The sequence below is a fragment of the Engraulis encrasicolus genome, chromosome 17, assembly GCF_034702125.1.
Source record: "Engraulis encrasicolus isolate BLACKSEA-1 chromosome 17, IST_EnEncr_1.0, whole genome shotgun sequence".
Classification (NCBI taxonomy): domain Eukaryota; kingdom Metazoa; phylum Chordata; class Actinopteri; order Clupeiformes; family Engraulidae; genus Engraulis; species Engraulis encrasicolus.
In genome coordinates this window covers 21,100,516-21,234,033 of record NC_085873.1, presented here as the reverse complement: position 1 = coordinate 21,234,033, position 133,518 = coordinate 21,100,516, and the positions used below count along the sequence as shown (strand labels likewise).

Here is a 133,518-nt window from a genome sequence, read left to right as displayed (position 1 = left end):
TGGGAGGGAGCTGGTATAAAGTATGAAACTCTAATGTGTGTTTTATGGTTTATTACAGCAAACAGACAGAGTAGAAATACAGTTAGGCTACATACATACAGAAATTATGGGAAGGCTACACTGGTCAGATAATTCCGCACATATAGCCTACGACTGCCTCAAGTTCAATCAAGCCATTAAAATGTATGTTTAACACACAAAACCAATAACGACAATGGCAAGAATCACCAAGATAACTTTTGCAAGATTCCCTTGATTTAAAATCTCTGGATTTAAAATCCAACCGTGGTGGTTAGAGAGTTGGTCTTTCAAGGGGTTGTAGGTTTGAATCCCCCTTGACCACTCTCTACAACTCCAGGGACTGTAACCAATACCCTGGAAAATAATAACTTTAAGTCGCTTTGAATAAATTAAAGCGCCAGCTACGTGCGATGTAATAATGTAATGTAAAGTAGTTTAAATACAACTCAAACTCACAAAACATGTAGGCCTACTGTTATGAACTACAGAAATGAAAGTGATTCTTCATGTCATCAGAGGGAATTCACATATGAAATTCATCCTGTTCACTTTTTATATTTTTTCAATACAGTGCAATATATTGAAAAATATATAAAAAGTGAACAGGATGAATTTTCTTTCTGTTGTTGCCTTGCTGGAGCTTGCGTTGTGTTTCCACCTCCTGCCCACGCTTGCTCTACAGTTAGTCAATGAAGTGTCGTCTTATCTTTATTAGTCTTGTCTTTAAAATTGTGTCTGTGAAATGTTTCATGGGCTTTTATTTTTTTTAAAAATGTGATTGGGTGTCATACTGAGACATGTCTTCCACTCGGACAAATAACCAATGACTCTTCGAATAGGCTGTTCACGTCGTTTCTAGCAGGGGCACGGCTGAGCATAGAGTAGGCTACACATTATTTTTAAAGGTGCACTGTGTAGGATGTGGCCAGAGTAGGCCTATTGCAACTACCCTGCTCATTGAAACTGTGTTGCTTATTGCCAAATATGATATTTAAATGAACATTTACTAAGTTATAAACTAATATTTACTAGTATGATCAAAGTAAAGCAATTTTTGCTCCTAAAATTTACTATTTTTTGAAATTCAAAATGCCGGACCATGGAGAAGATCCCCGTTTTCATGTATGAAAAGTGCAATTTTCTCAGTTATAATAACTAGGCCTACTTGGAATTTGATGGTGGTGGTAAGTATTCATGAAAAAGGCAACATTTGTGAGTGGGCGTCATGAATTCTGAAAATAAAAAACTAAAAACCTTACACAGTGCACCTTTAAAGGTAGCCCAATATTTAGTTTATTTCTAGAATCCATGCAGTCCTTTCACTAATGTTGCCTGTTTCACAGGCCTAGGCTACTTAAACCTGGTTCCAGACCTCTGTGTGTGTGCTCTGGAGCCCCCTGGGCTGTAGGCCAATAGGTATTCTTTATGACTGGGAAAATTGCTTTTCAAACATGGGAAGGGGGATCTTCTCTGTGTTTAATTTCCAAAAATAGACATTTTAGCTGCAAAATTTAATGTAAGCCTACGCTCCATAGGCCTATTCAAAATCCTGGCTATTGTTCACGCACCGTTGTGACAGTCTTGTCACATGCCTGCCATATCCGCATTAGGCATATATTATTGATTTCTGTCTGAGCTTATTATTACGAATCATTGGAGGCATTTGGTCCCGTTGAACAATTTTAACAATTGCCTGCTGACCATCAGAATCCATTGTAACGCGTAGGCCTAGGCCAATGAATGCGTGTCGTCACAGTCCCTTTAGAAAATCTGTGGTGTCGTGCATCTGAGGAGTGCGTTTGACCTGCTTCCTGATTTTGATAACGGAAACAACTCTTTAACAAAACTGAATGAATAGCCTAGGCTACTTCAGGACATGTCTGAAGAGTGTAAGTCTCTTTGGTTTTAAAAAGTGTCTGTCAATTGCAATGCAATGTAATGAGAATGATATACTGTACGTATGTTGAATGATTACTATTTGTCTTCCCACTGCCACTTTCATTCTAGGTTACTCTAGCAGGAGAAGGTCAAGCAGTGCGGATGGGGCTAGGCCAATGAGTAAGTTTTGTTTTAGAACATTGAAGCCAACAGCTAGTTTACCAATGTGATTTGTGATAGGCTATCTATTTCACCATGTGGCATAGGAAGACCACCGCCAGAGCCCTGCAAAACAAGCTTTGCTGGACACTTACGTATAACACTATATGCTCATATAAACACCTTATCCCGAATTTGATCATTATCGAGAGATAAGCCTCATATTCGGGAGACTGAACTGCATATAAACACACTCATTGTGAAGACCACAGGGCTCTAGTAATGAAGGCCCTGTGTGTGGACACCAGGACTTCATACACTCCTCTTGAGGTCTGTTTCTGACCATTTGAGCAGACACATGCACATCAGTTGCCTGCAAAGATCTGGCAGTGGCGTTTCTGTGTCCACTGGCACAAGGAAGGAGATAGTTATCCTGCTACTGGTTTGTAAACCATCCTATGGTTTCCTCCATGTCTCCTGGTGTACTGGGATGTCTCCTGGTATCTACTCCATGCTGGGGACACTGTACTGGTGGACACAGCAAAACCTTTTGCCACCGCACACATTGATGATCTTGGATGAGTACTATTAGCTAAGCAACCTGAGTGTGTGATAGACACTGTCTCACTGTACCTACAGGGGTGTGAAACTGTCAAAATGTACATGGACCAAAAATCAGCCAGAAAAGGATGAAAAAATATAAGTGGTTTATGGACACCATGCACATGCAGAATAACTTTTTTTCCTCTAATTTCTACCCACTATTTGTTAAATTTGCACAACAGTAGGCGAAATGGATTCACAATGAATGTTGCTTCCTAACTAGACAGTCTGATATCACAGAAGTAAGATTGATGTGGAGTAGCTTTGTTTTTGAAGCAGTGTAGTTCAACCCTTTCAGAGACCTTAACATACTCTAAATATCATGCCAAGAGTCAATGCTGTGTTGCAAGGTGTCAGCTTTTGGGGTGATATTTAGAGTATGTTAAGACATTTCCAAACTATGCCCCCATACAAGCTATGCCCCCAGTTAGCTGGATAGGATCTCAGAAAGGGCTGAATTTAAAAAAAGATGCGTCTTCAGATACTAAGTCAAGGGTAGTGTAAGAAGTACAGCTACATGTTGAAATTGTCCATAATTTCCCTTTAAGCATACAAATGTGTAACCTGGTTCTCACACAGGTGGTTGTTGAAGTTGGATGAAAATGCACAAGAGTCAGCCTGAGAACCAGGCTAGCAAATGTGATATGTAGTTACTGCATTATGAAAAGTAAAAAAAATACCATAAGCTACAAAAAATTAAAAGTTGCCCTATGTGTCTGTTCATCTGCAGTGAAAGAAGAGAAGTAGCAGGCCTCTGGCACTTAGCAAACACTGGGATATCTTGTGGAGAAACACAGCTGAGAAGAGAAGAGCAAGAGAAGCTGTAGGTTGGACAAATAATTATATTGTATTTTATTTTACCCAATGCAATTTTTGTGTTGTTTGTTGTGCTTTTTTTAAAGAAATATTTTACTTGTTGTAAGAAGATAACACTGTGTAAACAATATATTTTCAACCTGTTAGCACTACACTATATGAAGGTTGATGGAAAACATTACCAGTAAATCAGTGAATTGTATAGTGTATGGTTAAGTAAGTATCGATATAGAAAAACTACAATAGTTGAGCTACATATTGTACACATGGTTTACACGACCAAAAGTGCAGAAATACATGCACATGTAAATATTATGTGAAACTTTGCATATTCTTTTTTGACATTTTATATACGGTATGTTCTACTTTCCAGAATAAACCGAATTTACAATAGATCTCTGTAAATATTGTCCAACCATAAGCTACTGTACAGTATTGCATGCCAATTCTTTATTTTCCCTATTGAGCCGATCTGAATCATTTTGGTGTTGTTTTATTACGTTGACTAGCTGGTGATACATGTGTGTAGGCCTATTAGTGTTATTAACAATGTGTTGTGTCTTGCAATGACCTTATAATTACCTGCATTACCGTGCATCTCTAAATAGAACTGCTGTTACTGAATTTGAGGAGTTGGAATAAATTAAGTGTACTGTACAGTTGGAGTCTGTCATGCCTGCAGGCTTTTTTTTAATACTTTATTGTGTTCATTCAAAGTTCATTCAAGTTCATTCAAGTTCAGAACAATCATTCATTTATAAACACATTTTCAGTTTTTCTTTTTTTTCCCCCACTTGTGATTATTTCAAAACAGACATAAGAAAACGGTACATAGAAAAAATAAATAAATAAATGAATTAGTTAATAAAAAAAATAATTAAAATAAATAAAAACCACACACACACTGTTTCATGTACTCCACCCCACCCACCCTTTTAACCCTTCTTTTTGCTCCCATCTGCAGGTCTACATCCATCCATCCTCACAAACCCCACATTCACTCCCCCACTCACATCAGCACACATTCATCCATCCAACCATATATCCACACCCACCAACTTTCATCCACCTAAATACCCACACTTTGCGACATTCATCCATCCACGCATACACCCACATTCACCCCCACACAAAAGAATTCACATGCACCCCCCCCCCCCCCCCCCACACACACACACACACCCACCCACTCACGTCCTAACCCCCATACACAAAACAATGAACCTAAAAAAAAATAAAAATAAATAAATAATTAAAAAAAAAAAACGAAAGAAAAAAATACGAAGGGTATACATATTTATTAACTGAGTGTAGTTTTGATTTCTCATGGGGGTGCCATAGTTTAGATTGGCTCCTCATCTTAACTTTTGTAAAGGGACCATTTTTTGTCATACACATTCTCTTTATTATTGATTCTATAAGTTATTTTTTCCATACTTCTCATTTCCTCTATACTTTCCAACCACATATCAGTAGTAGGTGGTTCTACTTTTTTCCAATTCCTTGTAATTTGTTTTAAGGCTGTTATTCTAAAGACCCAAAAGAGGTGGAGGTGTTCCTTTTCCAGCCCTCTGGGTCTTATGCCCAAAATAGCATTGTGATTTTGTATTGACACATCTTTACTTAACTTTTCTCGCATAAGATGTTGGACTGCCTGCCAATATTTATTAAGTTTATTACAAGAGTAGAAAATATGTGTATAATCAGCGTTGTTTACACCGCATTCCCTCCAGCAGCTGGTGTTGGTTTGCGCATATTTGGCCATTATTGATGGTGTTAGGAAGTATCTAATAGTCATCTTCCAGGCATATTCCTGCCAGTAGGGGGATCTAGTGTAAACATTAATATGTTCCAGGCACTGATTCCACTCCTCTTCACTAATGGTTTTATTCAAATCCAGCTCCCACTTCTCCTTTATGTGATCTAATTTTTCAGCCCCACATTCCTGTAGAATATTATATATTTGTCCAGTTAAATGTTTAGTATTCTCACTCTGACATTTTTTCGCCATGTATTGTATAAGTATATGTAGATCAGTAAGACTTTTGAGATGTGCTTTTTCATTCAGATAATTCCTTAGTTGCAAGTATCGATAAAATTGATTGTTTTGGAGCTGATATGCTCTTGCTATATTTTCAAAAGGTTCTAAACCAATGTCACTGAACATTTGGCTGTGCATGACCAGGCCTTTATTTCCCCAGCTTTTAAAAGTGTTATCAAGTGTGTTTGGTGTAAAGTCTGGATCACTCTGTATTTCTCTTAGACATGTCAGATGTCCTTCTTTTATTTTTATACTCTTACATATTTTTCTCCAAGTTTTGACCGTATTATTTAGTACGAAATTATTTATTTTCATCTGCTTTGTGGTGAAGAGTTTATTTAGGTTACCAACCAGTATTGTCTCCATATTTTTCCATTTTGGGCCCAAGCCTTTGTTCAACATAATCAAAATTAATTTCACTTGTGCTGCATAATAGTAGTTAATTAAATTTGGTAACGCTAACCCCCCTTCCCTTCTCCTCTGTTGCAAAATTTTAAGTTTAACTCTTGGTTTTTTCCCATCCCATAAGAATTTTCTAAGTAAACTCTCCCAGTATTTGAAACTTATGTGAGGTATATAAAGTGGGATATTTTGAAACAGAAATAAAAATCTTGGTAAAATATTCATTTTTATGGCACTGATCTTCTCCATTAACGTAAAAGGCAAACTTCTCCACCTATTTAGGTCTTGTTTAACAGATTTTTCCAATGTTCCAAAGTTGCTTTGGTAAAGCTGTTCAAGGTTATTTGGTACTATCACCCCCAGGTATTTTATGCTATTTTGGTCCCATTTGAAATTATATGCAGTTTTGAATTGGTTATCTAATTGGCAGCCAATTTGCATCACTTCTGTTTTATTTAAATTCAACTTATACCCTGACACATTACTGTAAGATGTTATTTCACACATTAGGGTCGGCAAGGATTTGTAAACACTTGTTAAGTATAAAATGATATCATCGGCAAACAATGCTATTTTATGTTCCTCCTTTCCAACATAAACCCCTCTTGTCATGCATGCATGCTTATGATTACTACTTTATACTTACCTACGATACCACTCAATGTTACACTGTTATGGGAGGAGGGTGTCTTGTTCAGGGTCTTGGCGTCGAAATGTACAGTTTTTCTGATTTTGATATGGATAGGTATGTGTTTGAGTAAAACAAACATTGTTATTTAATTCTATAAACTCCCGACAACATTTTCACCGAATTTCGAAAGCAAATATTTTCATTTAGATCATTTATTTGCAGAAAATCTGAAATGGTCAAAATAACAAATAAGATGCAATGTTTCCAAATCTCAAAAAAGCCAAAGAAAACCAGATGATATTAACTTAAAAAAAACATCATAGTAATGTATTAACTTAGGAAGAGTTCAGAAATCAATATTTGGCGGAATAAGCCAGATTTATAGACACAGCATTCATGCGTTTCCATTAGTCCTTCACATTGTTCTTGAATGACTTTATTCCAGGCCTGGTGCAAGAATTCAAGTTGCTAAGCTTGGGTTGATGGCTTGTGACCACCCAGCTTCCTCTTGATCACATTCCAGAGGTTTTCAAGGGGGTTCAGGCCTGGAGTTTGGACTGACCATGTCAAGGTATTGATCTGGTGGTCCTCCATCCACACTTTGATTGGCAAGCTGAGTGGCTGGAGCATTGTCCTTCTCCAAAAAAAACAGTCCTCGGCGTTCAGGGGCGTTTTCAGAACAGAAGGAAACAAGTTTTGGCTCAAGATAACTTTGCATGTGGCTTCAGAGACGCACCGTTTGCAAACATGAATCTGAGCGATTTTAGCCTTGCTGAAGCACCCTCAGATCATATCCTATCCTTGGCCAAATTTCACATCTAATCCAACACCTGGTCATCTAATGGCTAGCCAGAGACATGGAGAGGTCTATGAACCACAGTATCTTGCACCTGCTGTGAAATTTGTCAGAGAATAGGTGATAATCTGATGGTGCTTCAGCAAGGCTGATATCGGTCAGATTCATCGTTGCAAACGACGCGTCTCTGAAGTCACATACAAAGTTACCTTGGGCCAAAACATGTTTCCTTCTTTTTTGACAACGCCAGAGAGGGATGTGGAGACTCGAGCAGGACGAACCAAAAGCAGCCCATGGAAGAAAATTGATACCTGATGACCTGATCGTGGACCACCGTCTTTCCGGATGACGTTGCCGTGCGTAACAAAGACGGCAACATCTTGGGTGGAAAAGAGGGAATGGAGTGGCGCGACTGAGATGAAGTATCTTGAAGTGGCGCCCAACTGTTCGGTATGCGTCCGTAGTGCCACGGCGTCCAGAGTCATGTGTAGGGCGTGAGTCTGGAAGCACTGCGGCAAGTGCGTTAACAGGAGATCGCATCTGAGAATGGAAGCAAGGGCATTGGGTCCAGGTCAGCATCAGGCACAAATATTGTGAATCTCCAAAACGACAAATGAGAAGTGGACAGCAGGGTTTGGAAGTTGGGGTGCGCACATCCACAAGTAGTAGTCCAGGTGCCAGACAAAAAGTGCTAAGTAGTGCAGAGACGTGCGGTCAGGGTAGGCAGGGTAGGCAGTGCCTACCCTGGGATAAATGTCTTAAAAATAAAAACTAACACGTGTTTTAAAAAATATTCTTCAGAGTTCACATACACAACAATAACATTGATTCAGCATAAATTATGAGCTGTTTAAAGTACAGTACGCAGGACAACGATCAAAAACCTAAGTAATCGCACGAAGCAAAGCGCTCAGGCTTGGGCAGGTTGCCGTGGCAACGCGCAGTCCCGGCTGGTAGCAGAGACAGGCTGCTGGTAGTGAAAGCAGAGCTTTCGAATGCCAGCCAGGCAGCCCGGTAAGGCTCGCTTTTCCTCTGCCTAGCCTGCCTTCAATGCTGTCAATGTAAAAGTTTGCGCATGCGTATTAAGTTGTCACATAGCTTGTCAATGGGACTAAAAGCAGAGCCTTTGGTCTCTGGCGGGAGTATGTGAGCCAATCACAGCGCCCAAAATGAAAAATTGTTACAATTCAGGTAGTAGCCAATTTCTGCCCTACAGGCAGCTATGATAGCAACAACTAGCAAGGCAAGGCTTGTTCAAATCTCTAGCCGTATCGGAAAGAAAACATGGCAGTCTTTGGCTTTTTGTCTTTATTATTTTAAAAAATGCCGAGAAGTAGCAGAAAGACGGTTCAAGTGACAGACAGCTGAGCCGTTTGCAATCGCTGCATTGTGGAAATATTCAACATCAGATGGGTAGCAGCTTCAAGTAGTTTGAATACACTGGGACAAAATGTCTTCATCATGTCAACCACCCCGGGCTTTTAATGGAACTAGCTTGCATGAAAAACACAGCCTACTTGTGATTCTGCTTTAAGGTAAGATTCATCTAATTATTATGCTGTGGGTAGCCTTTTAACATGAACATGCTCAAGTTTGTCGTGGTGCCTTTTGTTGTCACATGTTTGTCAGGGTGTTGACATTGAAGATTGGTTGTGCGGTGGTACAAAGTATGGGTCCTGGAGCTAATTTGGCAAAACAAATAGGCCTAAGTGTAGCTGGCCTTTTCAAGAAATTGAAATTATGTTTTCACTTATTGTTTCAGATTTAGGTCTACTGACAATGTCCAAATGTCTAAATAGTGTAGCCTATTTACTTATTTAGTTATTAGAGCTGTGGTGGTTAAGCACTGATGGCATCTTATGGCCTACTTTATATTTACAGTATTTAGAGAAACATACTAATTTGTTGCACATTAAAGACCATATCAGCATGTTTATGTGAATAGGCCTATTTGCCTATTCAAGCCATACCTTGTGGCATAAGGCCCCTCTCTCTCTCTCACACACACACACACACACACACACACACACACACACACACACACACACACACACACACACACACACGTTACATTTCAGATCTGCATGAAAGGGAACTATTTGTTCAAAGTTTTTAGTCTTTTGTAAAAGTTTTTAGCTGATAGTGACTCCAGATTTGATAAAATGCAGGAAATTGCATCTAAGAAATACATTTTTTTCTGGGGGAGGACCGAACCCACCGTTAAAATATATATATAATATATTTATATATAATCTATATTTACTGCCTACCCTACCATACCCTTCACTGCACGTCACTGAAGTAGTGTGATGAAGCGGTCCACACACTGGGTATTAACTCCAAAAATACTTTATTTCCTTTTTAACATACGGCAACATTTCGATCCAACAGAGGGATCTTCCTCAGGCCTGTCATATGAAATAATTGATAAATTATATCGTTATCACAGGATAACGGTTTGTTTTCTCAAGATCTCTAATTAATTATGTCGTTTTCTCGGCATAACAAAGTGAATTAAAAAAGATTATATGAGGGCCGCTCTCGGCTTCCGTACTCATAGTGTATGCATAGCCTGTTGGCAATGCATTATTGTGGGAAAAAAGAAGTTGGGAAAGTGCTTTAAATTGGTGGCAGATTCAGTCTTCAGTCAGTTATTCTTTCTGGAAATATTTCTTTGGAGCTGTGTTCACCTGAGAACAATCAATATGTCAGATCCACTCACAGGTAAGTGGTTGACCAGCTGTACTGAGAAGAGAACTGTAACTGAGGACTCTACTGGACATGGTTGCAAATGGTAATGTAGCACAGCCTTATTAAGAATTGTGTTGTGTGTGTGTGTGTGTGTGTGTGTGTGTGTGTGTGTGTGTGTGTGTGTGTGTGTGTGTGCGTGTGTGTGTGTGTGAAGCTGTTCCTGACCTGGAAAGAGCCCAGAGCTCTGTTGGATAGCCAATGTTGAGTGCACAAACTGGTACTTAACTGTGAGCTCTCCTGGGAATGGACTGATCATAAATGAACTTTTATGTACTTTGCAAACTTCATGTTCTCCTGGTTTTCCTGGTTTTGTCTCTGTGCCCTGCTTCTTGCACAAAGGATAACGCAAAAATAACGTGGCCCAATTTTGGTTAAAATGATAATATTCCAATGTGAATTACAGTGCCCTCCATAATTATTGGCACCCCTGTTTGAGATGTGTTTTTAAGCTTCCAATTATTTTATTTTTTTTCTAAATAATAGAAAATTTATTCAGTGGGGAAAAAATCCCACATAAAGAAATAATTATTTGACATCAAATAATGTGTGTCACAATTATTAGCACCCCTGGTGTTAATATTTTGAACAACCCCCTTTTGCCAACAAAACAGCACCTAATCTTCTCCTATAATGTTTCACAAGATGGGAAAAGACAGAAAGAGGGATCTTCAGCCATTCCTCTTTGCAGAATCTCTCTAAATCATCCAGAGACCTGGGGGCGTATTACAGAAAACCTCCTATCTTCAGTCGTCCTATCTTAACTTTTGACTTGAGATAAGATTTTTTCCAGTTTGGTATTACAGAAACAAATCCTAACTTCATTTAGGATTCTTATCTTATCTTTGGAAATCCTATCTTATCTTGAGTTAGGAATCCTAAAGTAGCGATCTAAACATCTACGATCTACTTTTTATGTCTGTTACCTGACAACAAATGCACCGCTACCTAGCAACAGTAGTGCGACGCAAGCTAGAATACACAGATTTGACTGCTGCTGCATCTCGCGGTCTGCGTGATACTAAACCAGAGAGGAAGAGGACGTAAATATTTCGCTAAACTGTTTGAGCTCATTACTTTTAAATAACACACTTATTAGTGATGACGTTCCACCGAACGGATTTATAATACAGCAACATCTGTGAGGACGAAATTAGGTCACTCTCGCTGCCTGTAACCTCAAGTTGACCAAATGCATTGGTTTCAGTCCCAATAAAGTGCTTCCCATTTCCATATTTTCATCCCAATGCTTTGTTTTTCCAAGCGAATGCACGCAAAACAGTTAAGACGTAATTTCATGAAATGTCTTTGTATGACCAGCGCATGTATAGGCTATAAATAAATGACAATTAGCCGACTTGGCTTGACCCATGGTCGGCTGTGTCAATTAGGCCTAAGGAAGTTGATATCGGACTTCACATCGAAGTCGGGTATATTTATCATCAACTATTCACTTCACACATCGTTTGGGTCAGTCAATATAGCCTAATTTAATTAACATTTCATCCGTTCACAATTGCGTTGTTTTCCCGGATAGACTTCACTGTTAGCTCTGGCTGAAACAGCAAGCTGAGCGTGGGTAAATGGTGATGAACACCAGCTAAATTTTGGCTAACAAATCAATGGATAACTGGAATTAGGACAGCTGGGTGGCTGTCCTAAAGTTAGGACCAATTATTTAGGATTTTTCGAAGTTAGGATGCTTCTGTAATACCCCTTTCTTAACATAAGATAGGATGCGCAAAACAACTTAGGAAACGCTGTTCTGTAATACGCTTTTCCTAAATTCGGTCCTAAAGTGCCGTTGCCGCGGTAACTAGACAGATAAGATAAGATTCTCAAGATAGGAAGTTTCTGTAATACGCCCCATGGGTCCTCTCCTCTGTACTCTCCTCTTCAGCTCACCCCACAGGTTCTCAATGGGGTTGAGGTCTGGGGACTGAGATGGCCATGGGAGGAGCTTGATTTTGTGTCTGTTGAACCATTTCTGTGTAGATTTGGCCATATGTTTAGGGTCATTGTCTTGCTGAAAGACCCAGTGACGACCCATCTTCAACTTTCGGGCAGAGGGCAACAGATTTTGATTTAAAATGTCCTGGTATTTCAAAGCATTCATGATGCCATGCACCCTAACAAGGTTACCAGGGCCTTTGGAAGCGAAACAGCCCCACAGCATCACTGACCCACCCCCATACTTCACAGTGGGTATGAGGTGCTTTTCAGCATGCGCATCTTTCGTGGCATGCCAGACCCACTTAGAGTGTTTGTTGCCAAAAAGCTCAATCTTGGTCTCATCTGACCAAAGCACACGGTCCCAGTTGAAGCCCCAATACCGCTTGGCGAACTCCAGACGTTTGCGTTTCTGATTGTGAGTGAGGAAAGGTTTTCTCCGTGCATGCCTCCCAAACAGCTTGTTGGCGTGTAGACAGCGCCTGATGGTTGATTTGGAGACTTTGTGACCCCAGGATGCTACCATTTGTTGTAATTCTGTAACAGTGAGCTTTGGGGATCTTTTGATTTCTCTTTCCATCCTCCTCACTGTGCGTGGTGGCAAAATAAACTTGGGTCCTCGTCCAGGCTTGTTTACCACTGTTCCAGTTGTTTTGAACTTCTTAATTATTCCTCTCACAGTGGATATGGGCAGCTGCAGTTGAGTGGCAATCTTCTTGTAGCCTCTGCCTGACCTGTGAAGGTCGACGCACATCTGCCTCACTTGTATGCTGCGTTCCTTTGTCTTTCACATGTTTAGAAGTGGATAAGAGAAATGGCCTCGGTGTCACGTGATATTTATACCCCAGGGAAACAGGAAGCGATGAATTACTAATTAAATGTTTCTACATACTCTGGTTAACTTTGTAAACTACTTTAGAAATGACAGAAATGCTTCAATTATATTTATTTCCTGGGAATTGTTAAGGGTGCCAATAATTGTGGAACAGGTGATTTAATGAAAAATAATTATTTTTTAGTCAGGGATTTTTTTATTTTCTTACAATTAATTTGAGTTGAAGGCTACATTTTCCTACAATTTTCAGTGTGACAGTATTCTTCTGCAATAAACACTGAATTTATTTTAAGGCTTTTAACACATCTCAACCAGGGGTGCCAATAATTATGGAGGGCACTGTATATATACAGTGCACAGGTCAGGCAGAGGCTACAAGAAGATTGCCACTCAACTGCAGCTGCCCATATCCACTGTGAGAGGAATAATTAAGAAGTTCAAAACAACTGGAACAGTGGTAAACAAGCCTGGACGAGAACCCAAGTTTATTTTGCCACCACGCACAGTGAGGAGGATGGTAAGAGAAATCAAAAGATCTCCAAAGCTCACTGTTACAGAATTACAACAAATGGTAGCATCCTGGGGTCACAAAGTCTCCAAATCAACCATCAGGCGCTGTCTACATGCCAACAAGCTGTTTGGGAGGCATGCACGGAGAAAACCTTTCCTCACTCACAATCATAAACGCAAGCGTCTGGAGTTCGCCAAGCGGTATTGGGGCTTCAACTGGGACCATGTGCTTTGGTCAGATGAGACCAAGATTGAGCTTTTTGGCAACAAACACTCTAAGTGGGTCTGGCGTACCACGAAAGATGTGCATGCTGAAAAGCACCTCATACCCATTGTGAAGTATGGGGGTGGGTCAGTGATGCTGTGGGGCTGTTTCGCTTCCAAAGGCCCTGGGAACCTTGTTAGGGTGCATGGCATCATGAATGCTTTGAAATACCAGGACATTTTAAATCAAAATCTGTTGCCCTCTGCCCGAAAGCTGAAGCTGGGTCGTCACTGGGTCTTTCAGCAAGACAATGACCCTAAACATATGGCCAAATCTACACAGAAATGGTTCACCAGACACAAAATCAAGCTCCTCCCATGGCCATCTCAGTCCCCTGACCTCAACCCCATTGAGAACCTGTGGGGTGAGCTGAAGAGGAGAGTACAGAGGAGAGGACCCAGGTCTCTGGATGATTTAGAGAGATTCTGCAAAGAGGAATGGCTGAAGATCCCTCTTTCTGTCTTTTCCCATGTTGTGAAACATTGTAGGAGAAGATTAGGAGCTGTTTTGTTGGCAAAAGGGGGTTGTACAAAATATTAACACCAGGGGTGCTAATAATTGTGACACACATTATTTGATGTCAAATAATTATTTCTTTATGTGGGATTTTTTCCCCACTGAATAAATGCACTTGTATTGAAGGTTGGATTTTTCTCTTTTTTCCCATTAAGGTCCCATATTATTTAGATAAAAAATAAAATAATTGGAAGCTAAAAAACACATCTCAACCAGGGGTGCCAATAATTATGGAGGGCACTGTATATGTTGCCACACTCGTGATTTGTTGCTCAATGCTTATTGTTGTGACATTTAGGCTCCAATGGCGTTTTCTAATCTCTTTTTAATTGTTTTTAATTATTTATTGCTTCAATCAACAAGGAATGCTCAATTCCTTTGTATGTGTTGTAATGACAAATTCTATTCTATTAGGCCTACATCCTCTTATGTTCCATCAGAGACCACATAACTGACACTGTCTCAGCCATAGAAGTGTTTTATTACAAATAATATCAATAAAAGAACAACATAAATACAGATCTTACATTTCAACATATTGGAATATTTGTTGATTCAATGGCAGCATGGACGTAAACTATTTATAAACAGTGTTGTTACACTCCGTAACAATAGTACAGTTTTCTTTTGGAGTAACATTGCACATGCACAGAGGAGTGTTGCAGAAAGCACATTCAGTGTGTTAAAGGGGTATTCCACTATTTTGGGGCTTAATACAGTTAAAATCATTGGCCAGGGTTTATAAAGGTGGTAAAGTGTCTTATTTTTCATGTAAGCCGTTGTCTTGCTTTAAGACAAGTTAAAAGAGGGAGCATGTCGCTAAGCTAGTGAAAGTCAATGGATCCGTGTAGCATGCTACATGCTACAGTGATGCATTGACTTTCACTAGCTTAGCTACATACTCCCTCTTTTAACTTGTCTAAAAGCAAGACAACGCTTAACATGAACAAGAAGACACTTTACCACCTTTATAAACCCCGGCCAACGATTTTCACTATATTAAGCCCCAAAATAGTGGCATACCCCTTTAAATCTGAGCAAGGGGCAAGTCTACAAATAGCAGAGTACCATGCTGCCCTACAAAGGCCAAGTGCAGTAACTATATTATCTAAAACTGGAGTTTAGACTGAAAATGGTCTTCATTACACCTCTTTTATTTTGTGACAAAGCCTTATGGTCCAGATTTGTCCCATTTTAGAGATGTTGCTACGCCAAATTTGCAGTGACTACAATATTCAACCTAATACCAAGGCTCTGAAGCCATTTTTCTCAGTTTCAATGTTGGTGTAGTTACTGCACTTTGCGTTTGTAGGGTAGCATGGCTTAGCTTTGGAGAATGAAGCTATGGGCGCAAGTCAGTGTTTGTCCTGTCATATTTCCCCTTCGCCTCTGATCTCTTGGCTCAATGTCGCCCTGTCTCCATGGAAAAAATGTCAAACAGCAGAGAGCGAATGTTCAAGCAATATCCCGATTGCAGATGACAGAATGACTTTTGAACGGCGTTTTCGCAAGATACTGAATAAAAACATTGATCATTGATGACATTGAGCGTTGCGCCATGACACCAGGAAAGGACAGGAGGTCAAACAATGACTGGCACACTTTGAGGCTCTAATTAGGTGGTGTCCTGCTCTCACCCACACCAAACATGCCTGGCTTGACCACTGAACTGCCTACTTGAACGACAAGTAAGACATATAATTGTGTATATACTGTACATGTTTGTGCGTATTAGCGTGTGCATATGTGTGTGTGTGTGTTTGTATGTCACGTGTCATCCTGAGACTGTAAGTACACTGGTTTGGCTTGCTTCCTCAGCTTCTGTTGACCCCGCAGCTTCCTGCCTTTCTGGGTAGCCAGTCCCATTGGAGGAAGATACATCTATGGACAAAGCAAACAGACAGACAGAGAGAGAGGGGAGATGGTTTTACAGGAACATTTTGGTAAACAAAAAAACATTTCATTACAATTTCATGATAATTTGTTTCAACAACTGGACTTACTGGTCTGGGATAGGGATTCCTGTAGTGAAGCCCTAAAATGAATGAAAATGAAAGTCGGTTTCAGGAATAGTTTATTATGATTACATTTTTTTTTATTCATTGTAATGTAAAGAAAGCTCCTGCACACTGTTCACATTTGCATGGGAGCGGGAGCTTTCTTTACTTTGACGTTGGTGACCCAGGGGTTGATCCACTCCTTCCTCCTCCAAGAATTCTGCACTTATTATTTTTCTATTCATTATATTCATTGATTTGTATTATTTGTTTTATTGAAATAAAATAGCAAATCAAATACATGGAAAACAAAAGCATGTGTGGTGCGCAGCTACACATTTATTTTGGATCGATTTGACAAAACTTACCAATTTCTATTCTTGCGTTGCATTCATCTATGCACTTTTTGATAGACTCCTGTTCTGTTAGCTGAAAAAAATGAATACATATGGTTACTGATAGGAGTCGTCGACCATGTTATCTTACAAGACAATCAATTAATTATGTTGTGGGGTCTGACTTTATATCTTCTAATCTAACACCTAATGCAATACCTTCTGGTTTTGCCGAAACAGTGTTTGTGCCTCCTGCACAATGTAGCGTTTCTCCGCCTCCGTGTCATGCTGCAGGGTAGCTTGCCAGCTACGTGCAATCCTGAAAATCTTCCGGTACAGTGACAGGACCTCTGCACGGGTAACTGAACCCATTGGTGTGGACTAGACTGCAGACCTGTTCAGAAGACACAGTGCTGTAAATGATCCACTCACTCACTCCGCAACATATTTCTAATTGTATGGTTCAGAAAGTTAATTAAAAAAGAAAGCTGTATTTTCTTTCTATCAGGTGACTTTGATCAGTAGGTCTTGAAACAAATGTGGTGACAGGTTTTTTATACTTGTAAGTAATCTGCATCATGAAGGTGACTGAATTAAACATGTAAACATAATGTCTACAAAAATATGGCAAAATATCCAATCACAGTACAAAGTTATATATCCAAGACACCTGAATATGTTTCTCTTTTGTAGACACTGCTTTGACTGATTATTTTGGGGACCCTGCTGCATAGCCAGCACCTCAATGATATAATATCATCAACTGCCCAGTTCCTTCAACAGTAGCCTACAGTAACAACTTTAACCACGTGGGTGCGCTGTAAAGTACAGGCTCAGTACCCCATAACAGGCACGACTCTGCACACTTCTACACAGCTGTGGCTTTCATCCCTGGCTGCAGTGTATCCATACGTGCACGTCTGGGTACAAAACCAGTTTACGTCATCATGTACAAGCCACACTAGCAAAGAACTTTGAAATCTAAGAACATTAAGTCTGTGGTTGAATAGGGCTGTGCCACAATACCTGCATGCTGGTTCAGTACTGAGCCACCTCCGACGTGAGGTAACTGTTTGGCTTACATACAATTCTTCAAAAAAGCAAGCCCATCTAGTTATAGTGGTAGATTAAAGCGGAGTAAATCAGAAGTGTGGCATTCACTATTTTCTCGTAGCAAATCTCTGTGAACAGCATCTGCTGCGACATTTGACATTGGCTATTCCGTAACATTCCATTAGTGAAACTGTAACTGCGTTACTGTTGGACCTGAGATGCTCATTTTCAAACAGACCAATCTCGTAACACAAACCACTTGTAATGTTATCTTGGCATTTACAATAAATCACGTTATTTCAATAACTAGACGTAATGATAAAGAGTTGACCTACCGCTTTGCATCCATTCGTGCACTGTCAACACTAGTCGCACAATGTATGACGTCAGGAAAATGCGGCTCCATTATAATTTTCAAAGCCACGCTTATTTTACGCAAAAAAGCGATACGACTTATGTCTACGCGTTCGAGTGTTCCAAACTCAATATTTTCAGATAGGTACAAAGTGGTTGAACAGAGGATTTGTTGAAGTATGTTGTTGAAATGTGTCTTTACATATTTTCGTAGAGGTTTTCCTGAGCTTGCGTGTGGCACACAGCATCATGCGTTGAAAAGTTGCAGCTTGAAACCTCTTGAATATGGAAGGCAGAGCCTATCTAGGCTGTGGCTGTGTCTCAAATTCCGCACTTGTGCACTTCGGGCACTGTTTTTCAGTGCCTAGGGCCACAGATATCCTATACTATATAGGAAGACAAGATACGTCATCGCGTATTTCAAGCACGTCCGCACAGGTTGGCCATATTAGAGCAGCCTAAACTCTCCACAGACCCTCCGTTACACCTGAACTAAACTGAAGAGTTGAAACGTTGGGATACTTAAAAATTATTCTGTTGCTTCGCTGAAATATTGACACGTGTTTATAAATGGTAGGGCTCCTTAAAACTTAAGTGTAGACTGGGGTAAAACGCCCAGGAGAGTAATAGACCTATGCTTCCCACTTAACCTATTTGTCCAAACATTTAGATAGACCTACAGCAAATACACATTTTAACCATTGCTGTGCATTACGTTGACGGCATGGATATATTCATTGCACCAAATTAAAGACGACAGAGATGACGTACTGGAAGAGAGATGTACAGCGCAACAGGTTCATTCTATCTGGATGGCTTTAGCGTCACGACTCATTTTGAACACAAGGTGGAGCTGTCGAAACCAAAGCATATACTACAAGTGAACGTTTATTTGTTATTTTACTGAAAATATAAAAGATTACGTTGTGCATTTGTTTATTATGTCTATTTGATTACATGAAAAAGCCTACTGAACTATATTATACATGATTTTAGACCTATGCACATAATAATATAATGTAATATAATATAATAATATTGTGAATATTCATCACTATGCAGTATCAACATATACTTTCGTTTGGAATTTTTTATACTGTATAAAAAAACAGCCCTTTCGAAAATCGATATAAATTTGAGGGAATTATGGCCATCTGAAGAGTATACAACACCCAAAACTCACTGCAACTGGTTGAGCCAGAAGGCTGCTTTAACATGGCCGCCATGCGCGGACGTTCGGCTTGCATGACGGGAACGCGGACGACGCATCTAGTCTTCCTATAGGATATCTGTGCCTAGGGCGCTCACGCTGAAAATTTCAGTTGAGCCAGTGCACTGAAAGTGCCAGGATGATCCCCTAACAATGGCGGAAAAATGCAGTGCTTGAATGATGGACACTGCACGCACTAAACGGCGGCCATGTTGACAATGACATGGAGGAAATGTGGCATTCAGTTCAGTAGAAGAGTTTGGTCAACAGTCTCCTAATTCTGTAAGTAATGTTGATGGGACACCAACCTTTTCATGCCAACCAAAGTATTGTATGTGTGATTGTTGTCCTTTGGGGAGAAGGAAATGTAAATGCAAGCAAGAGAGGCTGTGCATTGTAAACAGTAGCCAACTGATATTTTGGTGAGCTAATGCCATGCTCAGCCATCACTTCCAGCGAGGGCACAGTGCATACTAGTGCTCAAACTTTTTAATGACACTATGCACTAAAGTAGTGATGGCAGTCTGGCACAAGCGCGCCGGAACGTGTTTCAAACCATCAACTGTGAAAACCACTAAACCACTGTTCCGAAGTTTGCTTCAGTACGGAAAAATCACGTGATATATGACGTATGAAACAGTAAACTGGTTCAGTTTTCCGAAAGAAGCTGCAGTGTTTCGCGCTGCCACACGAACCAGCAGGCACGCGCAAATGTGTTTGGACTGTTGCGGAGCCGTCTGCCAGGTTGCAGTGGAGAGAATAGATATTTTATTGACTGCCATTAGGCCCATAAGTCCCACTTGATAGACAAGTAGACAACATCATCATACGTTATGAACACAACAAGGAGAAGACATTAATGTTCAGCAACATTTTATTCTGATCGCCCAAAAAATAGCCTAATAATAAATAAATAAATAAATAAATAAATAAATGTGGCATCGTAGCCTTTGTAATGTCGTCTACCTCAACTGCCTCATCAGTAGCCCAAAATGTCAAATGTCTGGAAGTTAGTGTGCAAAAGTATGAGAGCAGTCCAATATTGGGGGTAATGTCGCAGATGATGAGGGCACAACATCTCATCTCATCGATTTGAGCCCGTTTAATTGCAAACATGACTTTTCACCAGGAGAGGGCCCTGTTACTGAAGCTTCAAGTACTAACCCATTTTTTGAAGCAATGTGCCTAATGGTTCAGAGCTTCAACAAAGCTTCATTGGCCCATCACTACACTAAAGACCTCAGTGCACTGTGTGCACTGTGCACTGACTGTCAGTGCACTGACACAAGTGTGTAATTTGAGACATAGGCTGTGTTCTGTGGTGAGGATCGCTGTTTCTCCGCAGGAAATGATGCGGGGAAAATTCCCATAATGTCCACTCAATGACTAAGAGGATAGGAGGAACACAAAGAAACAGTTAATTCTGAAATATGTTCTGTACGCTTTTTCTGAGGTCGACTTGACTGTTCCAAAGAATAGACACCCTCTATCACAGTTAAACGTTCCGTTTTGCCGAGCCTATGCTAATAACGTAAGGTTTTGTGTGTAGCTAACATGTTAGCTAGCTACTTGTATCTATGTTGCTAGCTAAATACGACAGGGCTGATTTGTCGTTGTCTAGCAGTGGAACTCACTACGGCTGAAGTGATGATCGCGAATTACGTGGAAATACACATTGAGATTTAACAGGTAAGGCAGTGGCACGAAATGGACGTAATCCCAGTGAACACTGATGTTGGCCAAGCTGTCGTCCCAACTTTTCATATCACTTTCGCGTCTTCAACTTTTAACAACTGCATAGGTGTAGTCACCAAAGCTAGCTCTAGCTTGCTACAGATGTATCCTAGCTATCTAGCTCGCTAAGTGGGCATTCGAGTCTATCATTAGCGGTTTGTCTTATTGTATTCAGCTGAGTGTCAGGCTCAATGCTGAGGGAGTCTTTTCCCCTTCTAGTTGGTTTGATATTGTAAAATGGGCGTTTGATCTGTCCAATTGTATTTGAAGTGTTGCGATCTCATTGTCAAAAAGTTGTATTGTGGTTTAATGACATTCTAGGCACGTCGCAAGCTAGTTCGAGTCTATTGAACAGTAGCAGAAGTGGGCTAGGCTAGGTTAACCTTAGTTAGCAGCAAAACCGCTGGTTTTGTGGTTGGCTGGCTGACGGGGAATTAAAAATATGCTGGTGTTCGCGAAAGTAGCATCAAGTGGCCATGCAGTTAGCTGCGAGTTTGGCAAGGAACTTAATTAGTGCAGTTAGTCGAACTTGCCAGCATCCCTTATTTTTGCTTACTGCCACCACATCCCTAACAAGTTTAGTGTTTGACCAAGATGGCTAGGGGCCGACACGGCAAAAACACCCAACACCGGTGCAACGCCTCTGTAGTCATGGATAATTTAGCTAGATACAGTAACGTTACCTAACCCTATTCCGACGCTGTGCTCACCGCCTGGTGAGGTGAGATCAAATGTTGCTTTGGGGAAGGTACAATTTTGAAAGAGCTCACAGTCCATACTCTGGGGCCACGTTTCCCCGTTAACAAACGTGCTGCAAAACCTGAGCACCGGTGTCCCGACCCGACAACTTGCACGTCCTAGTCCTACGTGTGACGTATCTTGCCCGGACATGTCCCCTGTAGACATCCTCGCAGTGGATACGATTTTGTATATCTAGGCAGGGCTCTTAATTCACACCAGCCAACCGGCCAAATGCTGTGGAAATTTCAGTTTGGCCGATAGAAAAGCCTAACTTTCTAGCCACTTTGACCCATCAGTGAGTGAGTGTGTGTTTGGCTAGTGATGAAAAAGTTAATGTAGGGCCCTGTATATAGGTATCTATGTTCCTCTATTAGGGAGTGGATCATGGGCTCGTCACCAGTCTCTGCTTTCCCTGTGTCTGACTTTTTGGTATTGGTATTTATTTCTTGGGAAGTCGTACAATACAGTTCCTCTTTTGCACTGGTCTGCTGATGATCTTCCCCATTGAATCATAGCCAGCAGGCCATGAGAGATGAGAGACCTGGCTGTGTCTTATCACATGAATCACTCCCCTGCCCACCCTGACACTGATTGCTCCACACTTTACCAGTGGATTTTAAGGATCTGACTCTGTTGCTAAAGAATCTTTCCAGTCATACATACTGCTTCCTGATGGCTCATATTGAGGGAGGTTGGATAGAACAAGCCAACTTTTACTAATTGGGCAGTTGCTGTTAAATACATTCATGAACTTACATTTTGAACCCTCTGTCGTGTTCTGTGTGTTTTTGTATAGCTGAATTGTTCCATCAATGGGCAAAGTGTTGTCTGAATGACATCTGTGTTTGGTTTCAGAGATCTAGCAAGTGGCCACGCAGCTCATATTTCCAGCCCACAAGCAAAATGCGTCTCATCCAAAGAAGCACCTAATGCGCACCCATTTTGATGCTTATGTGTGTATGTGTGGTTTTTCCATTTCTTTTTTTAATTTCTTTTTCTCTTTTGCCTTTATGAGAGGATGCGTCAGATTTTCTCATCGTAAACATATTTGTTTATTTGTGTGTGACAGGCAGCCCAGCGAATGTCAAGGTTACCCAGATGGCTCTCTCTCAGATGACACTACTGCCCATCATTAGGTTGCCGTGGTGAGTATTCTTCACCTTATGATGATGATCATCGGATTATCCTCTGTGGCAAACATCGGCAGATTTTCGCCGTTTCAATTGCCACACCGCTCACACCCTGATCGTGTTGTGTCCTGTTAAACGTCTGCTGTTTTAGATTTCTTTTCCTTTTTTCATGCTTTTCAGAGCAGAGAAGATATGGAAAAAAATATAACTGTTGTGAGGTTATCATATTACAGCATGCTGAAAATGAGAATTTTGGAATCTTGTTGGCTTCCTGATAAGGATAAGAAACTCAGGCTTGATTCACGCAGCCTGTAATAAAGGAGATGGAGAAAGGAAGGATTAAACACAAACATCAACACACAAAAATCAAAGATGATGCCCCCTTGAAACAATAGACTCAGCAAAAGTCCAGCTCCTTCACAGCAGCAGCACTGCGCCTGTCAGCTGTTCTGCAAGCGTCTCCCCTAGCGACTCTCATCCCATTTCCATGAGTACTACTGATAGTTGCAGACCTTGGTCCCGATGTTGTTGATGTGAGCAGAATGGAAGGTTTTTTCCGCCCTGTTGATTGTATGTGCTGATAATATTGTATTTTTTATATTATCATGTTGAGGGGGAGGTGGGTGGAGCCCGGGGTTTATTTATTTGTGTTAAAGTGTATATGGTTGGTAACCTACTGTTAATTGTTTCCAGTTTTTGACAAACTGCAGTTGGGGCAGGGATGTTTACTGGTCATCACAGATGTGCATTTTGCTAAAGGTGTGTGTGATTGTGTGTTTGTTTGTGTAGGGCCTGAGGGCATGGTGAGGAGCGTTGGTCAGCGGGGAGCAGACGGAGACGAGCAGACCTGAAGAAGGAGGGCGAGAGAGGGGGATAGAGGGAGCAAGAGAACGAGTGCGGGTGCGAGAGCGAGACATGGGCCAGTGTGTCACCAAGTGCAAGAACCCCACGTCCTCTCTGGGCAGCAAGAGCGGAGACAAGGAGTCTGGCGGCAAGTCTCACAAGAAGGGTGGAGGAGGAGGCGGAGGAGGCGGCGGAGGCGGCGGCCACCACAAGGATGACTCCTCCTGCCCCAAGAGCTCCTCCGAGCCCGTCAACAACGGCACCAAGGCGCCTCCAGACGTGACAGTGGAGACGCCAGTGGCGCCGTCCACCCTGCTGCTCGGGGGCGAGTACCCCAAGGAGGAGGGCAGCTGCTGGTCGGACGGGGGAGGAGGAGGGGGGGACAGAGGAGGTGGGGGCGAGGGAGGAGGAGGTGGAGGCGTGTCGCTGCGGAGGATCGAGGAGATGTTCCTGCGCTACAAGGACGAGCAGGAGGACGCCATCCTGGAGGAGGGCATGGAGCACTTCTGCGAGGACCTCCACGTCGACCCGGCTGAGTTCAGAGTCCTGGTGCTGGCCTGGAAGTTCCAGGCGGCCACCATGTGCAAGTTTACAAGGTGAGAGAGGGAGGGCGAGCGGACGGGCATTTGTTTGAAAAACTTGTGTGCCAGCTAGGTTGCAGAACGTGTAATCCAAATTACCATCTGAGATGTCTCTCCCAGATTCTTGTTGTTTCACAGGTGTACATTTCATTGGCTCATGATACTACTACTCAGTGCTGTAGTTCCCACGAATCTTATTTCCAGTGTGTAGAATAGTGTTTATCAACGGGTGCAATACAGTCCCCCAGGGGGTGTTGGGGAGCTCTGGGGGGGGCGTTGAAGGATACAGCTGAAAGGGGGCGTTGCTTAGTTGCCATTGGGGAGCATCAATCTGGTTTTTTTTATATACTAAGAGGAGTGTTGTCAGGCTTATGGTGAGGTCAAGGGGACCTTGGGAGGGTTGTGATGCGGCCAAGGGGGTGTTTGTTCAAAAAGGTTGAAAACCACAGGTGTAGAAGGAGATTAAACGGGTGTAGTTGCATCCAGGGTTTCGAGAACACTGTTGTACCATTAGTATGGCGTCCTGGTGCTGGCCTGGAGGTTCCAGGCGACCACCATGTGCAAGATTACAAGGGGAGAGAGGGAGTGAGGGATGGCGGATGGGTGGCTGCAACCAGGGGTGCATTTCTCAACGGTATCGTTGCTAACTAAGTTAGCAACTTACTAGGTTAAATGCAATTTCCCATTGACAACTTACTAAGTTGCTAACTCGTTAGCAATGACGCTGTCATCAGTCATAGAACGTAGCGCCCTTCTGTGGCATTGTATTGGTTCCACCAGTTCCGTGTCTTGGTGCTGGCCTGGAACTTCTAGGAGGCCATCGTGTGCAAGTTCACAAGGAGAGGGAGGGTGCGTACTGAAATGTCACCAGCGTTTGTCAGGTTGGCTGGTATTCATGTAGGCCCCTGCATGGAACGTGATGCCCTTCTGCGACATTTCTTATTGGTAGTATCCCATTGTCACTTTCCCACTTGGCATATTGTTGAGGTCTCATCCAGCACAGCATTGAATAGTGATTCTGCATGACTTTTTTTTAGGTTAGGATAGATCGGAAGTGACTGTGGAGAGAGAGATGGGGCAGGATTGGGAAATAACTCTCCCTGGGCATGCAAGCTCTCATGTGCTCCTTAGTTGCTGCGGCACAGCGCCCCCGAAAAATGTTCAACTGTTGACGGATGGAGCTGAGCTTGCTGTATAGCCCTGTATGATCCATCCGTGGTGATAATTCACCTTCCTTGCCAAACGCACCTATCAACATGCCTTGGCACATGCTGCCTATGTGTGATTCACCCCGACAAGCTCATTCTTGATAGAGACTGGAGAGCGTTGCACTGCAGAATTGATGGCTAAATTATACACATCAGCATTTACGTTAATGCTCTATTCAGGCCCCCGTTGCTTGAAACCAGTGGCAAATTGTTCTACAACCTGCCAAGTTGCTAAAGTAGTTAGCAATGACTTTGTTGAGAAACTCACCCCAGGTGTTCTAGCGATCAGCGCTGCTGCTGCTCCATCAAGAAGGGGCTTGTTGTGATACCGCACCTTGAGTTGAGATAAGGTGCAACTTGCAAGTGTTTACCAAAGGATGGGTCAGGCCAACACGGCGAACCAGCACACAATCCAGTGCAGACTAGCCACACAGCAAAAATGCACCGCCATGTGAAGTCTGCATATTTTCATTTTTCAGCCTAGACCAAACTCATGAATCAAACATCAACATCATGCCTCTTATAGTATAGCGCATATCAGCCCTCAATATTTTTAATTATACGAGATGGTTTATGATTACTTTTTTTTACTATTATAGTTATTTCAGAATGAAGAGTCAGTATAAATGACGGATTTATAGATATATAAATATATTTAAGTTATATAAATAAGCAGATTTTGATTCCAAATGAGTCATGAAGATGCCATTGAAAAGTTTTTGACTTTGGGCACAAAGTGGGTGATCAGATTTCGTTTGACTTTCAGTAAGTCCTTACAGCGTGTGACTTTCTGTCCTAGTGATGGGAGTCTGCACACATCATGTTTCATGTCCTCTCCGATGTTCTTTCAGACATTCAGGAGTTTTTTTCCAGAACTTGAGGACATTCTGACAACATTGAAGCTACTTGGGTTAACTTGTTGATGTTGCCCATTCAAGTGTCAGAGAAATAAAGAATGTAGATTCAGTGTGTTAGTATGTCAGTATTTAGGGTTGTGATGGCCAGGCATTCGTTTTTATATCTGATTTATTGATCTGATTCCCTGAAACCTGTACATTACCAACACACACCTTGTATTGTTCAGTCATCATACACGATTCAATCTGATAAATTGGTAAGTTAATTCCTGCTTTTCCAACCAGAGAGCGTACGTGTGAAACCCCTGTCACTATACATGGGTTCTGAATGTTGACACAATGTTATGAGGAGGGGCAAGACACTGGCAGCAAACCATGCGCTATTGTTTTTTACCGACAGCGGTTTGCAACAATCAGAGGTTGAGTTGTGCGCAGATAGTTTCGCGCAGTCAGGTTCTAAACAAAATTTAGAACCTATGTATAGAACATTGAAAAACTAAAAGCAAAAGCAAAACAAGAGCTCTATATAATAGCTCTATTTAATTTCCCTTTTTTTTGCTTTTTGCTAATCAGAGCCTCAAGTCTGGTTTTCAGGATATTTGATCTGTTGAGGCAAAGACCTTCTCTCTCCTCTCCTCTCCTCGCTTCCCTGGATGTGTTGCCAGTTCTGCCTGTGGCTGGGCGTGATTGACTGGACTTGCCCTGATACCACTGGCAGCCCTCCATTAGGAGAGACAGGCGTGATAGATTTTTTGTAATCATTTGTTGCGTGCAATTTATCATGAGGTCAATTTATCATCTAGTAGTACTGTTGATGAGTCATCTGCACACACACACACACACGCCTCCACCATGCATATTGGTATTCCTGTTCTGAAGTATGGCATTGATGTTGCTTTAGGGCAGTCATGGGTAAGCAGTTAGGGCGTCAGACTTGTAGCCCAAAGGTTGCTGGTTCGACTCCCGACCCGGCAGGTTGGTGGGGGGAGTAATTAACCAGTGCTGTTCCCCATCCTCACTGCTTCCTCGGGGTGCCATTGGGGACTGCCCCTTGCACGGCATAAGGCATAAATGCAATTTCGCTGAGTGCACTTGTGTGTTGTGGAGTGGTGTGTCACAATGACGATGGGAGTTGTAGTTTCCCAGCTGGGCTTGGGCTTTCATGTTGTACTGTTAAGAAGTAATCTACAAACACACAGACACACAGACACACAGACACACACACACACACACACACACACACACACACACACACACACACACCTCTACACGCCTCCACAATGCATGTCAGTAGATTCCAGTTTTTAAGTATGGCAGTGATGTTGTTTCACAACCGGTAGCCTTGAGAAATGGGTCCTGGTCTGCAGCATCTTTGCACTGTAGTTGCTCTGTCTGAGATTCAGTAAAAAGTGTGAATTGTTTGTGTGTGTAACCATGCAACAATTTGTGTGAAAAACTTCAGTGTGTCAGCTATGTTGCAGTTCATGTGAACAGGACTCAAAATTAAGTTTTTTCCATCACCAGCCAAAATAATTAGTAGATATTGATATAACTTGCCAAACTCACACTCACTAATGGGTAAAAGTGGCTAGTAATTATTATTTTTTTCTTCCTGCCAAACATAATTTTCACCAGCATTTGGCCGGTTGGCAGGTGTTAATTTAGATCCCTGAATGTAACCTACCATGTGAGATGTCTTTCCCAGATTCTTGATGTTTCACAGGTGTAAGTTTCATTGGCTCATGATGGTACTCACTCCTGTAGTTCCCACGCATCTTATTTCCAATATGTGGAAGCAAATTAGACAGGTGAAGACTGTAGAACAGCCCTGTGGGTTTTTTTTTTTGCTTTGCTTATTATTTTCGTGACAGGACAGTGAGAATGTGTCAGGAAGCGAGTAGGGAGAGAGAAAGAGACTGGGAAGGATCGGCAAAGGACCTAGGCCGGAATCTAACTTGTGTTACGGGTGTAGCAGCCCAGTGCCCTACCGTTAGAGCCACGGTACGGCCTGGTATTGTGTTTAACAAGGCCGACAGGCGGACAACAGATGCGTCCCTCTATGCCAGTTCCAACTATGCCATTTTTCCCCCCAAACGCCCCTCTGGCCTCCTCCTAGCCTGTCAACGCCCCCCGAGGATGTACTTTTTGTTTATTGGTCATCATGGACACTCCAAATATTGTGGCAGGCAGCAAGGCAGCAAAATGGCGAGACATGGCTTTTTTTTTGCAGTTTAGGGTATAATAAGCTTATCATCATTCTTGGATTTGGAAAAGAACCATAGGCTATGATTTGAAATTTCACATAGCCTAGATGAAATAGGCTACATTACAAATTACCAGACATTTATTAGGCCTATAACAACCTTTAGTATCACGCCATTTCAGCATTATGTGCATGTGGGAAAGAATCTAAACATCGACAAATAATAAATAAATATAACCGTTTGGGTGAATCATGCGCTTATGGGTTGACCCTTGAATTATGGACTTTTTTTCAATACCAGCTTCACCGTCAAGGCACAAAGCAGTGAACTTCCGTGCCAGAGTTTATCAAATGCACACGACTGCAAAGCAATTACGAAAGACGCGTTCTCTCCTGTACTCTCTCTGAGCGCAACGAAAAGCACCATTGCCCTTCCAAATGGCAGTTGGTTTGATTTTTTAAACTCACTGCATTTTTTTTAAAAAACACGCATTGTCTGCATTATAATAACGTGAAACTCAATTACCCAGAATGCTGCACGTGAGCTCTCTACTGGATTCTGGAAAACAAACATGGCGGCAACTCGCTTTACTACCTTAATAATGTGTTAATCCGACGCTAGATTTCTTAACTGATGAAAATCGAAGGCAGAAATCAACATTGTAGTGTCTAAATATGAGGTCGATTGGTCTATTTGTGGCGTACATCACGATCGGCTGAGTTGTTGGCCTCACGTTTGTCAGTTAGCCTGTGGCTAGGCTACTTTTCGCCAACGTTAGCATCCGGTTTAGTATAGAAAGGCTATGCTTGCACGCATTCGCTCCGGTCCAAAATGGCAAGTCTGCCGCCTTGTGGCCACAGGAAGGAACAATTTAATGAAAGCGTTTCAGACACATTTAATGAAAGCGTTTCAGACACATTTGAAGGCGGACGGACGGACGGACGGACGGACGGACGGACAGACAGACCCTCTTATAGAGATGCTGGGACGCATCTAAAAAGCTTGTTAAAAAGAGTGTTAGTCTGTTTCATCTATTTAACCCATTTTGTCCTAAGCCCTTTTTGGGAAAGGGTGCCCTCTGCTGCCTATTAAATCCTAAATATCTCAGCCTCCGAAGCACATACAAACATGACATGAGTTACTTAAAAGGCAAGACCCTCCTCTTGCCTTATATTTTATATTATATTTTATATTGCATCATTCAGCTCTAACATACCCACATATTTAATAAAACAGCTCAAATCTCAAAATCCTGAATACAGCGTATATGTGTCTCCAGGACACAATGGGTTAATAGGCTCATTAGTGTAGCCCCCAAGTAAGACAAGTTGCTGTGTCACTTACACTGTATAATTTTGACTGTCAGTGAGTTATGGTTACTTTTTCTACTGTTACCATCGCATGTTGCTTTGATTCTCTTAAAGGTCCAGTGTGTATTTTTTGTAGTTCATTTCCATGTTCGCTGGCCATTCACAAATGTTGATCATTTTCATGAATATTGGTCTGATCTGACCCGTGTAGGTTTTTGCAGACAAAGTTGTTTATGTCTAGTTATTAAAAATGATAACATGAAAAAGATTCACATTAATCTTTGAAAAGTGTACTTTTCCAAACTTGATGGTGGGAGTTAATATTCATGAAAAAGATGGAATTTGTGAATGGGCAGCATTAATTCTGAATATACTTAAGTTACTAAAGTAACACACACTCTGCCTTTTGACAAGCATATCAGAAGGCATGATTGTGTCCACAGACGTGGAACTAAAGGCATGTATGTAGTTGGTTAGTTGTCCCCTAGCTGCTCTCTGGAGTGGCAAAGCATTTTAGAGGCCGTTTGGTGTCACGACCCTTACAGGTGTGGGATGGCCTGATCCCAGAGCCGGCTTTAGACGGCCGGGGGGCCCCAGGCTGCAGGTTGCTAAAGCCCCCCACCCTGGAAGGCAGATCTCACAACACATTTACATACACTGTGTCAATTAACTATCTACCCATGGTCTACCAACTGTATTAAACATAGCAGATGCTTTTTTTCAATATGGTATCTTGTTAGCCTGATAAACCAGCCTAAATGTGACACCGGAGTAATTTAGTCTGGCCCCGATGAATGATACCTCCGAAGATTGTTGATGAGAACAACCTGTTGTTTTTTCAAACCGTGCCGGCGCTCTGACCAATCGGCGATCTTTGCTGTTGATGTGCTTTCCCAACGGTGTTGCTTTGATTCAAAGCAAAATCTTTGATTCAAAGCAGACTCAGGGCACAGTGTTCAAAATGTTCTCAGATCCGAGGCCAGACCCACTCGCAGCTGACATTTTTCCAGCGTCCAACGGTTGGCGCTGGTTTACCAGGCTAGTATCTTGTCAGAATTCTGAAATGTTTTACTTTTGCCCAATTGTGGGCCCCTTGGCAGGTGGGGGGCCCCTAGGCTGCAGCCATATCTAGCCTGTGCGTTAATCCGACCCTGTCCGGTTCGATGTGCTTTCATGTGCCATTACTTGGCACATTCTGGTTTGTGTGTGTTGGGGCTCACACCAACAGGTGGGCACTGACCTGTGAAAGGGGAGAGAACAGCTGACTTGACTTAACAGCAATATACAAAGTAGGGATGCACCGATATCTTACCACTTTTTTGAAAACCGTTACAAGTACGAGTACCTTAATGTGTGTACTTGCCGATACCGAGTACCGATACCGATACCTTTTACCACCAAAATACAATGAAAATAAATGCATGGCCTTTATTTTTTTCCGCCTGTGATATTTTTATTGTCCATTTCCATGTAGATTTAAATATTAGTAAATGTATGAGGTGGCACTTTTTTCCATGCTGATTTCAAGTCCACAGAACATGACAAGATTTTGCATTGTTTTGAGTAATAGTAGTACTCGTAGCTGGTATCGGTAAGTGCTTGACGAGTACGAGTACGAGTATAATGAGCAGTATCGGGAGTCGATACCGATACCAGTATCGGTATCGGTGCATCCCTAATACAAAGTGTTTCATCTTCCTGCATGTTTTTAGCCCAATAAAGTAAAGGGACCCTAACTGTACAATTGAAGAGTTTATTTGCAAAACCGTGTATCTCCATTTTGTAGAATGTTGGGAAATTGACATTTTTGTACTGGGCATTCAAATGCAAACTGCATTTTATGTAGGTTGAAAAAGTATCTTATGTTCTCAAAATATTTGAATGTCAAGAATTCACACATAGGCTACAGTAATGTTCAATAATAAAATGCAAAAGTCAAAAATGGTGGATTCACCGTTTTGCAAATAAACTCTTCAATTTTTTTTGTATGGCAGTCCCGTTATCTTACAGTCCTTACAGGAAGGAGCAGGTGGTGTTTGTTTTCACTGTAGCCTGATCTTAAAGCGATACTGTACCATTTCTGGAAATAAGCTCATTTTACAGCTCTCCTCAGATGATTGGGTCATAACTCTCCTCTCTTCTTTCAGCCATTCTCTTAGTCTGGTGATGCTACCTCTAGTTACAAGCGAGCAATTATCATTGAATCCTATGAAACGATTGCATTTGATTTTGACACTTTGATTTGACAATGACAGCTAAGCCCCGCCCCCTCTCAGCTGTATACTTCTCAACACACACACACACACCCCCCCCCCCAGGGCTCCCCAACACCCCCTGATGTAGAGGTTGTAGAGCCCGTAGGCGGCAGCTGTGCCGACAGACAGACCTCACGGTTTCACTGTCTGTCTGCTCTGACTCAGCCACTACATGCGGTCAGGCTCTGGGCTCTCTGGGTAAATGTGTTTGTGTGGCGAGTGGGCGTGAAATGTGTGCTTTAGCAGCCGGCAGTCAACGCCTTCTTTCATTTATTTTGTTTTGTGTGTGTGTGTGTGTGTGTGTTTGAGTCCTCAGTATCCAGGGCTCTATCTGCATCCATTTCTGTCACATCTTGACTCCTACTGTTCCTTCACAGCAGTTAGATTTTTTTCTTGTTGCTGGCAGCTCACTTCACATCTTGTTTCCTTTGTGAAAACATTGTATAGAAAACCAACTGCCCAGTGGAGCAGCGGAAATTGTGTTGTGCTGATATCTACTTACAGTTTGGTGAACTCTAATATTGTTGGACAAATAGTGTGTCCAGCCGCCATAATATCATGCATTGGGTCCAGGCCCTCGTAGATTATAAAGAGTTCTTCGTTTCCATCTCTTGGGTTATTGGGTTATACTTATTGTTTTGTTTTGGGTTTTTTGTTGAAGGGGAGGCGTGGGGTGTCTGCACACTGCTTGCAAAAGACTTAATTTATTGGGAGCAGCGTTTCGATCATATATCTTCCCCGGGCATCTTGATGATCGAAACATTGCTTCAGTGTGCAGATCCTTCCCCCCCTTCAACATGCGCCATTTTTTGTAGTTAAAAATGCATGGGATTATTTCCTAGCTGGGCTGTTTTGCGCAAACACATACTTGGTTGGGTGCATTATGTCCGCCAATGTACTGTAGCTATTTATGTAAGCTATGTGACTATTCACACCACAGCTTTTCTTCAAATAGCCAGTTTTGAGTTGAATTGATGTATTCTGTTACGTGTAATGGCTTTACCTTGGCAAGGTTTCCTATCCATGTTTACTGACTCTCCAAGGAGACCAGTGAAGTGTGTCTGTGTGTGTGTATGTACTGGGGAAGAGTCTGAGCTGTTTAAGGTCAGCTGAGTCTCATGCCTGATTTTCAGCTCAAAAGACTAGCATACTGGTATTGCAGTGATGGTTCAGATCTTTTTTAAAGGTAGATTGTGTAATTTTATAGTCATTTACTTTCAAAATGCTGCCCAGTTCACAATTTTCATGAATATTTACTCAGTAATGAAACTAATATTTATAGGTCTTGCTGCTTAAGATGACGGGCGACTATTTCCAAGAGATATTTGAATACTTATACAGTTATGGTGGTGTTAAATATACATCGGGAAAAAATCTTTTTTATATGTAATACTATTTTACAAAAAATGACACTACCTTTAAGAGATTGCAATTGTCTTTCTGTGAACTGTATCTTTTTTTTGTGTCTTGGGTTGTGTTCTGTGTATGACCAGATTGGGTCTGACAACGTATCCAGACTGCTCCCTCTTAGCTCATTCCATTGAATTGGTCTCTATACAGTAGACTGGTGTTCTATGACTACAGAAAATAAAGATAAAGTGATTTGGTAGATGGATGATGCCGGAGACAGCGTTTCCCCATAAGGAGTCTGGACCATATCACAACATGACTGCACCGCAGTGTTGACAGTCCGTCAGATTAGTTTCCTCTGCTCTGGATCAGTAATGTAGACCATAGCTGAGCATTAGTAGTGATGGATTAGCAAGCTAGACTTTAATATTATGAAATGTTTAGTCTGAGCCTGTACTATAGGCAAAGCTGTGGGACCAATGTTTAGTGTTCAAGCTGCGTTGTCATGTCATGTTAAGTCCACGCTTGCGTAGACAATTGTACTTGTACAGGTCATATTCTTGACACAATATCCACCTATGGCAGTAATTTCCAACCAGGGATATAGCGGACCACTAGGGGTACCGTGAGCACACTCATGGCACTTATGCCTTATGGTGTGAGGCTAGACCAACCAGCCAGGTATGAAAAGAACAATTCTGCCGGTAAGGTTGCGGACCTAAGTGGTTCACCGTTGGTGTGTGAGAAATCAAAATGATTGGATTGATGGAAGATCAATTAAGAGTTGTTTAGCTCTGCTCCTCCTCACATATACCGGTAGATATGCGTTTTTTTGCTCTTCCTCTTTTCTTCTCTGATTATCTCTTCCTGTTTTGTCGAGTTTTTGTCCTTCCCATTTTTGTACATTCCATCTGTTTCTCTTTTGCCCCTCGTTGCATGTTCGTTGGCCTTTCATAGTATTTTTATGCATGTGTGAAATGAATTAACATCTGGGTGTTTTTAGATGCGTCCCAGCGTCTCTATAAGAGGGTATGTCCGTCTATCTGTCTGTCCGTCCATCTGAAACGCATTCTTTAAATTGTAATTCCCTCCTGCGTCCACAAGGCGGCAATGCATAGATTGAAGCATCTTTGTCTGTCTGTCGAACTTGTTTTTGACAGAAAAGACTTTGTGGACAGCTACTGTGCTTATAAAGACCACTGTGATGTCATTGTATGTTCGTTCCCCTTTCATGGTGTTTTTATGGGTGTGAAATAAGATCTTTGTTTCCGTCGATAGGAAAGAGTTTGTGGAAGACTGCCACACCATTAAATACAACTGTAATGTCATTGCATGTCCTCTGGCCTCTGATAGTGTTTTAATGCATGTGTGAAATAAACAAACCTCTTTGTTTGTTGTTTTTCTCGACAGGAAAGAGTTTGTGGAGGGCTGCCGTGCCATCAAGGCGGACAGCCTGGAGGGGATCTGCGGGCGTTTCTCGGCCATGATGGAGGAGGCGCGCGGGGAGGAGAGCTTCAAGGACCTGTACCGCTTCACCTTCCAGTTCGGCCTGGACGTGGACGAGGGCCAGCGCTCGCTGCAGCGCGGCATCGCCGTGGCCCTGTGGCGCCTGGTCTTCACGCAGGACACGCCGGCCGTGCTGGAGCGCTGGCTGGACTTCCTGTCGGAGAACCCGTGCGGCGTGCGCGGCATCTCGCGCGACACCTGGAACATGTTCCTGAACTTCACGCAGAGCATCGGCTCGGACCTGAGCAACTACAGCGAGGACGAGGCCTGGCCGAGCCTCTTTGACTCCTTTGTGGAGTGGGAGACGGAGCGGAGGCGCAGGGAACAGGAGCAGAGAGCGAGGGAGGAGGAGGAGCAGGAGGAAGAGGAGAGACGGAGGGAAGGAGGACAGGAGGGGGATGGGGAGGAGGCGTCGGCGATGGTGGACTGCGCTGGCTCTGCCTCCGCGTTGACAGACTGCTCCTCTGAGGCGGGCGCCACACAGGGCTGGACTACTTCCTCAACTCACTGACTCGCGTGCCTGGTGAAGCATGCTGGGATATGAACCCAATATAACGTCGATGGCCTTGGTGGATATGAGTATTACTGTTTCATTACCCATCTATATTTCACCATTATTATTATTATTAATATTATTATTATTATTATTATGATTTTTTGGCTGCTTTTGTGGAGGCTGATGATGACTCCACCCACCCCCTCTGCCTCTTGGCCCCTCCTCCCTCACCCCGTTCTTGTGTTTTTATTGAAAGGGCTCTGTAATGACATGATTTTTTTTTATTTTTTAAAGCACTTCTATTTAACTTATTGTTTTATTTTGTTTGAAAAAATGATTGTTTCTTTTTGGTATTCAACATTTTTTTGGGCTTTTTTTTTGGAGAGTTAACCCCCACCGTTCAGGACCCCCACGTTCTTGAGCACGCCACCCCAGCTGACACCCCATGTGGCTGTTAAAGAGAAATAGAGAGAGAGTGAAAGAGAGAACGAGAAAGAGAGAGAGAAAGAGTGACCGTGTCCATCGGCTGTAGTACAAGTAGTAGCATCACAATCTTGTCATCCACTGGCAACCTCCAAACCCCCCAACCCGGGTTCACTACTTTCATTTATGCTGCCTGCAGTGCAAGGTGTGTGTGTGTGTGCGTGTGCGCGAGTGTGTGTTGGTGTGACAAAAGGAAAAGGAAAACATTGTCTTAAGTGGGTTACGCAATTTTACAGGTTTCACTCGCTCACAATTTTTTTCTCCCCAAGCGAGGAAACGAGTGATGCCACCAATCACAAGCAAACCAGCACACACCACGAGAAACCTTGAGGATGAAATGATCCCACAGAGGAGAGGAGAGGAGAGGAGAGGAGAGGAGTGTAGCCACTAGCCAGGGGGAGAGGAGACTAGGGAGAGATTGACAACGTGCCGTCACGTGGGGGAGTGATGGAACTGGAAGTTCAACAGAGAAAAGACATGCAGGGTATGAGGACGATGATGAACATTGGGGGCTTTGCTTGTTGTCAGCCTTAAAAAGCATTGCACAAGAGGGTATCCTTAAACCATTTCGATACCAAAAAAAAAAATCAGCTCCCACAGGCACAGTTGAATTCATGAATGAAGTCACAACCATATTTTTATCCTCAAAGTTATTACTATTGATGATTTTATCCCCCCCCCTTTCGCAACATCATTCAAGACAATATTAGTGCCCTGACCTTAATGCCTGTCCAATGAGATGCCCAGAGTCGTTGTCAGGCCGCCTTCGACTGCAAAATTGATTCAGCAGAAATGAGCCGTTCTGGGGTGCATTTCTCGAAACCACAATTGCTAATGCTAACTACATTAGCTACTTTGTTGTTTGCAATGCAATTTCCCGTTGGCAACGACCCAAGTTGCGAACTGGCTAACAACTACAGTTTTGAGGAAACACACCCCTGGAGTGGAACTGTGGAGCAGAAAAGAAAATAGCCCTCCGCTGCTGCAACGAGATTGAGAAACACGCATACAGAGATGTCAGACATACAGCGATATCGGGATGACCTGATCCCCTGCCACCCGCCCCATCTAACTGTTTTCATGCGGTCCATCGGGTGCATTTCTCAACAACATCGTCGCTAAGTTAGCAACTTACTTGGTTGCAATCCGATTTCCCATTGGAAACCTAGTAAGTTGCTAACTGGTTAGTAACAATGCTGTCAAGAAATGGGGCCCTGAACCGTGCTGGTGCCCGTGTTGCCAAGTAATGTGGCTTCTTCAACCACCCAGGTGTCACAACCCACAGTGGTCAGAGCAGAACAAAATTGGAAATAAATGTCACAACTATTTCAATTAGATCTGACCAATCCCTGTGGCTCTCACAGCTGGGTAGCCAACTGTTGTGGTATGACCAGACAACTTTTCACAGTTTCAGGTAACCGTTAACAGTTGCCGTAGTGCTTTGCAGTGACCGATCCGGGTCCATACTGCACGTGAGACCCACCCAGATCAACCTGCAGACATCTCTATATTTGGAAAAGTATTTTTCTGCTGGAAAAGTATTTTTCGATTTGCCATGCAAACCAAACTTTCTGGTTCCCAAATAGTCCGATTTCCAGCGTGAAGACATCAGTAGGGTTGAGATTAGGTGTGGGATTAGGCACCAGCGCGGTTCTCTGTTGGTCTGAGCACATGCCCTCGAGAGGCGTTGTCACTGTACTACCAAAGCACTATGTTGCCCGGCTGAATTTTTTTCTGCCCGCAAAAAATCCCTGAAAAGTATTATTGTGGAATTCACAGAATCTTAACTGGTAATCTGTAAAGCAGTGTTTCTCAACCTTTTCGGACCGAGGACCACTCCCCCCACATTTACATTCACATTCACATTTACATAATAAGACTTACTTCTTATTATTTTAATTTGTATTAATTGTTTGTAATTATGTTGCAAATATAACCTACTGCTCATTTTGGAAAAGTAGAAATCCCCTTGTGGTCCACCTAAACTCTGACGTGGACCACCAGTGATCCCCGGACCACACTTTGAGAATCACTGCTCTAAAGCATCAAAGGTGTTCAGATGTATGTATTCTTTAATTTCTCCAAAAAATGACCCCCTCTGTTAGATAGGACAATGGTCTTTGGAATGACTGACATGCTTTTCTCAAGACTCTTAAATGTGGTGTGGTGACATCAAATGAATCTGTGGAATGTGAGGCTTTTTTTTTTTTTTTGGACTGAAAGGGGAAGTTTATTTTGGACCAGGTAAATCCCTTTTCTGCATTTCACAGTGTATACAAGTCAAAGTATGTTCTCCTGTCCTTTCCTGTTGTCTTGGGCCCCTTTGTCTGTGCAATTGTTTCCCCTAACCCTGGTCAACAAGCACAGCGTGACATTTGGGGGTGGCTTCTGCCCCATCCAAATTTTGGATTGTAAAAGAGAGTGACCTTTTGAATTGTGTTTTTGCAAGATGTTGAATAAAATCTTTGGCCATTAACGACATTAGAAAAGGAAAGGACAGGAGGTGGTAGTTTGATTTGCGCACAATCTCTGTCGCACGCTTTTGACCTCTTAAGGAAGTACTTTAGGTAATATTTAATAATAATGAAGAAGGGAATATGCTGCCTACTACATAATAAACTAGTAATGGGAACACACACAACGATATAAGGGCCCTGTGTTGCAGTAAGAAAAAAAAGTGTTGCTGATGCTGAATGTTTGGAGAAAGCATGCAGGTGTTAGCTGCAAAAGCAGTGTGTGTGTGTGTGTGTGTGTGTGTGTGTGTGTGTGAGAGAGAGTCTGTGCGTGCGTGCGCATGTGTGTGAATTAGACTGGCACTCGTTGGCTTCTGTTGCCACACTCGAATCTCACAGGGATCCTCATTCTTTTGTCTTTTAGCCTCCATTCTCTTTTCTTTCTCCTCCTCCTCCTCCTCCTCCTCCTCTTATGTGGCTGTATCCTCTGCCTTCTCTCAGCCCTCCCTCCCCTTTACAGCTTGCAGTTTGTGATTTACGAGGATGCCTGTGACCAGACGTGTGATTGTGTGTGGAAGGTGCTTGCTGTGATCAGGTTTTTTTTTTTTTTTTGCGGTTTACATTTTACATTTACAGTGGTTTCATTTCACTTCTCCTTCGTCTGGTTTTTATATAAAAATGCAATGATTTATAACGAATAAAAATGGTGTGGACTGTGGACCACAAAATGTTATCCCTTGCTTGTCTGTCCTTTTTTTGGTCAATTACGCCAACCAGTGGACACCAATGGTACTGTGTATGACCATCACATTATTCCATCACTCCATTTATCTAATATTGATGAAGATTGTACTGTCAACTAAAACGTTCGTGTTCGGAGTGTTTTTTTCTACACGCCACCGGTGAGCCATATAGGAATTAAAGTTGTCCCCATGCATAGTTTTGCAACTTTTGTCAGCAGTCAGCTGGAACTACATGATGTCCTCGGCTTGCAGATGCTGCTGTGGTTTCTATGCCATAGCAATAGGGGAGTGTCTTCTTTTGTGGAGACACGCTTCTTATTGGACAACACACTCCCCTGGTTACCAGCACAAACTCCACAACAGAAGAGAAAGACGCATGAGAGAGACCGAAAGGTTTGGCACAACACACAGGCAGTTGGATGTCAGGATTCAGCCCAGTCGGTCATTAAAAGACATGCCATGGACTGTAAGTTGACGGTGTATGATGAAGTTAAGAATGTGGAACTAACTAACCCTTCAAGTGTATATCCTATTGTCAGATGTTTTGCGAAGGGGCTGATGCTTGCCAAGGTTAACGGTGTTGTGAATGTGCTAAGTGCTAGCATACTAGCTAGCTCGTACATAAACTTATTTTCGCTAGCTGGTGTGACAAAGGTTACAGTATGTGCATACGGTACCCATCTGTAAACACGTGTCGTGTATACCCAGGACAGTTATCTTCTTGTGAACCAGCAGTACTGCTTCAGCGTTAGTAACATGTCAGCTAACGCACTTCAACATTTGTCCAAAAACGTTGGCTAACTTAGATTTCGTTATTGGCAAAACAAATGGAATATAACTTCAAGCCATCACTAACTTCGTCTGGTAGTAAACTGACCATTGGACGACTGCGTAGAAACAGAAGAAAATAAACATTTGTTTTGCCTGCCATCAAGATTTCAGGCGTTTGCATGCGTTATATTTGTGTCAAGCAGGACGCGCCTGGCGATGCACATCTGTATTTGTCAGCTGTTGAAGCTGTTCGCTTTAGAAGTAACGCGTGATCTTAGTGTCGTGTCAGATGTAGTCAGATTAGTTTATTGATTCAGATATGTTTATCTGAGGACGCATTGCTGGGGAAGACGTTTAACATTCCTACGTCTTTCTCCCTGATTTGGGTAAACAGGGACTGCCAAAAGCCAATCCCATCGCCCGCCTATGGATGGAGAGGTAAGACATGAACCCATGACAAAAAATATCTTCCTATCACGTTGACCTCTCACTGCTTTGATGCTTACCATTTTCCAATGCCTCTCATGTTATACTATCCGTCGTTATTGTACATGGTGCACAAGATAGGCCGATGCATCATTCACAAGATAAGCTACTAATCCTTTAAATGGTTGAATATGTGATCTGAGAGGGGGAAAAAACGTGTGAGGCAATGAACATGATTTGTCAACGGCAATTAAAAGTAGCCCATTGCCTTGAAATATAGTTGCATAGTTTTGTACTCCTGGAAATTCTCTGAAAGAATAAATAGTAGAGTCAGTTAAACCCCTTGTTTTATTTATAAACAAACGGATGACTCATCTGGTGCTCCCACGTCTGCTGTCAATCACAGCCATCTCTCTTTTCTTTTTTTCCTGCTTTCCTTCCTCTCTCCTTCTTTTCCTGTCTTCTTCCAACAGCCATTCCTTGTCAGTGCTTCTGTATGATGCTGTTTGACGGGTTGGCAGGTTAACCGTAAGCTTTTTTCTCTCTCTATTCTGCCCTTTCTGCATGCTTTCCTTTCCTTTTCTTATCTCGCCTCTGGTGTTGGTTACACACTAGCACAAGCTGTTTGCTTATTTCCTCCACACCAGTGATTACATACTACTACATGCATCAGGGTTTTACCCCCTGGCCAATGAGTGCCTTCCCTGAACATTTGAGAATATATGTTGGCTGCCTATTAGGACCAAGACTGTTCCCAAGTATCGCTGTAAAACGGAAGAACGATCCAGCAAACTATTCAGATGACAAAATAATCAATGCAAATGTGCAAAATGGTAAATACATGCTTAGTGTTTATGAATAAGTGGGTGTGGTGTACTGTGGTAGTCGATGTTTATGCCATACATTTTATGGTATGGTGGTAACATTAAAGTTTTAATGTCGATGTCGCTCTTTTATTATTTGGATGTCAAGAAGTCCATTGTGACTATCTGACAGGTGATTCAATGTAGATATTGCTCATATAAGTTACGGTACTGTACATGTGGCCAGTCATGTGGCCTGGGGCACTGAATGCTTTCTTGTGCTGAATCTAATCATTGGTCGATTTGGATGCAGATTTTTTTTCTCAGCTCAGATGTCTGTTTTTTAATGGTTAGAGAATGACCTGTCTGTAATATTGTGTGTAATAATTTCATACCTCAGTGGTTAGTTCCTGAATATGCAGCAGCTGGCGTTTGTGTGTTTTTGATTAATGATGCTTGCTTGTGCTGCATAATAATGCCTAGTTTGGTAAATGTCTACTAAGCCTCATCCAAGCTATAGGCTTTTCATATACAGCAGTGTTCATGAGCAACTGTGTTCAGTGTTTGTTATGTTGCCTGATGGTAATTCCTCAATAACAATACAACATAGATCCTAGTGGTTTACCTACCTGTTTTCTGACAAAAGGAAGAAAAACTGTGGGCTCTATAGTCTCCATAGTCTACAGTGTATATTTCTGGAAGGAGGGATACGGGTTCTGGTTATTCCTTTAACTCCTTTAGACACTACCCTTGTTATAAATGAGCTGTTACCAGAATGACAATGATGAAGTCATAATATCTTACTAAAGGCCCTGTGTACTGTCATAGTGGTGTAGTACTATGGTAGCTAAGTCTTTTTCAGTCACTATCACATCGTCCCAGTGGCAGGACGGTACCTGGTAAAAAGCTACGGTTGTATCAACTGGGGAAAAAAGATATTCAAAGCTACTTAAGGTGTTATTTTAAAACCCTTTATCAGTCGTCCCTTTACTAACTGTTGTGTGTGTTTGACAGGAGGGTCACAAGCCGTCATTCGCAGCCGAGCAGATTCTGGATGAATATTTAATCACGCTGCAGCACAAAAACAGGTGACACACACACACACACACACACACACACACACACACACACACACACACACACACACACACACACACACACACACACACACACACACACACACACAAAAGCGTACCCCCACACAGGGCAACATCAGGGATGCACAAAAAGGCAGTTAACTGCGGGGTTACAGTGGCATCTTGGATTACCGAGAACGGAAACGCTAGCGTGGAGAATATCTCTCTCTCTCTCTCTCTCTCTCTCTCTCTCTCTCTCTCTCTCTCTCTCTCTCTCTCTCTGTCACACCTCTGCCCCCACCCCCCGCACACACACACACACACATACAGACACGCACCATAGTCTTCGAGCCTGCCCTGGTGAGCTAGTATTACTCCCGCTTGTGTGTTGATCTGATTGGCCAATTTCTGAGAAAGCCGCTGGCTTGACACACTAAATGGAGGGCTGGTGGGTGGATGATCTGATGGTGTTGTGGTCGATCAGGGACACTGCCACTGCCAGCTCAAATGGCCTGCTGATTAGCAACGCTACGGCATGACACCTCATCTCAGATAGACCTCCACCACACACACACACACACACACGCACAGGCACACGCAGATCAGGCCACACACACACACACACACACACACACACACACACACACACACACACACACACACACACACACACACACACACACACAGAGCAGAGCAGATCAGGCCCTACCCAGACACACGCACACACGCTTGCAGAGCAGAGCAGGCCCTACCCAGACACACACACACACAGATAGACCGACATCACACACACACACACACACACACACACACACACACACACACACACACACACACACACACACACACACACACACACACACGTACACAGAGCAGAGCAGAGCAGATCAGGCCCTACCCAGACACACGCACACACGCTTGCAGAGCAGAGCAGGCCCTACCCAGACACACACACACACACACACACACATACACGTACACGTACACGTACACGTACACGTACACGTACACACACACACAGATCAGGCCCTACCCAGACATCCCCTCAGGCATCTGACTTGAGTCTCTTGTCTCAATCAGCTGGTCGCTTCTTATCTGCACTTCTGAGATCATTGATAACAAGTGAGCGAGCGCTCTTGTAATGTGAGATCATCCTCATTATGTCTTGCATAGCTGCAGCATTTCAGTAAGAGGTCACTTATAGGCTTCACAAAGGAGCACATCGATAGTTGTGTAGTCTGCACATCGTGCACCCCCACAACAGCTAGAACCCACATATCACTATGTGAAGTGTCACATACCTATATGTGGTGTCTCTTAAGTTTGCATCACGCTTTGCACTAGTGTTCCGAACGAGAAAGTATTTCTAAAATCTCTAAAAATGTAGGTTTTGTGTGGCCTTTTTTGCTTCATAAATCAAACAGTCTGGGTACAGAATAACTTTGCAAAGGCGAAATTCTCTTGCAGGTAAACACAAATAAACAGCACATACAACAGCTCTGAGGCGTTTTATACGGGTGTAAACTGGTGTCTGTAGTGTGCTGTCATTGTGCTACGCTGGAAGACTCCGCTCAGCACACAGGATTTACTAGCGGGACAGCAACCCTGAAGCCTGGAGCTGAAGTGTTTATTGGACTTGTCAAGAGACTCCCATCAATTGTGTGTGCGTGTGTGTTTGTTTGTGTGTGTGTGTGTGTGTGTGTGTGTGTGTGTGTGTGTGTGTGTGTGTGTGTGTGTGTGTGTATGTGTGCGTGCATGCACACACACATGTCTGTGTGCTTGTAATTTTTCTCAGGGTATTAAAGAGTGTGTCTGTCTGTCTGTCTGTGTCTGTGTGTGTGTGTGTGTGTGTGTGTGTGTGGGTGTGTGTGTGTGTGTGTGTGTGTCTGTCTGTCTGTCTGTGTCTGTGTGTGTGTGTGTGTAATTGTCCTCAGGGTATTGAGGAGACTGAGGGCCAAAGACTCCAAGCAGATTGAGCTGGAGCGTCTGGAGCAGGGCTTCTCCATCTACATCAACGGAGCCAACGCGGACCGAACAGGAGACCAGGGGCAGCACAGCAGCAGCAGAGGGCCCCCTCCCCCTGCCCCTTCGCACCCCCCTAGGAGGTCGCCTCACGCAGCTGTAGCCTCTTCTCTGGCCACACGCAGGAGTACACACACAGCAGGTACACACACAGCAGTTACACACACAAGCATGTACACAGACAGCACGTACACACACAAGCAGGTGCACACACAGAAAGTACACACACAGCAAGTACACACACAGCAAGTACACACACAGCAGCTACACACACAGCAAGTACACACACAGAAGCACACATACAGCAGTTACACACACAGCAGTTACACACACAAGCATGTACACACACAAGCATGTACACACACAGCAAGTACACACACAAGCAGGTGCACACACAGAAAGTACACACACAGCAAGTACACACACAGCAGCTACACACACAGCAAGTACACACACAGAAGCACACATACAGCAGGTACACACACAGCAGTTACACACACAAGTATGTACACACACAGCACGTGCACACACAAGCAGGTGCACACACAGCAAGTACACACATAGCAGTTACACACACAAGCATGTACACACACAGCAAGTACACTCATGCTTCACTCGTGTGGGGTGTGATTATTTTGCTCTGTGTGTATCACTTAAGGGCTCTGCATACTTCACGTGCGCACTTTGGCGCGTTTGGCGCGAGAACCATCAATGACGTCATCACTTGCGCCAGACTATTCATACTTCAAACAGGCTTTCGCTCGCATTTTCGGAAGTGCCCTCTGCTGTTCATGAGAGAAACTGCAGTATCTTTCGCAACTCGCAGCTTGGGTTCTACGGATGTATAAAATAGAAAGCCAAACACGGCTGCTGTAGGGCTACTGAACGTCTGACTTGTGACTTACCACATTGAAACATAGATTTTTGTTGTAGCCTACATTGCCAGATCATTCCAAGACCATGTGAGAGCATTGTTCTGGCGGCAGAATTTAGAAATAGATCGCCGAACACAACGTGCTTCTGAACAAAGTAAACAATTGTTTCACTGAACAACATTTAAGGGAGAAGATAAAATAACTCTCTAGGACATTTTATTATCCTCAAAATGATGCAGAATCCATTCTGTAGTAGCCTACAGTAGCTGTAGCCTCTCTTCGCAACTCCTGCTTTGTCTGCCTACCTAGATGGTCGCTGGTGGCGCACGCCAAGTTACAAAAAATGTGGGGTGCACGAACTCGCGCCACGGCAGCTCGCGCCACGGCGTGTGACGTCATTTTGGGTCACGTGACGGCGCGCGCCATCGTCGCGAGTGAAGTATGAAGGAGGGTAGCGCCAGTCACGCCAAGTATGAATCCCCCTTTATAAGGGGTGTTTATTTTGCTGTGTGTGTGTGTGTGTGTGGGGGGGGTATTCTCTATTCATGGGGGTGTTTATTCTCTACTCATAGGGCGGTGTTTATTTTCTACTCATGGGGGTGTTTATTTTGTGCCTCTTGCAGAAGCCTTGAGGTGCAGCGATAGAGACAAAGAGCAGAAGAGAAGCCACACAGCACCAGGCAAAGTGCAGAGGAAAGAATGGGTGCAGGTACCTTGACATATGCTCTCTTACTTAAACATACAGTACATGAACTCTGTTTATTGGCTGAATATCCATGGATATGCTTTCGAAGTAGCATTGTGTGTATTAAGGATGCCGATGTATCGTCCAGATGTATCGGTATCGGCCGATATTTGACATTTCTCAACACTTTAAAAATATGTTATGGTTTTAAAAGATTGGACTTGACGGTGACTTTCATTGTTTGTCTTTTAATTTGTCTCTATTTTTTATCTGATTTTATCACAGGGAGTTAAAAAGTACTTTTGGAAATAACAGGACATTCAAAAAATCTGTTTATTTGCATCATTGTCATCTCTTTAAAAGAAAAATAAAGAAAAACATCGGTATCGGTTAATATTGGTTATCGGCCAAAACCGCAATATCAATATCGGATATCGGCCGTAATTTTTGACATCCTGCATCCCTAGTGTGTATGTTCAGGATTGATTGCATGTGACTTAACCACATTAATGGTGTAATTTAAGATTCAAGAAGTTCATTGCCATATCAACACAGTTGATAGGATTTTTTGGCGCATCAAATACATGCCATGGACAAAGACTCACAAGAGCAGAGCACATAAGTATGGACAGACGGCTGCGGAACACAGAGACATAAACTGTAAACTGTACAGATGACAGTGAACAGTAACATGACATTAAAAGTGGAAAAGAGAAGGGAAAAAAGTAGCACAAAAAAATCTCCGGCATCTTTTAACCTTTCATCTGCATACCTGAATTTGTTCTGATAGTTCTTCCTGGTCTGCCATTACTGTAAATGAGCTTCATGTACACACGTGGGGTCATGAAGAAGCAAACCAAGGTGTGATGTCGTGTCACAGTGGGTCCAGGGAGTGTCACTGCAGGCTCTCTCTAAGGATCAATATTGACACACCCAGGCTAAAAGCCCTTGCAGCACCAGAACAGTTTTGTTTTCATTAGTTGGATAATTTGCATTCGTTGAATATTGCAGCTCTAGAACTAGGAAAGAAAAGACTAGGAACCTGCTTCGAATGTAGCTAAAGAAAGTGCATTGCATTGTGAACATGTGTGAAATGGGATTTGAACACAAAAGGGCACTGTGTGGGTTACTGTTAACCAAGCCGTGCCCTTCTAGTGATGCAACACTTTCAGTGTTGCTTCTAGTCAGGCCAAGAGCAATACAATATCGTTTCTGAGCTCCTGAAAAATCGGGAACTCCTTCCACTTTGTCGGGAAGCATACAACCATTATCAAACCAAGGGAGGCAGGTCAACCATGCCGTTTGGAAAATGTTCATTGTCATGCTCTTGGTCAGACCAAGTCTCGAAGAGATTTGAAAGTCGATGATAAGCAGGCTAGGTTACTGTGTGGTTTTCTGTAAATAACCACCATAGCTGTGGTCAATATCCATTTAATTTAAAATTGGATAATGGAATTACGGCATCGATTAGTCTAAGAGGTATCACAGAGCGCCACTCCATTTGCTGTATGTCAAGAAAGCCAATTTAAGGGATATAGGAGTTGACTAAGAGCATCTGTCCAATCTGATGGCAAGGGCCGGATTAGCGCACAGGCTAGATATGGCTGCAGCCTAGGGCCGCCACCACAGGCTAGATATGACTGCAGCTTAGGGGCCCCCACCTGTCAGGGGGTCCCCTGATTTTCCAAAAGTGGGGAAAAAAGCAGAATTGTGACCAGTTCTGTCGTGTTGAATGCAGTTGTGAATCTATTTTATACTCCTCTCCACAGTTGTTAGACATGGTATTCTTAATTCCTTGTTCACAATTACATGTAGCCTAGGGGCCCTGGGCCATCTTTATACAGCCCTGCCAATGGCCAGTGCTGGCTGTCTGCCCAGGTTTGCCTGGAAAGCCCACACAGTCCTAATTACTTGTATAGGACGTCTGTATCTGAGGCACATTACAAAGCAAATTGTGGAGAACAAAAATAAATGACCACGTACAAAATATGGACAGCACATACCAATTGTGGTCTATAAAAAGAAAACTTAAATTGTTTTCTATATCTGACCAAAGGAATGTGAAAGAAAATAATGTGCAGCCCTTACAGAAACATTCAGATTGTTTTTCAGACAATAGAATATTTTAATCTGTATTCTAAACCTGATGTAAAGCATATGGTACATTATAATGCTGATTTGATTCTGTCGCAGTGGTTAAGGAGATGAGCTTTACATCAGAAGGTTGTGGGTTCGAATCCCACCCTTCTCACTTCATGGCTGAGATGTCCTTGAGCAAGGCACCTAACCCCACACTGCTCCTGGGACTGAAAACAATATCCTGTTCTAGGGGTGGGCGATATGGCAAAAAAAAGTCATATCACATTTTTTTTATATAAAATCTTTGTTGCAATTTTTTTATCATGATCTTCCATTGAAAAAATAAAAACAATTTATTTTTTTCTAACAATTTGTAATTAGCAATTAATTAAAGATAAACACACTGATGACACTCTCATAAAGTGCACAACTGGAATACAATAATGTAAAGAATAAAAGAGACAACAACACCAAGTGGACATCACCCTGATACTGATCGTAAGCACCCTCACTGCAAGACGATCTATACGATTTCTCCACTTTGGCAGATTCAAGATGATCTTGTACTGGATTTCACGATTCACGATTTAATATCATCATATCGCACACCCCTACCCTGTTCTTAAAATAACTGTAAGTGGCTTTGAATAAAAGCATCAGCTACGTCTAATCTAGTGTAATGTAATGTAATGACTGGACTCAGCAATGCAGCAATCTTATCTCCAGAGCTCGGTCCACATCCGGACAGAGGAAGGAACCAGCCTGAAGCTGCAGCCAGAGCCGCGCTACTCTGCTGACTTCGAACCCTATGAGAGCATCAGCATGGAGGTAGGACTGTGTGTGTGTGCGCGCGTGTATGTGTGCACGTGTGATGTGCCTAGTGTCTAGACTCTACGTCTGTGTGATGTGTCTGTGTCTGTGTCTGTGTCACAGGTTGGGGGCATGCGCGTTTACGAGCGGCACCCCCTTTGCTTTCCCATTACCCGGAGGAGTAAACCAAGCACACCAAAACATGCCAAGACACAGGAAATCAGTACTACGTACACGTTTTTTTATTAAAGGACTAAAACGAGGGGGGTGGGGGGGGTGGGGGCAGGCAGTCTCTGTTTTGGGATGTCGAGGGGGGTGGCGTCACTGGTCGATGCTGGACCAACAGGAGGGGCTGGTTTCGCTGAGCGGCGCTGGCGTGGAGCAGGCTGGCTTCACTGGGCTGGGCCGGAACGGCAAGCGGGCTGGTTTCGCTGAGCGGCGCTGGCGTGGAGCAGGCTGGCTTCACTGGGCTGGGCCGGAACGGCAAGCGGGCTCGTTTCGCTGAGCGGCGCTGGCGTGGAGCAGGCTGGCTTCACTGGGCTGGGCCGGAACGGCAAGCGGGCTCGTTTCGCTGAGCGGCGCGGGCGTGGAGCAGGCTGGCTTCACTGGGCTGGGCCGGAACGGCAAGCGGGCTCGTTTCGCTGAGCGGCGCTGGCGTGGAGCAGGCTGGCTTCACTGGGCTGGGCCGGAACGGCAAGCGGGCTCGTTTCGCTGAGCGGCGCTGACGTGGAGCAGGCTGGCTTCACTGGGCTGGGCCGGAACGGCAAGCGGGGCTGGTTTCGCGATTCACTGAATGCTGGGAGAGCAGCAGGACAAATCCTACTGGACAGAGTCAGACTGGTTGGGGGCAGACTTGACACCACTGTACCTCTTCTCGTGGGGGCTTAGTATCACAGGCGGAGAACACTCGCACACCACACTGCAAACGTGTCCTGTTAACACAGCAAGCGAGGTTACCAGGCAAAAAAACTGCAAGCCACACCACAAATTATTAGGGGCCCAATGGGCCAGGACTCACACGTGCAAAGCCCCGGATGTAGAAGTATGGTGGTGTTCGGGAACACGCCCTTGGTCTCAGTCTTCAGTCTCTAGTTTCCAGTCTCCTCGTTGACAGCGCTAGGGTCCTCCAGGAGTCCACGTTTGTCACAGCAAGCACACAGCACAGCAGTCGGGTATTCACTTCAAGCACTTAGAAAGTAGCAGAAAGCATCCACATGAAGGTGGCACACACACACTATTTAAGGCTGCGACTCACGGTATCCCGGTAGATAGCGCTCCGTGGGAGGTGAAGGAAGTTCCCAGCTCTCAGATTCCCAGAGGGAGGATGGTAGAGTAGTGTCAACCGGCCGGCACCTTCGGAGCGAGCTCACTCCTTCTTAACAGTCACACGAGAGGAGAACACATTCATTAGATCGACAAAAACGCTGGGTCCAAAGCGTTGAAAGTAAACATGCACCCCAGACCACTTGATACTTGATACTTGATACTACTTAGCTTCTCGCTGCCTTCGCTCCAGTCCTTGCGCTTCTCGCCCGTTGGCTCCACCGGTCTCTCGTCTTCGCCGCCCGCCCGTTGGCTCCACCGGTCTCTCGTCTTCGCCGCCGTTTTTTCGTACTGTTGAAACCTAGGGCATATAAAGTTCTTCCTTCCACATAACCCTCCAATCGTGCTCCTCCATTCATTAGAGGCAATCATCGACACTTGTAGCACACAGCTGACCCCCATTCCACTGTTAGCTTCACTAGTGTGTTTACATTGGTTAAGGTCCGCCGCTTAACTGGCCCCGTGTGTCACAGCCAACCTTGCACAAACGTTCCTCCCCCACTCAATTCAGCCACCCGGGCGACACCTGTGTATGGCAATGCAGTGAGAGGAAAGAGATTTGTACTTCTATACTACGTACATGATTGCTTTGGCCACATGAATCATATCTTATTCATCATACTTAATAAAGCATGAATTTAATATAATAAGATACAAAAGGGATTTTGTTTTGCTTCAGACTAGTGTACTTGTATCTGTCTTCATACCTGTCATCTTTGTCCTGTCTGTGTGTCAGAGTTCTGGTGATGGCGCTAAAGTGTCTAAGGTGTTGGCGAGCAAATCTGAGTCGTGCTTGACACAAGCTGAAGCGGAGCACAGCGACCGCGTCCTGCTCAACATGGAGCAAGTCAAGGTAAGCAGAGGATCAGTAAAAGTCGGTAAAAGGTAAATGGTTAAAGGGACACTGTGTGAGATTTTAGTTGTTTATTTCCAGAATTCATGCTACCCATTCAATAATGTTACCTTTTTCATGAATACTTACCACCACCATCAAATTCTAAGTATTGATTATGACTGGAAAAATTGCATTTTTCGTACATAAAAAGGGGGATCTTCTCCATGGTCCGCCACTTTGATTTTTCAGAAATTAGCTGCAAAAATGACTGTACTTGGGCCGTACTAGAAAATATAAGTTTATGACTTAGCAAACGTTCATGAAAAGATCAAATTTGGCAATAGGCAACACAGTTTCAATGAGCAGCATAGTTGCAGTACCTTTTTTGACCATTTCCTGCACAGTGTCCCTTTAATGAACTGCACTTATATACAGTAGAGCCTTTCCACGCCTTCAAGCACTCAAAGCACTTCACATTGTATACCTCACATTCACCCCTTCACTACTAGTGGCCGTGGCCACCACACAGGGTACCACCCTACCACCAGGACCAATTTGGGGTTAGGTATCTTGCTCAAGGACACATTGATGGGGTCAGGCAGAGTGGGGCTCGAACCTGCACACTTTTCGTTGGCGAACAGGCTCCTCTAAAACCAGAGAACTATGAACTTTGATTTCATTGTTTATAAACACAACCCCGCGCACCAGCGCCAAACCCTTCTGCCAGACTGGTGTCAATTACAGTTCAGGTCTATTTTTGTCGGCAGTACTCAATCAAGTTCATTGTTCATCCGTGCCTTATTGGTATCGCTTTTCTCTCTCCACTCACACGATAGTCGACTCTACACAGTGGCGTTGAAGATGTTAGTCTAGTTAAGTAGCCCGTTTCCATTACTGTTGACATGACGTGTTATGGCTGGGTTATTTTGTTGAAATGTATAATTCATGTTGTGTGCGTGCGTGTGCGTGTGTGTTCAGGACAAAGTGATTCAATAGACTTAGACTTAGACTTAGACTTATGTTTATTGATCCCACAAGGGGAAACTTAGGGTAACGGCAGCCGCTCCTGCGGCGCCCCAAAAACAGCACAATACAGTACATTACATTACAACAAATGTAACAATAAAGTACAGCAAAGTACCTGCTAAGTGTTATACAACATTGGGTAAGGATGAGGAGAAAAAAAGATTCCATAGCTCCATATTGCAAACCACAACATCAAGACATAGAATAAAAAACCTCATATATAGCTTAAAGCAGTGGAGACAATACATTGTACAACCGGGGGGAGGGGGTGGGGTGTCAGAGATCTGGGCTTTTCGTGTAGACTGATTTGTTTAAGAACATCTCCCAAACTAAAAAGATCTCTGTGGGTTTGCGGCTGACAGGGTTTTCTACAGGAACTACCAAACCGCTTCAAAGTGTCTTTGTGTGTCAGCAGCTGCAATAGACAGTCTAGGCTTTTTTTCTGTGTACTCTGCTGAAGTAGCATTTTAATCTCTGAACAACATTTCAATCCTGTGTATGTAAATGTAATTAGGTGGTTGAATAAGAATTCAAATGTGTACATGTGTGGTGGGTGTGCGCACGTGTCTGTATGTTTGTGTGTGTGTGTGTGTGTGTTTGTTTGTGTGTGTGCACATCCGTGTCTGTGTGTGTGTGTGTGTGTGTGTGTGTGTGTGTGTGTGTGTGTGTGTGTGTGTGTGTGTGTGTGCATGCATGTGTGTGTGAACTGTATGTGTTTGTACGTATGTGTGTGTGAACTTTATGTGTTTGTACGTGTGTGTGTGCGTGCGTGCATGTGTGTGTGAACTGTATGTGTTTGTGCGTGTGTGTGTGTATGCGTGCATGCATGTGTGTGTGAACTGTATGTGTTTGCACGTGTGTGTGTGTGCGTGCGTGCATGTGTGTGTGAACTGTATGTGTTTGTACGTGTGTGTGTGTGTGTGTGTGTGTGTGTGTGTGTGAACTGTATGTGTCTGTACGTGTGTGTGTGTTTGCGTGCGTGCATGTGTGTGTGAACTGTATGTGTTTGTACGTGTGTGTGTGTGTGCGTGCGTGCATGTGTGTGTGAACTGTGTGTGTGTGGGTGAACTGTATGTGTTTGTACTTGTGTGTGTGTCAGGTCCTGCGGCGGAGTCTGGAGCTGAGTGTTCGTCGTCGTGGCAGCAGCAGTCGAGGGTCAGCGGGGGAGGAGTCAGAGGAGGAGTGGGTGGAGGAGCAGATCGAGATGGAGGAGGAGACGCAGCAGAGCAGAGGGAGCCTGGAGGAGCTCGGCCTATCAGCATCCTCCTCTTCATCCTCATCCTCCAATCACAAGCGCAACACCAGCAGCCAGCCAATCAACAGTCAGCTGCGGCCTGATGACCTCATCGTGCTGGACTTTGGTCCCTCCCCTCCGGGTAAGGGCAAATTAATTAAAATGTGTTTATTTGTACACAGCCACTTCAAATACTCCTAACACACAAGAGTCAGAGCTCTGACTTTGAAAATGTTTGCACATTACAAACGCTCGTTTATAAAGAGTGGAATGCTCTGTTTTCTTTACCCTTGTGTGGTATTCTCTTTTAGAGTGTGAGATTGAATTATTGAACATACCCTTAGATTGAAAGAATGAAGTCCAGTTGGAGTGCTTCCTGGAACTGTCTAGTTTTTTAAGATGGTGCTCTTTGGTGACAGGCTTGGTTGATTTCAAAAAAGGTTTAGAAATACCAAGGCACTCATCTTCTTTGTAATTAAAATGCCTTTAATTTGTTGGGCATTGCATGATTAAAATACTTCGACGCGTTTCGGCATGAAGCTTTCGTCATAACCTTAGATTGATTGATCCGTAATTAATTGTATATTACGCAATTATGCCTCTTACCGAAAATGTCATACAGAGGCATACTGGTTTGATACCTCTGCACGTCTGCATTCTATGACGGATTTCCGTTAGCGCAATAGCAATGGGTGGATGATGTGTTTTTTTTGACCACAGCTTGTGTGCTTTAGAATACTCTACAATACGGAGGTGCATGAACTGATTCACTTCTGGCTGCCAACCCTTACTTGGTGGCCGACTTTAAAGACGCTCAACTTTGAATATACCGTAGCTCTGAAGACATTGAAATTATCCACATTGAGTCCTGTCTCTTTTCATTTTCGTTTCAATTGCAGTGTAAAAAGAGCTGCTTGGGGGGGGGTCGCAGCGCGCTAAACCCCCCCACATTTGGGCTTACATTGCCCACGGGGACCCCGATTCGAGTCCAGCTGGGGTCATTTCCCGGCCCTCCCCCATCTCTCTCTCCCAATCTTTTTCTGTCTACTCACTCTGTCCTGTAATAATAAAGGCCAAAAATCCCAGAAAAAATACTTTAAAAAAGAGCTGCTTGATGTCCTCATCTTTTTTCAAAGCAAGTCCTCTTAGTGTTTGTGTGTGTATGACTCATGCAGGTCGTAAAGTGGAGCGCTCCCTGTCGGCGAAGAGGAAGGAGAACGTGGAGACGTACATTCCCACCAAGCCGCTGCTGGTGAAGAAACCTCACGACAGGCCTGCCTCAAGAGCCAGCACCGCCTCATCTCGTGAGTCATGTCATCCACACCCCTCACCACTTGCAACCTTCCCTTCTGATCTCACGCACATCCAGTGTCTTTATGCCGGGCGCAGGGTCAAAATGTAAAGTTCATGTAAGACAAGGAAGACCCGTTCACTGATTAGCTCCCTTTTAATCCTTGTTTTGTTTTCGTACGTTTAAGGATTGAAAGGGAGGTCATTGGTGTGCAGGTCTTCCTTGTCTTACATTAACCAGGGTTCAGGAACTACAATCCATCACCACATTTTTCCCTGCAAATGACCTCATGACATAAGCTGACTTAGCGGATGTTACAAACACACACATAATTTTCACACTCTTTAATACATGGGTTTCCCGTTTGTAAACAATCCCTGTCTGAGTGCGCAACCAGGGGTCCCTCTTCAACCTCTGATTGTTGGAGACTGCTGTCACTTAAGAAAAACGAGCTCACGTGGTTGGCTGCTTAGCATCTTGCCCCTCCTCACATTACGAATGTTTGTAAACGGGAAACCTATCTCTAATGTGTTACCATTATATGTACCGATTATAAGCCATTGCAGTTATGGGCAAGTGGTTAGGGCGTCAGACTTGTAGCCCAAAGGTTGCCGGTTCGACTCCCGACCCGCAAGGTTGGTGGGGGGAGTAATTATGCAGTGCTCTTCCCCCATCCTCCTCCATGACCGAGGTACCCTGAGCATGGTACCGTCCCACCGCACTGCTCCCTTGGGGCGCCATTGGACGCTGCCCCCTTCCACGGGTGAGGCATAAAATGCAATTTCGTTGTGTGCAGTGAGCACTTGTGTGCAGTGGAGTGCTGTGTCACAATGGGAGTTAGTTTCCCAGGTGGACTTTCTTTTGTTTTCATAACCATAGCTTTACTGATGACTCTGCCCTGCAGGTCCTGGCAGTCGCCTGGAGCGCCCCCTATCTGCCGCTCGTAAGCCACTGCAGGAGAACCGCGACTCGGAGGAGATGGTGAGTCGTGTCTTTCAGGCCCTGCAGAAGGAGAACACCCCTCTGGCCAAACACAGCACCCAGCCCCCTGACTCCCCCAAGACACACATCCAACCCCCAGACTCCCCCAAGGCACACACCCTCTCACCGGACCGTAGGCAGCGCACGCCGGAGCAGAGGAGCAGGAGGAGGTCTCCTGCACACACGCGAGAGCCTTCGCCCAAATCACCCCTGCTCTCCCCCGTCACTCCCCGGTCGCCCGGCACCACCCCTGCTGTGACCAGAGCTCACTCCCAGACGGCCGGGACGAGGACGCCCAGTCCACAGCTGGCAGAGAACAAACTCTTCAGCAGGAGTCCTGTGAGTACTGCTCACACACACACACACACACACACACACACACACACACACACACACACACACACAGTGTGAATTAGTGTTTTTTATCACCTCCACCAAGGAGGTTATGTTTTCCGTTGCGTTGGTTTGTCTGTCTGTTTTTCTGTCATTCTGTCAGCAGAACAACTCAAAAAGTGGATGGAATTTTGTTGAGTTGTTAGAAATGACAAAAGGAACAAGTGATTACATTTTGATGGTGATCCGGACCATGAACCGGATACAGGATTTAAAAAAAAAAAAAAGATTCTTCACCATTTTGGGGTGAATTTTGACTTTACAGTTTCTAACTCCACAAAAACAAGGCAGAAAGACTTGGAAAAAAAATGGAGTGTAACATAGTCAAATTTGATATTCCAAAAACCAAGTGTGTGAACCGCACAGTCATAAACATCAACAATGTTCCTGGGATGGGTCACATTATTCCTATGAGAAACGTACATGACACCATGATGTAGAGACCAATTTAAAGAACGTGTTTCTTTCTTTTGGTAAATCTCATGTATTATCAGTATAAGTTAATAAAAAGTTTACCACATAAGCATAGTCGAGTCATGTAGGCCAGAGTAGACACTAGACAGCATGGGTTTACATTCAGTAAATGGTTACATGTGGGGTTTTTTTATTCTTCAGCCGGAGTCCAGTGAGTATCAGATATGGTATCAATCATGGATTCAGTGTTACACATGCTTGGTTTTACATTTCCCCTAAAGGGTTACATGTGTTTTTTAAAGCATAATTGAGCTGTTTTCCACCCACCTGAAACACTAACCATCCCATTGTCATTCTATGTTCTTGGTGACACCACCTTACCTCTCTGTGCTCCTCCTCGAAGGTCAAGGGTCATGTGTCGAGCAGATTGGGTGGCGCCGGGGATGAGGATGAGGAGGGGGGTGAAGACGAAGCCAGCCGAGTGGCCCGAGCCATGCAGAGGATAACGCTGATGGGACCCAGGTGACTCACTAGGCTGATGCTGCAACAGCTTTTCTTTTCACTTGTGGAAACTAAAGATTGTAGCGCAATGGCTATGTTTACATGACTATTTAAATTCTGAATCAACTCACTTTAGTTTTGAATAAAGCTTAATTCTGCTTGGAAAACGTCATGTAAACACTTATTAATTCGGAATTAAATGAAAGATTAAAGGAAACTTGTGTAACTATTTAATTCTGAATTAATAACTCAGAATTAAAACCGTCATGTAAACGTAGCGACTGATTCTCAAACTGGGGGCCTTGAAAATATTTGAACTGGGGCTTGATAACATTTGCTAAAAATCAATTCATATATTTGTTTTTTTCGCTCTTGAATTTTTATTTGAGGTTTTTTATTTATGGTGCGCTGTGGTGCAGCGCGCTTAGCCTCCCACATTTGGGCTTGCATGCCCATGGGGACCCCGTTTAGAGTCTGGCCGGGGTCATTTCCGGTTCCTCCCCTGTCTCTCTGTCCCATTCGCTTCCTGTCACCATCTTCAACTGTCCTGTCAAATGAAGGCATAAAAAGCCCCGAAAAAATGTTTAAATAACAAAAATTCAAGTGGGCCCCAAGTTTGAAAAGGTTGCTGAAACGCAAAACAGAGGCTGATAGACAGCGTCATAATGGCTTCACCTTCATGACATCCACCTGTTTGCCGATTAGTTGAATCGCCAAATTATATATTTAGCACGTGTCAGCCTATACCTCACCTCTGACCCCTGAACGCCTCGCCCTCCCCGACCTGCTCCAACCGCCCATGGGATGCCTTTACACACCTCACAGAAAACCCTCTAAATACCATTATATGGGTCAAAGGCGTATTTTGGGGCTCAGATGTCAGGTGGCGCAACGGCATCCAATGCCTAGAAATTGGTGGTTGACATGATGCAATGAATATGTTTCTTACATACTCCACTAAAAACACACAAACAAAAATCCACACAATCGTGGCACAGAGTGTGGTTGCGCGCCCTGACATGTGCTACTGCTGAAACGTCATTGACCCACAGAACTACTCACTTTACACACCAATTTAGCCTTGACACTCCACACTAGTAGGTCAGCTGTGCAGGTGTCTGTTCCTGTGCGGTTAGCTCTGCACTTTACATTACATTGCATTTTGTATGTGGCTAGCAACCTATTGTATGTGGCTAACACCCTATTCCAGAATGAATGAGGCACAGCGGCTACTATCCATGCATTCATGTGCTTTGGGAATTATGGTAAATAGCAAACGCAGACATGGGAAGGACACATGAATGCCCCCCTTGCGGTATTTTCCACTGGACAACTTGTCGAAAAATTTTGTACGAGTTTCCGAGTCTGGATAATACCTATCTCCCGAGCACATGAAAGGCACATAGTATGAATCTACAGCAGTGAGGAGGATGGGTTTCTCAAGGGCAACTTGGGTATAGATTAGGGTGCAGGAATCCCAAAATGACCTCAATTAGGGCTGCACAATACATATATCGAAAATGTATCGAAATCGCGATCTAGAGTGGTGATATGCATAACGCGAAAAATGACTTAATTGTTGCAAATAAGTTAACCATTTCTGTGCAGTCCAATCACTTGCAGAATGTCAACAAATGCGCAAGAAGCCCGCCATGACCAAAGCCACGCCCCCACACAGACCGACAAATTAGTGACAGGAAAAACACTTTGCTATATTTCTAAATATCATTTAAATATCGTTATCGAGGTATTGCATGCTGTTACCGAGTATCGAATTTTTGTTTCTGATATCGTGCAACCCTACTCACAATATACCAAAACTCACTTACCTTTTTGTTTTCTTCGCTTTCTCCTCTTTCTTCCAGTCAACAGAAGAAGCTGCTGAAAGCTCTGGAGCGCATCGAGTCTGAGTCTCAGCTGGAGTTCCAACCCCCTCTCATGAGTCCAAGCACCCTGAGCAGCAGTCCAGTCAGTACCCTGCTGATGTTTCAGACACCATTAGAGTCCCAGAGTCCATTGGTTCCACATCACTAAGATTTTTATCATTCATTTTCAGGCGCATTGGTCCCACAGCCCATTGGTCCCACAGCATATTCCTGCTGCTCCATGTTCTCACATTTCTAAGAATTTATTCAAATTTAGGCGAAGAGAAAGGCACGTTCTCTTAGTTTACTCGGAAATGTGGGAACATGGAGTTTTGGAACATAGGGCCTATTTTTTAATAATTTCTTCAAAATATGGAAACATGGAGCAGCAGGAATAAGCTGTGGGACCATTGGGCTGTGGGAACATAGAGCTGACCCCCACAGGACACATGGTGATAGTGTATAGTGGACTCCACTAAGTGGAGTACTGTATGTATGCTAGTAAATGACAACATGAAATGCAGTTTTCTGCATTCCTATCAGTTGATACATGACTTTAGCAGAACAGAGTGCAGGCACATAGTATATCAGATGTGAAAGCACCATCAGATTGTGTTCATTCATTACAAAATAAATGTCCCACTTGTTGACCAGGACAATGAGATTGTATTACTTACTAACCTTAAAATAATTTTAGCTTGCAATATCTCACCCACTGCCCACTGCCCATCCCTCTGTCCTACAGTGTGGCAGTTCTGGGTTCAGTATAAATGACAATGAGTGTGTTTATATGCAGTTCAGTATCCCTAATATGAGGCTTATCCCAGTTATTAGCAAATTCGAGATAAGGGTTTTATATGGACACTAGAGTTATATTCCAGTCTACATTCTTGGCCGTTATAGAATTCTCTTCAAATGCATGAAGGGCACGTCTTTTCTGGCTTTGACCAGTAGCAAACCAAGGGATGCGGGTCAGCCATGCCATTTGGGAACCGCTAATTGTTGTGCTCTAGGTCAGACCAAGTCTCGGGAGACTTAATTAGACACAAGACCCTTGACCTTCGAGGAGGAGCACAGAGAGGAGACCTGATGATAATCAGGCTATCCATGTGCTGCTCTTTGTGACGACAGAAGAACCAGGCGTCATCAGGTCCCGAGGTGCCGTCCACTCTGTACGTGACCATGGAGATCCTGTCCAACTGGGGGAACCCCTGGCACGTGGGCCTCACCGAGATGCAGTTCTTCGGCGGAAAGAACCGGAAGATCTACGTGTCGCCCCACGACCTGGATATCCGCAACGCACAAGAGCCGGGGAACCTGGGAGCACTGGTGAACGGGAAGACCAAGGCAAGTGTAGACTTGGAGAAGATTGTGCACATTCCTGGTAAAGTTTCAGGACAAAGGTTGTTGCAGGTTTTTAGATGCGTCCTAGCATCTCTATAAGAGGGTATGTCCGTCCATCCGTTGGTCTGTCCGTCTGAAACGCATTCTTTAAATAAACCAAAACACCATCGCCACAGCTTTTCATGTTATTCGCTTCATATTTGTGCTTTTGGACGAATCTTTGTCTGCCTATCGGACTTGATTTGGTTACCCCACTTTGTCTTTGCTTTTCTTTATTTCCTTTATTTTCGGCATCAATAATACAGTTTCACTGAAGTGCATTCAGCTCCTGTGCGCGACTCCTTTTTTGTTTCCGCCCCGAGAACTACATTTCAACCATTGATGGCCCTGGACTTCCTCCAGCTGTAGTTCTCTAGCCTGGCAAGTCAGTCTGTAACATGAAAAGCTTAGCCTGGCACCACACCATTGGTGAAGCACCCAACGGTTGACGAAAATGGTACAGTATCACTCTGCGTAATAGGCCAGTGTGTGTGCCCATGGCTCTGTCTGCCTGTGTTTTGTACAAGTGGCTGTAATAGTATTATGGTTGTAAAGATATTAACGTTTTATGGTGGCACCCTTTTAGTATTATGTTTGTTTCTGTGCATATGCCACTAAGTACCAGAACATCTGGGCTTGTGTTTTAGTTGTGCTTTCTAATGTGTGTGTGTGTGTGTGCGTGTGCGTGTGCGCATGTGTGTGTACCTGTGTGCGCGCGCTATTTGTGTCTATGCCACTAAGTACCAGAACATCTGGGTTTGTTTTATTTGTACTTTCTAATGTATGTGTGTGTGCGCTATCTGTGTGCGCGCTCGCTGTCTCTGTGTGTGTGTGTGTGTGTGTGTGTGTGTGTGTGTGTGTGTGTGTGTGTGTGTGTGTGTGTGTGTGTGTGTGTGTGTGTGTGTGTGTGTGTGTGTGTGTGTGTGTGTGTGTGTGTAGACTACCAAGGAGAGGAACATGTGTCTGTGTGCGTTGTCTAATGTGTGTGTGTGTGTGTGTGTGTGTGTGTGTGTGTGTGTGTGTGTGTGTGTGTGTGTGTGTGTGTGTGTGTGTGTGTGTGTGTGTGTGTGTAGACTACCAAGGAGAGGAACATGTGGCTGTGTGCGTTGTCTAATGTGTGTGTGTGTGTGTGTGTGTGTGTGTGTGTGTGTGTGTGTGTGTGTGTAGACTACCAAGGAGAGGAACATGTGGTTGTGTGCGTTGTCTCCGCCGGTGCAGCTCTACTTCATCCTGAGGAACACGGAGCGCACCCCACACTTCTCACTCACACACATCAAGATCTGGAACTACAACAAGAGCCTCAACGTAAGTGTGTGCGTGTGTGCGTGTGCGTGTGCGTGTGCGTGTGTGTGTGTGTGTGTGTGTGTGTGTGTGTGTGTGTGTGTTTGCGCTTGAGGAACACGGAGCGCACCCCGCACTTCTCACTCACACACATCAAGATCTGGAACTACAACAAGAGCCTCAACGTAAGTGTGAACTACAACAAGAGCCTCAACGTAAGTGTGTGCGTGTGTGTATAGTTTTGTGTTTCCATAACAGAAGCCTCAGCTGTGTGTGTGTGTGTGCGTGTGTGTATAGTTTTGTGTTTCCATAACAGAAGCCTCAGCTGTGTGTGTGTGTGTGTGTGTGTGTGTGTGTGTGTGTGTGTCTGTGTCTGTGTCTGTGTCTGTGTGTCTGTGTGTGTGTGTCTGTGTGTGTGTGTGTGTGTGTGCACTCAACGCAAGTGTGTGTGTGCGCTATCTGTGCGTCTGTGTGTGTGCATCTATGTGTGTGTGTGTGTGTGTGTGTGTGTGTGTGTGTGTGTGTGTGTGTGTGCGCATCTATGTGTGTGTGTGTCTGTGTGTGTGTGTCTGTGAGCGCGTGTGTGTACTCACGCTTGACTGTCTGCCTGAATGTGGAACAGCAGGAGATTAACTGAACGGATTACAGAGGCTTCATATGCACACACACACACACACACACACACACACACACACACACACACACACACACACACACACACACACACACACACACACACACACACACACACACACACACACACACACACACACTAAAGCGCACCAGCCAGCATGCTGCCGGTGGGTAGAGGGAGGGTTTAAGCCCCGAATACATTAGCCCAGTCATGGCGGGACACTAAGGTTGCATCACTGTGGAGTGGATGTGCATTTATTTGGTGTGTATCTGTGTGTATATAGTAATATGTGTGTTTGTGGCTCTTTATGACTACTACAGATTAGCATAGTGTGGGTCTTTTCAGTGTTGTGTTGTGCGTTGTGTGTGGCTAATAGTGATGTATGGGCTGTTGTGAAGTTAGCGTTAGCCAGCCTGAGTCTCAGCAGAAGCATAAGCTGTCATGTCCTGTCCTGTCCTGTCCTGGTGCTGTCGTGAAGGAGCTTTCATGTGTCATTTTGTCGGAAAGGAGCTCACTGTCATTTTGTCACCACTGTGGTGAGGAGGGGTTCATTGTGTGTGTGTGTGTAGTTTTACTATGTGTGTGTCTGTGTGTTTTGAGGATTATGGAGTCATTTGTGTCTTTGTGGATTCATGTGTGAGTCAGTTTTTGTGGATTTGTGTGTGAGGGAATAGTGTGGGTATGTTGTATGTTGGTGTGTAGAGTAGAGTAGTATCTTACTTTGTGAGACCTTCTGTGGAGTTTGTAAGTCATTTAAGTTGTGTGAGTTACATTGTGTGTTTAAGTGTGTAAGTGTTTGTTTAGTAGCTCTTAGTATTCTGAAAAACTCATCATGTGTTGCTGAAATTTGCAGGTGTAGCTAAACCTACTCATGGGTTTTCTGTACAGACTTAATACATTATGTTTTTTTATAATTAATGCATCTTGACTGTTTTCCCCATGGTGCCATCTATTGAACTGTGTGTGTGTGTGTGTGTGTGTGTGTGTGTGTGTGTGTGTGTGTGTGTGTGTGTGTGTGTGTGTGTGTGTGTGTGTGTGTGTGTGTGTGTGTGTGTGTGTGTGTGTGTGTAGAGCATTACATTGGTATTGATGTAGAAGACACAAAACACATTGGACATTGGTGCTTGTCATGTGAAGCTGTATGTCAAGTGTGTGTGTGTGTGTGTCTACACTATAATGTAATGTGTGCCTGTGTGTATACTTTAGGATCTAGATATCGGCGCTCGTCATGTGAAGCTGTACGTCAACTGTGTGTGTGTGTGTGTGTGTGTGCCTGTGTGTATACTTTAGGATCTAGATATCGGCGCTCGTCATGTGAAGCTGTACGTCAACAGCACGCTGGTGTTTGAGGGCGAGGTCCTGAAGGGATGCGGCAACTCTGTCTTTGACTACAGCACCGCCGTGGACCTGCGAGAACTCCATCTCCCAGAGTGCAACACTCCCAGCCCCGTCACTTCCTCCCACAGCCTGAGGGGCTGCAGCCCGCCCCCGTCACACAATGATGATGACACCCCGTCCAGAGAGGAGCAGGAAGTCAGCAGCCTTTACAACCACGCCAAAGAGCCGATAGAGGCCAGCAAGGTAGAGGGAAGCAAGACCACAAAACACACAAAGGGGTCTTGTCATTATCCTAACTTAGTGTTTCTTAAAGGGGGCGGTACAGCCCCTCAGGGGGCGTTGGGGAGCCCCAGGGGAGAAGGATACAATTGATTGGGGGCGGGGCTTAGTTCCCATTGAGGGGCATTAGTCTATTTTATTTTTCAAACCAAGGGGACGTTGGCAGGTTTATGATGAGGTCAAGGGGGCATTGGGAGGCTTATGAGGAGGTCAAGGGGGCGTTTGTTCAAAAAAGGAACCACTGTCCTAACTCCTGTCCTCCATTGTGCTTGCAAGGTGTCATTGGAAGGGATAGAGCCCAGCAAAGTAGAGGGAAGCAAGACTACAAAACACACCAAACCTCATTGACATGACACCTTTCATTGTTATGTCGATAATGCCTAGCCATCAAGATGAGTTTGCAACAAAGCATGGCTAGGAGAAAACACACAAAGGATTCTTTCCATTTTCCTCTCTCCCGTCCTTCCTTGTGCTTGTGGCCTCGTGATGATGTCACAAGACATCATTGATGACAGAAGTTTAATTCAATAGCTCACAAAAGCACACTTCAAAGGACATTTCCTCATTTGCTATCGGGATGTTGAAGGGGCAAAAGTCGTTTTGACCAGGCTGACAGCAGGGAAGCTTCATGGTGTCGCAGACTTTATTTTCGATTAGTTTTCACATTTGCCGTCCAGTTTTGAGAAGAGCAGCTCTCCTTTTGAAGGCACAGCCACTGTTGGAGAGATTTGGTCATTTATGAAATTCTCTGAAACGTTCATTCGGCTCTCAGGAATTTCCCTCAAAAACACATTTGCCATCCAGTTGTTGTTTTTTGTGTTGTTGTCTCAAGTGATGCTGGCTTGTGATGTTGGCTTGATTATGTCCTCTTTTGAAAGTCGCTTTGGTTATAAAGTGTCTGCCAAATGCAATGTAATGTAATGTAATGTAATAATGCTTAAAAATATATTTGAAAAGTTGTATTGCAAAATTACGGAAGTGAGATTTTTTTGACTTTATTCGAAATGGCTGTTCAGACGTCCTATCATCTATGTGCGAATTCATGCCCCATGTCTGTTTCCCAAAATGTTCCAAAATGGATATACAGTAGTACGTCATTTTACAAAACTCTTTTTTCATTTTTGGATGTTTTTCTGTGTCACTTTCCCCCCAGCAGCAGGCAACGCCAGCTCATCCCCCCAGAACAACAACAACAACAGCAGCAGCAGCAGCAGCAGCAGCAGCAGCATCATCAGTGATGCAGAAGGACTCTCTGGACTTGGACTCCCACCCTCTGGAGCCGACCTCCCCCTCCCCTTCCCCTACGCCGAGCAGCCAGACCACGGAGACCAGCGGCAGGCCGCGCACAATCACCACGGTGACCACACAGCCCTCCGGCCGCACGCCCGACTGGCTCAACCCCAGTGGCAGCAGCAGGATGATGGCCGCCAGCGAAGTCTCCGAGCTGGCGTCGGAGCGGGAGAGGGAACGGGAGAGGGAGAGAGATCGGGAGAGGCCGTCGTGGTTGGTGCCATCGGAGCCCAAGGGCTCGTCATTGTTGTCGTCGTCCTCGTCATCCTCGGTTCTGCCGGAGCTGGCGTGCCACCCAGGCCGGGTGTGCCAGGGGGCCGTCCAGAGGCCCGCTCATGCTCACACTCACGGCCGCCCGCAGAGACGCACCAGCTCTGAGTTCAGCGCAGACTCCCTGGATCTGGACTCCGAGCTGGCCTTGGACATCCGGCCCTCGGACAGGGAGCGGGACAGAGACAGGGGGGACAGGGAGTGGGACAGAGACCGAGGGGACAGGGGCGACAGAGAGAGGGGTCGTGGGGACCGGGAGAGGGATCTGGGCTCGGACCTACTGGAGGATTTCTGCGAGCGAGCGGAGAGGCCGGTCAGCGGGAGGAGAGGGTCGACACGTGGCGGCACCAGGTCCACAATCGGCCACAATGCAGACCTGGCACCCAGCACCAGCAGCTCAGGTACCTATAGACTCACGCAAACATCTGGTTTTGTAGAGCATCTGACGGTGCATACACACCGCAAGCGCAGAAGTCCACTTAACGTCCACTGAACGTGTCCGGTGTCAGTCCGAAACGGTTAGAATACATGGAAACAAATCATGCCTTGCACACAGGAGCGCGGTGTTAGCGTGGCGCATGTCCGGCCACGCGAGCGGCAGACCGGACATATCCGCGATGCTCCTTGAAAATAGAACTCTACTAGTCTATTTTCCTGCGCGGACGTCCGTGTTCAATGAGCGGCTTCCATTGAAAATGAATGGCTGCTGCCCGCGGATAGAACGTGGACGCTGACTGTGCAGGACCTATAGGACTCGCAATGCTCCCGGACACGTTAAGCGAACGCGAATATCTCGGTGTGTATATACCGTAAGGGTGCAAGTCAGTTCTCCAAACTTTCCCCCCTTTCCTTGAAAAAGAAATGAAGCCTTGTGGCACATGAGGAAATGTGACTATTCGAAAGTTGGCTTGACAGGAAGCGTTATTTTTCAGGTGCATCACATTGGTATTTGAAATGTTTGGTAAAGTCAGTTGGACATTCATCTTAGTCTACAACGAGGACCGGAGAAAATGGTGCGAGTTTGGAGAAGGGACTTGCACCCTAAGCATGGCCGTTACTAGGTTTGAGAAATAGGGGGATTAGCTACACGAATGTCGAGGATGCTCAAGGAGCCCTTCTAAAATGGCCCTAGCAATGCCCCTCACCGTAAGACATGCTCCTCCATGGGACACAAAATCGAGAACAGTACTTTCATGATTTAGACTCTGTATTTAATTTGACTAAACTGCACTGTAAACTGCACTGTCTCTGGTAGTCTCTGCCGATGGGCCTGACAACGGGCCTTATCACTCTTTGCTGAGAACACTCAATTACATCATGACAACATTACTATGGCAATGTAGAGACTCCGATTAAAGACTTTGTCCAATTAAGTAATCGATTAAGACTTGGACATTACCATTTTGGTAACAATAAGGTTATCAAAGAGACACTGCACCCTTTCTAACCTGTCACTGGATCGCTTCCTAACTACTTTTTTTGGTTTGTTTGTTTGTTTGTTTGGATTGCTTCTGTTGGTATACCAACACAGTTACACAGAGTTGAAAATAGCTGCTTGTGTGAAGTAGGAGTTTGGGAAGTAGATTAGGGTGGCAGCTAGCCAGGCCATGCCCTCCTAGTGACACAACACCTTCAGCGTTGCTTCTTCTCAGGCCAGGAGCAATACAAATATTGTTTCTGAGCTCCGGAAAAATCGGGAACTCCTCACACTTTTTTTAAGCAAGCAATCAGTAGCAAACCAAGGGAGGCGGGTCAACCATACCGTTTGGGAAATGTTAATTGTCATGCTCTTGTCAAGTCTCGAAGAGATTTGACAGTCGATGATAATCAGGCTATGTGGCAGCTACAGTGAGCTTGTCTTCACCTCGCATGCCTTGCTGAGGCTGAGTAATCCCCCTTTAGTCAAGGGAGGTAGGCATCGGGTAGCCTGGGAACTGCCATACTGCCTTTAGTTCTACACAATCGTACTGATCTGAAAGACAGTATGGAAGCTTTGATCAAAAACAGACCAGATCATGGTCCCTGTCTCTATCCAATCAGAGAGCGGGATGGATGTGTCATAATGGCCAAGTATTCCGACCTTTACAGGGTCTCTGTCCAATCTGAGAGCAGGGCATGGTGTTATAATGGCCAAGTATTCTGCCCCCTTCGGAATTTACAGTAGGCAGGTCACCAGACCTAATCTCACTTGTGATTAGGTCTGGTGGTAACCAGTCAAGGTATCAAGACAGCCTACTGCAGGGCAGTGTTGCCAGTTGGGCGGTTTCCCACCCAATTGGGCTGTTTAGGATGGCCGTCTGTAGGTAAAGAAGGCGTTTGACTGGTTTTTCTGTGGATTTATTGCCATAGAAATCAATGTAATTTTGTTAAAATTGGGCAGGATTTAAGTGCCTCCAGGCGTTTTTTTAGCATTTTTTTTTTTGGCTGGAAATGATCTTAAACCCTGCCTGCGGGTCACTTGCAGAGAGTGACAACAGAGAGGGTCTATGGGTAGTACGAGATAGGCGACTTTTTCCGGGTGGTACTGTCAACTAAGTGGCACCATCCAGACAGCGCAGAGGAGCGCCAAGGAGCGCAGAGGCTGTTAGACTGAATGGGGTCCCATGGAGCTCAACCACAGATGCTGCCATTACTTTGGGAGAGAACTGGTATCATCGTTTCATTTTATTTTCACCAAAGGCAGGATAAATTATCCTTTCTAACAGCAGTTAGTTTGAATGTTTAAACTCGCTGGATCTTTGTAAAATACGTCTTTATTGTCAATATGACGTCACAAGTGGCTTCACACACTGCGTTTGGATTGGTCGGCCGGCTGCGTTGCTGTGATCACGACTGCCGTAAAGCAATTCTGTTAGCAAGATGCTAGCGGAGCCTGACTCATAAATACCAAAGCTGTAAGAAATCAGAAAGACATAACTCCCATGTTATTATACATTTCATTGAAATTCACATTGGTTTCTCAGAACTTACAGTAATATTGTCAAGTTTCAGCCGACAGCGAGCACAATTGTCAGTTATTAGCGCCAGCCTTATGGCCTCTGCTGTCTCGACAGCGCTCCCTAGGTGAACTGCAGGCACGGGTTGGAGGGCGAGATTGGACACTGTATGTAAACCCACTGTGGTGGCAACAAGCCCCTCTAACGTGCTGTAGCTACTGCCAGGCCAAGTGGTTCAGGTCTATAAATTGACAGCCGACACAGTGACACACATGTTGATTACAAAAGTGTGTTAAGCCTTCAAGGGGTGACTAAGGTGATTTCCTTGGATGTCTACCTGAAAATCAACACTGATTTTCAATGAGTGCCAGTAGTCGATTAAAAACATGATCAGGGTCATCATGTCTGTCTTCAGATTTTCTTATCCCACATGATTTGGCCGTTAGACAATCCTGCTTGTTGCGATTGTTAAGACGTATGTAAGGACTTGCAGGCATTGGCTGCACAAAGGTGCAGCCATTTGCTCATGAAAACGATTAAGGTAAGCGTACCCATTAAGCCCATGTACCCTTTAAGCCCACTTTCAACTTTGAGGTCAATTTAAAGAAAGGGAAAAGGTGAATTTTGTTGTTCATCACCCTATCCAATTAAAGGGTTTAGTAACTGACAAAATGTTTTTTATTGCAAACAAATCACATTTTTTATCGTCGAGTTATTCCCGTCCAAGTGAATCCAGTCTCAGGACTACTGACAAGAAGTTGCCTCAAAACTTTGCTGTTTTGGGACATGTCAGATATCATAGAATATCAGCTAGTTTAAGTCAAATGTTTTGAAAATACTTTCATATTTAGTAAACTAAGAGGTAAATGTAATGATTTTTATATATATACATGCAGTGTTTTACTAAATTATAGCATTTCCCTTCAAATGGAAAGATGTGTTTTATGAGCGAGCACACGCCGATATTTTCTTGATACAACCACACACCATCTTTATCTTACTATACCGTAAGACTTAAGGTGGTTAGGTATGAATTCTAAGCATATTCCAGTTTGTTTGGCATTGGTCTTTAAAGAAATGCATCATGAAATGTTTTGTGGAGTTGATTATTTCCATAAAATAGCTTTTTGTATAGGCGGGCTTAATGGGTACAAGGTGGGCTTAAATAGTACACCCCATTGAAATGCATGCAAGTTTGCATGCATTCTTATGAAAAATGCCTTTGAGGGACATAAAAAGTGCTGTACAATCCCAAGTTGTTGGTTTAAAAGGCGTAATGTAATGAACTAACAATAATCAATAAGAAAAAATAAATTTCTCTGCTTGGATGAAGAATTTTATGAAGTATATGAAGTAAGAGATGCCGTAATATTTAATTAGGTTTTATGCACTATTTTTTTAGCAAATCTTACATTTTTGGTCTGAAACCATTTATGCCATGTAGGCTCCACTGTTTAAACTCAATTCACACACCTCACCAGGTATTTTGATAGAGAAATAACTATATGAGCTTATTTGGAACACAAGTGGGCTTAAATGGTACCAATGGTACCATTTAAGCCCAGTCAGACTTTTCACTTTTCTCGTAAAAAATCTTCATATTGTACTTTGAAATATCCATCAACTCAGTGACAAACATTGAGAAGAGAGGTAAATCTTACTATTTAACAAAATATTTCACAAAAAAAATATTTGAAGATGATTGAAAAATAAAGAAATTTAGATTTTGGTGGGCTTAATGGGTACGCTTACCTTACCGGTAAACGTTACCTTTTAGGTAAGGGTTGTTTCATCCAAAGTTCATTATCATATCATCCCAAACTATGAATAGTTTTGGGAAGATTTGAAAGTTGTGGTTTGTTGTAGTTTGCTGCTTGCTCCACTAAGACATTGTAACTCTGGTTGTTGTTTTTTTTCTCCAAAATGCACACACATAGTATGTTCTGCCATAGTATGCCCCATATGTGCGAGAAGTAAGCAAGAATATATAACAAACTTACACAGTCCACCCTTTTTTAGATTTTCACATATTTGCAGTATTTCCAAGCATTATTCATGAATGTGCATATCATTTTCTTCTCAGTTTTTTCAGTACTTAGATTTATTGGATCAGAATTATTAGCATATCTTAGCATAATCACTGAAAGTGAATAGGGGCATTAGCATCAAGCCACAAGTGATCACAGGACAGGATTAAATAGCTGTTTTGCACTCTGGTGAATTGTACATTCATTTTAAAGTACTTTATAAGTACATTTGATGATGTTTTGTTTGCCCCATAGACTTGCATTGCTACGCTTATTTTGGCTATACTGTTAAACTAGGAAATGGAAACACACAGACAAAAATGATATGCACATTCATGAATAATGCTGGGAAATACTGCAAATATGTGAAAATCAAAAAAGGGTGGACTGTTCCTTTAAGTAGAGCCTACCGTTCCACAGATCAAAAGAGCTCCAGAGTGTCAGAGCGTGTGTGTGTGTGTGTGTGTGTGTGTGTGTGTGTGTGCGTGTGTGTGTGTGTGTGTGTGTGTGTGTGTGTGTGTGTGTGTGTGCGTGTGTGTGCGTGTGTGTGTGTGTGTGTGCGTGTGCCTCAGGTGGAGAACAGGCAACATGTGCTGAGTGGAAACCTGGTTGACACTCTGGAGAGAAAAGAAAGGAAAAGAAAGGGGAAAAAAGATCATGAATCCTTAAATAGCTCATCATAATACAATCTCAGACACCCAATAGCCATAGAAATAAGCTGAGCCACAGCAGTGATGATAGAGGCAAGTCATTACTTCTTGGTATTAGTCAAGGACATTTTGTTCTGACCAATTAATTTGCCTTTTTTTTAATCAGAAAAGCTTTCTTTGATTAGGCCTGTTTCGCCTCCGTTAAGGACACAAGCCAGAGAAATACATACAGAAGATTGGCTCTAGATTGATAGTCAGAGGCTGACGTTGACATCGGTCATCTTATATACACACCATACCTTATGAGTATTGCACTTCTCTGTTTCTGTTTCTGTTTTTATCAATTACTTTTCCTTTTCTAATGGAGCTAGGGCATTGGGCAGGGGCCAGCAATTCTATTATTTTCGATACTTAAGAATGCCTCATGATGCGATGCGATTCGATTCAATCCTCAGATTATATTGCGATATATTGCGATAGTACATTTCGCTTATTATTTACACCCCTAACTCATCCAGTATCTTATCACACCTCTCCGTTCCTGTTTCAGGGCTGGGTCCATCGGTCACAGGCTCCAGTCGGCGTCAGCGGCCCCCGTGGCACAGCGAGCAGGAGGACTCGCTCATGGAGTCCTGGGACTCGCTCACCAAGTTCAACCAGAGCCAGCGCGGCCGCATCTCCAACATGGCGTACGAGGGCGACATCTTCGACGAGTTCCTACAGCGCCAGAATACCCAGCAGCACCAGCAGCAAACGCAGCACCACCACCAGTAGGCCGATATTCATTTCATCATTTCATTTTTGTTTACATGTATATATTTATTATATGTGTACTTATTTTCTTCTATTTTGTCTAGTTTCCTCTCTTGTCTTTTTGCTTTTCCTTTCTTGCTTCTTTCTATCTTTTCTACATCACTCCATTATTTTTTAACATTGTTTATCCATTTGTTAAGCACTTTGAGCTGCATGCCTTGTATGAAATTGTGTTATACAAATACAGTTATTACTATTATTATTATTATGATCTATATGGTTATCGTAATGGAAAATTATCTATCGTGCCCTTTCTCCTCTATCAATTCTATCATGATGATCTAATTCAATCCATTAATACAGCTAATATACAATTGAATATAAGTTAATAACATTCCGTGTTGTCACTATGCATGCTATAAGTTCATATGACAGTAAAAATAAGAATAAAGAGATTAATTTGAGAGAAACATGGTTTTGCGTCACAATAAAGACGAAATAAAAATAATTGAAAAATGTAATTGTGGTATATCGTGGTAATTATCCATATCGTGATATACGTTTTTTTTCCCTATCGCCCAGCACTAACCAGCAGCAGTCCAGCCGCCGGCCCTCGGCCACCCTCAGCCCCCCGCCTGTCACCCCGACGCCAGACAACGAGCTAGAGGACGAGCCCCGTGACGACCTGCGCGACGAGGAGGACTTTGAGATCCCGGTGCTGCCGCAGGGCCAGACGCTGGTCATCAGCATCCTGTCCACCTGGGGCGACCGCCACTACGTGGGCCTCAACGGCCTGGAGGTCTTCAGCGCCACCGGCGAGCCCGTCAGGCCGGCGCGGATCAGCGCCAACCCGCCCGACATCAACGTGCTGCCAGCGTACGGCAAGGACCCGCGCGTGGTGGCCAACCTGATCGACGGGGTGAACCGCACGCAGGTGAGGGAATATGAGTGTTTATATATACCGGCCAGATGCTGGTGAAATTTCAGTTTGGCTGGTAGAAAATACCAAATTACTAGCCACTTTGACCCATTAGTGAGTGTGCGTTTGGCTCGTAAGATTAACATCTACAAGCCATTTTGGCTGGTGATGAAAAAAGTTAACAAATTTAGAGCCCTGTACAGTATGTATTACAGGACAGTGAAGGAGAGACGGGAAATAAATGGGAGAGAGATATGGGGAAGGATTGGCATAGCACCCGGGCTGGAATCGAGTCTGGGACTGCCGGTGTAGCAGCCCAGTGCCCCACCATTAGAGCCACGGTGGGGCCTAGAATCTGAATATTGCCCCAATCTCAGACATAACATTTTGATGTCCATACATTGTTTTATCCTTGGTTGGACAACTCTCTCTTAGTTTGTAAAAGAGGTAACAAAGGTGCATTTGCCTGTAGGCCTCCATAGGGGATACTTTTGAATCACTAGTGTTGATTGCTATTGGATAACATTACAACTGTACTGTATGTGACACCATTCAATTTGACCTCACTTCCTGTGAGCGCTGTTTAAACTTACAGACTAGCTTTGTACTACGGCCCTTCTCTCCTGTACCTGTCCTGCTTGTAACTAGCCAGACCACACCCTTCTAGTGACGCAACACCTTCTGTGTTGCTTCTAGTCAGACTGAGAGCAAAAACAATAAATCTGTTACACCTATGCCTTCTTCAATGAAGTTTGATGATTGTCTACTACAAGACAAATCAGACATTTGCAGTGCTCTTAACAAACATTTTTCTTTAGCCAGTCAAAGTTTTGACAATAGCAATAATCATTCCTTTATACCTAGGGCTGGACATGATATGTGTATCAGAGACAATGTCAGAGACGATGATCTGGAATTCAGGCTTCATCCTGTGTCTAAGCATACAGTGCTATCTGCTTTATTAGCAATTGATAGTCGCAAATCCACTGGAGAAGACCACCTAGATCCTCTTTTTCTTCGCACTGCGGCATATATAATAGCAGAGCCATTATTGCACATTTTCAATTTTTCTATTTCCACTGGAGTTGTCCCTACACTATGGAAATTTGCACACATTACCCCGTTGCACAAGGGGGGTGATAAGACTGACCCTAACAACTATCGACCAATATCCAAGCTACCGTGTCTCTCAAAAATACTAGAGAAGTTGGTAAATGATCAGCTCAAAGAATTTCTAAATACCAATAATATTTTGAGCCCTCTCCAATCAGGATTTAGGCCTAAACATAGTACAGTTACTGCTGCTACTAAAGTAATGGATGATATTATCACTTCTCTTGACAAGAAAAAACATTGTGCTGCCATCTTTGTGGACTTATCCAAAGCATTTGACACCGTGGACCATTCTCTGCTTCTACAAATTCTGCCTGGTATTGGTTTTAGTGCAAGTGCCTGTAAATGGTTCCAGAGCTACCTTTCAAACAGACACCATACTGTAAAATTGGGTAATACTCAATCTGACCCCCTGCTAATAACCAAGGGGGTCCCACAAGGTTCAGTATTAGGTCCGGTACTCTTCACCATGTACATAAATAGCATACTTTCTCTCCTTTCCAACTGCTCTATTCATCTATATGCAGATGATACAATTTTGTATTGTGTTGCAGATTCTGTACAGCTAGCCTTGGAGAAATTGCAGCAGTCTTTTGATATCCTACAAAATGCCTTAATTGGTCTTAAGCTTCTACTTAATGTAAGCAAGACTAAATGTATGGTCTTTACTCGATCTAAGCATGTTATTGAGAGAGTATCACATTATAAGTACCTGGGAATCTGGCTAGATGACAAGTTCACATTCAAGAAACATACTGACTGTCTTGTCACTACGCTCAGACAAAAGCTATCTTTCCTGCACAGAAATAAATATCACTTTCCTGTTTTCTGCAGAAAAAAGTTAATTGAAGCTACTTTTCTGTCTTCCCTTGACTATGGTGATGTTATTTACAGACATGCACCACTCTCTAATCTGAAGGCACTTGACACTGTCTATCATTCAGCTCTTCGTTTTATTACTGGGGATCCATATAGTACTCATCATTGCCTGTTATATGATAAAGTTGGGTGGGCTCCACTTTCTCACAGAAGGGACATGCATTATTTTATTTTTATTTATAAGGCCCTCACTGGCAAACTCCCATTTTATATTTCATCTCTTTTAGTTTGGCACTCCAACCCATACCAAACCCGCAGCAGCAATTTTTTACTGGAGGTCCCTTATGCCCGCACTGAACTGGGTAAAACGGCTTTTAGTGTCTGTGGACCTTCAGTTTGGAATACATTACAACAAAGGATGGGTCTTCAAGCCTTTGTGCCATTAGAACATTTTAAAGTTACACTGGGAAGTTTTTTATCACATACTTGTACTTGTTTTAACTCATAAGTTTTAATTCATAGTTTGTCTTAATTCTTACCTCTTATATGATTTATGGTGTATTGTGTATGTTGTTTATATATGATTTTATATGTGTAATTGTTTGTTTTACTCGACATCATTGTAAATGAGGGCTGGGCCCTCAATGATTCTTCGAGTTTAAGTAAATGAAATGAAGAGCGATGTAAATATAATTTCTGAACTCCCGAAAAAATGGGAACTCCACCCACTTTGTCGGACACCAGTCAACCAGTAGCAAACCTATGGCGGGTCAACCATGCCATATGGGATACGATAATTGTTATGGTCTTGGTCAGGCCAAGTCTCAAAGAGATTTGAAAGTCAGTGATAATCAGGCTAGCTTGTAACATCTCTTTAGGGAGGGAGAGAGAGAAACATTGGGAGAAGGCCTGGGGCCTTTTGTCTCTTTATTTCCCTCCCTGACCAAATGAATCTTGCCTCTAAACTTCAACTATTATACTGGATTTGAAGTCTTGAATATGTATAATTAGTAGTAAAACCCAAATGTATTCCAGGACTGCATGCACCTGTGGCTGGCTCCCTTCACGCCGGGCCGGCGCCACGTCATCGAGCTGGAGCTGGGCCGCCCGCACCGCCTGGCCATGGTGCGCGTCTGGAACTACAACAAGTCGCGCATCCACTCCTTCAGGGGGGCGCGCGAGGTGGAGATGAGCCTGGACGGGAAGTGCATCTTCAGGGGAGAGATCGCCAAGGCCTCGGGCACCCTGTCTGGAGGTAGCCACCCGTATTTTGGGGTTATTTTTTGGGGGGGGGGCTCTTTTTTTACTTTATTGATGACAGGTTAGTACCAGAGTAGACAGGAAGCGAATGGGGAGAGAGATAGGGTGGGGTCTGCAAATGACCCGAACTGGGAATCGAACCCAGGTCGGCCGCATGGCAGACGAGTGCCCTACCGTTTGGCCATGTCAGGGCCTAGCCACCCGTTTTTTTATGATATTTTCTTTGTCTTTCATGACTTCATTGATAGGACAGTGAAGGAGTGACAGGAAATGAATGGGAGAGAGAGATGTGGGGAAAGATCAGCAAATGACCTGGGACGGTATCGAAAAATCTCGCCCTCATTTTTATTTTTCCATTTTATTCTGTTGAAGAGAAAAGTCTGCCTTCAACCAGGATTTTTTTTGCTCGGGTGAAACCTTTTTTATCTGGTTATTTGTTTTTCCATTTCGTTTTTGTGATCAGGACTGGACCAGTTTGGCGACACCATCCTGTTCACCACGGACGACGCCATCTTGGAGGCCATGTCCCGCTTCGATGAGACCTTCGTGGACGGAGCGGAGGAGGCAGGGCCAGGGGTGGTGGAGGAGGAGCTACAGAGGCCGCGCACCGCTGACGGGGAGGGGGAGGAGAGACCATTCACACAGGCTGGATTTAGGGAGGACGAGCAGCCGGTAAGGAGGGCTCTGTGTGTGTGTGTGTGTGTGTGTGTGTGTGTGTGTGTGTGTGTGTGTGTGTGTGTGTGTGTGTGCGTGCGCGTGCGTGTGCGTGTGTGTTTGGAGAGGGGGAGAAGGACCCTATATCCAGGCTGGTTTTAGAGAGGACAAGTGGAGATCTACTGGGAAGAAGCAACTGGAGAGAGACTTTGGTGTGTGTGTGTGTGTGTGTGTGTGTGTGTGTGTGTGTGTGTGTGTGCGTGTGTGTGTGTGTGTGTGTGTGTGTGTGTGTGCGCGTGTGTGTGTGTGTGTGTGTGTGTGTGTGTGTGAGAGTGTGTGTGTGTTTGTGTATGAATTCTGAACATGTGAATGACTCCAGGGAGCAGTAGCTGTCATCTTACATGAATGTCTTTGCTCTGCTGTGGGTAGCTGGACCTGACAGTGAGCCCGCGCTCTGAGAGCAGTCCGGACATCCAGCACGCTCCAGGGGTCTACACAGGGAAAGGTGAGAGCACTGCACGACTCCTCTCACTAGAGCTAGGGGTGGGGAACCTTTTTCATTCGAGGGGCCACTTCAAATTAATCCCAGGGTCGTAAAAGTTCTCCGAGGGCCGTACTATGAACACAAACCAGGATTTCCCCCTGCACTTAAGGCCTATATTGAAGGCAGTCACCTTTAAAACAGACCCCACCTTCTCTAGTTCCTTTGTATATAACTTAGTTGTATTGCAAATGTATTTTCCAAGACTCCATTACAAAATATGTCACATTTCATGTGAAGCTGCATAACATTAAAATTACATCGGGGGCCGGATAAAATGGCCTCAAGGGCCGCAAATGACCCTGGAGAAATAGGTTTCTGACCCCTACACTAGAGCTAGGCGAGCCATTACAGCACAGACCATCATGTTTCAGTTACATCTGGCACACATCTGATTTGGATCGGGCTCGTACACCATCAGAAATTTGACATACTATGCTTTCTATCCTTAATTCCATTTCTCTGCCTGTCACAATAATTATTGGAAATCACATTCTAAAATGGTCAGAAATGGCCTGGCTTCCCTTGTTGTCCTATAGCCACCAAATACAATGTGTGGCAGGGTATTTACGCTCCAAAGCCTCCAGATACTCATGTAATGTCATGTCAACATCATATGTGCGTAATGCTGTTGGACAGCAGCCTAAACAGTTACGATGAACATGGGTTATAGAAATAAAATTGAGAAGTAGAGAGAAAAGATTTTTAAAAAACTCAACTTTAAAAAGTTATAAACTGTGTGTGTGTGTGTTGTGTTGTGTGTGTGTGTGTGTGTGTGTGTGTGTGTGTGTGTGTGTGTGTGTGTGTGTGTGTGTGTGTGTGTGTGTGTTTGTACGTGTGTGTGTGTGTGTACGTGTGTGTACGTGTGTGTGTGTGTGTGTGTGTGTGTGTGTGTGTGTGTGTGTGTGTGTGTGCGTGTGCTTCTGCGTGTGCTTGCGTGTGCTTGCGTGTGCTTGCGTGTGTGTGTGTGTGTGTGTGTGTGTGTGTGTGTGTGTGTGTGTGTGTGTGTGTGTGTGTGTGTGTGTGTGTGTGTGTGTGTGTGTGTGTTTGCGTACATGTGTGTATGTTTGTGTACAGTGCTAAAGCTGAGCCTGGTGGAGACGTGGGGTGATGTGCACTACCTGGGCCTGACGGGGCTGGAGGTGGTGGGGCAGGAGGGCCAGAGCATCCCCCTGGAGCTCAGCATGCTGGACGCCTCCCCGCGAGACCTCAACACGCTGCCCGGACACAACAACGACCTCCGCACACTCGACAAGTCAGTCAGCCTACTCTCCTCTACTGTCCTCTCCTGTCTATCGCTCTCCTCCCACCGCTGCTTTTCATTATAGCTCCTGCTTCTGTCTGATTCTACCTTTTCCATTCACAACTTTAATTAACTGTTTAATGATGTTGCAGCTCAGTACAGTATACCAGTAAATACTACGGTCTATATAAAAAGAGATACTCTTGTAGCACCATCCTCTTCTTTAATCCATTTCTACAATGGTCTTACATGTACACATTCCTCCCACTCATACACACACACATACACACACGCGCGCACACACACACACACACACACACACACACACACACACACACACACACACACACACACACACACACACACACACACACACACACACACAGACACCACCACCATAAAATATTCTACTAAACATACGTACTACATGGACGCAGACTTTTTTTGCAGAGTGTAATGTTGATGCCAAACTCTCCCCTTGCAGGTTGATTGACGGCCAGAACATCACTATGGATGATGAGCACATGTGGCTGGTCCCCTTCAGCCCTGATGCCCAGCACTGGATGACCATCACGCTACCCGAGCCCCACACGCTGACCGGCCTGAGGGTGTGGAACTACAACAAGTCGCCAGAAGACACCTACAGAGGGGTGAGGCCAGGGAAGACGGTCGTATACTACATGTATATTTATATTGATATACAGTATATTAACCCATTGATGCCTAAACTACCTGCAAAAAACACCTGCTAAATGCCCAAGCTAAAGGCTGTCAGCCTCTGAAAACCTAAATATCTCAGCCCCTTAAGCACATAAAAACATGATGTAACTTTAAAAATCTCAAATGTCATGAATTAATTCAACAACTCTCCCAAGTTCCTATTTTTTACCTACTGTACATGACCATATCCACATCGCAGGTGAAGGTGATGCATGTGTGTGTGGACGACGTGTTGATCTCTCCACCTGAAGGCTTTCTGGTGAGGAAGGGGCCGGGCCACTGCCACTTCGACTTCGCCCAGGAGATCCTCTTCATAGACTACCTGCAGAGCACAGACAACAGCACGCAGACGCACAGGTACTGACACATACAGTCCAGTCACATCATCAATAAGTAGCTTAATGATAGCCCCTGATGAACACACACCGTTCCACCACTGGGACATTGTAATAGTCACTGAAGAAACTGAACTACCACACTACTATGACAGTACACTGGGCATTTAGTAATACATTACGACTTGGTCATTGGCATTCTGGTAACTAATTTATTACACAGGCCGTGTCTCCAGGGATTAAAGGCTCTACAATTACATACTGTAAAATGAAGAGACTGTTTGTTCATTTAAATACAGTATGCAACACTTAAACCACAGAATTGTTGCTCCGTTTTTTTATTTTTTGTGGCATATAGGTTAATGCTGAACACATATACACAGCAATAACCCGTTAAGACACAACGTTACAAATTTGCTTTTACCAGAATGGCAATGACCAAGTTGTAATGCATTACCAAAGGCCCTGTGCACATAGTAGTGTAGTACTATGGTAGTTCACTTTTCAATGACTATTGCAGTGTTCCACTGGTGGAAAGGCACGCATTATGGGGCTACAACAATTAAACTTGCATGGCATGAACTTGTTTTGTCCTGTGCAGTGGGGCTCTTTGCCAGAGGGAAGAGGCCAGTATGGACTATGAAGCACCTCTCATGCCCTGTGGATGTATCCTTTTCCAACATGACATCATACCAGAGCTAGTTAGTTTATTTGGTTTATTTAGTCAGGGACCATGTGCAAAGTACATTAATTATAGTAAAGAGATGACGTGCACTAGATTATAGATTAAAAGCTCATTTCCTTCTGCGGTCCCTGGGCAGGTGAGAAAACATGGCTTTAAGATAACATAGCGTCTTGAACTGCCTATTTATCGCATCACAACTTTGAGATGTCATACCATTCATTCCACATATAAATAATAATAAATAGTAACTGATTAGAAATGTTCCTCAGCCTTTTCTGGCATGGCTTGTTTTCATGTCGTGTGTGTCTCCTTCATCCTGCTGTGTCATGGTCTGTTCTGCAGTCTTGTGTGTTTCCCCAATCCTGCTGTGTCATGGTCTGTTCTGCAGCCGTGTGTGTTTCCCCAATCCTGCTGTGTCATGGTCTGTTCTGCAGCCGTGTGTGTTTCCCCAATCCTGCTGTGTCATGGTCTGTTCTGCAGTCTTGTGTGTTTCCCCAATCCTGCTGTGTCATGGTCTGTTCTGCAGTCGTGTGTGTTTCCTTAGCCCTGCTGCCTCAGTCATCTTCCAGCTGCAGCTGCTGACCAGCTGGGGTGACCCCTACTACATCGGCCTCAACGGCATCGAGCTCTACGACCACAACGACCACAAGATCCCCCTCAGCGACAACAGTATCCTTCATTACATTACATTACATCACAATACATTTCATGACATTGCATTACAAGATCCCCCTCAGTGAGAACAGTATCTTTCATTACATTAAAATACATTACATTGCATCACAATACATTACATGTCATTGCATTACAAGATCCCCCTCAGTGAGAACAGTATCCTTCATTACATTAAAATACATTACAAGACCCCCCTCAGCGACAACCTTCATTACATTAAAATACAGTACATTACATTACATTACATTTAGCAGACACTTTTAACCACAGAAGAAGATCCCCCTCAGTGACTTGTCCTTCATTACATTAAAATACATTACATTACATTACAAGACTCAGCGACAACAGTATCCTCTACACATTAGCACACATATATTACATTACATTTAGCAGACGCTTTTAACCAAAGCAACTTACAAGCAAGTGCAGATTGTGGAGTCAATACTAGAGATGCAGGATAATGTGGTTATCCTGTGGTCCTGTGGGTTTTTCACAGGATCCGGGTCTGGCAGGATCTTAAGCAGTGGATCCGGTATCCGGCGGTTACCTAAAAATCAGGATCTGGTGCATCTCTAGCCTAGGCTTTTCCAGTCAGTCTTTCACAACCCCAATCGCTGCATGGAGTGAAAGCCCTTTGAAAGTGGCCGTTGCAGGCATTGTAGCAGTAAGCCAATGAGTCTAAAAAATAGTTTGAGCCAACTTAATAAAAAGGGCCCACGTGTGCGAGTAGGCCATGTGTTTCAACCCTTTCGTAGGATCCGGTATCCGGTTCCAGATCCGGCAGGATCTTAAGCAGTGGATCCGGTATCCGGCAGGATCCTAAAAATCAGGATTCGGTGCATCTCTAGTCAATACAGAGTACAGCAATATACAAGAAATGTACAACAGACAGAGAGCAGTAACTATCTCCACCTGTCTCAATACACTGTATCCATAGGCTGAAAACATGCTTAAGTAGACAGTTGCACACGTACATTTGCACACACACACACACACAAACACACACACATGGGCACGCACACACACACACATGCGCGCACACACACACACACATGCGCGCACACACACACAGAGACATGTACACACAGACATGTACACATTGTAATGCATACACAGAGGAATGATGCCATCTTGTGGTAGGAAGTAGTATCTGACTAAGACCAGTGGCTCATCAATGGCAGGCACCTGCTGCATCTCTTCCACTCATGCACAAGTGCTTTATTCAGAAAGTAAAGGAATTGAACATTTTTAAAAAGCATGCATTATTTATTTTTATGCATTAGTTATGATGTGTCTGATACAGTTTGGGAAAACAAATGTATCCTTGTTCTGATATTAAATGAGGACAATGTGCAGAAAAGATCTCACATATGCGACACTTACTGTGGGGCTGTAAACAGTTGTGTTGCACATTTGCTTCTGTTGTCTTTAATGGTGGCTTTCAGACATTGCTGCGTTTCCAGACAGTGTGAACGTGCTGGACAGCGTGAGTGGAGATGTGCGCACGCCGGATAAACTGGTGGACGGAGTAAACAACACACACGATGGCCGTCACATGTGGCTCGCTCCCGTGCTGCCGGGACTGGTAAGCTGTACTACATGCATTGCGTGTTTTAACACATAAGTGCACATTGTCTTCTTTTTTTCTTTTTTTTAATCTTCATTTCATTATTATTTAATATTGCTGTTAATCTATGTATTAAGCATATTGAGCTGCAAGTGTTGGAATTTTGCTACACAAATACAGTTATTATTATTATTATTATTATTATTATTATTATTATTATTATTATTATTAGCAGTAGTATTACTATTACTATTATTATTATTACTACTATTATTATTGCTATTATTATTATCGTCATCATTATTATTATAAGCACACAGTGATTTGAGTTATGAATGTGACATGAATTAAAAGTGACACACTGGCATGAATCAAAAGCTAATGCAGCATTGCCTGATACCAGTGGCATGCACAGACATGTTTGGGGGGCAGGTATTGGAGGGGCATGTGGATGCTCAGGCTGCCTTACTATACTATATATAGGGATTATAGCGAGGCATTGTCATCACACACTTTTAGCCATCAAGTATTTCTAGATGATCGTGTCAACAAAGACCACTATACAAGGTGGAAAAAAACCCAGCAAAAAATAACTTTCAAAAATGGGACTTTTTGTCTAGGAGGGCAAAGGGGCAGGTGCTTTAGCACCACCTCGTCCCTATCCGTTGTGTGCATGCCTATGTCTGATACCACATATTTTAAATCGTTCTTCAACCTCTTATGTTGACAACTAAAGGCTTGTGGATACTGGTTTCACCTGCAGTGTGAAGCATTGCTTCCCACACACCAAGGCTTTAAATTGACACCGGTCAACCAGACAAATGCTGGTGAAAATTGAGTTTGGCTGGTAGAAAAGAAAACTTAGCAGCCACTTTGACCCATTAGTGAGTGTGTGTTTGGCTAGCAAGATAAACATCTACTAGCCATTTTGGCTGGTGATGAAAAAAGTTAATTTATAGCCCTACTCCCCACACATAGGTGGTGCACTATAGTGTGCTGTAGCACACAGCACATTAGCAGGTGGCTTCAACAATGGAGTTCAACAAGTGACCCAGACAAGAATAGAAGAAGAATAGAATAATAGTCATTTGTAAGGATAGACCGATATATATATATATCGGGCCGATATTTGCATTTTTTTAAGTGTATCGTATCGGCCGATAGGAGTGTGGTTTTGGCCGATTCTTAATATTTATTATTTCATGTCATTCGGGTTTTTTAAAAAGCACTTTATTTTATTTATTACTTGATTGTTCGACATTACTTGATTGTTAGAGTGGGTGTTTACCTCAATTTGATAATGTTAAAGGAATGTTTATTTTTAACTTGAGACCTGGAATATTTGTCATTTTTTAACCTTTTTTTTTTTTTTAACCCATATCGGCCCCAAATATCGGGTATCGGAAATCGGGTATCGGCCAAGGGTGATGAAAAAAAAATCGGTATCACATTGGCCTTTAAAAAACCCGTATCGGTCGACCTCTAGTCATTTGTAGTAATCAACAGCCAACATTGGCAGACTTTGGCACCGGTGCATCACGTGCGCTTGGGTTGAAAACAGTGGAATCGAATGTTGGTAGTGCAGTGCTGTCCACTTTGTCAGAACCGGTGTGCTGTAGACTTATAAGTAGTCAAATAATGTAGACAAATAATTTCACTAATTATCTCCTAACTTCTATAACTGCCTAAGGAGTACTGTGTTAATTTTAATCAGCTGTTTTTGGTGAAGGGCTTTATCAAATTGTAATGGCTATTACTATGTGTGTGTGCATGTACATGCTTTTGACAACTCTTTTTAACAAATACATTTCTATTTTGTAGTAATGGTTTTGCATGTGTCCCCACAGGTGAACCGGGTGTATGTGATTTTTGATCAGCCCATGACCGTGTCCATGATCAAGCTGTGGAACTACTCCAAGACACCGCAGAGAGGAGTCAAGGAGTTTGGGGTACAAGCACTCTCTTGATTTGATTTAATTAAAAAAAACATGTTTTTTTATTGTTCCTCTCTGAATGTTGTTCATGGTTACACTGTGGAAGGAATGTAGGTTGAATGCAATATTGTAATTTGGCTTGGTATAAAAAAGAAAATTCTGTAGGCCTACACCACTTAAGTCACGTTTACAGCATTGTGGCATTTTGGTAGTTTATAAGCAGAGCTTGTCCATGTGTTACCATGTGCATGGGTGTCACAGCAATGAGGTGAGTCTATTGGAGGGTCCAAACCGAAAGGTCTTACTTTATATTCTGTGCGGGAGCCACAACATGCAGGTTTTATATGAAGGAGCCGGATCAGCCTGGGAGGAAAGAATGTGTAAAACAGAAAATTAAAGTCCCTGAGATATTGCTCCTTATGGGAACCGCTGTTTGTTATCATGTCAATAACAAATGCACATCTGGTTGGCTAAGGAAGCAGGAGTTGGCAGTGCCTGCTATTTTCCTTCAGACGTTGACCTTGGGCCAGTTTCACTACCCTTGGGAAAGGAGGGAGAGGGAGGGAGAGAGATGGAGAGAGAGAGAACCAGAGAGGGAAAACAGTGATGGAAGAAAGCAGGGCCACATGAGATGCAATACCATGACTGGACTGGCCATAAGGCATACAGGGCATTTGCCCGGTGGACTGCTGATGATTTTTGCCTGGTTTTCCACTCAATGTAGTGAGTGGTATGAGTCCTCATGCCGCTACTGCTGACCTCTGAGTCAGATATAATATTCATTTTGGCTGTTGTGGTCAAAATAGCCTGTGATGGGCAGGACCGGATTAATGCACAGGCTAGATATGTCTGCAGCCTAGGGGCGCCCACCTTCCAGGGGGCCCCCTGATTGGCCAAAAGTCAAAAATAGCAAAATTGCAAAGATGCAATATTGAGTTATACATCTTGTTAATACAACTCAACACAGCTGGCAAACATGATATCCTTAATTCCTGTCATGTAAATATGACACTGTCTATGTAATTTCGTTTGTGAAATTTGCCTTCCGGGGGGCCCACAACAACCTTTAGCCTAGGGGCCCCGGGCTATGTTAATCTGGCCCTGCTGTTAGCTGACTAAACAATGGCATCACCCCCTTCAGGGAGTGCGTTTTAATATGCGACCTTGCCTCCTCCACTTGAGCTTGTCTCCTCGTCCCGCCTCCTGGTCCCTCCTCCGTGGAGAAAACTATAAAGTTTCCCAGCTGTCAGCCTAGCCACAACAACTTTTGAGGGACTGTTTTTCATTCACCATCCCAATTGCAAATGAGAAAAAGACTACGGCAGATATTGAAATATAATGCTGTTGTCAGTGATGTCATCATGACGAGAAGCAAGTGGAGGAGGCAAGGTCGCATATTGCAACGCACTCATTGTCTCTCTCAATGCCTGGCTAATTGGTTTTGGCTGTAATTGCCTGGCCAGATTTGTTTTACCAGTGCAGCTCTGTGCAATACCACACTTTTTATACCACATGGCCATAAAAGGTCATCAACAGCCTTCAGGCACTATCACAAACACAACAGGAAGAATTTCTACATAAAACACATTTGGACAGATGTCAAAGATCAACAGTCTACACTGAAAACATGTGCCTGTGATTTACAGACAAGTCTTTTCTAGTTTAGTGTTTAGTCAAGCAAAGCCCAAAAAGGAAATTGTTGTTGTAAGAATGTCACAAACATAAGAGTGCAACATGTCCCAAAAAAAAAAAAATCTGATTCATGCAAATCCACAACACATTCCTGTCACGTTGTAAAAGATCTGACGTGTAACTGATGACTGACTCCTTTTACTGTCAGATAAAATTATCATTTTTCTACTTGTCTGTGATAAAATTGAAAGAAAAATGTCTGCACACTTAAATCCCCTTTGTGTTCTTTTTAATAATAGGCCAAGCTTTCGGTCTACTGAGCCCTGAGGAAGGTCAGTAGACCGAAAGCTTGGCCTATTATTAAAAAGAACACAAAGGGGATTTAAGTGTTTAGACATTTTTCTTTCAATTTTACACAGTTTTTGTTTATGTTTGGCACCTTTTAATCGAGAGTGCGGTGTGATCCGGACAAACACACTCTACTTGTCTGTGATTAAATAAATTAGTCATTGGTTATAACATGAATGAAGACATGATGAACCTCCTACAAGGATCTCGTGTGTGTTAACCACATAAGTGGTTTGCTGACGTCAGGATGATTACCTCCGCCATGGAGCTTGTGTTTTCGGTCGCGGTGGTTTGTTGGTCTGTCTGTCTGTCTGTCTGTCTGTCAGCAGGATAACTCAAAAAGTTATGAACGGATTTTGATGAAATTTTGTGGAGTTGTTGGAAATGACAAACGGAACAAGTTGTTCAATTTTGGAATTTTTAAAAAAGATTCTTCACCATTGCTGGATAGGATGAATTTTGACATTCCAGTTTCTAACTCGACAAAAAACAAGGTTGAAAGACTTGAAAACTATTAGGGTTTAACATAGTCAAATATTCAATTAAACAGCTTTCTTGGTGGAGGTCAAAATAAGATGTGTTCACAAATGTTTCCTGGTAACGATAAGCCAGCATCACAACTTCCGGTGGCAATGTTCCATTAATAAAGTCTACTCAGCTGTACAACATTACCACCACAAAGTAACCAACATTCCTCACTGGAAATTTAGATGCTAGCTTGTTGGAATGAGGAAGTTCTTTAGAACGCATCTTGAATAAACCCAATTGACCCTCATATGTGTGTGCAGCTGTTGGTAGATGACCTGTTGGTGTATAACGGCATCATGTGTGTGCAGCTGCAATGTAATGTAATGTAATGTGTGTGCAGCTGTTGGTGGATGACCTGTTTGTGTATAAAGGCATCATGTGTGTGTGCAGCTGCAATGTAATGTAATGTAATGTGTGTGCAGCTGCTGGTGGATGACCTGTTGGTGTATAACGGCATCCTGGACAGTGTGAGCCTGGTGAGGGGCATCCTGCCCACCTGCGACCCCGTAGTGCCATACCACACCATCCTCTTCACCAACAACACCCACATCGCCCAGCGGGAGAAGAACACCATCATCAGGTCAGTCCTTAAACTCGCCACATAGCTATGCTCTTCTCTTCAACAGGCCACATAACTATGATCTCTTCTTCAATACGTCACCTTTGTGATTACATACTAAAAGGTAATGTAATGGAGAAAGTTCTAGAAAAGATTCATAAAAAATAATGTCCAGTTAATTGTTTTCATCAAATTAACTGCTTAACGACTGGGGAGGAATTCTAGGGAATGCATCCCTGGACTATGTTGTCATGGTCCCTGGATTACTGTATTCGTGGTTAGTATGCAATACAAAAATTACATGCATTGTATTGTACAGTATGTTATTTGAATAATACTCCAACTTTAAGCTGGTGACTGTCATGTTCAATAACGGTAATGTAACGTATAATCCATGCAGTAAAGGTAATGCAAAGCAGGACATTATTGAACATTGAAAATGCATAAAAAATAATCAGTTAAGTGTTTTCAAATCCTAGTTCAGTAAACTAGATGACCCCTAGTGGCAGAACATACAAGGTCAGTCTGAATATACAGTATCATAATAGCTAAACTTTCATACCTAAGAAGTCACTGTACTGTATACATTAAAGGCAACACACAGGAGGAAAGTCTAGATAAGTACAAGTGTAGGTTTAATAAAAAACAGTATTTTTCTGCTTTCTTAAGAATATTTCTCTTTACTATTTCTGTTGGAGTCATTATTTTTATGCAACAGGAAAAAAAAATCAAGATTGGAGGTATTTATGTGAGATTGAAGTGGATCATCTTGATCGATAGTGAATCTGCTCTACTGGGGTACAGCGGCCCTGGTTGTGCTGCTCGGTGCAGGACTAGAGTTGTGCTGCTCATGTGAACTGCTTTCTGTTTGAGTGCTTCCTCATGTGCAGTCATTGGTCCCACTGCTCAACCACAGCTACTATCCCACATCAACCACGTGACACCATAGCAACTGTGGACCTCATGTTAATAGCTCAGCATTTTCACAGCAGAAACTGCCTGAGACAAATCTATATCGCACTGGAGGGAATTTCTCTTGGAAGACACCACACCACACCACCATCTGCCTTCTATTTTATATAATTGAATGTTCTTTGTGAGCAGAATCCAGATTTTCAATATGGCTAAATTTAAGTTTTAGTTTCCACTTTCTGAGTTCCCTGCAAAGGTGCCGAGCACAGACCTTTTTGACCCCCCCAAAGATTAAGGTGGAGGGCCAAAAACACCCCAATAATAATGAAATTTGTTTATTGGTGTCTTCTATTCTATCTGCCTGTGCAGTGTGCTCCCACTCCAGTCATTACAGTATTCTACAATGTTGACCCTCCAATGTTGAGCTGAAGTTTTCACTGTCTGAGTTCGTTGAAGTGGATTTCTATTCACCTGCTCTCTTCTCCAGAGATTCCGAATGGAATCCACTTGGCTTTGTTCATTGAGATTTAGCCAAACATTAAGCTCGCATCAACAAGCCACACTTACTTTAACTGTTGTGGCAATAAGAATGCAAGATCACTCTTCTGTAGTAAACACGTTTACAGCGAGGGTCGAGTTTTATCTATCTGAAAAACATGTTCATGCCAGCAGACTCGAGTCATAGTAAGTGGCTGAATGCCTGGCTGGCCAGTGTTGGACAGGCACCAGAGAAGCACACTGGACTACCGATACATACCACTTGTCCCAAAAATACATACCGGTACATACAAATATTATGCACACACGTACACATTTACACATTTAAATCATTGTAAAGCAGGTGTATGTGAAAATCAATGTAATTTTCAAAGTGTAATATAATTTACAAACCCCTTACTATAGGGGGGGGGATAATCATCAAGTTCAAAATTTCAACACGCCCATTTGGGACATGATTAACACTATAAATACAAGAACTTTGACACCAAAAGTAACTCTGTATCTTGAAAATGAAAAAAAGAACCCAAAAGTGGCATTTTCTGCCCATTCCGCCTGGTATGCATAAGCTATTTTTACTGTTTGCTTATATACCGTTGCATAAATGCTTTCAAATCCATTTGATTTTTAATTAACACTATTAATAGAAGAAATGGTACACCTCAAGGTGACTCTGTATCTTAAAAATAACCCCCACCCCCTCTTTAAAATTAAGAAAGAACACAAAAACAGAGTTTTTAAGCTGTTCTGCCCTTTGTATGCATTCACTATTCTTACAGTCTGCCAATATATATTGCAGGCTCTAGGCCCAATAAGAGGACATACAACATTGGTGAATTCAGGTAAATTGGGCGACTTTGGGCCATTCACTTGCAAAAAAGTGGCCCAATTGCCCTGAATTCTCCATACATGAAAATAGACATCAAAAGAAGGAGAGAGGGGGGAGAAATCTTGCATAAGCATGTACAAAATACCATCAGTCATGACAGTCTTAAGAGGCAGCCATTCCAATGCTTCCACATACATGATTGATATCTGACAGAGCTGCATCTGGGGCTTGTGAGAATCCTTATAATACAGTTTTGAGACAGCTTTCCAGACGACGAATGAACTTAAACATCAATTTCTTAAAGAGAGCCTGTGAAGTACTTAGTCCTGAGTCACAAATTATTTAACTAGCACTGCAACTTCTAGGGTTTTTCAGCAATATAGTCAAGCAATCATTATACTAAGTTACTTCATTATGCTACTTGGAATTTACGCAGGGTCTTTTTTGTAGCTGACCCATAATGGGACTGCATACATAGGAGTACAGTAAGGAAGTTTACTTTCACATCATCAGAACTAACTTACCTTACTAACATATTTGCTTGGACATGCAACACTCATCTCTGGCTATAGCATCATATCCCAACTGCTCAGTGATAATGTGCCCAAGATATTTTGTACTGCTTGATACACATATTGATTGCCCTGGCAGATAAAACGTTAGAACTTTATAATCTTCCTTGGCTTTATATATCAACACAGCACTATTTTTGCATTATACTGTACATCAAACTCAACCCCATGCTCAGAGCACACATTCAGGAGTTGCTGAAACCCAACAGTGCTGGGGGACATAAACCAGATCATCTGCATATATCAAATGGTTTAAAACAGTGTTTCCTATCAGACATGCTGTCTTACACCTCCCCAGTTGTTTGGAGAGGTTGTCCATGTATTGGTTGAACAAGGCTGGAGATAGGAGTCCCCTTTGTCTAACTCCATTGCCTACACAGAAAGGAGTAGATAGGATATTTCCACATTTCACCAGCATATGTTGATTCGCATACAGTCGGTCCCCCTACAATGCACACCCTTTACCGAGGTAATGCCACGTCCTCCACCTCGGTACGTACCGGGCCTAGCTGCAGTGTACCCAAACAACCGCCGGGTGGCACTTGGGAGCGCTCGCTCAATACCCATTCACTCACACGCACACACGGGCACATACACATACACATACACATACACACACTCTCTCTCTTTCTCTCTCTCACTCTCTCTCTCTCTCACTTGTTCATATCAGATAACCATAGCACAGAGTGGTGAAGAAGCGCAAATGTGTTGGCAACATTTATTACCATATGGAATATTTTAGACGATGTTGACGGCATATTAAGTAAGGGTTAACGTTCGGCGAGAAGGTCGCTACCGTGGAATAGCAGCACGACAGAGAGAATCTTTAGACCCCGACGCGGAGCGGCTGCGCAAAACAAAACAGTGCCGTTGTGGAACACCGCTAGGCAACAGCTAAGTTGGCTAGCCAGGACAACAGGTGTTGTCTATCACAGCAGCTGATTAGAGTGACAAAAGACCGGACCCCCTGCGGAGTGATATGAAACATTCGCTTTAGCCACTGACTTGTATACAAGCCAGTGGCTTTAGCAGTGAACGTCTTGTTGCCATTGACAGCGGTAGCCAGGACAACGGGTGCTGTCTATCACAGCAGCTGATTAGAGTCTTGTTGAAAAGTCGCTTTAGCAGTGAAAAGTCTTGTTGCCATTGACAGCGGTCTGTTATAGACCAACCCGTCCGTTATCGAAAAATAACAGACGTCCGAACGTTGGGGAGTCCCGTTGAAATGAATGGAGCATTCGACAGATGACGTCACAACCATATAATAATATGCTCATATTCACCAGCACGCACCGATTCAGCGGATAACGACATGCCTAATTAAATTGTGTGAGAACACCTCCAGGAAGTAAGAAGAGTCATAAAAATAATAAATAGCCTAATGAATTTTCTTTTCTTTTTTTTATGTGGATACTTTTTTCATTTGGTAAAAATTATGGAGAGTGCAATAGGGGGCCTAAACCTCACTGCAGTAACCTACAGCGCCGCGTTTGAGTGTTTAAGCGTTGGCTATTTATCTTACATCGCCAACAGCTGGGGCGATAACCTAACCTACACTTCCGTAATCAATGCTTAATTTGTAAATCACAAGGTACCGGAAGGCAAAAAACACATGACATCACATCGACGGTGAGTTGGACAGAGGTACCGGAACGCACAGAAAAACTATAGGCCTAATTACGCAAACGAATACAAAAGGGAAAAAACACTATGCAATTCCCTGCATTTGAACGACATTGAGTCCCATGTCAACTCATATCCATACGTTTGTTTCTTAATACAAGGGACGGTTGGCAATCCAATGGCTATTTTAAACAACAGCCATATTAAATGCTGTAATGACAACAACCAATATTTTTTGTTTGATCGCTAACTTTATACTTAGTAGTTTCGTGCAGTGCATGGAAATTATGCTTTCCCCATGAGGTGAAAAGAAACCGAAGCGGTCTTATAGGCCTACCTATTATTCTACTATACCTATTGAAAGGACAGTGCATGGCTGTCCAATTCCCGTATTCACACAACGTTGGCATAGGCCTATTAAACGTTAAATCCTCGCTTTGTTGGCGACTTTGTTGCATATGATTTGGCTGATCCGCATGTGCTGTTGCGATATGCCACTTCACTGTTTCGAGAGCTCGCGCACTGATGGTAAGCGAGCTGCGATTTTCAGGGCTCGCGCACTGATGGTAAGCGAGCGGCGATTTTCCCGGTAGAGTTGGCTTTTCACACTGACTGTCTGCTCGCGCTGCGGTCCGGTTGAAAATCCCTCCGACCAATGTTTTATTTGGAGTGTGTAGGCCCTATTTGAATGAAATATCACATTGTCTTTGCTGCTTTCGTGCTCAAATTGACTTATAAGCAACTGTCGGGTCTTGGGAGAGAAGATAACGCGCGGGCACACATGCTGAGCGCTCGCCAGCCGAGGAAGATCTCATCCTCTCACCCAGGCTGTCTTTTTCGCTAGGCAACATGACTGATCAATGCACCAAACGCAGCCCAGGTGCCACTAGAAATTAGTATGTCCAAAACCTTGTGTGCCGACCAAAATTTGATAAAAACTTTTAAACAATGTTTGGCACGACACTGGCTGTGCCAAAAAGCGAGTCCCTGCCAGAACAAGAGTGCCCTCATTGAAACCAATGTCATTTTTTGAGAGAAAAATATACTCATTTTTGCAGACCAGGATTTCCCCCTGCACTTAAGGCCTATATTGTAGCCACCTTTACAACAGACCCCACCTTCTCTAGGTCCCCTGAATATATCTGAATTGTGTTGCAAATGGAATTTCTAAGATTCCTTTACAAAATATGTCACAGTTCATATGAAGCTGCATAATATTGAAATTATGTTGGGGGCCGCATAAAACGGCCTCAAGACATAGGTTCCCCACCCCTGTTCTAGTATATGGCACTGTATATCCTTGTAGTATCCTTGTCAAAGACCTTATCAGATTCCCCAGCACTTTTCCAACGTCCAAACATAGTGTTGCCTACTTCAATCACAGCTGAGCTCGCCTCACTGATAGAAAATGGCCAGCAGCCACAATGTAATATGTAAATGTACCTTATCACATTAGAACATTGCAACATCTGACAGGTGAACCAAAGTATTCTCTCAAGATATGTATATGTATCTTTAATGCTAAAAGGGGTAAAACAGGGCAAAAAACATGTCCGATTTAGTTTTTTGGGTGGGGTGGGGGGTTTATTTCATGATGGGTACCAACTTCCAATACAAAATATCTCTCAAATGACCCAATGCACCATCCCTGAAGTGGGCGTAATCATTTTCCAAAATTTTGATTTTTAGGCCATTTACCCCCCCCCCCCTACTTACTATCTTACCATCACTTAATTGTCTTGTCACTTCCTGTTCTGAAAATGAAAGTCTACGCTATGAGACCTGCACCAGTTACTGAAAGTGAAAGTGCATCTAATACCATGAGAGCATGTGATTCACGTAGTCAGCCGTGCCTGGACCGGAATGAATGTAATTTTCAGAACAGGTGGTCACAAGGTAAACCCAATAATTATTTCATTAAACTCTTATTTCACTACTTAAATCATTTAAAAACACCTCTTTTACAATTATTTATTTAAATTGTATACGTTTTTGGTACACCCTGCATGTTAATCTCAGTGACTGTTTCTCAAAGTGAAGTGTTCTAGCTTTGCTAGTTCAAGTAACGCCCATTTTTCGCAGATTTCACCAAAGAGTATCCAATAACTACTTCTAAGTGTAATTAGTAATTGGATACTCCTTGGTGAAATCTGCAAAAAAAAATTGGCGTTACTTGCACTAGCAGGCTAGAACACTTCACTTTGAGAAACATCCACTGTCCAGCTCTTAAAAGGTTTGGTCAAAGTTCAAGTAGAGCAGTGGTGCGGCAGACTGAAGAGGCTTGGAAGTGACATGGTGCCTGGAATGGTGTAGTCACGTACTCCGCATAAGCAAAATACAGTAGACACAGATTAACCCTGCTTCCTGCTTCACACTCTCTCTCTGTGCTGGTGCAGTAAATCAGCTGTGTTGATGTTTGGTCCCATGTAAGGTCAAAGCAGTCATACTGCCCCCATGGCATGCACTGCTGTAAGCCCAGTGGTTCTCAACCTTTTTTGAATAAACTCCCCCTCTTGACCTCATCATACACTTCCCAACACCCCCTTGACCTTATCATAAGCCTGCCAATGCCCCCTTAGTATTAAAAAATAAAATAGACTAATGCACCTCAATGGTAACTAAGCACCACCCCTCTCAGCTGCATCATTCTCAACCCAATACCCCCCTGGGGGGCTATAGAGCCCCTGTTGAGAAACATTAGTTGCAGAACCTGATTTTTATTGACTTCAATGAGCAACTATGAATGTGGGCAGCGTGAATCTAGCCAAAGCCACGACAACATTCCCCATTTAATAGTCTGCCCTTATCAGGTGTTCAGAGTGGAAGTGAGATGAAGCCTGCTGGCCTCTGCAGGAATTGCAGCAGCTTGTCATTCAGGCATTTGCAGACAGCTGGTGTTTTATTGCATTTTATTATATGGTTGTGACGTCATCTGTCGAATGCTCCATTCATTTCAACGGGGCTCCCCAACGTTCGGACGTCTGTTATTTTTCGATAACGGACGGGTTGGTCTATAACAGACCGCTGTCAATGGCAACAAGACTTTTCACTGCTAAAGCGACTTTTCAACAAGACTCTAATCAGCTGCTGTGATAGACAGCACCCGTTGTCCTCCTGGCTACCGCTGTCAATGGCAACAAGACGTTCACTGCTAAAGCCACTGGCTTGTAGGCCTATACAAGTCAGTGGCTAAAGCGAATGTTTCATATCACTCCGCAGGGTGTCCGGTCTTTTGTCACTCTAATCAGCTGCTGTGATAGACAACACCTGTTGTCCTGGCTAGCCTGTTGCCTAGCGGTGTACCGTTCCACAACGGCACTGTTTTGTTTTGCGCAGCAACAATCTTAACATTAAATAGGTCTAAAGAAATGTCCCCGCATGTGTGAATCATTTAAGTATATCCATATAATAAGCGGGTTAACTTTCGGCGAGTCGGTCGCTTTGTGGAATAGCAGCACTTCAGAGAGAACAAGACCCCTCCGCTCCGCGTCGGGGTCTAAAGATTCTCTCTGTCGTGCTGCTATTCCACGGTAGCGACCTTCTCGCCGAACGTTAACCCTTACTTATTGCAGGTTTGAAGTATCTCATAGCACTTACTTTATTGTATTGCTCCTTGGTATTTATTGAGACCAGGACTGTACAACTGTTAAAAGTGAAAGTGAGATGAAGTCTGCTGGCGTGCGTGTGCGTGTGCGCGTGTGCGTGTGCGTGTGTGCGCGTGCGGTGCATGGGCGTCTCTGTATTTGTGTGTTTGAGAGAAGAGAAGGTCATGGGGGGCTGAAGTAGTTCAGAACAGGCAGCAAATGCAATGATGACGTTGTAAACAATATTATTCACACACACGCGTTTGGTACTGTGAAGAAAATAAATCATGAGCATTTATGAAGCATGCACATGCATACTGTACGCACAAGACTGGTCTGTTGTTCCTGTTTTGTAGAATAGCCGCTCTCTCCGAAATGTCTCTCTGTCATGCTTAAACCCACTAAAATAAAATACAAGAATCACACCGAGAGCTTTTCTACACCATATGAACATAGCTGTTTGCTCAAACCCGAAGACCTTGTAAACACAATTGAAGTTGAGCGCACTTTCTGAAAAAAAAGGTCTGTTGTTCCTCTCCCAGCTCCCAAAAGAGCCGGCATCTCCAGCCGTAAGTAACGAGAGACGTCGTGCTCTCCAGCTCCCCTGTGCCCCTGTAACCCTCGTCTTGCCCCGTTTGAGGTCATCGTCATCTGTGATGTGGTTCCCTTTCTAATTATATGTGATAATCCAGTCAGTCCTCTTGTCCATGCCCTCAAGGTTCCTTCTCCCTCCCCTTAGTTTCTTCGTCTATGATGTGGCTAGCGATGTGCAAAATGCGTTTGAGACCATCGCCATCTATGATGTGGTCTGTAAACGTCATGTGAACGCCCCTTTTCCAGTGATGTGACAATCCAGTCGGTCTCTACTCCGTACCCTCAAGGTTCCTCCACCCCTCCCCTCAGTTTCTTCATCTATGAATCTAGGATGTGGCCAGTGATGTGCAAAATGTGTTCCTTAGTTACAACTCAGTGTCACATATTCCAAATGACTTGGCTTCACCTGTCAAATTCAGCCAGGTGATTGGCTGGTTGAATGACCGCCTGATTTCATTTTGGACAGGTGAAACAAGGTCGTTTGGAATATGTGGCACTGGATTATAACTAATAAATCCATTTTGCCCATCACTGGATGTGCCCTGTAACAGTCATGTGAATGCTCCTTTTCCAGTGATGTGACGAATCCAGTCAGTCCTCCACTCAAGGAGTGCATTCCAATATGCAGACTTCCGTCCTTCCTTGCTCACTTGCCTACTTGTGACCTCATGATGATATCACCGGCGACAGAACATAATTCAATAACTTGCCAAAGCACAATTCTAGTGTAATTTCCTCATTTGCAATTGGGATGGTGAATGAAGAACAGTTCCCCAAAAATTGTTGTGGCTAGGCTGACAGCGGGAAAACTTTGTTTTCTCCACGGAGGCAGGGCATCAGCAACATGCGAGGCCACAAGCACAAGTGGAGAACGGAAGTCTGCATATTGGAATGCACACAAGGTTCCTCCTCCCTCCTCTCACTTTAACCCTGTCCGTTCCCAGTGAGTGTATTTGTTGTTGATATATACAGTATGTTGGCCCCCCTGAGAACACGTTGCCTCAAGTGGATGTGGACGTAGGTCACACGCAGCCAGTTTCCTAGAAAGTAGCAAGTAATATTTATTTTATTAGCAAACAATAATGGCTGTATTTGTTCAGTGCATACAAGCATTCAGCTGAAATTGTTGTTGCCCTCTCATGCACTGGCGATCCATTACACTGCTCGCTGAAAAAGCGTAACTACATCATAACAACAGTGCTATGACATTGGCAAGAATATAACATAACAGGTTGCTTTACAGTCTTAAGCTGTCATTTTTAATTCTTGGCGATGCCATAGCACTGTTATGGTGTAATTAAGCCTCCAGCAGGGAATAGGATCATCATTTATATCATTGTCATCAAAATGGTAATAATGACCATCTCTTAACTGACAACAACCGGTGACAATGAAGTTATAACAGAGGCTCCATGCTTGAAAGTGATAAAAGTTAAATATTCTGAGTGGTGATAGATTTTCACATCTCCACGTTTTGCTTTCACTGTTTCCCTGCTGTGACCTTTGTCCGGTGGTGGCCAGTGAGCTGCCAAAAGACTGCTGATCAACATCAAGTATATCTATGCAATATATCAGCATCCAGTGTTATCTATGCTACTGATAACTTCCTATCCTCAGTCCACTAATGTGCTGTAAAAAGCCTTTTTATTTAGATCACATCTGCTCAGCCTCAGTGTGAATTGTGTTGTCACAGCAACCATGTGGAGGACCAGGATGTGAAGATGACCAATGAGAATCAGATCGTCCACCAGCACAGGCGAAAGCAGACCGCCGACCCAGGTGAATGAAATGGGGAGACAAGGTCCAATATTTCGTGGTGTACCAACTGGGTCTGTGATATTTTTTGGGCTCAAATGTCAGTTACAACCACAGCTTTTGCCCTAGCCTGGGAACTTCCATACTGCCTTTAATTCTACACAATCGTTCCAATCTGAAAGACAGTATGGAAGCTATGATTCATAACGGAAGTATTCCGACCTTTACAGTGTCTCTGTCCAATCAGAGAGCAGGGCAGGGTGTCATAATAGCCAAGAATTTACAGTAGGCAGGTAGCCAGACCTAATCTCACTTGTGATTAGGTCTGGTGGTAACCAGGCAAGGTATCAAGACAGCCTACTGCAGGGCAACTAATGCCCATAAATGAATTAGTAATTGGTAATTAATGTATTGCAATATGCTTCTTTGATAATCCACTAAAAACAAACAAAAAAAGTACAAAAGTGGCATAACATCTGTGGTTGCACCACCCTGATGTGTGCTTCTACTAAAACGTCTTTGAGCCAACTACTGAAAAAATATTTGATGAGCAATTTTTTAACTATCTGATCTTAATGACAAAACATATCATTGTGAACATGCACTGTATAGTTGATTGGTGAAATCACACAGATTTTGTTTAGTGCTTGACACTTAAAATATTGGGACAAACTAGAACAGTCTTACATTTGGCGCTCTAAGAAGTTGTACATTTACACTGTGCTGAGTTTGTAATTTGCCTGCAACACCTCATGCTTATTTTGTGCACACGTTGTCTCTCTTCTCAGCCCTTCGTCCTAAAACCTGCATGACAGACACCGGAAAGTTGGGGAAGAGGAGATACTGAGGAAGCGGAGGGCTGCCAGTGGAGAAGCTCGTCGGGATGGAGCTGTCAAGAGCTCACTGGGCCGTGTGTTAAGTAGACGATACGCTCACTGGGGCTGGAGCACATACCCACCAGCCTGGTACTCACTGGGGCTGGAGCACATACCCACTAGCCTGGTACTCACTGGGGCTGGAGCACATACCCACCAGCCTGGTACTCACTGGGGCTGGAGCACATACCCACTAGCCTGGTACTCACTGGGGCTGGAGCACATACCCACTAGCCTGGCACTCACTGGCTACGCCCACCCCTGGACTCAGTGATGGGCAAAATGAATGAATTAGTTACAATCCAGTGCCCCATATTCCAAATGACCTTGTTTTTACCTGTCCAATTCAACCAGGTGATCATTCAACCAGCCAATCACCTGCCTGAATTGGACAGGTAAGACCAAGTCATTGGGCATTTGTGGCACTGGATTGTAACTAATGTGTCCATGTTGCCCATCACTGACTGTCCCCATACAAATACACTAACTGCTGTGCCTTTTAGGAAACAGCCAGTCACAAGGTATTGGTAGCCACTAAAACACATCTAGAGTTCGTACTCGGCGGGGTTAGCCCTTGTTTTTGTCACAAGGAGAAATCTCGGCACAAGGGCATGTTTTTGAGTGACAAATTGCACATTCAGGGACCCTTTGCCTACGCTCATCATCTCCCGATGGTGTCAAACACACCTTGCTAAGTGTTTGAAGTGGGCCAGATTTTTGTACCCTCTCACACTTCTCTCTGTAATGCTGCTGTAGGTACACAGTAGATACAAGACATGTGTATTTCACATGTGTGTATATACTTATATATGCTTAACTTGTGGTTCAGGTAATTTTGCTAAGATTGTGTTGTTATATTTATATTTCCCCTCTCCCCAGAGCAGGGGTGCGTTTCTAAACAACATAGTTGATAACTAAGTTAGCAACTTACTTGGTTGCAATGCAATTTCCTATTGGAAACCTAGTAAGTTGCTAACTGGTTAGCAATAATGCTTTTGAGAAACGGGGCCCAGGAAAGCTTTCGTATACAAGTGCCCTTCTCTGCATTGTACATCTGTGTGCTTGTCCTTTTATCAAAAGACAATATTTGGGTTTGAAACACATCTATTTGCCAGCTTTTCCCTTGTAAATGTGAACTAACTTGCCTATTGAATAGTGCACTTATTGCCAATTTAAACATGCTGATAGGAGCACACAGAGGGACAATGTGCAGAGTGTGTTGCACAGTGTGGCATTTGTGGCACAGCCCTACTTAGTTTTGCTAAGTGAAACGATGGTAGGAAAGTCTTTTTGTACATACACTACATACCGTACATATGATATGCAAGCACTGGATATACCTCAAGAGTTCATTCAAAGCTTACGTGACCGTTCATTGCAAAACCTTAGCTGTATTTCTGTGATGTTTGGTTTCAAACAAAAAGGGACCATTTTTGCGTACTTGTATGCGTGTTGTTTGAGCAAAAAATGTTTGGTTTGTGTACATTAACGTGGCATCTATTGTTTCCCTACTGGAAATATATTGACATTCAAAGTATTGTGACTTTTTCTTTTGGAGGGAAATGCTTTCTTCAGCCAGAGCTGAAACTTCTCACTAAGCAACCCGTCAAATATTTGCTGTTCATATATGATGTATATTTGTCTCTTTTTTTTTAAAAGAAAAAATCTTTAAATAATGATCAATGTAATGCAGTCATTACATAATAAATTTGAACTTAATATATATTCCTCAGTAGCCTGTGTGTTTCTGTAAGCCATTAAACAAACAGACACTGCACTTCTCATAGATGACGACACCGCGAACACCAACTCAGAAGACAACATATGATACATTTAATGGCAGAGAAAGAGCTGCAACAATATTCATTTACATTCAGGAATGACTCGAGCCCATAATACCACAAACAAAATAATTACAAGAGTAGAACAGGCTAGGCTAGGATACGAGGGCTCGTATAAGACCCCACCCAGATGTACAATACAAGGGCCAGTCTTCACGTCACCAACAGACTTCCCATGATGCTCTCTGGCAAACTGACTTTGGCCGCTCAGATCTTCCCAGGGAAGTTTCCATCGTCTCGCTGCCCGTCCCACTTCTCAATCTGCGGCGCACAAGGACACAAACATACAAATGTATAGAGCTCATTATTACCGGTATGAGTGAACCCCAGACAGCTGGTGCTGTAAGGTGTGTGTGTGTGTGTGTGTGTGTGTGTGTGTGTGTGTGTGTGTGTGTGTGTGTGTGTGTGTGTGTGTGTGTGTGTGTGTGTGTGTGTGTGTGTGTGTGTGTGTGTGTGTGTGTGTGAAAAGTGCTTTGAGTCAACTTCATAGTCGTGATACTGTGCTATAAATACATATTGCATTGTGTTGTATTGTATACAACTTCCTAGTGTAACTGATAGAAATAGAAGTTTAAAGCACTCAACCAATTGTACATGTGTGTTATAGATCAGGAATGTCTACATTTCAATATGCAGTTGTTGCAGATGCATTTTCAAATGATGTGGAAATGTCTGAATGTAACAGTGCAGTGCAGTAGCAGAACAGTCACTAAGGCTGCCTTTGTCAGGAACAAAAAGTCTCCCCAGAGCTCTTTTTAGGTTTATCAGTCTAGAGAATTAAATAAGGTTATAAATTGTGTTATTTCATTAGCGAAGAAGCTTTCCAGGGCTGGATTTATCCATAAGGGAGGGCCAGGGGCACCAAGCATTTTTGATGAGGGGGCACCACAACACACAAACAAATAGTGTTCATAAGGGGGGCACCAGAGAGGTATAGTGCCCAGGGGCACCACGTTGATTTAATACGGTCCTGAGCTTTCTCTTTACCCAAGATGGCCCAGCGCTACTGTCCATTTCCATCCGGGCTCCAAACTGCACAGCATACTGCTTGCTTGTTGGACACTTTAACGATTCTTGCAAGTGTTGGCGAATGCAAAGATGTGAACAAAAAGATTAATGTCCACACACTGCTCCTGTTGCTTTTTTTATTTTTCAAAAATTATAAATTAAATAAGCAACGGGAGCAGTGTGCCCACATTCATCTTTCTGTTCACAGGTTTGACTTTTTTATCCTGCACCTGGGTCTTGGATGTGCGCACCACAACTTCACTCGAATGCAAAGATGTGCAATACTGTATGTTGTGTGTCAGGGAAGGGCAGACTGACTCACCCAGGACATGGGGCAGAGGGACTTGTAGACCCGCTTGTACCAGTCACACGGTGCCACATCCACTCCTCTCTCCTCCAGAGCTTTCTGGCAGCGGTGGTAGTCTAGAAATATGACCAATCGTCTATAAATACAACAATGGTGGAGCACAGGGCTGTGTGTGTGTGTGTGTGTGTGTGTGTGTGTGTGTGTGTGTGTGTGTGTGTGTGTGTGTGTGTGTGTGTGTGAGAGAGAGAGAGAGAAAGACAGAGCGTGAGAGGCAGATAAAGAGAATCTCTGGCATGTTGACCTCACGCCCTGTAGCCTACGTGGCTATTCAAATCTGCACAAGAAGATTGAAGGATGTGTGCAGGTAGGTAGTCAGTAGGCTTTCAAACCCCCTTAATCCAAATGTTTACAGGAAGGCATGGCACAGACACAGGTAGGCCTACAGTCTATTTGAGACCACACAAGCCAAGTCAAAGCCAGATCAAAACAAAGTCCACCTTTTCTTAAATAGAAAAGGCAATGCATGACTTGCCTTTTCTATTTAAGACACACATGACTGTGTGTTGCACAAAATATTTTTTTAATTTGCACTTAAGGTCGGCGGTTGCACCCTTTTAGTGTCCCTTCACATTGCACCCAATGACCTTGGTTGACCCACTTTACTTACCCAGGTAATTCTGCCAGCAGTTTCTGGTCTGGTTTGAGTTGGGAAAGCGCGCGTCAAAGGGTGCCGTGCGGTACCTCTCCAGTTTAGTCTTAATGTCATCAGCCATTATAACTTGTGGAGGAGAGAAGGGAGGAAAACAATAGATTTCGACAGATTTATGTCAACTGCGCCATACGCGAGACGTTCGACTCCATCAGGCTCAGCCTAAATGAAAATCGTGTCGGACCATTAAGAACCATCACCACTCCCGGGCGCATACAATGATGCATCATGCAAGAATATTCACGGCAAATATGCCCTCTCCTGTGACGTAAACAAAAAAATAAGAAAATATCTTACTCTACTGATCCGTTAAAATGTTTCCATTGTCAATAAACTGAGCCCACAGCAACGGAATGGGAGATAACCGGGCTATCTGCAACGCTGCTGCTGCGCCGATTTTTCTAGAAGTCTACCACCAGCATCTCAGCCTCAGACACCTCAAACCAGCTATTTTCGGGTTGTGTGAGGACAGTAGGCGATAATTGAGGTGGTTTGAGGTGGCATAGTGCCCTGTGGTCTAGTTTACCGATTTCACTTTCCCTCTTTGTTAAACCACCCGTTTCCTTATTAGCCCAACTTGCGGAAATGTCCCATCCAATATAATATTGCAAAATATAAAAAACATCATATTTAATTAAATTTGTCATACTGAATACATCACTGGCTACAATTTACGTCATGTGTTTGTCAAAACGTCAATACACCACAACCCCAACTACATCATGCCATACTTTCATTTTTAACAATGCCACTTAAACAATGCAAAATATTAATTTCCTCTATCTTAAAAGACACATTATTAACATTGTTTAAAAATATAGATATTTTCCAGTAAGTTTGTCAAAATGAACATGTATTGTGACTTACCTCTGGCTATACAGTGGTGAACAGCTGAAAGTGACTTTTGTACTGGGCTGGCGATAAAGGCTCGACTTGGCTCTGAGTGGGAAGTGCGCGCCTTGGCGCGTGGATAAAAAGAGTGTGCGCTCGTGCAGTCACATCCCGGCGGTATGGCGGACGCCGGTCACATTGAGATGAACTTGTTGAAGGTAGAGAGATGGGATGCCTTTGTGCGCATCACCACCCTCACAGTCTCACGCGACGGAGCTCATCGCCAGAACACGTATCAGCACGTAGACACCATCACACCTGAAACATTAATAATGTTCCATCACATCCATTCCAGCCTAGTGGGTGAAGAGTCGTAATTTGATGTCTGTCCCATCACGCGCTCTCGGACCCAGCAAGATAATATGCGGAAGAGCCAACTGTGAGGATGACTGAGGATGAACGACCAGCTCAAAGCTATAGCCTAGAGCTCTGTGTCTAATATGATAATAGTTTATAGATGTGTTAGCCAAAATTACATTTTATCCTTCACTTTTATAGAGCCGTGACGTAGGCTACTCACTTGAGTTCATGAGATTCGGAAATGGTAAACCAGCTAGGTGCACCTGTCGCCTAATGGGACTTCAGAAATACCCATGTAGCCTATATCCTATACATAAACTTTTCAATGAAAAATCTAATGACTAAAACCTGTATTTGAATTGAATTTGATATCGCGCGCTCCAACTAGCCTACTTCATTTTTGACACCTGTCCGTCAGACATAAGGGGCAGTAAGCACATGTCAATGTCCAGCTTATTGCTGTAGATAGCCTGTTTCAGTATTGTATGGGTATTTTTTAACAGGGTTAGCGGGGCTTTCTCAAATTCTACTCTGTCGATACCCGCCAACTTTACCTTATCAACAGGCATGGGACAAATGAAGAGGTCCCGTTACACTTTCTCAACGCGTCTAGGGTGAGCGAGGAAGGTGGAGTGGGAGGGATAGGCTGGCTACGTGGAATCTGATAACACGGAAAGGCAGTAAAGTCGACTGACATAGTGACATGAGTGTACCATCACAATGTATGGATGGACTGTGTGCATACGTGACGGAACCCTCGTCCGCCAAGGCAGAGTAGAGTGGGCTTGTCTATACTGTAAGCGTCTAGAAATGCACACACCTCCCGTGCTTGCATATTGCCTACGTAAACGATGGTATAGAATGCATAGGCTACAGCTGGAAAGACAGATTAACTTTTGTTATTGGACAGACGTGGTAGGCGGAAGGCTGATTAGAGCGCGCACTTAGAACTAAGCTTTCTCTGGTCTCGGGCTATTTGTGGGCGTTTGATTTCATGTCATGAAGAACAGCATATGACGTTTTGTCCACATGTGTGTAGAGCTCGAGGCTACGTGACATACAGGCGAGGCAACTGTAGGATGGGACAATACAGAACAGAGCTTTCTAGGGTCTTGGGGTTATTCACGGACACGTTGAAAGAGCAGCAAATATGGTATGTATGTTGACGTTCACGCATGTGCGTAAACGCTTCGCGTGCGTAATTATAAGCATCTGTAATAGGCTACTATTTTAGGTCAACTTTGGTTCATGTTTTGTCGGCTTACAGTGACAAGTGCATTGAGCAATAGGAAATGACCCACACTGCACCTTTCTAGTGGAAACACGTGGTGGTTGAGGCGAAATCAAGTACAGTTGGGGAGGGCTCATTTTATTTTTCTCCAAAATTTGCGCAAATTTCAGTGCGTAGAATTACAGCGTCAAGTAAACTGAGGTGGACGTCTTGATTCTGACTTATGGAAGCACAACCATACTCTCTGCGCACCGTGCGCCAGGCAGTAAATGTGTAACAGTAACTTTCTGTGAACATGAGTAAACTTTCCTGGAAGTTAAGTGGTGTCCACCTCTGGTATGGAGTCAAACGGCTGGCATATGGGGGATAACATATGGGGGATAAATTCAGCAGCTAGGACACATTTTTGATTTTCAAGATGTAGGTATTAGGCGACACAAATTCCCAAGGCGAAATAGGCTTTAGGGTCAAGACCTTATAGAACAGGTGACTTACCTCTTACTGGTTATAATCTGTTTGGTTATTAGGCTCAGCTGCTTTAGAAATGGCCAGTGGCTCTCCTGCTGGGATTTGTATTTACAAAGTAAATCCTCTCAAAAACATTTTGAAGCAATTTACAAAAATATTGTGTACATAATTTGTTTCGGACTTCAGTTGTGTTACTTTGACCTTACATCTCAGTGAATTTGATGTCTACGTGGAACTATTCAATGACAAAAAAAAGTCTTGGTGTGTTTGAGTTCATTCATTTTGAATAAAGTCTGACAAACTCCAAACAACGGCTCCCATATAACATTTTATTGGTCACACAATTTAAACATATGCACAACAAGCATCTTTTCCGTACCATATGATTGTATTCTACAGTGCATTAAAATCCTGTTCCACAGGTTCAAATATTAAAAGTTCAACTCAACAGATATGCTCAAAATAAACTCTCAGGATTGTCTCATGTCCATTAAATAAGAGTGCATGCAAACACAGTGATGTACCACGCCCTCATAACTGACCTGCATATAATTGTTTTTTTCCTGTTTCCCCTTGGTCAGGATGCTTTGGTTCAATGGGCCAGCCAATATGGTAATATCCTGTTTGCGGATACGCAAGCTACAGCAAGTCTGATTTAAAATAGCACTCGTGTAAAATGGCACAGATGTCTGTTTTTAAAGGTGATGGTATTCCATCATTGGGGCATATTCCAAAATGGTGGTTAAGTCACTAAATCCCAGGTAAATTAAGCCAGGAAGCTGTAAATCTAATATAATACATAGACTTGGAGGTTCGTGTCTCAGTTCAAATCAAACTATTTTTAGGATTCTTGCACACCTCCTTTTGCCTGGTGCGTAGGAGTGGATCCACTGGGTCACCAATGTATAGAGACAAAGAAGCTCCCGCACACTTCACATTTGCAGAGTTTTTACTTGTGACGTTTCGGTTTATGACCTTCCTCAAGCAATTCCGAATAGCTTGTGGAAGGTCACAGACCGAAAAGTCACAAGTAAAAACTCTGCAAATGTGAACAGCTTCTTTGTCTCCATCAGTTCAAATCAAAGCCACTGGACACACGTATTATTTACTAGATTTACCTTTTGTAATGTACCCTGGTAAGTAACTAAACCTGCTCTCTGGAACACACCCCTGGTCCCCTGGACACAGCGGGAATACGCTCTCTAAAGTGGCACAGCACAGTGAATCACACACACCCATATTGGCCCCACCAGGTAAATATTCAAAGTGCACAGCTTTCTGACTGCCCTAGATCTCCAAGTTAGTTAAGTGATAAACCTCCTAATAGCAGTGGCCAATGTTTGTTTTGTATTAGGACAGTAATCCATAAGACCACTGTATTAGAGGGTTTATCACCTGCTCCACGTGAGTATCCTCAGCCATAAATGTTTCAGTTACTAGCGGAATTGAAGGTGAAGATTGTGCACATCCCAGGAAAAGGTGCAGTACAAAGGCGGACTAGTTTTCGGAGTGAGGAGTTCACACACTTAACATCCCTTTTGTTGTTCTTTTATTAGAAATAATAATACAAGAACAACGAAAAGGATTTGAAGTGTGCTTACTCCTCACTACGAAACCTTAAATACTAAGGAAGGGAGGCTGACTCCGAGTCCATGGTACAGCCACTAACAGAGGAGCCTTGTGGCTTTATTCCACAATCCAAAAAGGCAGAAGGCTGTGATATGAGGAGGTTTGCCACTTGCGCTAAGCTAACATGCCATGGTTCGTTACTAAACCATGGATTTAACCCTCTGGCCAGTAGGCAACCTGCTTTGTGGAGCAAATAGCCTTCAGAACATGGACTAAGGCAACGATAGTGAAGGCACTAAAACCCTGGCTTGTCACGTGTACAAAGAAAACCAGAGCCTTTACACACGTACTTCAGCAGGTTAATAACACTTGACAGCTCTCCATCTGTCAAGTTCATATTCAGGCAGAATGCACATCCTCACCAACCATAAAACTACAAAAAAAATAAAAATCCAAACACACACATATAGTCTCTCCCTCTGTCTTAGTGGAACCACAGCTTCTGTAGTTGTTTGTCATTTTCACTTTGTAAATATCCACCATGTCATGTCATTCATTAAGAAAAACACCGTCAGCATCATCCCCATTGAGAAGACTTCCCCCTAGTGTTCAGAATTGTAACAGTTGAGTCAGTATCTCTATGGTTAAAAGCATAATCACATGCATAGCATTGATAGTCAAGCAGGTCTACACCCCATCAACTTGTTGGAAGGCCTTTAAACTCTAGAGAGTATGAATAAATAAATCAATCAATCGAGTGTCATGTTTCAGTTATGATTAGTTATGTTATGATTGAGTCGACCCAAAGTAAAGCTATTGGACTTCCTTTACTTTTGGGTTGTAATATATATACAGTAAGAACGGATGTAGTACTTATGTCTTCAGTTTTTGATTGTTGAAGGCTTACTACTGACCAGCATCAATGGTTTGCAAGGTATTTAAGAGCTCTAAGGCTGAACGGTACTGTATTTACACCAAATGCTACAGAAAGCAGGTCCATTGCACATTTTTAAAAAAGTTACTGAAGTCTCTTACAAGTGCCGTGGTTAGAGACAGATGGGGTGGCTAGCTTTTACTTACAAAAGGAGCTGATATTTTTAAAGCAGCTTAAAGTGGAATTGGGGTTAAAGTAATATCTGTAGTGTCAGCATGTCTCTGTGTGTGTGTGTGTGTGTGTGTGTGTGTGTGTGTGTGTGTGTGTGTGTGTGTGTGTGTGTGTGTGTGTGTGTGTGTGTGTGTGTGTGTGTGTGTGTGGTAAAGAAGTAAAGGTATAATAGTCCCTTATCTTCCAGTCACAGTGCAAAATGTATTTCTTAGGTGTCAGCTCTAACCTAAGAGCCAAAGCTGTCCGGAGACCTCCCCGTCCACAGCCAGGCATTTCTTCAACACAGGCAAAGTGGGAAGCCCTGGGGCCTATACTAAGAAGCTGGTTCAGGAGTAAAACAGGTCAAGTTAAGAGGTAAATCATCTTCTTAAGAACATGAGGACTCCAGGCTCTTCTATTAGATGATTTACCACTTAACTTAACCTGGTTTACTCCTCAACCAGCTTCTTAGTATAGGTCCCCAGGGGACACAAGCCTAGGAAAGAGTGAAAAACACAAAACCGTGCAGTGTAGTTGTAGTGTAGTGGTGCCGTGCTAGTCTTGGAAGCGCAGTCTCTGGAAGGCTTCCTTGATGCTCTCTGCGTTGTCCGGGGCGACTGTTCCCCTGACGCCCAGCACCAGGCTGTCGGTGATGTCGCCCTTCAGCTTGCGCTTGGTGAGGACCACGGACCCCGCCGCCTCTGGCTCCGCCCCCTCGCTGGCATGAGGCCCCGTCAGCACCAGGTAGGCGGCGTGACGACCGCGCTCCAACAGGGTCACTGGACCAATCAAAACACACGATGGAAACACTAATGACACCAAGCAAAACACACGACGGACACAATGTGTGGATTCCAATATGCGGAATCCAGTTCTCGACCTGTGCTTGTGGCCTCACGTTTCGCTGATGTCCCACCTCCATGGAGAAAACAATAAATCCCCGCTCTCCGCCTAGCCACAACAACTTTTGGGAGACTATTCTTCATTCACCATCCGGATTGCAAATGAGGAAATGACATTAGAATTGTGTTTTTTTGTGAGATGATGAAATACACTTCTGTGGCCTGTGACATCACGAGGCCACAAGCATGCAAGGGAGGACAGGAGTCTGCATATTACAATGCACCCACTGAATGACACTTCTTTAGTAAGAAAATAACACTACTACTACAGTAGTCACTGCATCAAGCAAAACACAAGGCTTACAATATGCGAGATGTAAAAACACTGAATGACACTTAACCCTTTAGTAAGAAATATTACTACTCCAGCAGTCACTGCATCAAGCAAAACACAAGATGAAAACACTATGAATGACCGGATGTAAGAAATACTACTACTTCAGTCACGACATCAAGCAAAGCAGAGGGCTTTCAATACACAAGATTTAAACACTGAATGACACTTAATCCCTTAGTAAGAAATACTACTACTCCAGGCACTGCACCAATCAAAAACACAGGGCACTTATCTTGCATACACAAGATAGAAACACTGAATGATGACACTTAATCCCTTAGTAAGAAATACTACTACCCCAGTCATTGTGTCAAGCAAAACACAGGCCAGTTACATTCATACAGAAGGCTTAAGTTAAATCCTGAATGGCATTTTAGATGGTTTGTAAGAAATACTAACATTCAGAGATACTGCAGTGGCTTGCGGCAAAAAACCTCAATACCACTACAATTCAGTTCAATTCAATATTTCAGACCCATTGTGGTCCGTATCACAATAAAAACAGCAAAACAGCTAAACATTAAAACACAAAAGAAAAAATGACAGATATTGTATAGCTGACATTTTTTTCACTATCCCACATACAGGCATGTCCACCAATGCTCCCGCAAGCCAGAGAACAGTCTCGCAGTGACGTCACCAATCGCCCACTTTCATAAACAACATGCCAAACTGAGACTAAATGTCTTACCACACTGAATGACACTTGAAACTTTACATTACAGTACATTACATTACATTACATTACACTTAGCTGACGCTTTTTTTTATCCAAAGCGACTTACAGATATTTACAGGGTTTTGATTACAGTCCCTGGAGCAATGTGGGGTTAGGTGCCTTGCTCAAGGGCACTTCAGCCAGGAAGGGAGTAGAAGGGTGCAATTCGAACTTGCAACCCTCTGATCTAAAGTCCATCTCCTTAACCATTAGGCCAAGGCCACGGCTGCCCCATTTGCCCCATCTTGTACTTCAAATAACTGTAAGTCGCTTAGGAAAACAAGCATCGGCTTAATGTAATGTAATATATGTATACATGGACTTTTCCTGTATTGTCTTTATTAATCGTCTCTCCGTTTTGCCTACCTTCACATGCAATGATTTGCTCCACTGGGATCGTCTTCTGCAGCAGTACATCAGCGTAGTACGGATACAGGAGATTAGAGAAGTGCTTATCTGTCCCGGACTCCTAAAACACACAAGGAGTTAAACATTAATGAGGAAACACAACACTGTCCACAGCACACACAGGAAGTGTTGCCCTTGGTTACAGTGCTTTCAATAAAGTAAGTCTTCTAGAAAAGGAAACTCATTTAAATTTGACACATTAATAAAAAAAAAAACGTTACATTTTATAATTATTTGAAATACAATGGAATGATAAGTGTAGTCATACAAATGATTGTGTTTTTGCTGTTGCTTTTTGGAAATCCTATACAATTAGGTGCATTTAAAAGGCTGCTATTGCCCTTTAATAAGCATGAATATACATCACACATGATTTCATACACACATTATTATGCAAATAAAGTGAGCACAGCCACCCTGCCATAACATCAATGAAGAGTGTGCAATGTTCCCTCTCTGTGTTAATGTGTTCAGTGTGCACGATGAGACATAAATGCACTTGCCGTTTGGTTGCCCAGCATCTCTCCCCACAACATGAAGACGGAGTAGGAATGCAGGGTGACGATGGAGGCAGGAGCAGGCGCATGGGGCACATGCTGTAAGGTCACCGACCACAACTCCAGCCCCGAGTTCCCATCCAACACCACCACCTGAAATAAAGAACCACCACATTACCATTACCACACCACCATATTACATTACATTACATTACATTACATTACCACATTACATTACCATACATTACCACACCACCATATTACATTACATTACATTACAATACATTACCATACCACCATATTACATTACATTACAATACATTACCATATCACCACATCAACATCTCCCTCCTTCCTTGGCGGAGGCAACTCTGTCTCTGTGCTGCGCAGGTTGCCAGAGTTCGGAGCTGCCGCCTCGCCATTAACCTTGTATAACCGGTCACCTCATTGGCCATTATTACTTACATAAAGTCGGTGCCCCATATAAACGTCCACACATAAAGTCGATGCCCCATAGAAACATACACATACACGTACAGTATTAAGTCTGTGCCCCATATAAACGTCCACACATTACATTTGTACCCCATCCACGTACCCTCTTGGCCCCATTTAAACATCAACGTACCCTCTTGGTCCCATTCCCCGTGTCCTCTTCCATCACCACATCAGGAATGTCGTCTTTATTGAAAAATCCAAATGTTGGCTGGCTAAATATTCAGAGAAAAACAAAAAAAAACATATTTTTAGAATATTAAGATCATGCACATCAAATGATTTGAATACTTGAACAGTATTGTGACTCGACTGTGTATCACTATTCGATACAGTATCGTTACAGCCCTAGTATAGTATGTAATGCGTCATTACCTGAGCAGTTTAGTGGTGTTGGCTCTCCAGCGTGAGGTGAGGCTCTGGCCGTCCAGCAGCTCCATGATGCTGACTCCGCCAGGCTGGCTGGTATCCTGCTCCCCCTCGGCAGCACTGGGACTGGGGCCCGTCATCAGCAGCAAGGGGGGAACCCCACCGCCCAACGACACACTGGACACACGCTGCAGAGAGCGAGAGCTGGAGGATACGGAGAGAGTGTAGTAGAGGTTACCTGTGGAGCTTCCACCTCCATGACATCCAATATCATCCTAACATCACATTTATACACAGAGGCCTATGATCCTCAACCACCCTGCCCCCAACTCCACTTCTACCCTCTCCTCTCTTCTCCCCTCTATTCCCCTGCCCTATCTCTATTTGTAAAGCGACCTTGGGTTACTTGAAAGGTGCTATATAAAACCAAGTTATTATTATTTATTATTATTATTATTATTATTATGATGATGAAAATCATTTAGAAGTCACGCCTTATGGTTGTCAGGAAAACGTGGATGCTCATGTTCCATGTGGTCAGGTGAGTACTTCTTTGTTTTTAGTTATTCTTTAAAGAGATGCTGTGACACTTTTGAGTGTTTTTTCTAAACAGTGTTCGGTCTAACACGTCCAAGTAAATGAACACTTGGGTAAAATGACATTTGTGTTTTCGCTTCCCGTTTTCTTCCAAAATTATTTCCTCTCTTTTCTCCATTTTACAGTGAAATTTTAAACCTTAACATTAAGCATTACTTTCTTTGTATAAAATGGATGAGCTATGTGTTAAATACCAGGATGGTTGGTGAATATGCTAGTGTGTTGCCTGCATGGACATGTTTTGCTGGTGTTGGTTTGCCACTGTTGTGATGTTCGTGAATGAATCGATTCTTTTGAACGGCTCCTAGGCATGGAAGATGGGAACCGAATCACAGCTAGGAGAGCCGCTCTTTTCCCTTTTTTTTTGTTTGTTTTGAGCAACTGGCCTTCACATGAGTACTTTCATTTGGGGAAAAAAATCACAATTGTCTGCCACAGTGAGAGGCAGAGAGGCTCTTTAGAAGGAGAAAAATGAATTGTTATTTGGACAAAATCACCCAGAGATAGAGTCAAAAATTCGAACTTCTTAAAGGCCAACTTCCGATAAAACTCAGTTTTACTCACTCCTTTCGAAGATCGGACGGTCAACCCAAGTTAAACTCACTTGCAAGGCTCTCATAGCGGTGCGTCAACTCTCCTGGCTGTGTTTCCTGGTGTTTCCCAATTTACATAAATAATGCAGAGAAACGAGCGAATCACGAAAGCCTTTCTGTGTTTCGTCACGTCGAAAGAAGGCGTTGCCCACAAAGGTTTATATCGACCCATTTATCAAAAAACATGTCGAGTAATTTTTTTCTGCTTGTTTTCAAATCAAGCAACGTCTGGTGGCCCGAAACATAGCTTAGCTTAGCTATCAGCTGGTTGCTACTCTCAGGTACACACACAGCACAAAGCCTCATACATAAAGCCAGCTCACTCTGGTTGCTCCGTGCCTGCAGCTCGCCTAGGGGTCGCTGTCGAAAGAGCACAGCCCTGAATGGAGCCTGCACGCCTCCGTTGGCGCCCCTATAGTGCAGTACCACCCGGGGAAGTGGCGACTCTGTTTCCCATTACATTCTCTCCAAGAACTGGAGGACTGAGCCAATCAGAGACGCGTTTCTTCGAGAGCAGGAGGAGTTAGCCAATCAGAGACGCAGTTCCACGAGAAACACGGAACACTCTCTCGTTTCTCCACAAGCCACCTTGCCAGCTTGCAAAAACGTCTTGAAACAAAGCGACCAGAACGTTTTTTAAAACAGGACCAACGCGTAACACATTCAATAACAATTGGGAACACGGCAATATTAATTAAATGACTGAGTAAATAACTAAAAATAACTTTTTTTAAAGGCACTTTGAGAGGAAGGAGCCAGTATGATCCGGATCCCGTCCAGAATCAGTAAATCCCATCTGGTGTGTGTGTGTGTGTGTGTGTGCGCATGTCTTACGGGTAGATCATGATTGGTCCCGTCCCGTTCCTCCTCTTCTCCCACGCTGCATCTTTTTTCACCTCTTTCTGGAGGCCGGCTTTCGCAACAAGATTCCATAAACCCTCAGCAATCAACCCAGAGCCTGAGGAAATTAAAGGGCTGGTTAGCAAATCGTTTCTCATTATGACCGCAACTGTTACTGTGATGTCTGTCATTGGTTTTGTATTCATCTTAAAGCAACAGTGTCCTTTTTTTCAATCTTAAATGGTGCTTCCAAAATTCAGTCAGTGCCTCAACTATGTAAAATGTCTTTCTGAATTTGCTATGCACCCCATCTTAAGGCATGTTACATGTTGACCGCATTGCTTTCAGTAAGTATTCAGTGCCAGTTTCTATGTAGCAGTGCAAACGGGTCGTGATTTCTTGAGTTCAACATTTGACGGTGTTGCCTAGGGGATGTCCTGCTGTACAGTGTGTTGCCTAGGTGATGTCCTGCTGTACAGTGTGTTGCCTAGGTGATGCCCTGCTGTACAGTGTGTTGCCTAGGTGATGTCCTGCTGTACAGTGTGTTGCCTAGGTGATGCCCTGCTGTACAGTGTGTTGCCTAGGTGATGCCCTGCTGTACAGTGTGTTGCCTAGGTGATGCCCTGCTGTACAGTGTGTTGCCTAGGTGATGTCCTGCTGTACAGTGTGTTGCCTAGGTGATGCCCTGCTGTACAGTGTGTTGCCTAGGTGATGCCCTGCTGTACAGTGTGTTGCCATTGTGATACCCTGCTGTACTACAGTGTGTTGCCTAGGTGATGCCCTGCTGTACTACAGTGTGTTGCCTAGGTGATGCCCTGCTGTACAGTGTGTTGCCTAGGTGATGCCCTACTGTACAGTGTGTTGTCTAGGTGATGTCCTGCTGTACAGTGTGTTGCCTAGGTGATGCCCTGCTGTACAGTGTGTTGCCTAGGTGATGCCCTGCTGTACAGTGTGTTGCCTAGGTGATGCCCTGCTGTACAGTGTGTTGCCTAGGTGATGCCCTGCTGTACAGTGTGTTGCCATAGCACTGGAGGAGCAGCAGCACCTGTCTGCAGGAGGAGGTACTGCGCCTTCTTGGCCGTCTGGTGCAACATGTGAGAGGAGGAGACCTCTCCACACACCTCCACCTCAGAGCCTAACGTCACTCCAGTCTTCCCCGAGAGGAACACCAGCTTCATCTGAAGGGAAAGAACAAAAACCTTTGTGAAACGCTACATCATGGGTGCACACAGCATGACGTAGAGTAGAGTAGAGTAGAGTAGAGTAGAGTAACTTTATTGATCCCCAGGGGGAAATTCAGGTATCCAGTAGCTTACATAAATACACAAATACACAAATGCCCACATGGACATTTCAAGACACAAATAATGCAGGAATAGTCAGGGAGGGGAAAATAAAATAAAATAGTAAAGATAAAAAATGTAAAAAAGGTAATTGTGCAAAAAGACATTCTGTGAGTTGGGATAGACCAATGCAGAAAACATACTCTGTCAGTTAAGGTAGACAATCTTAACATGACCTGGAACAAGTGTTGATGGATACATCTATGATTTAGTATAGTATGTAGAAGTAGGCAGTGTACAGAGTATGATAGGGGTGGGAAATACGTGATAGGACAAATATTTATCACTGGACTGAATTATACTTCCACGCAGGTCAGTGGACAAAGACACAAAGTCATAATTGTACCACATGACACAAGAGACAGCACTAGCAAGACCATGCCAAAGCCAAAATTAACAGATCTTAATCACTGAAGTAGGAGCTACAGTTAGGCCCAGAAATATTTGGACAGCAACATAATTTTCATCTTTTTGCTTACACTATACACTAACCCCATGGATTTGAAATGAAACAAAGACAACATACTATAACTGCAGACTTTCAGCTTCAATAGGGTATTTACATGATACTATGAACATGATACTATAACATGATACTATGAACATGATACTATAACATGATGGTATGAATGCCCTGTTAAAGGATAACTTCTGCCAATTTCGACATGCAGTTGTAATGCTCACACTACCCTGGACTTGTCAGTACCTGAGATTTTTTTTTTTTCCTTCAGCCTTTTCCGAGATCCTGGTCATTGTAATGGGGGCAGGTGTTTGTTTACATTTCAAAAACCATCTTGATTTATTCCCAAAAACATTCACAAGGTTATGCAACATCAGTAGACAACTTATCTTTTGAGATAATATTTGGAGTAGGCCTATTAAAAGCTTTTAATGTAAACAAAGTCTGCCCCCATTAGAATAGCTCAGATCTCAGAAAGGGCTGGTCAAAAATCAGCATCACCGGGTACTGACAAGTCAAGGGTGGCGTGAGCAATAGAACAGAATAATGAAATTGGCAGAAGTTGGCTTAATGGTAGGGCACTCATCTGCTATGAGGCCAACCCGTGTTCGATTCCGGCCCGGGTCCTTTGCCGACCCTTCTCCGTCTCTCATTCCAACTCGCTTCCTGTCTTCACCATCATGTCTCATAATAAAGACTTGAAAAGCCCCAAAAAATAACTTTTAAAAACAACAACAACAACAACAACAACAATAGTAATAAATAATTATTCTTTTAAAAAAATGATCTTTGGACGGACAAATCGATAATCGGAAATTAATGTGTGAATCGATTTAAAATCGGTAAATCGATTTTTTTCAACACAGCTATATACAACATGATGGTATGAATGTCCTGTTAAGTAAGGGTGATGTGAGTGTTCCCATGTCCCCTACCTGATTCTGTTGGGGCAGGATGAGAGCGAGGTCCTCTGTGCCGTCTCCGTTCAGGTCTGGGACGCTCAGTACGGGCAGCGCAGCTCCCACACCTGGAGACGAACTCTGCTGCCACAGCACGTTACCTGGCACACAAATACACGAGAGCACACACACACACGTATGTTGGCACACAGGTACAGGAGCACACACACACACACACACACACACACACACACACACACACACACACACACACACACACGCACACACACACACACACACACACACACACATGTATTGACACACAGGTACATGAGCGCACACACACACTTACAGTATATTGACATATGGGTACAGGAGCACACACACTTATATTGACACACAGGTACACGAGAAGACACACACATGCATTGGCACTCAGGTACAGGAGCACGCACGCACACACACACACACACACACACACACACACACACACACACACACACACACACACACACACACACAAACACACAAACACACACACGGGGGTCTTTTACTATCAGGTACAGGAGCACACACACATGTATATTGGCACACAGGTACAGGAGCGCACACACACACACTTATATTGGGGTCTCTTACTAACATCTACAGGAGCACACACACACACTTATATTGGGGTCTCTTGCAAACAGGTACAGTAGCATACACACTTATATGGGGGTCTCTTACTAACAGGTACGCGTGTGTGTGTGTGTGTGCTTGTGCGTGTGTGTGTGTGTGTGTGTGTGTGTGTGTGTGTGTGTGTGTGTGTGTGTGTGTGTGTGTGTGTGTGTCACTGCATACCTGTGTATGAGATGGCAGTGAGTGTATTGGTATGGGCAAAGAGACACGTGCCCTTTCCCTCCACTCCCGCTACACCAAGTCCACATTGGGCCCACAGCAGGTCATAGTTCAGGGGCAGCTCCCAAATGTTGTTCCCGTGCGTTCCATCCACCGCAAGCACAAACACACAGGGGGAGGACAAGCCTGCCAAACACACAGGTTCAGTCACCATAATGCGCATATTCAATAGATACTACTGTACACAGATTATGAAATATTATCAAGCCAAGAATACACTTTGAGTTGTAATGTTGTGTTAAATATAATAAAATACTCAATAAAGAAATGTTTGGAAAAAATAAAGAATACACTTGCCATTTGATCAGGCCAACATAACATTATATCAGTATACACAACGTTTTGTCAATTTTACACACTTGTAAATAGTAAATGTAAGTCGGTTTGGCTAAAAGCATCAGCTGAGTGTAATGTAATGTAATGTAATGTAATGTAATGAGAAAAGCTCTCACCTTCTGATTCACAGGTCTTGTTCTCCTCACTCCCCTTATTGCTCTTGTAGGTGAAGAGGACATCTTTGACCTTGTCTTCGTCAATATATTCTATTGCCAGGAAATCGTACGTGGCTGCAAGCATGCAAACACAAAACACAGATTATTTCAGATTCCCATAGAGTAGTGTTTCTCAACAGGGGCTCTACACCAGAGGGCATGGGGCACCTAAGTCACGCCCTCTACTTCCTGGTTCATGGGGCAGAGGGAGTCAAAAAATGATTACTGGGCTTGAAAATGAGTGATTTTTGGATTTGTGGTGCATAGGTGGAGGTCCAAGGTTTGGATTGGTGCCAAAAAAACACTAATTTTCAAGCCCAGTAATTATTTTTAGACTCCCCCTGCCCCATGAACCAGGAAGTAGAGGGCGTGACTTAGGTGCCCCATAGGGGAGCCCTGGGGGCGCTAGGGCTGCACGATTATGGAAAAAATCATAATCACGATTATTTTGGTCAAAATCATAATCACGATTATTAATCACGATTATTGTTTTTTGCAGATTTTTTTGAAAATTATAACAAGATGAAATATAACCAAGAATGAATTACATACGGGTTGAGCAAAATAAAATGAATTGTAATAATTATGTAAAGACAATAGCATGAAACTTAAGTGGACAGATTCCTGGCCAGAAACACCAGCCTGTCAGTATGTTCTTGCTTCAAGGACGCTCTCAAAAGTAGGTCACTATTGCCACGATTAAATCACGATTAAAGTCATGAGTTCGATTTCACTATTTTATCACGATTTTGATTATTTTTCGATTAATTATGCAGCCCTATGGGGCGCCATTTTATTTTATTTTATTTTTTAATGCTAAAGGGGGCGTTGGCAGTATGATGAGATCAAGGGAGCGTTCTGAAGCTTATGGTGAGTTCAAGGGGGCTTTTGTTCAAAAAAGGTTGAGAACCACAAGCCTGATTATCAACAACTTTCAAATCTCTTCGAGACTTGTTCTGACCGAGAGCATAACAATGAACATTTCCCAAACGGCATGGTTAACCCGCCTCCATTGGTTTGCTACCGGTTGTTTGCTTCCCGACAAAGTGGGAGGAACTCCCAATTTTTCAGGAGCTCAGAATTGCTCCTGGCTTGACTAGAAGCAATGCTGAAGGTGTTGCGTCACCAGGAGGGCGCGGCCTGGCTAGAGAACCATTGCTCTACAGCAGTGTTTCTCAACAGGGGCTCTACAGTCCCCCAGGGGGCGTAGAGACCAAGGAAGTCGACAGCCCTTCCACCCATCTCACAGTAACAAACAGCATGTTCCGAATGCCTGCAACAGGCTGAATACCTCTAAAAAGTCACATGACCAGAGGAATTAGAGTGTTTAGTTATGCGCTCTGAGGGGCCATCGAGATAGCCTGGGCGAAAGCCGACTGTTGACACCTTCAAACAGTCTGGCAAAAGCTAAGAGGAATGCGTCTCCGTGGAGGGTGGGAGATGGTCTGACCTTACTCTGCCATTTAAATTCATTGGAGTTCCAAATTCAAATTAAAACCCATATTGTGCTTTATTAGCATGACTGTTACGATATAGTGTCGCAAAAGCATACAAATAACAAAACAAAAGTGCGAATAGTGTTACCTTAACCAATCAGTCACGGACTTTGCGGGTGAGTTCTGCATCAGAACTCTCAACTGTTTGCTGATTGGGTAAACAGTGAACCGAACCGAGCTCGGAGGGTTTCGCTTTAGTGTAGCGGTCAGAGCCCCAGTTTACTACCACAGAAGGTCCGGGTTTGAGTTCCGGCTCTTTGGTGTAGCGATCAGAGCCCCAGTTTACTACTCCAGAAGGTCTGGGTTCGAGTCCCAGCTGGGCAACTCTACTCCCCTTCGCTACATGGAGTACATAGGATGGCGTCACCAGGCTACCATTGAGAAGCAGGGAGGGATTAAACCCAGTTGCAATTGGTGGGCATTCATTTATATTGTATTTTTTAATATACAGGGGTATTGGTAGGCTCGTGATGAGGCCAAAGGGGTGTTGTTCACTCAAAAAAGGTTGAGAAACACTGCTCTAGAATGATAATGCTACTCTTATCAAACCAGAGCATGTTTGCCTATGCTTTATAAAATCTTCAACATCTAAAGAAAGAAAGACAGACAGACAGACAGACAGAAAGAAAGAAAGAAAGAAAGAAAGAAAGAAAGAAAGAAAGAAAGAAAGAAAGAAAGAAAGAAAGAAAGAAAGAAAGATAGATAGATAGATAGATAGATAGTAAGAAAGTAAGAAAGTAAGAAATTTAACATGGTTGTGTGTTTAATAAAATGAAGGGAGACGCCTCAGGCTTATGGTCTACCTGCGGCATGTAAAGTGCGGTTCCAGGTCTGCAAGTAGTCTGGGCGCGTGGGGCAGGGCAGGATGAAGGAGAAGGCGAAGACGATGGTGAGGCAGAGGAAGAGGGAGAAGAGGAAGGCTGCGGTGCGCCACCCCGAGAGGCGAGAGAAGCGCAGGCCTCCCCCGCACGCCCCCTTGCTCTTCTTGGAGGGGGAGGTGGGAGCTCCAACGCCACTGCCACCTAGATCCCCTTCCTCCCCCTTTAAGGGATCCACCTCACTCGGGCAAACCCCGGGATTCGTCATCTACGCTCAGTCACACTCACGACACACACACACAGCTGTTGGGAGGACCTGAAAAGGAACAGAGAGGAGAACAATAAGAGAGGTTCCTCACTGTGGGAGTATTAAACTTTTCCTGCTAAAAGGCATCTATTGCATCACTTAACTGACGTTAGGCTGTGGGCAAGCTGGGCAAGTTTGATCCGCTGAGTCATGTGTGCCTGATCTGTCTGTGATCAGTCACTGACACCACGAGACTCCATCTAGCTTTTTCTGTTATTATCCCACACAGATACAGGAAACGCTCTCTGCACTGAGCTGAATACGAGTGTAACTGGCATTGTTTGGAGACCTTCTGGAACGCTCTCACTCCATCATAACCTGTATAACATCTTCCCCAATCACGGATACAATGTATCTGCCGCTGCAACAAGTAGAAACATGATACTAATACTGGAAACCCAGAGGACAAGTTCGCCACACCGCATTGACTGATATCATTATCGTCAACCAATTTGATTACTTCACACGAATGGTTGCCAGAGCTTTGTGAAATGCCTCCAAATGAGAAGTTGGTTTAGCTATTGTGCCTTGAAATGGGACATTTGCTACATTAGGTTACGTGAATTGATGATAGTAGTCTATCTGACAGAATGTCCGAGCTCTTAGATTTTACCTGAGACACCAAAACAACTGTTCAGTGATTTCTGAATGCATAGCTGTTTGCCTCCAGTGACAGCGCCACTGACAAATGACACACATGCTTGCTTGTTGTTGTGACTTTCGCAGACTGGTTGTCACCTCTGAAAAACAAACCTAGAACTAGTTCTACCTACAGCACGCTTTTCCCAGCAAAAACTCGTCCTTTACCTAGCTATGGCGGCTCTGTGACAGTGCATCATAGTTATCGCCAACCCGAGTCATTCCACACACATTAAAAGAACAATGTATCAAGTGAAGGGGAAACCGTTCGGAGATAGACAATGATACAGTATCACCACGTCAGACTGACCAACATGTGTTACATTTGTAGCGCCCGTTTCAGGAAGATAACACCGTAGCTAACTAGGCTATGCTAGCTTTCAACCCCCTAGCCACTCTCAGAAGTTTACTATATGCAAATTGTAAGGCATCCAGATATCGGCATAATGTGCGCTACCTGTAGCAATAAGAAAGAACAACGCTTCACCAAACCTTCAAACAGTGTCGTTAAAAAACTTCAGAAATAGGTTCAGCTGTTCACCTACCTGTCCAACTTGTTTGGACTGAAGTAGTCGCCTCGAGTGTTGCTGTGTCTGGGTAGCCCAAATACAACACAACCTCACGCGAGGTTGAGGTGGTTTGTTGAGAATGCTGGTCCCTCCCAGTGAAGCCAGCAACTGAACGCGGAACCCTATGTAAAAATGTCTAATGTTTCTATGCTGCGTATGCATGTCAACGATATGGAATTGTTTTCAAAATAGCCGTTTTGCTTTGTTTTGAGTTTGTCTAATAAAAAATGATATTTCAGCATTGGAATGGAACACAAGCACTCATAGAGCACAGACCTTCGCCAAGCCACTTTAGGGGCGGTCAGGCCTGAGACCCCCCCCCCCCCCCCATCCCATACCACAATTATGATGGGCTCAGTCCACTGTAGGCCTATATTATGCACAGATGGGACTCCCAAACTGTGGGCGGTCTCTGGGGGGACATTTGAAACACACAAAGCAAACAAAACAAAACAAACAAACAAAAAACCCTAAAGCATCGCCCCCTGATGACTGTCAGCCCACTGGGAAAATGCCCTGTATGCCAGATTATCAGTCCAGCCATGACTTCAGTCGTAAAACTTTACTCAAGAATCATGCCAGATGCTGATGTGCGTGTAGCAGGTTGGCCCTGCCATCACGTTAGTGTGTGTGATTGACAGCTGCTGATTGACAGCAGTGGGCGGGCATAATCTATTTATAGAGTTCTTCAGCGGAAGCGGAAGCATGTAGTAGATTGTAGTCTTTCATGTTAGCATTTAAGGACGTCCTGGTTCCTATCGGCTTCCGGCCTCCATTGGGAATGAATAGGGGTAAATTTCAAATAAGCTCCGAGTGCAAGCACGCGCTTAGCGAACCCCCGCAAACTGTCGAGGGTGTTAAAAATAGGCTGTAGGTATGACATGGTTGATCATTTTGTGTCAAACTTCGACATAAATACGATGTTGCGTCCATATGCTAAACCCGGAAGCTTTTGGCGACTACAGAAACGGCGCCAGTATCTAACGGCATGTACGTGCGGAAGGTTGTACCCATGGCAACCAAAGGAAAGTATGTAGTTCGGAAGTTTTAATGATCAGAAAGGGGTTAGCAATATTGAATTATAATCGTCATGATTTAACATGTGAATACACCAACATGATGATACGATCCGTTCCACTAATGAGAAAGGGATGCGGGGACAGGCTAATGTTCGTTGTTGCCGTGCAACTTATATTTTTGCCAAACCTGAATCTCTATGGCGTTTTGCAATGTAAAAAATCGCCAGGGAACCGGTAGTCCAAACGCCGCATACAAGTTGACGTCAACGCTGAAGAGCTCTATATGAATGGGCCCTTGCTTCCTGTCTCGTTTCCGCCACACATTGTTTTGGCGTGAGCCTGGGCTGCGTTTGTTGCCGAGGGGCCGCAGATGAACCGTGAGGGTAAGCATTTGGTCTTTAGCATTTACTTGCAATTGCGGCTGTGATTTGGAAATTATAGCGCCATTTCCCTCTTGCAGTGCGGCGTTCACTCAGCACTTGTGATCGCTTGGGAGCGCACTGATAAGCTACGTGACTCCACGGAGCTAGGAGCTGTGTGGACACTGGGTGAGTTGTGCTTCCATTCCTGCGATTAGATATGCTCCCTCTCATTATTGCGGCGCCCTAATGTGAACTGTTTTGATGCTTGTAATTAGTTGGCCTGCTCGTGGAAGTAGTTGGTGTGGCGTGGTGATCCTCGAAAGCGTTGTGCTGGTGACTCGCGTGTCTGAGGTGCGTATACTACCTGTCTGCCCCCCCCCCCTTATCTTCTGTCTATCTCCCATACCCTTACTGATGGTAACTTTTTATAATTATAGCCTTCATCCGCGGCCCCTCCGGCACGAACCAACCAGTGTGTGTGTGCCTACGGGTCTGTCGGCTGCTGTTTCGCCTGAAAAGAAATTGGGTTGGTTTCCCCCTTGCTGCGCACCTGCTTTGCTAATGGCTTGGCCGTGCTTTGCGGGGAATGGGGAAGAATCACGCTTGTTGGCAGGCCACGCTTGCCCCTTCACCTCGCTTTGCCTGCACAGAGTGTGTATGTCTGTATAATATACCGTCCGAGAGTGCACGGCCTAAGTGGCTCCGCCTGCTCTTAACCCCCTTTGTGCTGTGCGTTATTTATTTTCATTTCATTTATTGCACGTCTGCATGTTTATTGTTTTCATTTTCGTTTGCTTTGCTACTGCATGCTTATTTAGTTTGCTGTGCTTCCGCATGCTGCTTACTCTGCTAGGTTTGCTGCTTTGCATGACTCTTTAACTGCTTGTGTGCCAGTGTAGCTATACCCTGCTATTCAGGGCTGTATAGGTGTGCAGTGCTTCATTTGTTTATTTATGTTTCTTTTCAGTTTACTTATTTGTGTGTTTCTGTGCTTTTGATTAATTTACTACTTTTGCATTTTATGTTTTTATTTGGGGTTGATGTGGGATTGGGGAAAATTGTGACTGCTAGCCTCTTCAGCAGTTCGGAGTGTGTCAAGGGCGTGTGAGTGCGATGTGAGAGTGCCGGTAACGTGTATTGTTTTATAGTGTGGTGGAACATGGTATATAGTGCATCGACAGCCTGGTGGTAGAAGGAAGTTCCTGCGTGTGCACACGATGTAAGATAAGTAGTACTGTAGATCCATATAGGTTAGTGATCTCAGTGGTGCCCCAGGCTGTTCGCCTCTCTCTCTCTCTCTCTCTCTCTCTCTCTCTCTCTCTCTCTCTCTCTCTCTCTCTCTCTCTCTCTCTCTCTCTCTCTCTCTCGTTCCACCCACTATTGTGCCTTGTGCTCATAAAGAGCTTGCTATTTTGCACATTTTATTTATGATTCATGTTTGTACAACAATAAAAGAGAAATATATTTGGGATCCCGTCTCTGTCCAGTGTATTACGAACTTGTGCAAACTTAAGGTTTAGATTGTTCCTAGTGGTAGACTTGCTCTGCCCCTAGGTGGCGTAGTCGCTACAAACTTAGCCCCTCCCCCATGCTACATTTGGCGTTGGATTCGGCAGGATTTACACATACTTATTACAGAGACGTGGGTCCCAAGTGTGTTGTTGTACTCTGTATTTGTGAAGTGAAGGTGCAAAATTGTTTTTATTTTTTATTTTCAGGGTACCTGTCATAGTGGGTTGATTGGGTTTGCCCTGCTTCTTTTTCGTTTTCTCTTTGGTTTAGTTTTTGTTTGTTTGTTTGGGTGCTTTTAATAGGCGAAGCAGCAGCCGGTGGACGGTCGTCAAGAAGGTAGGCATTGACAGTTAGGATGGCTGTCCTTTGAATTTTTTAGCAGTAACTGCGAGAGCTGATTACGCCTGTTACGAATTGACAATGAGCACCTTTTGCGGCCTACAAATACTGCAGGGGTTGAGGGGTTCTGTAATGTATCGGTTTGGATAGCGGCAGTTAGTCTGCCGGGTCTCCTTGTTGTCTTGCTTTGCCACTGGGTCCCCTCTGTATCAGAGGTTGGGTCCACTGGCCTTGCGTTATTCGGATAGCGGCAGTTGGACTGCCGGGTCTATGTGTCACTGTAACTGGGTCCCCTCTGTACCGGAGGCTGGGTCCATTGATATTGTACTATTTGGATAGCGGCGGTTGGAGGTTGGGTCCTCTGGCCTTGCGTTATTTGGATAGCGGTAGTTGGACTGCCGGGTCTCCTTTGGTTGGATAGCGGTAGTTAGTCTGCCGGGTCTCCTTGTCGTTTAGCTTGGTCACTGGGTCCCCTCTGTTGCAGGGGCTGGTTCCACTGACCTTGTATTGTGGGGATAGCGGCGGTTAGTCTGCCGGGTCTCCATGTCTCACTGTAACTGTATCCCCTCTGTACTGGAGGTTGGGTCCATTGATCTTGTACTGTTTGGATAGCGGCGGTTTGTCTGCCGGGTCTCCCTGTTGTCTTGCTTTGCCACTGGGTTCCCTCTGTATCAGAGGTTGGGTCCACTGGCCTTGCGTTATTTGGATAGCGGCAGTTGGACTGCTGGGTCTCCATGTCTCACTGTAACTGGGTCCCCTCTGTACCGGAGGCTGGGCCCCCGAGAGCCCTTGTCATATAGGCTCCCCCTGAGCGAGTTGGGTTGTCGTCGGGGCGCCGACACAAAAAGTAGGGGTGGATTGTAGCAGGTTGGCCCTGCCATCACGTTAGTGTGTGTGATTGACAGCTGCTGATTGACAGCAGTGGGCGGGCATAATCTATTTATATGAATGGGCCCTTGCTTCCTGTCTCGTTTCCGCCACACATTGTTTTGGCGTGAGCCTGGGCTGCGTTTGTTGCCGAGGGGCCGCAGATGAACCGTGAGGGTAAGCATTTGGTCTTTAGCATTTACTTGCAATTGCGGCTGTGATTTGGAAATTATAGCGCCATTTCCCTCTTGCAGTGCGGCGTTCACTCAGCACTTGTGATCGCTTGGGAGCGCACTGATAAGCTACGTGACTCCACGGAGCTAGGAGCTGTGTGGACACTGGGTGAGTTGTGCTTCCATTCCTGCGATTAGATATGCTCCCTCTCATTATTGCGGCGCCCTAATGTGAACTGTTTTGATGCTTGTAATTAGTTGGCCTGCTCGTGGAAGTAGTTGGTGTGGCGTGGTGATCCTCGAAAGCGTTGTGCTGGTGACTCGCGTGTCTGAGGTGCGTATACTACCTGTCTGCCCCCCCCCCCCTTATCTTCTGTCTATCTCCCATACCCTTACTGATGGTAACTTTTTATAATTATAGCCTTCATCCGCGGCCCCTCCGGCACGAACCAACCAGTGTGTGTGTGCCTACGGGTCTGTCGGCTGCTGTTTCGCCTGAGAAGATAATGGGTTGGTTTCCCCTTGCTGCGCACCTGCTTTGCTAATGGCTTGGCCGTGCTTTGCGGGGAACGGGGAAGAATCACGCTTGTTGGCGAGCCACGCTTGCCCCTTCACCTCGCTTTGCCTGCACGGAGCGTGCATGTCTGTGTAATACTGTACGCGGGTGCGCGGTTTCAGTGGCTCCGCCTGCTTTTAAGCCCTTTTGTGCTGTGCGTTATTTATTTTCATTTCATTTATTGCACGTCTGCATGTTTATTGTTTTCATTTTCGTTTGCTTTGCTACTGCATGCTTATTTAGTTTGCTGTGCTTCCGCATGCTGCTTACTCTGCTAGGTTTGCTGCTTTGCATGACTCTTTAACTGCTTGTGTGCCAGTGTAGCTATACCCTGCTATTCAGGGCTGTATAGGTGTGCAGTGCTTCATTTGTTTATTTATGTTTCTCTTTAGTTTACTTATTTTTGTGTTTCTGTGCTTTTGATTAATTTACTACTTTTGCATTTTATGTTTTTATTTGGGGTTGATGTGGGATTGGGGAAAATTGTGACTGCTAGCCTCTTCAGCAGTTCGGAGTGTGTCAAGGGCGTGTGAGTGCGATGTGAGAGTGCCGGTAACGTGTATTGTTTTATAGTGTGGTGGAACATGGTATATAGTGCATCGACAGCCTGGTGGTAGAAGGAAGTTCCTGCGTGTGCACACGATGTAAGATAAGTAGTACTGCAGATCCATATAGGTTAGTGATCTCAGTGGTGCCCCAGGCTGTTCGTCTCTCTCTCTCTCTCTCTCTCTCTCTCTCTCTCTCTCTCTCTCTCTCTCGTTCCACCCACTATTGTGCCTTGTGCTCATAAAGAGCTTGCTATTTTGCACATTTTATTTATGATTCATGTTTGTACAACAATAAAAGAGAAATATATTTGGGATCCCGTCTCTGTCCAGTGTATTACGAACTTGTGCAAACTTAAGGTTTAGATTGTTCCTAGTGGTAGACTTGCTCTGCCCCTAGGTGGCGTAGTCGCTACAAACTTAGCCCCTCCCCCATGCTACATGCGCAAGCAACTCAAAACGTGAGACAGTATAGGTCTACATAAATATACTAGGCCTATAGGTAATAGGCTAGATAGTACTGCTCTTCCAAATGTTGCAACGTTCTATTTTAGTTACTGCCTGAAAACTGGGGGAAAAACAGAGCAATCTTTTTTTATTTGCCAATTTCAAGAAATAAACACATTTTCAACAATTCAACAATTGTCCTGTCCAACTAAAAGTATTGATGCATATGTGACCCAGGTCTGGTCTTCCTGCTTAGGCTGCGTTCACACCAAAGCAGTGAAGCAATGTCAAGAAGATTATGGAATTTGTCTACTTTGGATTTGTCTGGCTACGTTGAAAGTATTAAATCGAGATGATAAGATTTCTCTGTGGATTCCCGTCCCGTTAACATCTAGTGTAGTACAAAAAACTCCAACTCCCATTGTCATTGTGACACAGCACTCCACAGCACATAAGTGAACACTGCACACAACGAAATTGCATTCATGCCTCACCCGTGCAAGGGGGCAGCTCTCAATGGTGCCCCAAGGTAGAAGTGCGGCGGGACGGTACCATGCTCAAGGTACCTCAGTCATGGAGGAGGATGGGGTAGAGCAATGGTTAATTACTGGCGTGTCAGGAGTCGAACCAGTAACCTTTGGGCCACAAGTCTTACGCCCTAACTGCTTACCCATGACTGATAGCTCCCAGCCCCTCTAAGCACCTCACGGAAATGTGACTTGTTAGCCAAAAGACTCTATTTCAATGAACAGAGATGTGCTCAGAAGAAATTTGAAATGGTCATTTTGAATAGATTGTCATTCTGTTTCACACACTCACTCTCTTTCACACACACACACACACACACACACAGAGTACACACACACACAGAGTACACACACACACACAGAGTACACAGAGTACACACACACACAGAGTACACACACACACACACACACACACACACACACACACACACACATACATACACATACACAGATCCTATGTGTTCGTTGGTGATGAAGCAGTGATGCCTTTGCTATGCAGCGTGCATGCGCACTTTGCTAGTTAGACCAATTCTAACCAGAATGCATCAAACTGGCAAAGTGTGCATGTACACTGCATAGCAACAGCATCACTGTTTCATCACGGACAAACCCTTTGTCTCGCAGATGTCCAAACTTTCCTCCTCTAAACCTCAAATCACAGTCACTGGCTGCATTTGTGATGGTGCATTGCTTTCTTTTTTTCTCTTTTTTTTCCTTTTTCGACTTTATTTGACAGGACAGTGTGAGAGGTGGACAGGAAGGGAATTGGAAGAGAGACGGGGAGGGGTCAGCAAAGGACCCGGGGCGGGAATCGAACCCCGGTCAGCCGCATGGCAGGCGAGTGCCCTACCGGTTGGCCACGGCAGGGCCGGTGCATTGCTTTCTTGATGGCACAAATCAACAAAGCTGTTTATGGGAATGACTTCTGTTCCACATTCATGTCACACGGTATAAAGTCATCACGGGAACAACTTGTCTGTCATCTCTGTAGAGCAGCACCCCTCTCCTTGTTGCACTGGCATGACGTCAGCAATCTATCCTCATTTCCAGCACGGAAGCAGCAAGTAAACTCCCTTGCCAATATGTGGACTGCACACGCAATTCACATCAGCTAGATGAGCGCCAATCAGGGCAGATTACTGACGATGTGAAAACAGTATGCATGTGCACTGCGTCAAGTCGGACATGATTTCTAACCATCATGCAACATTTCCAGTCCAGAATGCAGTGCATTGCATGTGGGCGTTGCGCAAAGTCGAATGAGACACTATTTCTACCCAGAATGCATTGTAATTTCGCAGTGGTTATGGGCCTACAGCAGGGCTGCACCATCAAAAACGAGCCTACCACTCTGACCTCAAATCACTGTCACTCACTCATGGGTGGTTCTAGACAGGGCCCAGGTTGGGCCAGGGCCCCTGTAGATTTCCTCCTGGCCCCTGGTGTGGCCCCCCTAAAAAAGTAATAGCCCCACCTCGGCCCCCCTGATAATTCTGGTCAAGAACTGCCCCTGCACTCACTCTGTCTCCTGGTCTTCACACAGACAAACTCACTCACTCATTCATTCATTTTCTCGCTCCACCAGAGTGTGTGTATACACAAAGAACAACACACCAGCACACAGACACATCTAAAGTGTATGCCTCATAATTACAAAGTAGATGTTTATTCAAAATAATTTCAGTTCTTATAATAATCGTTTACATAACAATGGTTTATTCGAGGGCCATGCATATTATAGGGCATTAAAATAATACAACTGGCTATACAGTACTTATTTGTTATTATGAGGATGTAGACAAAAGAAAAAGAAAAGCATAAAATACTAATGACAGACTATACATTCGTTTCAGTATTTACAAACATCATTTGGTCACCATCTGTGTGCCATCTTATTGGCGCGCACAACACAGAATTAACAACACGGGTGCGTTAACGACGGTCACCAGACCCATAGCCAAATTCGGCTGAGCGAAGCCAAAGTTTTGCGCTATTTGACCAGCTACGATGGGGCCCATCGCGTACGCTATGGAGCATGACATATCAGCGATGGCGTAGACGCTGCCATACACAGAGACGTGTCTCGCATCGACGAGGAAGGCTAGAGTGGGCAAGAGCACGGTGTACACCAGTGCGATGCCGAGACACATGCAGCACAAGGGCACAACCAGTTGGCCAAAGGTTTTGCAATATGGCACCACGCATGAACTCGAGCCAATAATGACCATGCCAAGCGCGCCAAATAACCACTGCAAGTTGGGGTACTTGGCTGCCAACTGGAAAGTCACGAACACTCCAAGGACGTACGGGAAGAAACCAGGCAGCCAAGTCATCCCTATCTCTGCCTCGGTGACTGGCATGGTGTCTCTCATCCACTCGGCTATGGTGGGGTCCAGAAAGGCGAAGGAGATGTTGCAAGCCACCAGGGCACCCGCCACCACCGCTATGCGCGCGTCAAACATCAACAGGTAGATGGGAGTGCCCTCGGGCGTGTTGTCTCTATTCCTGATCGAAAATGGCTTTATCACACCTAAAACTAGGAAGCCGACGGTCAAGCAGACGCACGCAAAAACTACGAAGAGGACCAGTTTGCCCGCAAAGTGGTACAGGGCGCCGCCGAAGGGTGGCGCGACTAGTCTTCCGAAGGAGATGCACACTAGGGCGATGCCCAGCGCCCGACTTCTCTCCAACTTCTCGGTATACTTGTTCGCAATCATAGCAATCCCAGAAACATCGGCGAACGCAGAGCCAAGTCCTTGGAGGCTTCGTGCTGCAAAGAGTGTTCCGTAGTTCTCAGCAAACGCGAATATTACCGTGGACAGAAACATGACCGTGATTCCGATTAAAAGTGGAATGCCATATCCCATCCTGTCCATGAAAGTTCCGGACAAGGGGCTGACAAGCAGCTGCAGGATAGCTTTTGATGCGAACAGTAGTTCAATTTTAACGTCTCTATTAGTTCGGTTGAATATACTGGATGAATTTTCATGCAGGCGTTCGTAAACGTATTCCTCACTGTCCAGAGCCAGGTACTCTGGAATAATTGGCAACACCACCGTGAAGAGCATATTGTCTAACACAAGTGTCGCACACACAATCACTAAAATAGAACGTCTCCTCGGGTCTACCATAACGGTACCAAATTGTTGAAGTCTTTCTCCCATCTCGGATTCGGATAGCCTAGGCCTAGTAGTTTTTACATTGAATATTCGATTGACAGATGTTCAGATGCGTAGTCTAGGCTACACACTTTCAGACTTGAACTCAGGGAGAGCACACCCCATCTTACAAACAAAGTTAGGGACCATCCATAAATTACTCTCCCCCCAAAACGTTGTTTCTCAATAGTTTGTGGTGCTTTATGTAGGATATTGCCTACATAGCCTACAGGTGACCATAGCCTACAGTAGGCCTATATACAATATGTATGTTGGCCAGGCCTACTGTTTGGCTTGCTGTTCCAATACTTTACACGGTCCCATCCAAAAGTCTTGAAACAGCAAGCCAAATTCTCTTGTTTGGTTGTGCACCGAAGACATTTGAGTTGAGTAGAATAGAGAAGAGTGACATTTTTTAATCCCTGAGGAAATTAAGGTGTCAAGCAGCATAGATAGATCCACATTACCCAATACACAAGACATACATTTATGCCCCAAACCCCAAACGATTAATATAAAACAGACGTTCAGAATGTCAGCCTCTTCATGGTATTTGAATCTGTGTTAAATAATCTTGCATTCATCACCATTTGTATTAGCCAGTCTAAAGTCAATTTTGACAAGACATATGTATTGCACTTTGTATAGAAAGATGATCTCTGACCCCTCGTCACTCTCTCAAATTATACAGTATGCATGTATATGAGGCCTCTGTGGAGATTACCATTTTTCACCACTGGAGGGCATCCACTCACAAGCTTTCTGGATTGAGCATACAGTATATGTGGGAGGCCCACCTGGAAAACTCCATCTCCCAATGTCATCGACACACACAGCACACAAGTGCACACTGCACACAACGAATTGTGTGCCTCACCTGTGCAAGGGCGCAGCCCCCAATGATGCCGCAAGGGAGCAGTGTGGTACCATGCTCAATATACCTCAGTCATGGAGGAGGGTGAAGGGAGAGCAATGGTTAATTACTCCCCCCACCAGCCTGGCGGGTCAGGAGTCGAACCAGCAACCTTTGAGATATAAGACTGACGCTCTAACCGCTTACACATGACTGTCCAACAATACCATCTACGAGCTTGATTTACATGAACAAGACTTCAAGTTAGAGTGGTAAGAAGGCCCGTCTGATCAAGTGTGTGTGTGTGTGTGTGTGTGTGTGTGTGTGTGTGTGTGTGTGTGTGTGTGTGTGTGTGTGTGTGTGTGTGTGTGTGTGTGTGCGTGTGTGTGTGTGTGTTGAGAGTATAAGGAGGGTGACCACATTGGGTTCAAAGGTCAGCACATTCTGTAAGTGACTTATTGGGTGGAGTGTATTAGGTGGAGTGTTTATCCGGTGGAGTGTTCGTGATCAAACCAGCCAGGATAACATCATTTATTTTGCAATACAGTTCCAAAAGGGTAGCCGGATGAGTGGACTCAGGTCTTATAAGTCTTTAGCCAGGCCATGCCCTCCTATTGACGCAACACCTTCAGCGTTGCTACTAGTCAGGTCAAGAGCAATGCAAGTACTTTCTGAGCTCCCGAAAAATCGGTAACTCCTCCCATTTTGTCGGGAAGCAAACAACCATTAGCAAACCAAGGGAGGCTTGTCAACCATGCCATGTGGGAAATGTTCATTGTGATGCTCTTGGTCAGACCAATTCTCGAATAGATTTGAAAGTCGATGATAATCAGGCTACCAAATCTTAACCTTAATCTTAAAGGTCATGTTCAAGCTCCGAATAACATCCATCTTTTCGTGATGGAGTTCCTTTAACTACTTAAAAAGCAATTTTATCTTCACTTTCAAGTGCAGATGACATAATTTCCTATGCCACATTACAGGACACTTTGTTCCTCTCCTGCAGTTAATAAGGGATTTAAAAAAAATGTCAAATCTCTCTCTTCTCTCTCTCTCTTCTCTCTCTCTCTCTCTCTCTCTCTCTCTCTCTCTCTCTCTCTCTCTCTCTCTTTCTCTCTCTCTCTCTCTCATTCACTCTTCCCCCTGACGCTCAGCTAATCTCTTGGTAGATATGATGAATAGTACATCATCTAATTCAATCACTCCCCATTCTTACCGTAGGAACTGGGCCAGTGGAGTGGTACGACTCCAACTTGATTGAGTTTCGAGTGAGCGAACAAACCAAGCTGATGATTACATTATATAACATTGCATTGCATTTGGCAGACACTTTAAAAACCAAAGCGACTTACAAAGGAGGACATAATCATAGCTAACATGTATATCAGAGACAAAGTGCACAGGAAATATACAGAACAACAAGTGAAGATGCAAAGAAGGGTTAGTTAGGGTTTTTTTAAGTAGAGTACACACAGACATACACATCATGTCAAGAGTCTGGCCTGGGACTAAGCCAGCTCCAGCATTAGTGTAGAAGATAGTCATGAAAGAGGAGGACGATAAGATGTGAGCTCTCCTGAAAAGGTCACGATCCACTTCATTATCACCACCAAGATGAGAAGATGTTGCTTTTAAAGGTGCACTGTGTAGGATGGTGGCCAGAGTACAACTATGCTGTTCATTGAAACTGTGCTGCCTATAGCCAAATGTAATATTTTCATGAATATTTACTAGAGTAAGTAATAAATTAAAATTTACTAGTATGACCAAAGTATAAAAATGTCTTCGTGTAAAAGGTAGGATTTGTGAATGGGCAGCATGAATTCTGGAAAGAAGCTACTAAAAACATTACACAGTGTACCTTTAAAGAATCCGTTTACTATCCATCGATGATCCACTTCATCACCACCACCAATTGGCCCCCAATTATCAATTTTATTCATTATTGACTATATTTAAACAGATTACATCGCACTCACGATTAAAATGTGCTAAACAAAAAAAAGACTATGAAAGAAAAATGTCTGCATAAAAA

The 133,518-nt window shown here is 43.8% G+C and overlaps 6 protein-coding genes across 10 annotated transcripts; 2 read left to right on the top strand and 4 right to left on the bottom strand.

Moving 5' to 3' along the window:
* Positions 1-15,007: 15,007 nt before the first annotated feature.
* Positions 15,008-17,960, bottom strand: lyrm1 (LYR motif containing 1). Of its 2 annotated transcripts, none has more exons than XM_063221951.1 (5): positions 17,892-17,960; positions 16,723-16,897; positions 16,537-16,597; positions 16,175-16,206; positions 15,008-16,052 (listed from the first exon to the last, which is right to left on the bottom strand). In XM_063221951.1, the coding sequence occupies exons 2-5, from the start codon at positions 16,873-16,875 to the stop codon at positions 15,939-15,941; spliced, it is 360 nt and encodes a 119-aa protein (XP_063078021.1). In that variant the 5' UTR covers positions 16,876-16,897; positions 17,892-17,960; the 3' UTR covers positions 15,008-15,938. The 2 variants fall into 2 exon arrangements, with proteins under 2 accessions (XP_063078021.1, XP_063078020.1); XM_063221950.1 differs by lacking the exon at positions 17,892-17,960 and adding an exon at positions 17,530-17,629.
* Positions 17,961-20,473: 2,513 nt separating this feature from the next.
* Positions 20,474-39,004, top strand: dcun1d3 (defective in cullin neddylation 1 domain containing 3). 4 transcript variants are annotated; one of them, XM_063221946.1, is made up of 4 exons: positions 20,474-20,809; positions 22,665-22,740; positions 23,515-24,164; positions 34,744-39,004. In XM_063221946.1, exons 3-4 carry the CDS (start codon positions 23,641-23,643, stop codon positions 35,348-35,350), a joined length of 1,131 nt encoding a protein of 376 aa, XP_063078016.1. In that variant the 5' UTR covers positions 20,474-20,809; positions 22,665-22,740; positions 23,515-23,640; the 3' UTR covers positions 35,351-39,004. The 4 variants fall into 4 exon arrangements, with proteins under 4 accessions (XP_063078016.1, XP_063078017.1, XP_063078018.1 ...); XM_063221947.1 differs by lacking the exon at positions 20,474-20,809 and adding an exon at positions 22,463-22,552; XM_063221948.1 differs by lacking the exon at positions 20,474-20,809 and adding an exon at positions 22,469-22,548.
* A 221-nt stretch (positions 39,005-39,225) lies between these two features.
* Positions 39,226-99,762, top strand: LOC134467939 (katanin-interacting protein). Its single transcript, XM_063221944.1, is given in 32 exon segments — positions 39,226-39,480; positions 40,180-40,223; positions 42,029-42,102; positions 44,025-44,254; positions 45,611-45,696; positions 48,478-48,579; positions 50,621-50,737; positions 52,845-53,121; positions 54,155-54,283; positions 55,175-55,590; positions 56,462-56,580; positions 58,425-58,527; positions 59,556-59,771; positions 60,975-61,112; positions 63,013-63,303; positions 64,493-65,300; positions 71,063-71,242; positions 71,245-71,282; positions 71,864-72,199; positions 75,152-75,371; positions 75,840-76,048; positions 76,460-76,535; positions 77,649-77,826; positions 78,299-78,464; positions 78,734-78,891; positions 79,471-79,535; positions 80,113-80,223; positions 81,675-81,814; positions 83,644-83,745; positions 86,661-86,818; positions 97,103-97,188; positions 97,953-99,762. Coding segments are annotated over 32 exon segments (5,646 nt in total). The 5' UTR covers positions 39,226-39,266; the 3' UTR covers positions 98,012-99,762.
* An 87-nt stretch (positions 99,763-99,849) lies between these two features.
* LOC134467317 (cytochrome c oxidase subunit 6B1) lies at positions 99,850-102,892 on the bottom strand. Its single transcript, XM_063221215.1, has 4 exons — positions 102,772-102,892; positions 101,863-101,973; positions 101,211-101,311; positions 99,850-100,141 (listed from the first exon to the last, which is right to left on the bottom strand). Exons 2-4 carry the CDS (start codon positions 101,966-101,968, stop codon positions 100,088-100,090), a joined length of 261 nt encoding a protein of 86 aa, XP_063077285.1. The 5' UTR covers positions 101,969-101,973; positions 102,772-102,892; the 3' UTR covers positions 99,850-100,087.
* A 2,898-nt stretch (positions 102,893-105,790) lies between these two features.
* Positions 105,791-121,213, bottom strand: fam234a (family with sequence similarity 234 member A). The gene is made up of 12 exons (XM_063221943.1): positions 121,102-121,213; positions 119,596-119,926; positions 117,258-117,371; positions 116,749-116,931; positions 115,942-116,066; positions 114,249-114,381; positions 113,198-113,321; positions 111,180-111,377; positions 110,938-111,019; positions 110,316-110,462; positions 109,771-109,873; positions 105,791-108,226 (listed from the first exon to the last, which is right to left on the bottom strand). The coding sequence occupies exons 2-12, from the start codon at positions 119,876-119,878 to the stop codon at positions 108,003-108,005; spliced, it is 1,716 nt and encodes a 571-aa protein (XP_063078013.1). The 5' UTR covers positions 119,879-119,926; positions 121,102-121,213; the 3' UTR covers positions 105,791-108,002.
* Positions 121,214-129,209: 7,996 nt separating this feature from the next.
* LOC134467316 (probable vesicular acetylcholine transporter-A) lies at positions 129,210-130,699 on the bottom strand. Its single transcript, XM_063221213.1, has one exon. It carries the CDS (start codon positions 130,634-130,636, stop codon positions 129,365-129,367), a length of 1,272 nt encoding a protein of 423 aa, XP_063077283.1. The 5' UTR covers positions 130,637-130,699; the 3' UTR covers positions 129,210-129,364.
* Positions 130,700-133,518: the final 2,819 nt, after the last annotated feature.

Bases quoted from the DNA above. Each gene is read 5' to 3' on its own strand.
- lyrm1 (XM_063221951.1), bottom strand. From the start codon at position 16,875: ATGGGTTCAGTTACCCGTGCAGAGGTCCTGTCACTGTACCGGAAGATT. The intron at 16,598-16,722 runs GTATTGCATTAG...CATTTTTTTCAG, and splicing joins TGTTTCGGCAAAACCAGAAG to CTAACAGAACAGGAGTCTAT. The intron at 16,053-16,174 runs GTAAGTCCAGTT...CTTTGTCCATAG, and splicing joins GGAATCCCTATCCCAGACCA to ATGTATCTTCCTCCAATGGG.
- dcun1d3 (XM_063221946.1), top strand. From the start codon at position 23,641: ATGGGCCAGTGTGTCACCAAGTGCAAGAACCCCACGTCCTCTCTGGGC. The intron at 24,165-34,743 runs GTGAGAGAGGGA...TTTTCTCGACAG, and splicing joins ACCATGTGCAAGTTTACAAG to GAAAGAGTTTGTGGAGGGCT.
- LOC134467317 (XM_063221215.1), bottom strand. From the start codon at position 101,968: ATGGCTGATGACATTAAGACTAAACTGGAGAGGTACCGCACGGCACCC. The intron at 101,312-101,862 runs GTAAGTAAAGTG...TCATATTTCTAG, and splicing joins CTGCTGGCAGAATTACCTGG to ACTACCACCGCTGCCAGAAA. The intron at 100,142-101,210 runs GTGAGTCAGTCT...TGTGCGCCGCAG, and splicing joins CCCTCTGCCCCATGTCCTGG to ATTGAGAAGTGGGACGGGCA.
- fam234a (XM_063221943.1), bottom strand. From the start codon at position 119,878: ATGACGAATCCCGGGGTTTGCCCGAGTGAGGTGGATCCCTTAAAGGGG. The intron at 111,378-113,197 runs GTAAGACATGCG...CGTATCCTCCAG, and splicing joins GGACCAATCATGATCTACCC to CTCTCGCTCTCTGCAGCGTG. The intron at 111,020-111,179 runs GTAATGACGCAT...CTGAATATTTAG, and splicing joins AACACCACTAAACTGCTCAG to CCAGCCAACATTTGGATTTT.
- LOC134467316 (XM_063221213.1), bottom strand. From the start codon at position 130,636: ATGGGAGAAAGACTTCAACAATTTGGTACCGTTATGGTAGACCCGAGG.